Source organism: Rosa rugosa, chromosome 6 (genome assembly GCF_958449725.1).
Source record: "Rosa rugosa chromosome 6, drRosRugo1.1, whole genome shotgun sequence".
In the NCBI taxonomy this organism is placed as follows: Eukaryota; Viridiplantae; Streptophyta; class Magnoliopsida; order Rosales; family Rosaceae; genus Rosa; species Rosa rugosa.
Genome location: NC_084825.1, coordinates 28,288,379 through 28,430,758, shown reverse-complemented (window position 1 = coordinate 28,430,758; position 142,380 = coordinate 28,288,379). Strand labels below are relative to the sequence as shown.

Here is a 142,380-nt window from a genome sequence, read left to right as displayed (position 1 = left end):
CTTGCTTAGTGAGTTCACCCAGCTTTTGATTCACAACAGACTTAAACTTTTCTGGCTGCTCTGAAATATTCTGTGGATTGACTTGAAGAATGTTGTTGTCCGATACATTTAATCTGCCAAAGAAATTCTCATTGGAGCGCGCAGCTGGCACCATTCCTCCCATACAATTGCTTCTTTTGACTTAGGACAGAGATTCATAATGTGTGATTGTGCTGCGACTATGCACTTGTGACATGTATCGTTTGAAACAAAGTGGAGGCACATATAGAGAGCGTAAACTCTATCTGGCTCATTTCCAATCAAACCATTATACCACCTGGAAACAGAAGCTTTGGAAGATAATAAGTTGAGTAAACTCTCAAGGTTTCCTTGGAACGTACTATCACCTGCATAGTCATTATAGTAACACCTGAGCATATATTATAAGCAGGGACATCATAAGGTGGTGCAGCACAAGCAAGCTCAAAAAGGAGAGTCATGAAACAACAAAGCAAAAGCACCGGAATGGTTTTCATGGCACTTAGGATATGAACCATGTTTTGTCTTGCAATTTTTGCAGTACAAATAATCATCTATATATAATCATGCCAACAGATTTGTACCACTTTAAATATAGACTAATAGACCTTTCGGCTACAAGTTCAAACTTAAACATTCATGCTTCTCTTTCAGCAATTTTGTCTAGCAGTTTAGTCTGGAAAAGTAAATGGTCTAGATTGATGGGATGATCTAGTCTAATCCATCAATTGGAAACTGTTGCTGCACTCTGACATCATTGTATAGAAACTGGGCAAGGGTGGTCTTTCTGATCCCACCCATACCCACAATAGGAATCACACCTATTTTATCATCTGATAGCAATAATTTAACCAATCTTTCTTTCTCTTCATCTATTCCACACACAGACCTTCCTACCAAAGAAGTTGATGGTAGTGTTTGTGATACTCTGTGTCCAGCGGTTACTACCGAAGCCAGAACATCTTTTGTCTGCTTCGTAATGTTGTCTAGTCTTTCAAGAACTTTCTTTATCCTGGGGTATGTTAATGCTGGGTCAAAAGCATGAGACGGAGTAGAGATGAGCTGATCTTGTACCTTACTCGTGCTACTCCCATAATCGTGTTCTATCTTTAGCCTCGAGGCTTCTGTTTTGATCTCCTCCAACAGGTCCTCAGCAGCATAGACAGCCTCTTTAAGCTTATGGGGCCATGGCTTCACACTTGTTTGGAATTTCAGTTGCTTACCCTCGGCGTCATCAAGAACAGGGTTAACAGATAACAACTTCTCCTGTAATTCCTCCAGGACATCGCTTAGGGGCACACGACCTAGCTTTTCCTGAATCACTGTAACAATCTTTTGGATGAACCTTGACTCGTGCCTACAAATTGCAATCAAAACAATAATATATCAACAATTAACTGATAGGTAAATACAGTTGTTAGTAATCAATCAAAGCTTAGGTTTTGATGAATTTACATACCCGTCAGCTTCATTTTGTAAAACCATGCCTGCTAGATCTGCAACTTCTCTAAGCGCTGCCCGCCATCCATTCAACTTCTCCGACGATTGATTTTCTTGGTATTTAGGAACCTTTGAAAGAGTCTCTGCCTGCTGCCTCACATGGGATGGATCGATGTCGTAGAAGACCGGTAACACAACATGATCGGAGGTCCTCTTGAGTTCAAGGATCATGACAAGCTCATCCAGACACCATCTGGAAGAGTTGTAGTCTTTCGAAAACACAATGACAGAACTTCGGGACTGTCGAATGGCATTCTCAAGCTTTTCCTTGATATTCTCCCCTCTCTCGAGTTCAGGACCATCCCTGAAAGTATGAAATCCGGCATTGACAAGGGCCGTGTAGAGGTGATCAGTAAAGTTCTTTCGGGTGTCTTCACCTCTGAAGCTAAAGAATACGTGATAGCTATATGGATAAGGAGAGGTAGTATATTTGGAAAGGGAGGCCTTGTGACCTCGGAACAGAGCCATGATGAACCAACAAAACTCTGCTCAGGCAAATCTCAAATATTTTGGTGGTTTCTCAGTTGAGTGGGAATTGGGTTCCAAATTCCTACCTTTCTTTCTCTTTTACTCTCTGCTTTTGCTTTTGGCGGGATGGCCCCGTCGGCCTTTCCTTTTCTTTTCCTCTCACTTTCCGGTCCAAGTAGTAATAATGCATTTGCAGCTGGAAAGCACTAACTATTTGTTTTCTACGAATGTTGTTAACTCTTTCTTTGACCAACATTTCTGTTCAGTATTTTCCAAATTTCGTTTTATTTCACAAATTGTTGAATGGGTTGCCACTAGTGATGAAATAATTAGTTTGCCAAAAGAGATAAAGTAATGGAAAGATTAACTTATAAGCAGTAGAAATTTACCAAGAAAAAGCCAACATTTGCAAATGGTTTGCATCTCCTCATGACTGAACGCGCCCCACGCGCCCGACTCTGAAACCCTTATCTTGTAACCACCGCTGCATCCTCGCCGGATCTGCCATCCAGCTCCGTTTGCGAAACCTACTGCGCAGCAACGACCACAACAATGTTTCTTTTCTCTGCCACTCCCCCGGGGGGTGGTGGGGAGGCCTCAGGTACTTCAATCCAACTCAAACGAACACGATATGATGATTCAATATGTGCAGAAGTTCAGAAAGTACAGACTGTTTTTGCACCAACTATGGAGACCACCTCGCCGAACACAACTCACATCAAATCCCCGATGAGCTATGCAAGCTCACTTCTGCAACCTCTTGACTCTCGCTTATCTACGGCGATGATGGAGGAGTTTGCTCTGAATGAAGATGATTACAAAATTACTGCTGGAACTGTTGGTCCAAACATCTCATTCTCTGAAAGGGTTGAAGCAAAGCTTGATCTTGATTGGAACTGTGCTGTGATTGTGAAGCTAATGGGTCGACCCAATTCTGATGATGCTTATGAATTCATGAGGAAAGCTCTAACCCGAAAATGGGCACTAAAAGGGCGATGGCAATTGGTGGATTTACCCAACTCTTTCTTCATTGTGAAATTTCAATTATGTGAAGATATGAATTATGCTTTGTGCAATGGACCATGGATTATTGCAGGACAAACTCTGGTGGTTCAAAGATGGAGGCCAAAATTTGACCCTTTTGAAGAAAAAATTACGAATATGGCTGTGTGGGTTCGGATTAATGGCTTGCCAGTGAAGTATTTCAAACAGTTCACTATGGAGAAAATTGGTAGTTTGATTGGCAGAGTTGTTCGAGTTGATCAGCACACACTGGCACAAGCTCGTGGGAAATTCTGTAGAATCTGTGTGGAAATCAATCTGAATGAACCTCTAAAACCCTTTGTGGAACTGGATGAGAAACCTTTTGGTGTGGTTTATGAAGGTATCTCCACAATATGTTTCAACTGTGGGGTTTACGGGCATGTCAGAGATAAGTGCCCTTATTTGAGCGAGAGGCCAGATGATATGCAACATAATGCTACAACCGGAAAGCCTAATGATACCATGGGAACTGTTGAGAACAACCCCAGCAAGAATTCTGAGGTGGATATACAGGGAGCTATTTCTAAGTCCTCCAATGATGTGCAGCAAACTGTGATATTCAACGATATTATTGGTAGCCCTTCTAACAAGGTGGTAAAAGATAGCATGGGTCCATGGATGATAATGAACTACAAAAATAGAAAGACACCAAATTCTAGCCAAAGCAAAGCAAAAGGGAAAGCTGTGACCGGTTCTAGATTTGCTCCCTTGCAGAATGAAGTTGTTGAAGACCATCTAGAAAAGGCAGAAAAGGTCAATCCTATTACCGAACCAATCTTTGGTTATGTGGCAGATTCAAATGAACCCAAAATTGTTAAGGTCTGGAAGCAGGTGCAGGAGAAAGCTGGGAAAATGGCAGCAAAAGAGTCAAAAATGAGAGCCAAAACTGTTGCAGAAAGTAGCTCTTCTGTGACCACCAAGAAAAAATCAACAAAGAGTAGGGCGCCTTTAAAAGAAATATCCAACAAAGGAGGCAATACAAATGCTTCTGCTCATGGTTCAAAACTGAAGAATGGTGCAGGACAGGAACCTGAAACTTACAATCTCGAGGCCCCTGCAAGTATTGCTGCCTTCTCTGTGATGAAGGGAGTTTTCAAGGGAGGGTCTCTCGGAGGCAGTATCATGACTGGTAATTTCTCTGAACCAAACCCTGTTATTTATAATGTTGTTTGTGGTAATAAACCTCCTGAGGAAAATTCCCACATGCATAATTTAAAGAATGGGGGCCTAGAAATTGTTGGTGAGAAGGATCACCAGAACCAGGTGGGTTCAGATGATAATATGCAAAATCCTGCTGCTGAAATGACTGTGGATCAGCACACTGTGCGCTCTCAAGGTGGGGAGGACATGGTGATTTCTTAATCTTGGGACTTCCCTGCCCACCCTATTATATTTATATGGATAACGTTATCTTTTGGAATGCTCGAGGGGCTGGAGGTGACAAATTTAGATCTGCTATTCAAGATTTAGTGAAAATGCATAAAGTTGATGTTTTGATTATATGTGAACCAAGGGTTCAATTTGCAAAAGCAAAAAAACTTCTCCTAAACTTAGGCTTCTCTGATTTTAAAATAATGGAGTCTGAGGGATTCTCTGGTGGTATATGGTTGTTGTGGAATAAAGTTAGAGTGGATATTGATGTTATTGACTCTACTTTTCAATCAATTACTGTGAAAGTGTGTGGTGTGGGAAACCAACAGTGGCTTCTTTCTGGAATATATGCTAGCCCTTGCAATACCTCCAGAAGCACTTTATGGCCTTATTTGGATAATTTGAGACGTCAACATGCTCTCCCATGGGTCTTACTTGGAGATTTCAATGAACTGCTATCTTATGCTGACAAAATTGGTGGTGCTCCTATAAGACATTTTGGTGGTCTTAAAGATTGGGTGTGCAGAAGTGGTGTGATTGATATGGGCTACCAAGGTGCTGATTATACGTGGGCTACTAGCTGGGTTAAAGAGAGATTGGATAGAAGCTTCTGCACTGATGAATGGAGGATCTTATACCCTGATGCTTGTATTGTCCATCTTGCTTGAATGAAATCAGACCACTGCCCGATTCTACTCAGGTTGAAGCCCGATAACAGACATACCCGAATTAATACTCCTTTTAGATTTCAGGCTATGTGGTTTCAACATGATAACTTCTGCTCTGTTGTGACTGACACATGGAATGGTACTGCTGGAAATGCTATAGAAAAAACCAACTCACTTGCTACAACCCTATCTGACTGGAACAGGGATGTCTTTGGTAATATCTTTAGGAAAAAACGGAGGTTACTGGCCAGAATCTGTGGAATTCAGAAGAATCTGGGAAGGAACAATAGCCCTTCACTGCAAAATCTTGAAAAAGAGTTGATTTCTCAGTATGATCAAATAAGGGATGCGGAGGCTATTTTTTGGAAGCAAAAATCTAGAGACAAATGGCTGCAGGATGGTGATAGGAACACCAAATTTTTTCATTTAACTACCATGGTTAGAAGGAGGAGGAATAAAATTGATGGCCTTTTCAACTCTGAGGGGATTTGGTCAAATGATCCTGCCACTATGAAAGCTACAGCCAAGGACTTTTTTCAACAATTATTTGCAGCAGAAGGAAGACCGGACCTGAGGGGCCACATTCCTATTCTTTTTCCTGCTATCAATGCCAATGAACTTCAGAGGATGGATAGAACTATTACTATAGCTGATGTCCATAACTCTCTCTTCAAAATTGGTAGTCTAAAAGCCCCTGGTGTGGATGGCTTCCCTGCTCTCTTTTTCCAGAAACAATGGAACTTATGCTCAAGGGACATCTTCAATATTGTTAAAGCAGCTTTCACTACTGGTGAGATACCTCCTGGCTTAAATCATACTTTGATAACCCTTGTTCCTAAAACTCAAGGGCCACAACATATGCATTTATTCAGACCAATTAGTCTCTGTTGCACCATCTATAAAGTTATTTCAAAAATCTTAGTGCAAAGAATCAGACCTTTGATGAATAAGTGGATAAGCCCTAACCAGGTAAGCTTTGTACCTGGCAGGCATATCTCAGATAACATTGTGATTGCACAGGAAATTATTCATAAATGCAGGAATACCAAGGGACAGATGGGGTTTTTGGCGTGGAAGATTGACTTATCTAAAGCCTATGATAAGTTAAATTGGCAATTCATTGAACAAGTGCTGCTTGAGCTACAACTTCCCTTGAAGATTGTAAAGTTGATCATGAGTTGTATCACCACTGCCAGTTATCAAGTCATTGTCAATGGCGAACTAACAGAAAAATTTGTTGGAGGCAGAGGAATCAGGCAAGGGGACCCTCTATCTCCTTATATTTTTGTGCTGTGCATGGAAAAGCTTTCTCACCTCATTCATTCTGCTATTGATGTGGGGCAATGGAGACCTATACACTCATCCCGAGCTGGACCTTATGTATCCCATCTTTTTTTTGCTGATGATCTTATCCTTTTTTCGGAGGCTACTGTCCAGCAAGCAAGTATTCTGAAGAACTGCATGGACATTTTCTGCAAGGTATCTGGACAAACGATAAATTTTGATAAGTCAATGGTATATTGTTCTCCGAATATTGGTGGTGAGCTAGCAAATGAGATAAGTGGCATCTGTGGTTCTCCGTTGACTAATAATTTGGAGAAATATCTGGGAATGCCAATAATACACTCAAGAGTGACAAAACATACATATGCTGCTGTGATTGATAAAGTCCAGTCAAGACTAGCCAGCTGGAAAAGCAAATCCCTCAATTTGGCAGGAAGGTTAACTCTTATTCAAGCTGTATCTGCTGCAATACCTCTCTATACCATGCAGACTGCGAAGCTGCCTGTCCACACTTGGAATAAGTTGGATAAATTAAATCGTGACTTTCTTTGGGGAGATACTGAGCAAAACAGGAAAATTCATCTTACCAACTGGGATGTTGTGTGTAGGCCAAAACCAAGTAGGGGATTAGGCATTAAAAAGGCTGCTGAAATGAATAAGGCTATGCTAGCTAAGCTAAGTTGGAGATTAACCCAAGGTGATAATGGTCTTTGGTGCAGGATTTTGAGAGCTAAATATCTTGGCAATGAGTCTATTTTGCAACAAAACTATCAAAAGCCAAAAAACTGCTCTAGTACTTGGTCTGGAATTGTTTATGGTGCTGAGTTACTGCGAAAGGGTCTCTATTGGAGAATTGGTAATGGTGCCTCTGCCAAGTTTTGGCATGATCACTGGTCTCAGTATGGTATTCTCAGTCATGCCACTAATATTCCTATTCACATGAACAACAATGCGGTTGTTAGTGACTTTTGGCATAATAATGAGTGGAATAGAAACTTATTGGCAACTTGTCTCCCAGATGATATTATACGGAAAATTAGCAGCATTCCCATATCACATTTCAACTCCCCAGACAAGCTAATTTGGAGAGGTACACCTTCAGGAACTTTCTCAGTCAAATCTGCTTATGAGCTCACATGTGAGGACCACACCAACACTAATCCTCTGTGGAAAGTCATTTGGAATCTCAACATACCCCCAAAACTTCGAACTTTCCTTTGGCTTATTTTACAGGGAAGAATCTTGACAAATGAACAAAGGCACAGGAGGCACCTTGCTACTGACCCATCATGTCCTTACTGTAGTGGCCAAGTGGAGACTTTAACTCATCTCTTAAGAGACTGCAAAAAAGCTAAGCAGGTTTGGCAAGCTTTCCATATTCCTTTACCTATGCATGCTACCTTTGCTTTAGATCTAAGGAGTTGGATTCTTGCTAATTTGCTCCAGACAAAAATTAACCATTATGATATTCAGTGGAATTTTTTCTTTATCTTCTGCTGTTGGTTCATTTGGAAATGGCGCTGCAAAGGAATTTTTGAACCAAATTTTTGTGTTCCCTTTAACTTCCCTGATGTGGTCCTTGGTTATGCCTATGAGTGGTTTAAAGCAAAACAAAAGTCTACTACATGTAGAAGTGTCCAAGTGGAGTTGCTATCTTGGAACAAGCCTATAGCTGGTCATTTCAAACTTAATGTGGATGGTTCAAGATTAGGAAATGGAAGCATTGGTGCTGGTGGTCTCATTAGAGACTCCTCTGGTATCTGGATTAGTGGATTCATGTGCAATATTGGGTTTGGAGAAGTTTTGCAAGCTGAAGCCTGGGGCTTATTTTATGGGATAAAGCTTGCTTTCGACTTATCAATCACTCACTTGGAAATTGAGTCTGACTCTTCTGTTTTGGTGAATCTTCTCAAGCAAGATGACATCGATTATCACCCTTTGGGAACCATTTTGATTAATTGCAAACAACTGCTGCAATATTTTCCCTACTCTCAAGTCCAACATGTGCATAGAGAGAGAAATATGGCAGCTGATATCCTTGCCAAGGCTAGTGTCTCTAATACTCCTGGACTTTGTCTCCTTCGAAGACCTCCTGCTATGGTTGCCAACACCTTACTTGATGATATTGCTGCTGTAGCACACCCTCGAATGTTTCCTAGCAGTTTGAGCTAGGCTTCTTCCTTACTTTGCTTTCCTTGCTGGGCCTTTGGCCCCCCAATGTACCAAAAAAAAAAAAAAAAAAAAAAAAAAAAATGTATAATATATCAGTACATGCAAATGGAAGTAGAAATGCAATATTGGTATCCAAATTGTTTGTATACTACATATATGAAGAAACAGAGCACATTGTTATGAGAAATCTTAATGGCATTCAAACATCAAAATTAAATTATTGAGAAAAAATTAGAGGGAATCAGTAAAATTCTTGCAAGTGATGAACAAACAAACTTCTTGCTAGAGCTCCTTTCTCAAATGGTGACTTCCTGTGTGAATGATAAGATGTTGGGTGGGATGATATAAATAAAGGAGAAGCAATGACTTCCTTTTTGGTAGTAGGAGAACTGGAGAAGCAATAATGCAACTTCACTTTTCTTCCACAGCAATGAGTGGTTCACTGGTTGTGGAGAAAAAATGCACAGGAACTTAAACTATGTGCAGTTAAGATCTATTTCATTTGGGGTAAGTGGTCCTGAATTGTATACCAACATAGCAGACATACTGATAAGCAATACCTAAGTAGTTTCCTCTATAATTGGGTCTCAAATATGATTGATTTAGTCTGTCCAAAAACAAATAGATCATCTAGCACAATCAAATTGTACCAGTTACCTACCAATAATTCGGATTTTCCCTGCAATTGTGCATACATTTTCTGCAATCTGAGCAAACCAAAAATAGAACTTGATGTAAGGTTGAATATCCAAATAAAGAAGGGGTACAATTGAAGACTTAGTTCTTGAAATTTGAAATATGGAATACCTTTGACCTGCCCGTTTCAACATTCCTTCAGCCTCCAGGTACTAGTAGAGCTTTGTAATCTGAACGGAAAACTGAAAACGAGTGAATTCGGTCAAGGTGTGTCATCTGCTTCTTTGTTTTTCAGTTTTGTATGTTCCAAGCTATATATCCATGAAATTAGTTTTGGATGTAATAGCAAAAATTAGGTTTTGACCGAATTAAAAAGTTTCTGTTGTTTTAATACTTGAACTAGCTAGCTTTTCTGGAATAGTATTAATTTGGTTTGAGCCAATTATTTAATTTGATAAAACTTTTGTAATATTTCAAGCGTACCCACATAAAAGCTTGCACCAAATTGTGGAATATGTTGCCACTAATTCAACCAGTAGAAAGTAGAGACTCAACTTCAACAGTAAACATTGCATATAAGCAAACCCATGCCATTCATCACCTCAGAATCCAATTCCTTCACAATTGCATATAATGAAACATTCTGAAACTCTTATATGAACACTACATAAGTATGATAGCGAATAAAATCAAGTGATTCTTGCTGATATATCCATTAATAAAGCCATATAAATAGAAGACAAATAGCAAGTTAGCAGGGGAAGGAAACAAATAAAACATAACTGCCGGTTTGAGTATTTATTGGCTCCTTGGAAGTTGAAGCCTTTGACAGAAAACCCCACCCTCGCCTACTAGGCGACTACACTGGAGTAATGTTTTTTCGAGTTATGTAACAGGAAATGATCCTTCTCTGGCATCCTAAAGTGTCCTAGAATCAGGAAAAAATTTCCTTGCTGAGATGCTGCATAAAAAGAAAAAACAAAATCTCAGGGCTGGCTTTAGTTAACTTATTCAAAGAGCATGTGTACTATTCCAGAAGTATGTGGATTCACAGGTGCTCTATAGAACCTATATCCATTGAAGCTAATTAGTAGGAAATATGCAACTATTGACTGACAATGGAAACTGGAAAGGATCTTACAGCTCCATAGTGAAGGTGCAACACTGTTCGTCCTCAAGTCATCTTTTTTCCACACACAACTCCGAGTTTTTTGCCAATGACTTTATTGTTCCGGAGAAAGTACCCTTCAGGTCATTCTTCAATTTCAAATCCTATACAAAATAACGTCAGTATATGGCAGTAATTAGTATTTAGTAAAGCACCTTTCGTTGCAGGTTGGAAGCATTGCATGACAAAATGACTTCAATATATGGCAGTAAGAATTTCATATTAGTACCAACATTGTCTATCTGCAACTAAAGATTAGGAAGGATTAGCAAAATAACTGCATATATAATTGAAAGAAAGAGCGCACACTGGCCAAGTTACATGACACTAAACCAATAGCTCTTAAATAATGTCATTCAAGCATCAAAATATCTGTTGAAATATCTAAAATCTAGATGTTTTCCAGTTGATCAGTCATTAGACCTTGCTTAGCTAGCGCTCCCCTCACTGAACTCTACACACATAGAGACTCACTATATGGATAGCATTGACAAAGCAGTAGAGTTATCAGAGACATATGCATGAGTTCTAAGACCATCTCAGTTATTATACAAGAAAAAAGAAAGTGACATGGGTATGTCCGTATGTAGCCAATTATCAGAACCAAGTAGCCTATTATCTATGGAACTCTCAATCACTAGTGAAGTAGTGATCACTACAACCTGGGAATTTCCTTTCTGCTCTTTCCAAGTCTGGCCCCCTAGAAGATCAAGCTTTCATCAATTAGCATTCTTCCAAGGCATATAAATCCCACCAAGGAAGTTACCACCCACAGCTGATTACAGAGATGAAGGGTCCAAGAGTTAAAAATTTCAGATACTGATGCAGTATAGAGAACAAAGAGGATATATTACCCAGCTTTCCGGACTATAAAATTTCCAGAAGTGTAAAGACCAATTGGATGTAGAATTAATGCTGTTTCTTCTTTTAAAAATGTCAATGAATTAATCAGCACTCTAAATACATGCATTTTAACAAAACTTATCAATAGACTGATTTGGAACGGAAAGGATCTTACCAGTCAGTAAGGTCAGCTCTTATCATTCTACATACGATTACATCCTAATATTATGTGCAATTGTGCATAGGTGAATTAGATAGGTTATGAGGATTCTAATATCATTATTGAATGTCTATGTCTCCTGATCGTGGAGTCCAGCTGATAATTTATAGGCTTCCATCGTCATATAGTTTTATGAAGGACTACAATGAAAAGGCAGTAGATTTATAATGAAGAAGAAATACCTGACATAATTTTGGAAGATTATGATGAATGGAAATAGCCGGGACCCCTCAAGGCATTGCAACTGCATCATATATTTTCCACATTGATAGTATGCTATGGATGTCAGCAATCTTGGAGCAATCTTCCCCTTCCTCTCTTAATTCGGTGTTATTTTTAAGCAAAGCACACACACTAATGATGTGTACAGAATGAGGTGAGATGGTAAGAAATCGAACTTAGAGTAATACATAATCTTCCAGGTTTCAAGTGAGTTGAGATGTCCAAACCACTTGACGATGTCCATGGTCATAAGATTAAGACAGTAGATCCAGAGATAAGTGAGAATACCGGGTAACTGCCCCTTTTATGGAAATGAATCTAGCAATTCTTCAGATCATCAATGCCAAAGTCAAGTGACAAATTTTTAAGAGATGTAAGTTCTCAGAGACCTTCACAATCTGCAAATTGTTTGCAACAATTTTTTTTTTTTTTTGGCAAGAACTGATTATTATGGGATGTTTTCACTTTTGACCGCTCTCATAACTGGTTACTGAGATGAGGGTCCAACAACTACAAGCATTATGAGATGCTGCATGTAAAACACAGAAAAAAAAACAGGATACATTAGCCATCTTTCCAAAATGCACGCCCAAAGCCCCGACCTTTAAAAAGATCATTAATCCTTCAATTCCATAACATATACAAAAGTTAACACCTTTAGTGGCAGCACTGCAAATAGTTGTAAACTTGTAACATCTAGGGACACACTGGCAACAGAAGCATACAAACATCAGCAGTAGCTTGACCCTGAAGCAAGAGAATCCGAAAGTTGAAGTAGACTCGAGATTAATAAAGATATTAACGATTGTGTAAACTGTATCTGTATACTCAATTTCTCAATTTACTATATGTAGTTCCACATTGTGTCTACAGCTTATAATCTTTCAATGGAAAAATTGAAGACTCCCTACTGTGGACTTAAGCTCAAACATTTTTTAGGAAAATCAATACAGGCCCAAATTCTCTGTTACATTATTGAAACTGTTTAAGGAAAAGAGAAATCGAGAGAGATTGAAGAGAGAATCATCATCATATTATTGAGAATAGGAGCCCTATATATAGGGATTACAAAGTACATATTCTAATGTTACAAGGAATACTAATCCGAGTAGGATCAGGAATTCTAGAACCTTCTCTCCTATTACTACTCCTAGTTTGATAAGGCACACTATGTCGATATTCCTTCAACACTCCCCCTTGTGCCGCTTCAAACTTGGTGGTGACGCTTCATCCGTTGCCTCGTTAAAAACCTTGCCAGGTAACAAAAACCCTGTGGGATAAAAATAACCCTGGTCGAAGGACAAAAAGAGCACAACACGTCATTCACTCTTCGAGATCGAACATGTAGACATCATAACTCCCCCTGATGTCGATATCTCCCCCTGATTGCTACAATCGTGGGAGTTCGGATAACTTTCTCAATCCGATGCTCTTCACATGTTTCTCGAATGTGGATTTAGGTAACGACTTAGTGAATAAGTCCGCTACATTATCCTCTGATCGGATTTGATTCACTTCAATCTTTAGAAGTGATTGTTGTTGCTGATTATAAAAGAACTTAGGCGATATATGATTGGTGTTGTCACCCTTGATGAAACCTAACTTCATTTGTTCAATACAAGCTGCATTATCCTTATAAATGCATGTAGGTTTATCTGTGGTAGACTTCAAACCACAACTTCCTTGAATATGTCTTATTATAGACCTTAGCCATATGCATTCACGCACGGCTTCATGTAGAGCAATAATCTCTGCATGATTTGAGGAAGTAGCAACAAGGATCTGCTTTGTAGACCTCCAAGATATCGCAGTGCTTCCCATGGTAAAGACATAACCCGTTTGGGAGCGACCTTTGTGAGGGTCAGAGAGGTACCCTGCATCAGCAAATCCCATCAAAACATCATTGTCGTTTTGATGGAGGGGAATGGGGTGAGGCCGGCCACCCTTGGTGTTGGTGGCGGCGTTGGCGGCAATATGGCCGGCCACTTTGTCATGGTGGACGGTGGCTCCATGCCTAATGGGGTCCGATCCCATTCTTCCGTCATTCCTCTTCTCTCTGTAGGGATAAAATAGGCCCATATCAATCGTACCTCCTGGGTATCGAAAGATTGTCTTTACACCAATCCAATGGCGGCGTGTTGGCGCAGAGCTATGTCGAGCTAACAAGTTCACTGCAAAAGAGATGTCTGGTCTTGTGCATTGAGCTAAGTACAATAATGCGCCTATTGCACTTAAATAGGGCACTTCGGCCTCTAATGGTTCTTCGTCCTCATCCTTTGGACGAAACGGATCTTTTCCGGGCTCAAGACTACGACCAATCATGGGAGTACTCACAGGCTTTGCTTTATCTTCATGAAAGCGCCTTAGAATTTTCTGAGTATATGCAGACTGATGGATCAAAATTCCATCACTACGGTGCTCGAGTTCTAAACCGAGACAAAACCGTGTTTTCCCAAGATCTTTCATCTCAAATTCGGATTTCAAGTATTTAGCAGTTTCCTTCAACTCATCTAGAGTTCCAATTAGGTTCATGTCATCGACATAAACTGCTACGATTGCAAATCCGGAACTTGTTCTTTTAATGAACACGCATGGGCATATCTCATTATTAATATATCTCTTCCCAATCAAGTAGTCACTTAGACGGTTATACCACATCCGTCCGGATTGTTTTAATCCATATAGTGAACGTTTTAATCTTATTGAAAACGCGCTCCGTGGTTTAGATCCACTTGATTTGGGTAATTGAAGTCCATATGGTGGAACCTTCATATATATCTCTGAATCTAGATCCCCATAGAGATATGCTGTAACCACATCCATAAGCTGCATGTCAAGTTTTTCGGAAACTACCAAACTGACAAGGTAGCGGAACGTTATAACGTCCATTACGGGAGGATATGTCTCCTCGTAGTCGATTCCAGGGCGTTGTGAGAAACCTTGCGCCACGAGGCGGGCTTTATATCTAACCACCTCATTTTTCTCATTACGCTTTCTAACAAAGACCCATTTATGGCCAACAGGCTTTACACTTGGGGGTGTCTGCGTTACAGGCCCAAATACCTGTCTCTTTGTTAGTGAATCCAATTCAACCTGGATCACATCTTTCCATTTAGGCCAATCTGCTCTTCGTTGACATTCTTCAACAGAGCGAGGTTCGATATCATCATATTCTATAATTCCTTTTGCAATATGATATGCAAATGCATCATCAATCGCCATAGAATTTCTATCCATCATCTCATGTACACTAGTGTAATTTATGGAGATCTCTCTATTCTCTGGAGTTGGTTCTGACATTGGAGCGTCCCCCAATGATGTCTCTCAGACATAACCATAATCCGGAATATTCTCATGAGATGGATTATTCACATCGATGATTAATGGATTATTTTGTGCCAAACTCGCTTTCTTTCTTGGGCGAGAATCCATCGAACCTATAGGCCTCCCGCGCTTCCTGGCAGGAGCCATGGGCCTAGCCACAACGTCACCATCACTGTGAGAGGGGACGTTGGCGCCATGCTCAATTGCCCTTGAGATGGCGTCATGTCCTCTGATTTTATGGACATCAATCCTTGCAGGCACGTTTGCAGCAGGTATGTGTGATCTCGTCACTTTTGCGATATCAGAAAACGCATCAGGCATCGATTCTGCTACGTTCTGAAGATCGAGAATTCTCCGCACTTCAATTTCTGACTGTGCGGTTCGGGGATCAAGATGAGACAGAGTGGGGACAGACCACGACAATTCCTGTCGTTCCTGTTGAACATTGATGTTCTTATCTCCCCCTAACGACGGGAAGACTGTCTCATCGAAGTGACAATCCGCAAATCTTGCGGTAAAGAGATCGCCTGTCAAGGGTTCTATGTAGCGGACAATAGTTGGAGAGTCATATCCAACATAAACGCCTAATCGTCGTTGAGGACCCATTTTGGTGCGCTGTGGCGGCGCAATTGGCACATAAACTGCACACCCAAATATGCGTAAGTGTGAGACATTAGGCTCATACCCAGTCACCATCTGGGACGCAAAAAAAGGGTTGAGTGGCAGTAGGCCTCAAACGAATAAGCATAACTGCATGCAATATTGCATAGCCCCAAGCAAAAATAGGGAGATTGGTGCGCATTACCAATGCCCTAGCGACCATTTATAGTCGTTTAATGGCGGCTTCTGCGAGACCATTTTGGGTGTGAACATGAGGAACTGGATGTTCAACTTCAATCCCAATGGACATGCAATAATCATCAAAAGTCTTTGATGTAAACTCCCCAGCATTGTCTAACCTTATAGACTTAATAGGATGATCAGGGTGGTGAGCCCTGAACTTAATAATCTGTGCTAGGAGTTTAGCAAATGCAGCGTTCCTAGTGGACAATAGCATGACATGTGACCAGCGTGTCGATGCATCAACCAACACCATAAAATATCGAAATGGTATGCATGGTGGTTGAATAGGTCCACAAATATCACCTTGAATTCTTTGCAAGAATGGTATATTTTCTTTAGTGTCCTTTGCATAGGATGGTCTCGATCCTAATTTTGCTAAAGAGCAGGTTTTGCAGAACGAATGATGGGCTTTATAGACAACCAATGAGGATTTTGGTTTAGCCATGAAGTCACAATTGACTTTAGAAGTAGAAGGAGGAGTCAGACAATGATCCATGGCGTCAATGCCATGTTGTTGTCGTAGGGGGTAGACGGCGCCGGCCCTAAGTGGCCGGTCTTGCACAGTCTTGGCGCCGTGAGGCGCATGTGCATCTCCTCGAACCAATTTTTGGTTTTTACTTCTCTTCGTTCTGAAGAATGGATGTCCGTGTGAAGTCTTTAATATACGGATCATCATATCACGACCTGGGTGTCCCAGACGGTCATGCCAAAGCCTATATGTGTCAGAATCCCATAAATCATATAACATGATTGGATTCAATTACTCGAATAGTGGTTGCATACAACCCACTAGATCGACACATAAGTTTCTCTAATGCTCGTTTATGTCCGTAGTCATTAGAGGTGATGCAAAGGAACTCTTGTCCATTCTCACAATGTGTTTCCACATGAAAACCATTGGCTCATATATCTTTGAAGTAATAAAGTTCGAAAAATATGTCCATGACATGAGATAAAATAAATCGATACTTTATTAATAATAGCCAATGATTACATCAAAGTTTCGTGACCATAATCTAATCCAAAGTAAAATCAAACATTAGACAAATTGTAGTCACTCAATTCGTTCGGTAATTCCAATTAAATATGACCAGGGAAGTAGAGAGAGATGTCGGTGGAGCAAAGCTCTCTTAAGTACCACTAATCTCAATTACTTTCCTAGACATCATACTTAATTGAGTACGCCTAGAGGAAAAGAGATAATCCAATAAGTCATTTTATTGATTAAGGCATAATTGCCATTACATAATTCTTGGAAATTAAAAGACTATTCTAAATAAAAATCTGCGGCATTCTATCTTCATCGCCAAATTTAAAGTCTTTTATAGCTCGATATATTACCATTGATCAGGTGCTCCATAAAATACCATGAAGAGGATGCTCTCTTGATTGAGGTGTATTGACACAATACATATGGTCCCTAGAACCAATGGCGTTGGAATAGTGCAATCATGGCCAAAAATGGCGCCATGGTGTCCAACCCTATACCCTTAACGTCATGACTCCTATGGTCATGTTAGGGTTTTCTCAATCAATTTGTTATTTTGTGTTTTTCCACAAGCATGCATAAATAATATGATGCAGAGAGCCTCCGAACAATATTTCATAACTCTTTCAAAGTTATAGTGAAGCAGATATTATTCCATCGTGCTTCTATGTTCGGAAAGTTGTGAATGTTACTAAAACGTTCACTAGGCGCAACCCAAAGGTTGTTAGCGTTATCCTCATTCATGTACTCAAACTGGAGGGCCATCTTCATGTGGCGCTTCATCAGGGTAAATGCCCTGGAATTTTCTATCTCAGTTTGTGAGTCTTGAGCGGTTCCTTTAGAACAGGGCTCTTGGATTGTAGGCAAATAAATATCCCGTGCCCGTAGAATCCAATGGAGTAAAATCGAGCTCGTTCAAGTCTTACATCCTGAAAGGAAAGCAAGAACGTATTAGTTTTGGAGTCAATGCTTCCATGAAAACTAATATAAGATTTCTGAGTCTTAATGCTACCAAGAAATCGATTTCCAAGAATATTTGGATTAAACCGAAACAATGATGTTTAAATGGTCAAAATATATGCTCACGAACGCTCTTAGTCCGTAGCTTACGAACGCTCTTAGTTCGTTAAATCGATGCTTACGGACGCTCTTAGTCCGAAGTCTTACGAACGCTCTTAGTTCGTTAATTGCGTGAATCCCCACGATTCCGCTTTCTCAAGAATCGAACCCACATTATAAGAAAGGTGGGATGTAGAAGAAGGGAGGTTGCAAGTCCCCGAAGAAAAAGGAGGAGGAAAATAAATTTCAAAAGCGGCAACTTTAACTTAAAACTTACTTGATGAAATTCGGAACAGATTCTCTTCTGAACAGCTTGCACTTCGATTGGTGTACCGGTCTCAAAACAACTCTGATAAGGCTGAAATTCGGAGGTCAGATGGAAGAGACAGAGACGAACAACTTTGATGAAGAAAGGATTTTGATCTGAGGTTCCGAACTAGAAGTTTCGGGGCTTGCAAGCAGACGGACGTGCACAGGAAAGGAGAATGATGCAGTTGGTGTGCGTTGGTGATGTAGGGGCAGCAGACGTGCAGTGGTGCTGCAGGGGCAGCAGGGATACGTACGCAGGGGCGCGTAGGTGCTGCAGGGGCAGGCGCGCAGGTGAGGCTAGCGTGGGCTAGGAGCTGCGGTGATGAAGAAGATTTTTGGGTTTTTGGTTTTTGGTTTGTGGTTAAAGCTCGTGCTGATAACGTGTTTAAGGAAAAGAGAAATCGAGAGAGATTGAAGAGAGAATCATCATCATATTATTGAGAATAGGAGCCCTATATATAGGGATTACAAAGTACATATTCTAATGTTACAAGGAATACTAATCCGAGTAGGATCAGGAATTCTAGAACCTTCTCTCCTATTACTACTCCTAGTTTGATAAGGCACACTATGTCGATATTCCTTCAACAGAAACAGATTATAATGCATAGGTAGCTGTTTTAACTGTTAAAGTTGACACTGAGTTCTGCTAGTTAGTGGATTGAGTTAATCAAACATTTTTGAGACCAGAGATTGGGATGTGGTCATTCCTAGAACTGTGGAATCAACGATGAGTTCAAGCAATAGGATCTTACACGCAGAATATGCGACCCCTCGAGACATGGCATGTCATATCTTCTGCCAATTGATCTGTTTGAGGGGGATATGAGCAATCTTGGGCCAATCTTCACCCGTCTCTCTTTGGTACCTTTTCTTAAGCAAAGGACATCCATGGATATTTAGACAAGAAATAGATGTCGGCAGTACACTATCTGGCAAGCACTGCAGTGCATGGCAATTCGGGTGCCGTCCATGATCTTGAGATTCATTCAGTAGATACGGAGAGTAGTGAGAGAGCTGGGCAACATTTGCTCCTCCAGAAAGGAATCTACCTCTGCACATTCATTCAAGTTAATTAAAGTCAATTAACAAAAGGACTAAATTCAGTCTAGCCCTCCAAAATCGAAGCCTTCAACAGATGTTTCTCCTTCAAGGCAAAGAAATATTCCACCAAGGAGTAAACTACTCATGGTATTGGCCAGTAACCGAGATGAAAATTTTGCTTAATGGGATGCTGCATGTGAAGTATAGATAACAAAAAGAGGATACATTAGCTAGCCAGCTGTCCCAAAGCATGAATCCCTGGCCTAAGGCTAAGGAGTGCCTCACCAGTACTCTAGCTACATGTTGTTACCAAAACTCATCAATTTACTAATATGGAAGAGAAAGGATCATATTCCATCAATGAAGGTGCAAAAGTTTCTGGTCCTCAGGGTTATCTACTTACAAAGAGTGGATGTTTGGTAATTGAGTATGTGGCCATGAAAGAATAGAGAAGGGCCACAACCTCTAAGGTCATTAATTAGTTCTTGGATATCAGATTTTATACAAAAGGACCTTAAAAGTATGGAACTAAAGCACAACAAGGAAGGATTATCCCTTATTACACGTACCTGCACTAACCAATGCAATCACTGTGGTCTCCTAATGCTTGGGATTAGAACTACATGAAGCCTTAATTTTCATAACTAATGCAATCACTATGGTCTCTTAATTCTTAGACACTCCATTACTAATCCATAAAGTACACAGATAAAACATAGATCAAGGTAAGAAAAAAAAAAGAAGGAAACAAAAAGAAGAAGGAAAGAAAAAAATAGACAGAAAAGTGTTTGGCTCCAATTTTGCTGCAGCTGGTCAACAGTCTCTTTTCTTGCGAGGGCGTGCCAGCACCGTTCGGGTGCGGTCGTCGGGGGTGTCCATTGACCTGACTTCTGTTGAGCGATTGTAGACGAGGAGAACACCAACCTCGTCGCCGGATTCTTTGTGCCTCGTGGCGAGGACTTTTGCTGAGCTTCTTGAAAATCACAATCGATACTCGATGTTGTAGATCGAGCAGAGCGAGAACCACTGGGAAGTGAGGAGAACTTGCTAAAGCGTGACTTTAGCTTGGCTGGGTTGCTAGGGCGTTACCATTGCTTGGCTGGTTCTGTAACCGTTGTGGTCGAGGCACTACCGTCGGCTCCCGAGGAGACTAGGACCGAAGCACGTTGACAGAGGGTTTGGTGGCACTGAAAGTCGGCTTCTGAGAAGACTAGGACTAGGAGTGTGATCACCGGTAAGAGAAAGAGAAGGAGAGGAGTTGCTCTTAGAGAGGTTTGCTCTAGAGAGAACTTAGATCATCTTAGAGATGTTGTTGTTGAATGTGAATGGGTGTTTTTGAATGAGAGGATAAGGTGTTTATATAGGGAAGAAAAAGAAGAGTGAAATGATGAGTGGAAGAAAAATAATGAAAGTAGATCTAAGTTCACTTGTAAAATATGGAAAAGATAGAGAAAAGATGAAATGAAAGCAAAGCATGAAGGTGCAGCAACATGGAAGTGGTGATGATCTATTAAAGAGATTGTAGAAGAAAAATATATCCAAGGAAAAAGAGAAAAGCATCTAGCTTTCTTCATGTGGGTAGGAAACATGAACATGTGAATATTGAGCTGGTTTTAGGTCAGTTTCTGCCCCTTTATTCCTTCAATTATTTCTCCAACAATCCTTCAGAATGAGCTTTCGACTTCTTCATAAAAAATGTTCCACTATGAGTGTAGATCATCCTGACAAATTTTCAGAGCTTTATTCCATGCGGTTGGGCTGGAAATGCTGCTGGACCTCTTACAGGTCCAATTTTCCAGTTTTGCTTCTGTAGAAAATTGGACTGATTGTTTGAAGGCCTTCCACTCAAAAATATCTCTGGCACTCTTCATAAGAAATGATCCTTGGGCTTTCTAGATTTAATCTGGAAAGTTTTAGCTCATTTAGATTTCATTTGGTTAGTCTGCCGCCCCTCCTTCCTTGTTTAGCTCGGTTTCTCCTAGCCGAAGTAGGAAAATGTGCTAAAGTTGACTTTTCATGTTTCCATGCTTCCATGCTTTCATAGTAGGCTTTATTTAGCCTCTAAATATATATTTCGAACTTGTCGACAATATATAGCTTGAGCCACTGACATTGGCTCAATTTCTCCAAGACACGCCTTGTCAGGCCAAAATGCTTATTTTGGATCCAAACAAAAAGTACATGCGATAGCAAACGCACGACCTTAGAACAAACGTATCAAAAAAGTTACAGAATGAAATTGTATCAGCTACATACCGTTTTATTTCCTGAATTGAAACTTGCCGGTTCATCTTCATTGAGGCAGAAAATGACTTCGTTCGCATTCTGCATGTCACTGATTTTGGATTTTTTCTGTCAAACATCCAAATCAAATCACTTGATTCTCCTTGAATGGCTCATGCAACCCGAAACTTAAGACTCAAACAAAATGGTTGCAATGGAATTTGAAACAGAGGAGACATTTTGGGAAAAGGGAACTGGATTACTTACTTGGGTAGACTATAGAATAAGTTATTCTAATCATTGTAGAGATACAGCGGAGAGGGTTGATCTATCACTATAAGAGGTTGGTCTACTACTATAACAATTTAGTTGCCATTGCCATAACGCTGCATTAATATGCTGAAAAATTTCTTAGATTTAGTTCGAGGCATTAGAAAATTTCATTTTCATTTTCCTTTCACTAAAACTCTGCTCTGTAATTAAATTATTCATATATACCTACTTGCAGACTTTTCTTCAACATTTCATTTACATATGCTATAATTGTTATATGCATCAGCTTATCATAATCATCGTTATCATAAAACCTTAACAAATTGGTATTTATCCTATGCTTTAAATCAGTGCACATACAACTTACTCTATAAGTACATGCTATAGAATTCATGAAACATTCAGACTGTCATTTGCATTAACAAAACCATATATATACGATACTCTGAAACTTTTATTGTAATCACTCTGGTTGTTGCTGATACACCATCAACAAACCATATAGATAAAAAGGCTGAAGGAGAAAGAAAGCAATAACAAAACAAAACAAACACAAAGAACTAAAAGAACCTCATAGTAGCTCATCAATTTCTGCATCACGGCCTCTACCTTTTGATACTTTTGATTAGCCTGATAAACATTCCAACTATGTCAAGAAACAACTCATGCTTCTAAGTGATGGTGATGTTTGCAAGTACTACTCCCACAAACTGCCCACTTCCAAATCCCGCTAATGCAAATTTCCAATCAAATTCAACTCCATCTATGCTTGAGGGTGGCGTGGAGTTGGAGTCTTAGCATTTCCACATTTCTTTAGCAATGGTTCTCCACACAAATCCCGGGTTCCCTCAAATGAAGTCCTCTTGAATGTATTAAATTGGCACCTTTGTGGTATGGAACCTGTGAGATTGTTGTGAGAGACGTTGACATATGCGAGGGATGTAAGCTGCTTTAGTTGCTGAGGAATTTCTCCGGAAGCCTGTTATTTGAAAGGTGTAATGCTTCAAGTAATGCCAACTTTCCCAAGGATGATGGGATGGTACCAGTGAGAATGTTGTTGGAAACATTAAGAAAGCAAAGTCCTTTCAAGTTCCCATCGAATTCAGGAATCTTCCCTTCAAATTTGTTGCATGATATATTAATGACCCCAATGTACGGGATGATCAATAAGTTTCTGAAACCTAAATGCTTCTTTTCTAGAAGTGTTATTTACTCTGTTTTTAGCCAACAATTCACTTCAGGCTTTTCCAAATTTCGATTTATTTTTATTTACAATTATCAAAGACAAAAAAGAAAAGTAAACCACATGCCTGTGCATTCATTTCTTATGTGAAAGGTATCATCTTTCTAATTGCAATCATCAAAGACAAGAAAATTTAGAAAACTCAACCCACTCCTTACTCTCTAATCCATCAAATCAGCAATTGAAAACTTAATTAATTGATTCGTCTTATTAGCATTTGCAATAATCAAAAATCAAACTTGATGCTCTTAGCAACTTGGGAATTTTCATGGAATTTTGAACAAAAAAAAAAAAAACTTCAAACGAAATTAAATTGTAATCAGGAGCTTACCCGCTTAACTTTCACTCTTCTTCAACCTCCAACTAGGACTCTGTAATCTCAAAAGGATGATTTGGTTTTCTCTGCAACCTCACCAAACAGCAGTCTTCTTTGTCTCATTTGCAACCTCACCAAAACACTCCAAATTAAACAACCAGTTTTGAACACGGTGACATTCTGGCAATCAAAATAAATAGACCAAAGGTTAAAACTGGGCTTTGAATTGGGCTTCACTTTATTTTCCTCATAATCATCTTTAAATAAACTTTCACCCCTTAAACTTTCCCACAAGTTTATGTCCAATTGTATTTTACTTTTCATTTTTGGAAAGAAACAGCCCAAGGTTATTCTAAAAAAAAAAAAAAAAAGCTTAAGAAAAGCATGGGAATTATATCTGTATAAGTACAGAAGTGTTTATATAGGGGGCAGCAAAATCAAATATCTGAAGAACTGCTGAATTCATTTATACAGAAACAAAAAAGTTTGGTACTGTCTACTAGTATAGACAGAAGTAGTTGCTGCTGAATTTACATATTTTCTGGCGTAGATAGAGCTAATACATACGGCAAACTGCAAAATGCCTCTTTGTACTGTTTCTATGTCTGCTCCTTAAATTTTGAAGCCGTCAATAGTAATCTTGACACCACTGCAAAAGTTTCCCCAGCTATGTGAGGGCCTTAAGTAAATCAATGAAGTAACAATTTCTCTCGTGGCCCTCCAGAATGTCTTAAAGGGTCAGTGAGTTGATAGTCTGCCAAAGAATTTCCTTGCTGTGACATGCTGCATGTAAAGAACAGAGAAAGCTCAAAAAAATTGGCATTGAAATTTCTTTTTTCCCTAGTAACTTAGAAACTGGAAAGAATCTTACGGATAAAGCATATCTTACAGATAAAGGATGGAGACCAAGTCCTGTTCAGTGAGGATGCAAAACTGGTGGTACTCATGTATCTTACAGATTCGGCTAACATAATTTATTGCTCCTGAGATAATATTGAAGTGCCACAACCTTTAAGGTCATTCTTCAATTCCAGATGATATTTGAAGTGACTTCAAACTAATGAGAGTCCAACAGCTACAAGTATTATGAGATGCTGCATGTAAAAGAACAGAAAATAACAGAATACATGCATTAGCCTTTTTTTTTTTTCAAAATGCAGGGCCTTAGCCATGACCTTTAATGATATCATTAATTCTTCAATTCCATATCATATACAAAAGTAAACATACCTTTAGCGGAAGCACCGCATATAGTTGTAAACTTGTAAAATCAAGGGAGCTGAAATCACACTGGGGCAACAAAAACACATAAACATCACTACTAGCTTGACCCCGAAGCAAGACAATCCAAAAGTTGAAGTAGACTGAAAATTAATATAGATATTAATCATCGAGTACAATTTATCTGTATAATCAATTTCTCAATTTACTATAGAGTTCCACATTGTGTCTACAGCTTGTAATCTGTCAATGGAAAAATTGAAGACACACTAGTGTGGACTTGAGCTCAAACAGCTTTTAGAAAATCAGTACATGCCCCAGTTCTTTATTATGATGAAAACGATTATGATGCATAGATTTTTTGTAGTAGCTGTTGAAGTTATGCTAGATTAGTTAGCTCGAGTTATAAGTGTTTGTGGTACTTAATATGCCTCGACTTATTATGATGTCATTCAATATGGTCTTGTAACTTGCTCATATATATTTCTAATACAGTCTGGGAAGTTTCAATTTCATTTGACCAAAATACTGTTCCATGCTCAACTGCTTCATATATATGTCTGCTTAAAAAGTCTGAATTTTATTTTGAATGTGTTGCCAAAAAGTAACAAGCAGTAAAAACTTTGCTCAATGAGATGCGGCATATTAAAAATAGGGTAGAGAAAGGATACATTACCCAGCTTTCTAAGTATCATTCAGGGCTTAATTATCAATTGCCATTCGGATGCTATTAACAACGTAATATAGATTCTCCCTGTATATGTATAATTCTTTATAAACACTAGTTCCACTACTGACAAGGATGAATTATAGACCCATGTACATTCTAGACCAATTTCCAAACTGCATCTCTATAACACAGTCTGAGCTCCTCGTGTTTTAACACTTGCGGAAGCCTTGATTGTATTCAAACAAACCGGGGGAAGTCGAATATTTACATGTAGGGTTTTACCAATAACTAGTGAAACTTAAGAACACCATATTGATGTAATGCCACGGTATTTTTAATTGAGGATCATAAATTGCAATGCGGGACATTCCTATTTCCTAGTTGAGGCTAACTCCCGATGGAGGAAAGTTGCCATGTATTCTTTCACAACTATACAAACCATGTAAAAAGAAGAAGAAGATTCAAGACAGGAAAAATCAGAGTATGATACATTCCGAGCTGATTAAGCTTTCGGCATGAATTTCTTAAATTATGGCATTCATACATCCAAATGTTTGTAGAAAAGCTCTGAAATCAAATATGTTTCCTTGTCGATCAGCCATGAGAACTTTCTTAGCTGCCAACAATTAATTTCAGTACAAACATATAGATACCCAATATACGGATGACAATGACAAGGAAGCGATAGAGGTTGCAGATCAATTGAACTAGAATGCGATTATGTATTAATATTTAAGACAATGTCCAATTTATAAAAAGAAATTTGGACATGAATTAATAATCAGTACTCTAACTATATGCATTGAACAAAACTTATCAATTGAGTGATATGGAAGGGACAGGATCTTACGGGCCAGTAAGGACAGTTCTTATCAATCAAAGAAACACTGTTTGGCCATGTGTTGTCTGTTGCCATATCAAGAAATTTTGCTCACTTTCCACGAAACTGCTGCATATCAAGAAACAGGGCACAAAGAAGACACATTACCCAGCTTTTCAAAGTATCAATTGACAACAACATCAATAGACTGAATTGGGAAGGGCAAAGACCAGAATTGGGATGTGCGACATACCGTAGGAAATGGAAATGGTCTGTTTCTCCTTCGTATGGCATGTCCTTGTCAAACCCATCGATCATGAGTTCAAGCGAGGCCCTAGAAGTGTGGAATCAACAATGAGTTCAAATAATAGGATCTTACACGCAGAATAAGCAAGCCCTCTGAGACATGGCCAAATTTATCAGAACGCAAGCCCTCTGTCGTTGTCATATCGTTTTGTAATTGATACGTATGCGCTTGATGTGAGCAATCTTGGGCCAATCTTCACCCGTCTCTCTTTGGCACCGTTTGACAAGCAAAGGACAGTTAGAGATATTTAGATAAGAAAGAGAAAAGGGTAGTCCTTTATATGGCAAGCACTGCAGAGCAGGGCAACACAAAATCTCCAAGCGTTGAAGAGAAGTGGGTAGCCCACTATCTGGCAAGCACCGGAGCGCAGGGCAATTCAATATAATCAATTGTCGAAGAGAGTTGAGATGGCCAAACCACATGGCGCCGTCGATGGTCTCACAATTTAGACGGCAGATCCGTAGATATGTGAGAGTGCTGGGAAACAGCTCCTCCGCAAACCAATCTACTTTTTCGTCGCAGTCAAAATCAAGTGACAAGTATTTAAGAGAGGTGAGTGTTCGGAGACCCTTGTTCAGATTCTGCATACTCTTTGCATTCATTTTTTTACAGTATTCGATGACAAGAAATTTTAACTTTGACGGGAATCCATCTTCCGGAATACATTCGAATTCTGGGCAAGTCGATACCGACAAAGACTCAAGAGATGGGAGACTGTCTGACGCTAATCTCCCGGTAAGATTGGGACACCATGATATTTCAAGTTGAACAAGATAAGGAAAAACCCCACCTTCATTATTGTCACCTCCAACATCAGACCATTCTTTCCACCCACTCAACCCTTCTATAAAAAGCTCTCTGAGGGAAGGTAGCTGTCCCAATGGTGGCAAGGAGATACAATTCTGACAATTAATAAGATGAAGATAAACAAGAGCAGAGGAAGAATAATATTCTGACCAACCTGGAAGCATTTTGCCTCCATGATAATCTCTAATTGTAAGCCTTTCCAGGTTCAGGTGAGGTTGGAGCTTCTCAAGCACTTCTCTTTCTTCTACAATATTATTGCCTTTTTCACTCCAATACCATAGCCCTCTCCAATCCAAAACCAGTTCCTTAAGAAACTTCTTGTCCCTCAGTATGTAGGCCTCCAAACCGCTGCTATGCACAAGCCCTGAGATACAGAGTCTTCCACGCAATTTTTCAAGCTTCTGTAACTCCGGCAAATTATCCCCAGCAGTGTGTTTGTCTAGCACAAACTCTGGTAGCATCTGGAGGTCTTTCAAATTACCCATATTTGGTGGCATCTTTTTTAACTGTGTCGAGTCTGTAATATCCAGATGGCTCAAGCTGATCAACCTTCCCAAGTTGGCTGGCAGTTCAGTAAGGAATCGACAGTTTGACAACAACAAGACTTGCAAGTTATACAATGTACAAATTGTATCAGGTAACTTTTTGATGTAACTGTAAGACAAGTCCAGGTGCTTAAGATGTTTCAAGTTGTTAATTGAATCAGGCAATTCCTTAATTGTGTACCCTGATAACTTGAGCATTCTTAAACATTGAAACTTTGGCAATGCCTCGTAGAGTCCTTTGCACCACAACATCGACAGCGCATAAGACGGTCTTACTGTTAGAAAGGTATGCAAACATTTAGCTTGCTGTAAAGCCTCAAACATCTCTAGGCTATGATATCTCGACATATATGAAAAGTGACGAGTTTTGCTCAAATTGCTGGGTGAATCACTGGCCTCCCACCTAAAACAGAATTCTCCTGATACAAAGCTTGCTAAATCATTGATAAGGTCATGCATGGTGAAATATTGATTGGACTTTGATGAAACTTGAAAAAATGACCTTGAGATTAGATCATTGAAATTGTCTTGTCCGATTTCTTCTGCTGTTTTGTTTTTTATGGTTTGCAATAGATCTTCAGCCTTCCACAAGTAAACCAATTCTGATGTTTTGAACTCATAGTTCTTGGGAAATATCGAGCAATACGCAAAACAACGCCTCAGATGTGGAGGCAGATGCTTAAAGCTCAACCAAAGAGATGGCAAAATGTCACTCTCCTCCTGTGGCAACTCCCACATGTCACTGTTCAATATAGTTTCCCATTCACCCGCATTTAATTTAGAACATAAGAGACCCGCAAGGGACTTAATAGCCAAAGGAAGACCCTTGCACTTTCGAACAATTTGTCTACCGATTTCTCCAAGATGTGTGCGCACACCAACACCTGCATTTTTGAAGGCATGTTTTTCAAATAATGGCCAAGCATCTTCCTCAGGCATTGGCATTAGATAGTGAGCTTCAAGAGTACCCACCATACGTGCAACATCTTGATTGCGTGTTGTGACAATAATCTTACTTCCATGTGCTCCAAATTGAAAAGGACGCCTTAAGACCTCCCATTCAGTATAATTCTTATTCCACACGTCATCAAGAACAATGAAAATCATTTTGCCCTTCAAAGCTGCTTTCAATTTTGACTGAAGTAGATCTAAGTTCCCAATGTTGCAAGCATGTAAAGTAAGGGACTCATAAATTTGTTGTGAGATCCGAAGAACATCAAATTTTTCAGAAACACAAGCCCATGCTTGGATGTCAAAATGTTGTTCAACTCTAACATCGTTGTACAAAAGCCGGGTAAGGGTGGTCTTTCCGATCCCACCCATACCCACAATAGGAATCACACTTATCTTATTGCTTTTCTCATCATCTGATAGCAACAGTTTAATAAGTGTATCCTTCTCGTCATCTCTACCACACACACCAGAGTCTTCGACCAAAGAAGTTGACGGTAGTGTTTGTGATACCTTGTATCCAGCACTTGCTTCCAAACCCAAGACATCTTTTCTCTTCTCCATAATGGAATCTAGTCTATTAAGAACCTCCTCTACCTTGAGGTAACTTAATGTTGAGTCAAAAGCATGAGATGGAAGACTAGAGTTGGGGTATTGAACCTTACTCGAGCTACTTCCAGATTCGTGTTCCATCTTTCGTCTTAATGCTTCTGTCTTGATCTCCTGCAATAGGTCCCCGGTATCATAGACAGCTTCTTTAAGCTCATTGAGCCATGCCTTCACAGTTGGGTTGTTCAGTTGCTTCCCCTCGGCGTCATCGAGGTAAGGGTTAATAAACAACAACTTCTTCCGTAACTCCTCCTGGACATCGGTCAGGGGCACACCACCTAGCTTGTCTTGAATCACTGTAACAATCTTTTGGATGAACTTTGACTCGTGCCTACAAATTGCAATCAAAACAAAAATATATCATACAAGCTAGCCAGCTATGAGTCTATCAATTTCAAACAATTAGATATGCGAATAAAATCAACAATTAACTGATTTGTATATACCCGTCAGCTTCATTTTGTAAAACCATGCCTGCTAGATCTGCAACTTCTCTAAGCGCTGCCCGCCATCCATTCAACTTCTCCGACGATAGATTTTCTTGGTATTTAGGAACCTCTGAAAGAGTTTCTGCCTGCTTCCTCACATGGGATGGATCGACGTCGTAGAAGACGGGTAACACGACATGATCAGAGGTCCTCTTGCGTTGAAGGATCATAACAAGCTCGTCCAGACACCATCTGGAAGAGGTGTAGTCTTTCGAAAACACAATCACAGAACTTTGTGACTGTTGAATGGCGTTCTCAAGCTTGTCCTTGATATTTTCCCCTCTCTCGAGTTCAGGATCATCTCGGAAAGTATGAAATCCGGCGTTGACCAGAGCCGCGTAAAGGTGATCAGTGAAGTTCTTTCGAGTGTCCTCACCTCTGAAGCTCAAGAACACGTGATAGCGAAATGGGTAAGGAGAGGCAGTATATTTGGAAAGGGAGGCCTTCTGACTTCGGAACAGAGCCATGGATGAACCAACAAATCAAAATCTCAGAGTTGAGTGGGAACTGGGTTCTGTAGAAAGGATTCCCCTTCTTTCTCTTTTTCTTTTATTATGGTTGGATGCCCCTTAGTTTTTCCCGGTCAAAGTCATCATGTCCCTTTCTTGATTTCGGCAAAAAAAGAGTAAAAAATTCATATGCAGGGACCATGATTAGCTGGAAACGTGTAGATGATTATAATTAAGGTTACTACGAGGAGAAAGTCTTAGGTAGGGCACCCCCACCACCTCACTTATACGACCATCCATTCGCGGCTTGACACGTGTGATATTTTTTCCACGTCAGATTGCTGGAAAAAAGGCTCCAAAATTTCAAAGTGAAATTCATTATCCCGCCAAGAGTTTTACCTCGATTAAAATTTCTCGATAGTTGAGTAAGGAAAAACAAACGCTGCCGTCTCTTTTCTCCCACTTAATTCATCATCTCCCCTTCTTTTCCATTCCATTTCCAGATTCACCAAAATCAACCTTTCTCGACTTGACAGTTCATTCTCAACGGTAAGATATTCTCTTTTTCTTGTTGAATTTTTGTTCTACTTCTTGTCTTCTTCAGTCTTTTCTATTTTGTGAGTATTTCGTGTGAATGGAGTGGAGAGGAGATAGATCGATTTTAGTCTGGATTCTGGAAATTGTGAGGTTTTGGAGGTGGGTCCGTGGGTTTTATTGGAATTGAAATCCTTTTGAGATTTGACAGGTGCTTTTTGTTGCGTTTCAATCTGGGCATTTCAATTGCTTTGCCGTGGTGGTGTAAGCTGCGTGGAGAAGAGTTGTGGGCTTGGCTGTGGCCCCCCGGAACAGTGGGTAATTAACTAAATGATTATACTGAGCTTATACTGATAGCCACTTTTTTTTTTGGGGGGGGGGGGGGGGGGGGGGGAGGAGGTGAACTTACTATTTTCCTTCTCATAATGTTATCAAATAGTCCTATTACGATAATTCTAGTGGTGAGAAACATCTATTCACTAGTTATTGTAGCTTAATTACTGCATATAAATCAGTATTTCTATAGAATCATTGCTTAGTTGTAGCATTTAGTATAAAGTATGAAAATACAAGGACAGAATATGATTTTCTGGAAAACGAGGATTGCAGTGCACTGATCAATCCTTACTGGGCAGCAGAAACCAAAATAACAAACTAAACACCAGATTTTGGTTACGCAGTGAAAACCTCAAGTATGAGATTAAAAACACTGCGGGGCTCTTACTCTTGAGAACCCAAAATAAAGATCATCATATTGAAAAGGATATGTTCTTTTACAAACTTTGAATAGCACTAGCTCGGCTATAAGATTCACACAAAATCTAATACAAAGTTTGTCTTCCTTCTAGAACTCCTTCACTTGAACGATCTTCAAATCTTGTTCTTCTTTCTTCACAGTCTCCCTACTGATCTCGAGAGAGTATTATGCATATGAGATTGTGATCACAAACACTTATACATGGACCAAGTGTTTTGACTCTATGTGAAGACACAAACTCAAACAACCATGCAAGACTCAAACCAAAAATTCTTGCGTCTCTCAGAGTGGTGTTTTGCCAAGTATATTCCTGCAATGATATATAGCGGCAACCACTCAAACAAACCAGAAACAACCCTAATTAGACTTCTAATAGGAAAGAGCTTTTATTCCAAGATATCCACAAAATCCTAAAAACCCTAGGGAACCAATTACACAATTTTATAAACAGAAAAATATCTTTAAATAAAGAAAGTTAAACCTCAAAGATATTTTCCCGTTTTGTATGGAATGCCAACACACCAAGTTAATCAAAACTTGTACCTACAAAGTATCAACTAAAGATAGTGGGGGCATTCAGAATCCTTCAATACTGATATTGTACAGTTCATATAAAGCCAAATTGGGTTCCTTATAAACCAATCTTCATGCAATATAGAGGTCTTCTCTTCAACTTCCTAGGCGTAGTGATCATTGCTTAAGCTTGTCAATAAAAAGTGCTTGCCTTTTGAGTTCAGTGAGCTAAAAAAAAAAAAAATTGCTTTCAACTTTATATGTTACTTGACCAGATGAGGCTATAATTGTTTCTTATGTTGTAAATTTGTTGTTTCACAGAGTTCAATTGGCTTGTAAAGGAATGGAGGAAACTATTGGAGACGATGAAGAACTCAAAGTGGGAATGCAAGTACACTCTGATGATGAGGCTTACAATTTATATAATACATATGCTTTGAGGAAGGGTTTTAGTGTTCGTAAAGGACATATTCGAAGAGATACATCAAATAACATCCGCCAACGAGAATTTCTATGTTCAAAGGAGGGGTTTGCAAGAGACGAGGATGACATAGCCTCACTAACTAGTTCAGGTACTAAAATTGTCAAGGATCTGTTAACAGAGGCAATGAAGCGCCTTGAAAAAGACAAGGACACCCTGTACGTGTTGGAAAATTTGAAGAAATATGGTGACGAGTCCGAGTCTGGCATTCCTGGTAATGAGCCACCAGTTTTGAATCCACCAAGTGCAAAGACTAAAGGAATGAAAAATGCTAGAATCAAAGATGTGAGGGAGACAAACCAACGAAAGAACAGAACAAAAGGTACATATATATCTAATGATTCCCATTGAGTTGTGTGTAACTTAAATTGATCTTTTCTTCTTAACTAAAGTTTATATATATAGCTGAAATTTTTACTGATGTAGAACAAGAAAACAAAGAAAACGATGAGTCTTATGATCCAAAAGCTCCAAATGATGTGTCTGCATGTAATCATCACTTTGGTGTACCTAACACCCCATTTCATAATCAGGTATGCATTTTGAAACATTACATGTATGACGTTTTTATGTATTACAGAGAGAGTACTTCTTACATGTCATTTTCTCTTTTAGGGAATTTTAAGTTGGCCTTTTGGGCAGCCCAATTTATGTTTTAGTTATGGTCAGATGCCTTTCTCAAACCAGGTATATATATTTGAAACTTTAGTGCATTCATACATTTTCATTGGCTATATTGAAACTAAACTGAGTTCCATATTTGTAGAATTCAACTTACTCAACTATAGGTCTGAATCTTGCACCAACTGCAACTCTAACTACAAATGCTACACTCAGACAACAACCTCAGTGAACTTAGGTTTGTGTTTTCATATTATCTCCTTAAGTTGATGACATCAAAACTCAATTACATTATAAGTTAGTTAAGTTATATTGTGCAGGTTTCATTGATGCAGTACGAAGAGGAGCATTCTGTGAGAATTGAAGGCATGTTTGGAACTAATTTTGATTGAACTTTTCTCCCATTTTTGCTACATGTAATTTAATCTTTGTGAGATATGGTTTGGAGAAGATGAAACGAATTTTGCTGACTCTTATGGAATTAATTTGTGGAGGCTCTGGGTGTTCCAGCTGGTCTAGGGACCATTGCTTCTTTGCTAGTTTGGTTCTTTTAAGCTTTCAATTCGATTCCATTTTGTACTTATCAGAATTCTTGTTCAATTGTTCTTTATGATTAAAATGATGATTTGATTTCGATATTGCATCATACATGTCTCCAGTTTTTGCCAAGTATTTCATGATTGAAGATAATTCTTATAATAGTGGGTTTTCAAAGCAAGACATCAGACCAATTGTTATCAATTTAATGAAAAGAGGTATAATATTGATTTACAAGGAATATCGGCAAACACATATATGCCATCAAAAGGCTACTAAAAATGGGGATACTAATCTGTCAACATAATTTTCTGGGATCAAACTTAGAGGTCATCCTTGCTTAACGCTTGGGGCATCAGCACTGGAAACTATCTCCACTACCTTGTAAGATGCTTCAGGAGTGACTAATGAATCAATAGCTACTTCCGCCACCAGACCTCTGGAGATGGTGCCGCCAGATAGTGTCCTACCAAGAGAAAAAGTACATTGAAGTTACTAATTTATAGTAAGTACATAGCAAGACTACATGCAAAATCGGAAAAATTGGAACAAATTCAGTGTTACCTTTGGTTCCATTACAAGATTTCCTGTTGAAGGTTCATTTCTCAACCCACCAGGCCTTATTATTGTGTAATTTATAGTTTATACCAGACTTCCTGATATAATTCTTTGCCTGAAGATTTGCCATTAAGAAATATGTAAACTGGATTGAGAATCTGCCCCATTGATGCTCCATTGACTAAAATGGAACTGACTAGAATAACCTCTTCACACCAACTTTACAGCATGCATCGACAAGGTTAGCTGTCCCAAAACTATCAACCTGTATCAAAGATGGCCATTTACCAAACAGCAAAATATTAACTATCAAAAGCACTCGGTGAAACACACAAAAAGCAATTGGCGATTGTAGTACTATCAAATAACTTAGAAGTAGGACCATTGAACATTTGTGGCATCAAAATTGCATTTGAACATAGAGGTCATATGCAAACACATGTATCGTATACCATAGACTTTTCAGCTATTATGAACTCAGCCTAGTGCAAACTTTTAAAGTGTCTACATCCATACAACATAACTTCTTCTCATTCACTCATGCCTTCCAGAACCAAGAATATCCTAAAATCAACATGGCTTTGATTATCTCCACAGAAGTGACTCTTCTAATTGAGGACTTGGCTGTTAATCAAATACTTTTCTTGAACTAAACTGTTGTCTGATGGCACACTCTATGACACTCGTTTCCACCAAGAGTAAGGATATTATCATTAAAAGGGTGATCATTTAGTTTCATTGACCATCTTAAAATGTAACTTTCTCAACATATCATGAAAATCTACCTAAGAGAATCCAAGATTAAGATTGAACTTAAACAAATAGCCCTTTAGCTTAATCATACTACAATCATACATCAGTATAAAACCAAAGATGCAGTATACAAAGCAAAATGCAAAAATAGCTCATAATTGCATCAGTAAAGAATCAAATGTGACCTTCCATGTGAGCCTCCCCTACATGTAATTTCATCTTGTCCAAACCATATCTCACAAAGCTTTTTGAACGCTCACCATCTCCTCCATCACCGCCTCCACCATCACCGCCTCCTTCTTCCCCGCGTCATAAGTCCCCTAGTTCCTTGCCACGCGCTCTACTGAAATGCCCAGATTGAAACGCAACAAAAAGCACCTGTCAAACCTCAAAAGGATTTCAATTTCAATAAAACCCACGGACCCACCTCCAAAACCTCACAATTTCCAGAATCCAGACTAAAATCGATCTATCTCCTCTCCACTCCATTCACACGAAATACTCACAAAATAGAAAAGACTGAAGAAGACAAGAAGTAGAACAAAAATTCAACAAGAAAAAGAGAATACCTTACCGTTGAGAATGAACTGTCAGGTCGAGAAAGGTTGATTTTGGTGAATCTGGAAATGGAATGGAAAAGAAGGGGAGATGATGAATTGAGTGGGAGAAAAGAGACGGCAGCGTTTGTTCTTCCTTACTTACTCAACTATCGAGAAATTTTAATCAAGGTAAAACTCTTGGCGGGATAATGAATTTCACTTTGAAATTTTGGAGCTTTTTTCCCAGCAATCTGACGTGGAAAAAATATCACGTGTCAAGCCTCGAATGGATGGTCGTATAAGTGAGGTGGTGGGGGTGCCCTACGTAAGACTTTCTCATAAAGGAGAAGCAATAATTTGCTTTTTGGTAATAGAAGAACTTGAGAAGCAATAATGCAACTTCACTTTTCCTCCAGGGCTATGAGTGGTTCACTGTTGTGGAGAAAAAACAAAAAATGCACAGGGACTACAACTATGTGGTTGTGCAGTTGAGATCTATTTCGATCATTTAGGTAAGTGATCCTGAATTGTTTACTAACATAACAGACATACTGATATGCAATAGCTAGGTAGTTTCCTCTATATTTGGTCTCATCAAATATGATTGATTTATTCTGTCCAAAAACAAATAGATTATCTAGCACAATCAAATTGTACCAGTTACCTACCAATAATTCGGATTTTCCCTGCAATTGTGCATACATTTTCTGCAATGTGACCAAACCAAAAATAGAACTTGATGTAAGGTTGAATATCCAAAATAAAGAAGACGTACCATTTAAGACTCAGTTCTTGAAATTTGAAAATTTTGGTGGTTTCTCAGTTGAGTGGGAATCGGGTTACAAATTCCTACCTGTGTAGAAAGTAGAAAGTAGAAAGTAGAAAGATACATACGCCCCTTTCTTTCTCTTTTACTCTCTCCTTTTGCTTTTGGTGGGATGCCCCTTTCGGACTTTCCTTTTCTTTTCACTTTTTCAGTGGGATGGCCATTTCTTTTCCTCACACTTTCCAGTCCAAGTAATAATGCATTTGCAGCTGGAAAGCACTAGCTATTTATTTTCTAGGAATGTTATTAACACTTTCTCTAACCCACAGTTCGGTTCAGTCTTTTCCAAATTTCGTTTTATTTCACAAATTGTTGAATGGGTTGCCACTAGTGATGAAATAATTAGTTTGCCAAAAGAGAAAAAGTAGTAATGGAAAGATTAACTTATAAGCAGTAGAAATTTACCAAGAAAAAGCCGACATTGCAATGGAAATCTACCATTAAAAATCCAACATTGCAGTGAAATTTCCCTGCAATTGTGCATGCATTTTCTGCCATCTGACCAAACCAAAAATAGAACTTGATGTAAGGTAAAATATCAAAATAAAGAAGACAGTAAAGTTTAAGACTCATTTCTTGAAATTTGGAATATTTTGCCACCTAATTCAACCAGTAGAAAGTAGAGACTCAACTTCAACACTAAACATTGCATATAAGAAAACATGCATTAATGAAACATTCTGAAACTCTTAGATGATCACTACATCAATATAATAGCTAATGAAATCAAGTGATTCTTGTTGATACATCATTAATAAAGCCATATAAATAGAACACAAATAGCAGTTAGCAGAAGGAAACAAATAAAGCATAACTGCCGGTTGGTGTATTTATAAGTATGCTCCTTGGAAGTTGAAGCCCTTTGACAGTAAACCCCACCCTCGCCGATTGGGCGACCACACTGGACTATTGTTTTTCAGAGTTATGTAAGAGGAAATGATCCTTCTCTGGCATCCCAAGTGTCCTAGAATCAGGAGAATTTTTCCTTGCTGAGATGCTGCATAAAAAGAAAAAAACAAAATCTGAGGGCTGACTTGACTTATTCACAGAGCATTTGTACTATTCCAGGAGTATGTTGATACACAAGTGCTCTATAGTACCTATATCCATTGAAACAAATTAGTAGGAGATATGCAACTGATGACTGACATGGAAACTGGAAAGGATCTTACAGGTCCAAAGTGAAGGTGCCAACCCTTCAGGTCATTCTTCAACTTCAAATTATATGCAGAATAACTTCAAGAAATGGAAGTATGTACCTTCAGTTGCAGCTGGCAGCATTGCATAACAACCAGAGAAGCTTTGATCAGAAGAGAATCCAGTTCCAGAAGTTGGCCCATGAAAATGGAAAGGATATCAAGAAATTTTGCCTTAAGATATCAAGAAATTTTGCTCACTTTCCAAGTTTCCATGAAACTGCTGCATATCAAGAAACAGAGCAGAAAGAAGACACATTACCCAGCTTAATTTTCAAAGTATCAATTGACAACAACATATATATTCTCTCTAGTATCAATAGACTGAATTGGGAACGGCAAAGACCAGAATTGGGATGTGTGACATACCGTAGGAAATGGAAATGGTCTGTTTCTCCTTCATATGGCATGTCGTTGTCAAAGCCAAATTGATCAGAATGCAAGCCCTCTGTCGTTGTCATATCGTTTTCCTATTAATCTGTATGTGCTTGATGTGAGCAATCTTGGGCCAATCTTCACCCGTCTCTCTTTGGCACCGTTCCTCAAGCAAAGGGCAATCACTATCTGGCAAGCACTGCAGAGCAGGGCAACTCTTAATGTCCAAGCGTTGAAGAGAAGTTGGTAGCCCACTATCTGGCAAGCACCGGAGCGCAGGGCAATTCCATATATACAAAGATTGAAGAGAGTTGAGATGGCCAAACCCCTTGGCGCCGTCGATGGTCTCACAATTCAGACGGCGGATCTGGAGATATGTCAGAGTGCTGGGAAACAGCCCCTCCTCCTGCTCCTCCGCAAACCAATCTACTTTTTCGTTGCAGTTAAAATCAAGTATCAATATTTCAAGAGAGGTGAGTGTTCGGAGACCCTTGTTCAGATTCTGCATACTCTTTGCATTCACTTCTTTACCGTCCAAGTACTCAAGTGATTTTAACTTTGACGGGAATCCATCTTCCGGAAAACATTCGAATTCTGGGCATTGAATTACCTCCAAAGACTCGAGAGATGGGAGACTGTCTGACGCTAATCTCCCGGTAAGATTGGGGCACAATGATACTAGAAGCTTTCTGAGGGAAGGTAACTGTCCCAATGGTGGCAAGGAGATACAATTCTCACAATTTTCAAGTTTAAGAGAAACAAGAGCAGAGGAAGAATAATATCCTGACCAACCTGGAAACATTTTGCCTCCATAACCTGTAATAGTAATCCTTTCCAGGTTCGGGTGAGGTTGGAGCTTCTCAAGCACATCTCTTTCTTCTACAGTACTATTGCCTTCTTCACTTGAATCCCATTTCGCCTCCACCAAATCGTCAGACTCTGCTGCTTCTTCACTTAAATCCCATATTGCCTCCACCAAATCGTCAGACTCTTCTTCTTCTTCTTCTCCCCAACCCCATGGTTTCCCCCAATCCAATTCCAGTTTCTTAAGAAACTTCTTGTCCCTCAGTATGTAGGCCTCCAAACCGCTGCAATGCACAAGCCCTGAGATACAAAGTCTTCCACGCAGTTTTTCAAGCTTCTGTAACTCTGCCAAATTATCCACAGCAGTGTGTTTGTCTAGCACAAACTCTGGTAGCATCTGGAGGTCTTTCAAATTACCCATATACGGTGGCATCTTTTTCAAGAATGTACGTGTAATATCCAGATGGCTCAAGTTGATCAATCTTCCCAAGTTGGCTGGCAGTTCAGTAAGGCCTGGACAGTTTGACAACAACAATACTTGCAAGTTATACAAAGTACAAATTGTATCAGGTAATTTCTCGATGGAACTGGAAGACAAGTCCAAGTGCTTAAGATGTTTCAAGTTGTTAATTGAATCAGGCAATTCCTTAATATTGTACCCTGATAACATGAACATTCTTAAACATTGAAACTTTGGCAATGCCTCGTAGAGTCCTTTGCCCAACAAATTCCGCGATGCATAAGATGGTACTAATGGTAGAAAGGTGTGCAAACATTTAGCTTGCTGTAAAGCCTCAAACATCTCTGATAGCCCAGTCTCATCATTATATCTCGGCGTATATGAAAAGTGACGAGTCTTGCTCAAATTGTTGGGTGAATCACTGCCCTCCCACCTAAAACAAAATTCTCCTGATACAAAGCTTGCTAAATCATTGATAAGGTCATGCATGATATATTGATCGAAACTTGATGAAACTTGAAAAAATGACATTGAGATTAGATCATTGAAGTAATCTTGTCCGATTTCATCTGCAGTTTTGTTTTTTTTAGGTCGCAATAGATCTTCAGCCTTCCACAAGTAAACTAATTCTGATGTGCTGAACTTATAGTTCTTGGGAAATATCGAACAATATGCAAAACAATGTTTGAGTTGTGAAGGCAGGTACATATAGCTCAACCAAAGAGATGGCAGAATGTCACTATCCAAAGGCAACTCCCACAGGTCACTGTTCAATATAGTTTCCCACTCACCCACATTTAATTTAGAACATAAGAGACCCGCAAGGGACTTAACAGCCAAAGGAAGACCCTTGCACTTTCGAACAATTTGTCTACTGATTTTTTCAAGATGTGAGTGTGTACCAACACCTGCATTTTTGAAGGCATGTTTTTCGAATAACGACCAGCTATCTTGCTCAGACATTGGCATGAGACGGTGAGCTTCAAGGCTACCCATCTTACGTGTAACATCTTCATCGCGCGTTGTGACAATAATCTTGCTTCCATGTGCTCCAGACTCAAGGGGACGCATTAGGAATTCCAACTGGTTATAATTCTTGTTCCAGATGTCATCAAGAACAAAGAAGAACCTTTTCCCCCTCAAAGTTGCCTGCAACTCTGATAGAAGCAGATCAAGGCTCGTGATCTTGCAAGCTTTTTTGGTGAGGGACTCATAAATTTGTTGTGAGATCTGAAGAACATCAAATTCTTTTGAAACACAAGCCCATGCTTTGATGTCAAAACGTTGCTTGACTCTAAAATCGTTGTATACAAACTGGGCAAGGGTGGTCTTTCCGATCCCACCCATACCCACAATAGGAATCACACTTATCTCATTGCCACTCTCATCATCTGATAGCAACAATTTAACCAATGTTTCTTTCTCTTCATCTCTTCCATATACAGACTTTTCTACCAAAGAAGTTGACGGTATTGTTTGTGATACCTTGTATCCAGCACTTGCTTCCATTCCCAAGACATCTCTTCTCTGCTCCGTAATGGAGTCTAGTCTTTTAATAACTTCCTCTACCCTCGGGTATATTGATGCTGAATCAAAAGCATGAAATGGAAGACTAGAGTTGAGCTCTTCTACCTTACTCGTGCTAATTCCAGATTCGGGTTCCATCTTTCGTCTTAATGCTTCTGTCTTGATCTCCTGCAATAGGTCCCCGGTATCATAGACAGCTTCTTTGAGCTCATTGAGCCATGCCTTCACAGTTGGGTTGTTCAGTTGCTTCCCCTCGGCGTCATCGAGGTGCGGCGTAATAAACAACAACTTCTTCTGTAACACCTCCTGGACATGGGTCAGGGGCACACCACCGGGCTTGTCTTGAATCACTGTAACAATCTTTTGGATGAACTTTGACTCGTGCCTACAAATTGCAATCAAAACAAAAATATATCAACAATTAACTGATATGTAAATACGGTTGTTAATAATCAATCAAAGCTTTGGTTTTGATGAATTTACATACCCGTCAGCTTCATTTTGTAAAACCATGCCTGTTAGATCTGCAACTTCACTAAGCGCTGCCCGCCATCCATTCAACTTCTCCGAGGATTGATTTTCTTGGTATTTAGGAACCTTTGAAAGAGTTTCTGCCTGCTTCCTCACATGGGATGGATCGACGTCGTAGAAGACCGGTAACACAACATGATCGGAGGTCCTCTTGCGTTCAAGGATCATGACAAGCTCGTCCAGACACCATCTGGAAGAGGTGTAGTCTTTCGAAAACACAATCACAGAACTTTGTGACTGTTGAATGGCGTTCTCAAGCTTTTCCTTGATATTTTCCCCTCTCTCGAGTTCAGGGTCATCTCGGAAAGTATGAAATCCGGCGTTGACCAGAGCCGCGTAGAGGTGATCAGTGAAGTTCTTTCGAGTGTCCTCACCTCTGAAGCTCAAGAACACGTGATAGCGAAATGGGTAAGGAGAGGCAGTATATTTGGAAAGGGAGGCCTTCTGACTTCGGAACAGAGCCATGGATGAACCAACAAACCAAAATCTCAGAGTTGAGTGGGAACTGGGTTCTGTAGAAAGGATTCCCCTTCTTTCTCTTTTTCTTTTATGGTTGGATGCCCCTTGGTTTTTTCCAGTCAAAGTCATCGTGTCCCTTTCTTCATTTCGGAAAAAAAAAAAAAAGAGTAAAAAATTCATATGCACAGACCATGATTAGCGGGAAACGTGTAGATGGTTATACCGAGGTGCTCAGTAATTATTTTAAAGGTTAAAGTTAGATACCCACCTACGACTTGTACACTCGACTCAAGATACTGAAGAGAAGTCCAGTGCAGATTAAGTGATTAACGGTGAAATATCTGCAGTTGATTCGTTGTCTGAAATTTTATACAATATAATATAAGGAGCCTTGCTTTAATTGTAGCAAAGCAGACCCGATCCTCGATAGTATATGGAGTTGGCAATAACCATCAGGACTGCTAGCTTTGAAAGCATGAGATGAGAATATAGTATATCTGTATCTACAACTACAAAAACTTATCCAAGGGGTAGCAAAATTAAATAGCTCAATTGATCATGTATCCAGAAATAAAAAGAGTCTAGTACTGTCAAATACTTTCCCAGTAAACACAGTAGTCTATTCTAATGTAGGCACGACTGTAATATCTTCTAATGTAGCTAGGTACAGCTTATACATACTGCAAACTGCAGAATACTTCTCTATACTATTTCTATGTCTGCTCCTCGAAAGTTGAAGCCACTATTAGTTATCCTGCCATCACTGCAAAAGTTTTCCCAGCAATGTAAGGGGCTGTAGGTAGACCATCGAAGTAGCACCAAAAACGTAATCACGTAGACACCTCTCGTGGCTCTCTGGGGTGTCCAGAAGTCCAAGAGTGAAGAGTTGATACAGTCCGCAAAGGAATCTCCTTGCTGACATGCAGCATAAAAAGAACAAGCATCACAGCTCAAATCAATTGGCATTGCACTAGACTACCTTGGAACCGGAATAGATTTTACATGTTCAGCTTTTATGGAACCGAAATCTACTATTTTCGAAATGATGGAAAGTGATAAATAGTACTATTTATTTTCTGGAAATGTTTATTTCTTTTTTCAAATTTTGATTTAGTTTGTAAAGAGACCAAATCTGACCCATCAATCTGGAGTTCAAGCAAGACCCTCGAACTGTGGAATCAACAATGAGTTCAAACAATAGGATCTTGCACGCAGAATATGCAAGCTCTCTGAGACATGGCCAAATTAATCAGAATGCAAGCCCTCTGTCATTGTCATATCCTTTTGAACTTGATATATATGCACTTGATGTTAGCAATCTTGGGCCCGTCTTCACCCGTCTCTCTTTGGCACCGTTTCTCAAGCAAAGGACATCCATCGATATTTAGATCAGAAAGAGAAGAGGGTAGTCCACTATCTGGCAAGCACTGCAGAGCAGGGTAACACAAAATCTGCAAGCGTCGAAGAGAAGTGCGTAGCCATTATCTGGAAAGCACCGGAGCGAAGGGCAATTCACAAACAACATAACGATTAACACATCAAGAATTACACTCTCATGAAGTAAAATTCTCACAAATGGATAACTCTCTAGATTGAGACCAGAAAGAAAAAAGAAAAGAAAGAAAAGAATAGTTTTTGAAATTTCAATTTCCCAGGAAGCAAACAAGCCCTAAAAGTAAGTGAGAGTTATGAACCATGTTAGCTATGAGACTTTGACATTGGGAAGTCAAAGAATGAAAATCTAACTAAATGACTGTCTGTTTGATTAACAAAGTTTCATCAAGCAATCTAATACTGGAATTCCTAAGTTTCATAAAACTGGAAGTGGCAGTAGTTCCAAGAATCATTACCAGAATCTTTGGGCAACTGAGAAGGTCTTGATATGCTGTACCAAGCTAAGAACGTATCTTGATGTGAAGAACTGTTCAGCCAACTCTGAAGGACTATAACAACCCTGATAGCCCATTCCGGCATTCCCAACGTTGAGAAGAATTACATCAGCACTCTGTACAGCATGGTCTTCTGCATACCAAAAAATATAGGATACATTTAAAAGACTTCAAAAGTGAAGTATGTAGTTATTCATACAAGACATTAGTTCACTCTACGAAATCACTTGAGATCCTTGGAAATTGCTTTACAGTATTACAAAATTACATGCACAAACACCAAAACCAAGATCTGCCTGAAGAGCGACGATAGAGTGTTGAGTTCAGAGCATAACATTCCATGCATAGTTCTGAGACCTATATACTGCATATATTTTGAAACTTTGAAATAACATTCCATCAAAAACACCACGTGTATTTTGATACTTTGATAAGACAATAGCATTTGCAGTTACTCATAAAAGACTGATGTTAAGAACACCATACAGGTCTACAAAATCAATCGGGATCCTTGAAACTTGTTTAACAGTTCTGCCTGAAGAGTCTCAATAGAGGACCGAGTTCAGAACAATACATTCCATGCATAGTTCTCAGACCTATATTGGTTTCCTGTGGGGTCCAAAGAGTTGGGATATTTCCAGTTAGATACAGGAACCGAATTCAAGTTATTCAAAAGAATTCTGTATTCCTCTTATGAAGATGCATGGACTATTTTTTTATGCACAAAAAGCGCATAGGAAGTAAAAGACTTGGAAGAATGCATGTGGCTCCTGCACAAAGGGGTGATAAGTACAAAAAGGACTTACAGACTTACAGTTGAGGTCTTGACTTCCCAGATTTGTTCACCAGCTGATGTTTTGGCATTCTTTTAGAGACAAAGTCAGCTTCAACTGATCTACCTGCAACCTCTAGGGAAGACTTTAAATGATGTAAGCACGGCAACTGCTGGTGGTCGCCATTCTCAATTAATTCATGGTACAAGCCAAATGCTTCTCGAAGCTTATTGATATTACATAGCCCTAATATAACTTGGTCAAATATATCAATACTGACATTTTCTTGCTTCCGCAGACTAAATCGCAATATTTCACATGCCTCTATTAGCTTTCTGCTCTGGTAAAGGAAACTGACCACTTCTTCTATTTTAATCGAGTATCCGTTATCATACAGCATCCCTACAATCTCAAATGCTTTATCTCGCAATCCCTCACTGAAAAGAAGCCTTATAAGATCTGTTGAGAGGTTAATATTTTGTCTAATGTTTTTCTCCAACATTAAAATAACAAAGCTTGCAGATTCACGGGCACAATGCATTTCTAAAAGAGCTGCCAGTATAGAATGGAAAGTAGATGTTTCTGGGAGATGAGAGCTCTTCAGCATCTTCTCTAGAGTCTGTTGTGCAAGAAGGGGCTTACCCTTTTCCAACAGACCATCAATCAAGGAATCATAAATCTCGACATCAGGAACATAATCCCTTCTAAGCATCAAGACTAGGAGTTTGTACCCAGCTTCAAATGTGCCTTCCCTACAGTGGCCCATGATCAAAGTCTTGTAGGATGGAGGATCTTGTGTTCCTCTTTTCAGTAGCTGCCTAAACACTTCATCTGCTTTCTTAGTTCTCCCATTACTACATAAGTACTCAAAGATAGGTTTGTATGAGGCAACAACAGGTGTACAGCCATGATCACTTAACAAGATTTGTTTCTTGGATAGCTCATCAAACAACTCCTCAGCTTTACCATAATCCCTTCGTTGACACAAACTGCGTATCAAAACGCTGTATGTAGCTGAATCTGGAGGGACCTGTAACTCTGACATCATTGTGAAAACCTTAAATGCTTCCTCTAAGTTTCCTGCATTGCAATGCGAATGCATCAGCGTGTTTAACGTACACGTATCAGGAGTAAATCCTTCACCTCTCATTGTTCCCTCCAAGACTTCTTTTACCTTATCTAGCTTCTTTGCTTCACAAAGCCCTTTAAGCAGAGTATTATAGGTAATTTCATTTGGTTTCAACCCTTGACTACTCATCTCCTCCAAAACACACAAAGCCTCATCAACATCTTCTTTCACACAATACCCTCTAATCAATGTCGTATAAGTAACAACATTCGGATTCAACTCCCCACTTCTCTTCCTCATCCCCTTCACCACATTTCGCGCAATCTCAACCTTCCCTGCTCTACACAACCCATCAACAATCGTATTATAAGTAACCACATCCGGCTCACATTTCAACCTCGACATTTCCTTAAAATAATGAAACCCCTCATCAACCATGGAGTTCAGACAGAACCCTCTAATCAAAATATTAAACGTATGCGTATCCGGCGTAACTCCATACATTCCAAGCATTTCATCATAAACATTCTTAGCCAGACTAGTCCTACCCCTCTTAAGCAAAATCGAAAGCAAACTATTGAAACTAACAACAGAAGCCGATATCCCCATCGTTTTCATCGTCCCAAAAAGCTTCACAGACTCCTGAAACAACCCTGCATCCCCATAGCTCCTAATCAAGCTATTAAAAAACCGGTCCTCGAGCTTAACCTTCCCATTGGACCTCTTCTCAATCGAAAACAAGAGATTTCTAGCGGCATTGAGATTCCGGTTCCGGCCGAAGATCTCAAGCAACATGAAGAAGGATTGGGCGTTGTGGGAGAAGCCCATTGCTTCGGCCCAGTTGAAGAACTTGAGGGCTTGGGTTGGAGTTTTGATGCGGCGGAGGGTCTGGGAGACGGTGGTGGTGGAGATGGAGGGAGAGAGAGAAGAGAGAGAAGACTGGAGGTGAGATGACCATGGGTTGGAGTTGATGAGTGACGCCATGGCTTTGGCGGTTTTGCTGCCTTGGGATTTGGGCTTTTCGGCATCGGAGGACCTGGGGATTGGAGATGATGATGGGTTGAGAAGAAGTGAAATTTGAGAAGGAGAGGCGTACCTGAGAGGAGGAAAAGGTTTGGAGCTGCGGTTGGGCCTGAGGAATTGCTGTCGGAGAACTGTTAAGGCTGGTCGCCGGGAAATGGGTTTGGCGGCCATGGCAGATCAAATGGGTTTTTGGGTTTGCCCAAAAATCCAACTCTTTTAAATCTTCAAAAATGGGTTTGGGTTTGGTTTAAATGGATCGCCGGAAAAAAAACAAAAAAGAATTAAGTACAAGTTTTTTTTTTTTTTTTTTTGAAAATTAAATAATAGTTTCGGGTATAAGTTTAAGATTCTCTGACTCTTCTTTTTGCCCCGTTCGACTCTTTCCTTCACTGCGCACTGTTCATCTTCTCCTTGCACCATTCTACTCAATTTCAAGCCAAAATTTTGGAGCTTTAAGGCATTTTCGGGTTTCTATCAATATTTCTAGGTATTTTTGGGTGTTTGGTGAAGCTTTTGGTCTTTCTCCGAGAGGTAGGAAGTTATTCTCTTTGCCTAACCTCTTGTTTTTATTGTGTTGTTAGCTTTGTTTTTGCTTAGTTTTTCTTCAATTCTAGGTTGTTAAGAGTTATGGGTTGTTTGAAATTGGTGGTATTTTGTTGAAATTTGATGATTTGTGTGTTGGGTATCATGGCTACAAACCCTTGCTCGAAAATTTGCAAGCTTTCATGTATTGTGTTTCTTGTTGTTTTTGTTATCTATTTCTAATTTCTAGGTTGTTTAGTGATGGGTTGATGGATTGTAGCTTCAATGAGCTTTAATTTGATTATTTTTGATGATGCCATGATTCTATGAAGCCAAATCTTTCAATGTTGAATGTGGATGTGATACTGTGTAGTTTTAACTTAATTTTTCATAGTTTACTTGTTAATGGTTTTTGAGTTGTTTGATTCTTGCTTCAATTTACATAAATCTTCATAATTTTCATTAGGAATTTGGTGACCCATGTTGAATTTTGTTTTGATTAAATCTTGTTAGCATTGTGGAATGTGGTGTTGTGAATGCTAGATTATTGTTTAGGTTCCTATATTGTAGGTTTAAGGTGATTCAAAATTGTTATTGTGCTTTGTTGCATGCTTTTAGGACCTTAGATTAGCAAGGTAGCTTGTATAGTTTGTCTAGAATCCTAGGTTTCTAGATTGTTGCCTCACATTTTTATTTCCGTATCAATTTTGTGTTAGCGATAATCTTAGTGATTTTAGTTTGTTCTCTTTCCACGTGGTTGATTTCTAAAAGTGTTTGTGTTGAATTGTGCTTGTTTTTAGGTATCATACTCATCGTCGCTCATCTAGCCAAGATGCCAAGAGGTAAGACCAGAACGCAATCCACTTCCTCCCTTCCCCCATTCAAAAGGCCTAGGGATGAGTCCTCCCCATCTTCTTCCTCTATTCCCACTCCACCTAGCATTCCCACTAACTCTTCCATGGGTTTCTTTGACACTTCAATATTGCATGGTGATAATGCTATATTGGCGGACCTTATAAACTTTAGATGTGCGGAATTAATGGGTCGATTACAATTGAACCAAAAAGTGACATCCGACCTATTTAATAGAGTCATGGCTTGTCTTGATTTGACCTTCCCATCTTCTTCCTCTATTCTCACTCCATCTAGCATTCCCACTAACTCTTCCATGGGTTTCTTTGACACTTCAATATTGCATGGTGCGAGTGCTACATTGGCAGACCTTATAAACTTTAGATTTGAGGAATTAATGGGTCAATTACAATTGAACCAAAGAGTGGCATCCGACCAATTTAATATAGTCATGGCTCGTCTTGATTTGACATCCTCATATTCGTCCCCCATTCCCACTCCATCCAGCATTCCCATTAACTCTTCCATGAGTTTCTTTGACACTTAAATGTTGCATGATGCGAATGCTATATTGGCAGACCTTTCCAACTTTAGATTTGAGGAATTAATGGGTCAATTACAATCGTACGAAAGGCTGACATCCGACCAATTTAATATAGTCATGGCTCGTCTTGATTTGATGCGAGCTCTACTGACTCCTACGGGACCCTCTGCTGTACCACCCTCCGGCGACATGGACGTTAATGATGATGAGAATGACAAAGGATGCTTGAAGGCTTTGCTTGTTTAGTTTTAGTAGTAGTTTGTTGTTAGTTTTGTTTGTTACCCCCAATGTTTTAGGGGGTGATTTCATTGTAGTTGTACCTTCATGATGCGTTTAGCCATTCTTTTTGCAGCTTTTTATGGCTAAGCATGTGTTCATCCACTTTCATATTCATGTTGCATGTTGTTATTTTTGTTTTCTTCTTCACCTTTATATTTGAATAATGTTGGGTTTGATGTTGATTTTTGATGGAGAATTTCTTACTTAATGATGATGCTTGGCACTGTTGAAGTTGGATTACAAGGCCCTTGCCTTGTTGGTTATACATGTTGGTGTCTTGCTTGGAATTCATGGTCTTTAAGGAAGAAAATTTCTTACTTTACTCTTGTCAATTTTTCTTCAATATGTCAATGTTTAGTTGGTTTTTGTTTTATAAATAGCTTGTTTCTTTCCCTCGTACTTGGACTTTTCGTTGAAATTGCTTTTAAGAAAATATTTTGTAACATTGGGGAAGCTGTGTAATATTATAAAAATAAAAAATAATAAAAAAATCTGTTTTTAGTTTCTTCTTTTCTAGTACTTTTTATGTTTCTTTTAGGTTCATTCCTACATCAATGATGAACTTGAACTTACTGCAAATGTGGGCTAGAAAGCATATTAGGGGTGATCTTTGTTTTGCAATTTTACTTTTGTTAGTGACAAAATAAATCAAGAAAAATTGAAAAGAAAGCAAAAGGAGTAGAAGCAAAAGAAAATCTAAAAAAGAATGTTATTTCAATTCAATAATTAGGTTTTGTTTAATTTTTTGGGAAGTGGTTTGAGAAAGTGAAAATATATGGCATATTTAGTTCTTAAGTTCAAAAGGATTATTGTTTATTAAGTTGGTTGAAAATTGTTATTCAATTCTATTTCATTTTTTTGACTCATCATCTTCAGCCTCATTATATCCAATAAAAATCATTTTTTCATGAGAAAAATTCAGCTACCGTTCCCAAACTATGCTGCCAAGGCCAATTTGATACCCGAACTCTCAAAAGTATCAATGTGATATCCAAACACATATTTTGACACCAACGTGATACTTCCGTCCAAAATTTCTGACGGCGCCGTTTCTTTGCTGACGTGGCAAGCACGTGAAGACCAAAAACAAAGAAAAAGGCCAATTTGCCATTTTCTTTTGTTAATTCTTTTTTTTTTTCCTTCTTCTTTATCTTCTTATTCTTCTTCTTCTCAGATGATCCGGGACTTACAAAAATAGAAAGAAAATATCAGGGGGACTCGTGAGGGAGAAAAAGAACGCGCCCCACGCGCAAGAGGAAAAAATAAAGGAAATTCGGAGGAGGGCTTTCTCTCCCGGCCGATCGCCGATGGATCCTCCATCGCTGCGCTCCGGTCCGGGAGGGGAGGCTATTTGTTAAGCTGTGGAGGGGTGCCAAGGATGCGGCGTGGCTCTGGGTAGGTGGCTGGGATGTTGTGCCGGTTTGGGCGGATCGATTTCGATCCGCCATCTCGGTTCATGGGTGACGGTCGCGGGGGTGCTGCGGCGGATCTCGGGGCTCCGGCGGTGGCTTCTGACGTCATCGCCCCTGTGTGTTGGCTGTGGCTGTTCGGATCTGGTGTTGGTGGGGCCGATCCCGATGGGATCTGACTCGATCTCTGTCTTGGATCTGCTGGGGGTCTTCAGATTGGTGTAGGGGTGTCATGCGGCGTGTCAGGGCGGTGCTGCGACGGAGGTTTTCGGGTCGGCTCTGTTTTGACGCATGCTGATGGCGTGGTGGCGGTTTTCTGGAGCTTGCCGGTTATTCATGTAAATTCATGCTTTTACTGCACCTGCGGAAAATTTTGTTCAGATCGATGAGGATTTCTTTGACAAATTGATTGATGATGATGACATTGATTTTTCTGGGTATTCACATAGTTCTGTAACAAAATTTGAGCTTGATGTGGTTTAAGATATTTTGAAATTGAGTATATCGGATGTAGGCACCAGTGGCAAGAACAGGGTTGAATCTTTGACTCATGGGGAAGATATTCCTACATGAAACCCAGGAAACATGAATCTTTGACTCAAATTTCAAGGCTTTATTGAGCAAATAATCAGAAATAAGTCCCAAAAGAGCTGTTTAAAGTTCAAACAAAAACCCAGAAAACAGAAATTAATGAAAATAAATAAATAAAAAGTTAAAAACACGACTGGTAATTAAAGCAGAAGAAAGAACAAAAACCCAGAAACTGAAACTTGAATAGGAGCTCAGAAATGGACAGACAACACATATATGGAGGTGATAGATAGGGTTATGTCGGAGATAAGATTGAAGAGAGGAGAGAGCTAAAGTAAAGCGAAGAAAGGAAGAGGTGAATCTGAGTTATGATTGGAGGTAGTGTTGGGAAGAAGAAGAAGAATTGGAGTTGGGAGAGAGAGCTCAGTTCATGGTTTCGTTCCTTTTTTTTTTTTTTTTTTTTTTTAATTAGCTAGTAGTGAAAGACTATTCTGCCCTTGATAAAAAAAAAATTGTCTCCACGTCAGCAAAGAAACGGTGCCGTCAGAAATTTTGGACGGAAGTATCACGTTGGTGTCAAAATATGTGTTTGGGTATCACATTGATACTTTTGAGAGTTCGGGTATCAAATTGGCCTTGGCAGTATAGTTTGGGGACGGTAGCTGAATTTTTCTCTTTTTTCATCCAATATGTGATTTTATTTGATAAGAGAGATAATATTGAAGAATAAGCATATAGCGGTATTGTATGAGATTGTTTTGAATGTAGAATAGTTAACCCATACACTTATAGGGCTGTCAATTCCGACACGATCAAATAACACGACTCGAAACCCACACCAAATAAAGCGGGTTGAACCCGCACAATTAAAAAGTGGGTCAGTCGCAGGTCAACCTGCCATGACCCATTTAATAAACGGGTTGGCCGCGGGTCAACCAGTCAACACGAAGTGAACCCATATAACCCGATTATGCTATACTTCTTGAAATTTTGGACGTTTAGAGTATCTGATCCTACGATTGGACAATTTGAAATATTTTATTTCATCATTATTTGATTTAATTATTTATGAATTATATATAATTATTTATATTCTTCGTCTTGTAGATTTTTTTAGTGAATTTAATCAATTTATGCATTGTTTTTAGTTTATGGGTCGCAATGTTAATCCTTAAATGAGTCATTTAATCCAACACGACACAACCTATTTATTAAATGGGTTAAGCGGGTTGGAAACGGGTAACCCGTTTAATAAATAGGTTGGGTTTGAGTTTAAATTTTCAATACGATTATTAAATGGGTTGGGTTTGGGTTTGTCTTTTGTGACACGACAAATACATTGACCCGACACGAACCCAACCCGACACGACCCATTGACAGCCCTATACACTTATTTGAAAAATATAGTCAATACCTTGTCAGTTCAATACCTTGTCAGTTTATGATTAACATGGTTTGACATGCATCCTCAAATTTGGTACAATGAAATGACAAATTAAAGACATGTTACACATTTCAAAACTCAAACATTTGATTCATGATGTATATTTTGATACCAAAATTTTTAAAACAATCATCGTAGTACTTGAACTATTGCTCTGTTAGCCATTTTAGTACCTCTACCTACTTTGCCATGATGAACCATGTTTTCCTAGAAAGCCCTCTCCATATGTCAACCAGGCATACGGCATATGGTTTTCCTGGAAAGCCTTTTTCTGTAATCCTTATATCTAGCTCGATACAAACCACTGTCATATGCCACTGAGGCATGTATTTCTTCGCTAACGTAGAATTGTTACTGATGAAAAACTGTAGATTTTTTTTTTTCATTTCCAAAAAGCCCTTGTCGTCATACCTGAGCAGGCTCACATAGGCGCACCTTGATTGCACCACCTTCTCCATTGCTGTGAAGCACACGACATTCGTTCTCGTTAAAAAATAATATTTCAGTTACAAACTAAACTACTCATTCAATCCAACTGTTGATTTTATAAATTTTTATAAAATCTTCATTTTCAAATTCTCATTAGAGACACTTGTTGATTTAAGAATCTTTATGAAATTCTCATTTTAAAGTCCTCACCATATTCTTTTTTGGATTAATTACATATAAGTGCATTTTTGAATGTTTTTTAGCCATAAGGCCACTAACTATTTTTTTTCCCTCATAAAGCCACCAGATTAAAAAAGGTGTGAAATATTAGATAAAAAAACCAACATATGTACATGAATACCACTAGAGTAAAAAGTCAACAATCATTCTCTCCCTTATCTCCGGCAAGGTCTCCGACCAACTCCGGCGGGTCTCTGGTCGACCTCCAGCCAACTCCGACGGGTCTCTGACCGACCTTCGACCAACTTCTAGCGACCAAAAAAACTACTGTCACTAACAACAAAAGTAATTTTCTATTCTTTTGGGTAGTATTTTTGAGTGATTTTCAATAAAATGTACCCTTATTTCCTTGCCCACTTTGCCGTCCCCAAATTCCTCAAATGATATCTGAACCAATGCACATTTTGATACCTAAATTTTCAAAACTATCCTTGGAGTACTTAACTATTGCTCCATTAGCCGATTTAGAACATCTATTTATTTTGCCGTTAAATTTGCTCAAGTGGCACATGTGCGGCATTTTTTCATTATAATAAAGGCATGGACAAAACAGTAATTCTACTAAATTCAAAAACTAGATAAAATAAGAAACTGTTTAAGGATATCTCTATTTGTGTTTGGCCCAAACTCTAGGTTACTTGACCTAGTTGTAATAGGGTTAAATTAGAAGGATCTAGATTCCTATTCAATGTACGATTACTTTCCTTGTACGATTGAGATTCTATGCATTGTAATCCTCTATATAAAGAGGCCCCTATTATCAATGAGAATACACAACAAATTCCTCTCAATTTCAGTTTCTCTACAACACGTTATCAGCACGAGCCCTAACCCTAGCTTTAGAAACCAAAAACCCCAGAAATTAGCCTCGCGGGCCCCTGTAGCGGCCGCAAGCCCTGCTTGCCTTCTACCTTGGCGTGCGCTCGCCTGCCCTCGCGACCGTGACTCACCAGCGGCCCCGCGACATCTCCACAACATCCCCGCAACTGTCCTCGCGACATCCCCGCAACGGCCCCGCAACTATCCTTGCGACATCCCCGCAGCGGCCCCGCAACAGTCCTCGCGGCATCTCCGTAGCGTCCTCGCGACATCCTAGCGGCACCGCGGCACCCCCGCAGCGTCCTCGCGGCCCCGCTGCAGCCCCGCAGCATCCTCGCTGCCCCGCGACATCTCCGTAGCGGCCTCGCGGCATCCCCGCAACATACCTGCAGCGACCCCCGCGACTCCATATTCCCGTGACTCGCCCGCGACCGCGCGACCACCGCAGCTCCTACGCACCCCTGCGTTTCTGTCCCCATGAGCGCGCCCTGCATCTGCTGCCCCTACAGTCCTACGCTCGCTTGCTGCCCCCGCAGCCCTACACTCACCCGCTGCCCCTGCGCTTGCTGCTCCCGCCTGCGCGCACTGCATCTGCTGCCCCCGCGGCCCTGCAGCACCAGCAGCCTGTTTTCCAACATGCGCATGTTCTCAAGCCCTGAATCAACAAGTAAGTCTTTGAGATTAAAGTTCCCGTTTTTGAGTTTTTCTCCTTTTTCTCTTCTTTTCTCGGGGACTTGCAACCTCCCTTCTTCTACCCCCTTTCTTCTTTATAGGGGAGACCAAAAGCCGAACTGTGGGGGTTCGTGCTCACTCCAAGCTTGGAGCTTGTAGAGTCCTCCAAACTTAGAGTTTGTTGAGAAGAAAACGATCGACCACATACATTGTTGTTTCGATCTAATCCAACCCCTCTTGGAATCGAATTTCTTGGAAGCGACTACGCTCGGAAATTCCTAATTTCTTGGAAGCGACTACGCTCAGAAATTTTATATGTTTTCGTGGTAGCCTTTCACGCTCCGAAACTAACCCTAATTTCTTGTTCTCTTTCAGGATGAGTAACCTGAACAAATTGGACTTTGCTCCATTGGGAACAACTGGCTCTGAATATCACAGGTGGGTTCGTGATGTCCGCCAGCATCTCAAGGCCGATGGAATCTTGGATACGATTCTCGAGCCTAGCCAGGACGTGCTAACTGTTGAGCAAGCTCAAGCTTTGGAAGCAAATAGAGCAGCCTTAGAGGCAAATAATGCGAAAGCCATCATCCTAATGACTCGTCATATGGATGATTCGCTCCAGTACGAGTGTATGAATGAAGAAGACCACAGAAGGCTGTGGGTCTCACTCGAAGAAAGATTTGGCAACGTCCATGACTCCTTCCTTGCTTCCTGACCTAGAAGTGAGATGGCATAGCCTCCGCTCCTATGATTTCAAGTCAGTTCTTGACTACAACTCGGAAGCACTTCGCATTAAATCCTTAATGGAATTCTGTGGTAAAGAGATCACAAATGCGATGTTGATTGAGAAGACTCTCTCTACCTTCCCCGTTTCTGCATTGATTGTTGCTAAGAACTATCGAATTGATGTTACTGCAGGACGGATCACAAGGTTTCATGAGCTCATTGGAGCTATGAATGTCACTGAAAAGTATGACAACATCCTTGTGAAGAACTATAATTCGAGATCTGTGGGAACAGAGCATATTCCGGAATCCAATTATAGTTGCGCCCCTAAGAGAATGCGCCAAGAGCGAAACCCTAACCTTAGGGATACTTCTGGACGTTCTGGTCCATATAATCGCTCTACTTGGGAAGGTAACCGCCAATATAGGCGAAAACGGAACCGAAGAGGTCAACGTGGAAAGAGAGAGGGAGGCAACGCCTCTGGCCATGTTGGTGGCGCCACCAACACTAAGAGCCATCTAAATGACGCTTTCAAAGCGCCTCAATCAATGGAGTTTGAGCAAAGAGATGTATGTTCTCAATGTGGAGTGTCTGATCATTGGGCACACATTTGTAGAGCTTGTGAAGAACTTGTCACCGCCTACAAAGCATATTTGTGAAGCAATAGAAGCTCACTATGTAGAACAAGAAGATCAAGAAGATGATCTAGAGTGAAGGGTTGAAGACTACGAATCTAGCTGGGATCAATAGATCGCCAATTCTGTTTAAGTCTTTATTTTCCAAGAGATGTAGGCAATTGCTATATTATTTTTGTAGTAGATGCCTATGGTTTAGTCTTTCTTCAAAGTAGGAGTACTCAATGTAAATGTGATGTCTAGGAAGGTTTTGAGATAAGTGGTAATTAAGTGAGCTTTGCTCCACCGACATCTCCTTACTCACCTGGTCACATTTGCGTTGGAATTACCGAAAGAAGTTAGACAACTACCATTGTTTTGCACTAGCTAAGCATTTGGATTAGATTCTCCTAATGGATAAGAGACAATGATGTACTCCGTTGGCTTATGAATAAAATTTTGAGTTCTTTTCATTATGACTCCATTTTGATTCATGAGCATGTTACTTTGTGACTACGATGGCTGGGCCATCAGTATTAATTCAAGGACATGGAATAGCCCAAGTCTCTTTGCCAAATGGCACCTTGATTAATGTCACAGAAACTCTCTACGCTCCTAGGGCAACTCGCACCTAAGGATAGCCAACGGATTCCATGCGAAAACGCATGTAGAGAACAGAAATGAGTTCCTTTGTAATGCCTCTAATGATTGCTAACGAAGGCGCATCTTAGAGAAGTTTATGTGTCTCTCTAGTGGACTCTATGTCACTATTCGAGCTATTAAATCCAATAAAGTTATGAGAGAAGATCTCTTGGATTTAGACACATATTGGCTTTGTCTCGACAGGATAAGTCACCCTGGTCATGATATGGTGATCCGTCTACTAAAGACTTCACATGGACACCCTCGAGCGAAATGAAGCAAGAATCAAAAATTGGTTCCTGGACTTAGCAAGACCGCAACAATTGCAGCATCTGGCGCTGCAGCTGTCTTGGGGCGCCATATGGCCGCCCAAGTCCCTTGTGACAACGCCATATATGGCGCTACCCATGGCCATGACGCCATGGATGTCAATCCCCATGGTTATAACGCCATGGATGCCACTTCCCATGGTCATGACACCATGATGGGTGATGTAGTCACAAACTTTGCTTCAATATGCGTTTCAGACGCTCAGGCCCAACCAAAATTCTCATTGGTTGCTTCTAAAGCCTCTCGCTCGTTTTACAAAGCCCGTTCCTTAGGGAAATTAGGACTGAGACCGTCCTATGCAAAGGATATGAAAATACTCATTATGTTCTTACATAGAATCCGTAGGGATTCTGTGGACTGATTCCACCAACTTGCGGACGTTTAAATATCTCATGATGTTGGTTGATATGCAAACACGCTGGTCACGTGTTGTGCCATTGTCCACTTGTAATGCTGCTTATGCTCCACTCCTAGCACACATCATATGACAACGGGCTCACTCCCCGAATCATCCTATTCAGTCAATTGGATTTGACTATGCTAGTGAGTTTACATCGAAGACTTTCAATAGTTATTGCATTTGGGACTGATGTTGGACATCATATTCCCATGAGCACATCCAAATGGTCTCGCGGAAACGACTACGATGGTAGTCCGGACATTGGTAATGCACACCAATATCCGCCTGGGGTGATGCAATATCGCATGCAGCTATGCTAATTCGCCTACGACCTACCGCCACTCAATGTCTCTCTGCGTTACAGCTAGTGACTGGGTACAAGTATTTTGTACTTACGCACATTTGAGTGAGCCATTTATGTGCCAATTGCGCCGCCACATCGCTCTATAATGGGTCCTTACAAACGAATGAGCAACTCAGTTGGATTTGAGACTCCAACAATCGTCCGCCACTTAATGCCCTTGCTAGGCGATCTCCTTACCGCTAGATTTGCGGATGTCACTTTGATGAGACAGTCTTCCTGTCGTTAGAGGGAGATACGAACACGAATGTTCAACAGGAACGACAGGAATTGTCGTAGTCTGTCCCCACTATGTCTCATCTCGATCCCTGTTAAAGTGACGAGATCACACAAATATGCTGCAAACATGCCTGCAAGGATGGACGTCCCTACGAGAGGACGTAGCGCCACCCTACACAGAGGTAGGCATGGCGCCAACGCCATAGAGAGTGGCACTCTGGCGTTACAGGCCATGGCCCCAGCTAGGATGCATGGGAGGCCCGTGGGTTCGAAGGATACTTTGGCACATTCCAATCCTTTGATCATCGACACTCAAAATCCGTCTCATGAGTATCTTTCGGGTTATGGTTATAGTTGGGGGATGCCTCAACGTTAGAACCCTATTCCTGAGAATATAGAGCTCTATGAAACTTACACTAGTGTACATGAGATGTGGGATAGAAACTCCATCATAATTGATGATGTAGTCGCGCATTTCATTGCGCATGAGTTTGTTGAGTCTGATGATATCGAACCACGCTCCGTTGATGAATGAATGCCAACGTAGAGAGATTTGGCCTAAATGGAAAAGATGCGATCCAGGTTAAGATGGATTCTCTAACGAATAGGAAGGTTTTCGAGCTAGTGATGCCAACACCTCCTAACATAAAACCTATTGACTACTGGGTCTTCGTTAGAAAGCGTGTTGAGAAAAAGAGATGGCAATCTCGCCTTATGGAGCAAGGCTTCTCACAAAACGCCCTGGAATCGACTACGATGAGACATATTCTCTCGTAATGGATGTCATTGCACTCCACTACCTTGTCAGTTTGGTAGTTTCCGAATAACTGAACATGCAGCTTACGAATGTGGTCACTACGTATCTCTATGGGGATCTAGATACGGAATATACATGAAGGTTCATGGTGAACTTCATTTACCCAAGTCAAGTGGCTCTAGACCACGGAGCGCGTTTACAAAGAGGTTGAAACGCTCACTAAAGTGACTACTTGATTGGGAAGGGATATGCCCACACGTTTCTATAACAAGTTTCGGATTCTATCGCGGTTCATGTTGGACATGATCTTCATTAGAAGCCCTTAAAGAGTTAAGGGAAACCGCTGAACACTCGAAATCCGATTTTGAGATGAAGGATTATGGGAGAACACGATTATGTCTCGGTTTGGAACTTGAGCATCGTGTTGATAGATGCTTAGGTATTTTGACAAGGTCAAACCTTCAAGCACCCCCATGATCGTCCGTAGTCTTGATCCTGAAAAGGATCCTCTTCGTTCGAAGGATGATGATGAAGATGCACTAGGGGCAGAAATGCCCTAGTTAAGTACAATAGGCGCATTATTGTACATAGCTCAATGCACAAGACCGGACATCTCATTTACCATAAACTTGTTAGCTAAGATATAGCTCTGCGCCAACGCGACACCATTAGATTGGTGTAAAAGATATCTTTCAGTACTTGAGATGTACGATTGATATGGGCTTGTTCTATCCCTACAGAGAGATGATGGATTCGGTCCCATCACACACCAGGAACGCCGCCAACACTGGCCTGCGTCCTCTATCCCCATCCCAAAACAACATGTGTTTTGGAAGGTTTTGCTGATGCTGGGTATCTCTCTGACCCACACAAAGGTCATTCCCAAACTGGTTTAGTGTTCACCATGGGTAAAGACTGCGATATCTTGGAGGTCTACAGAATAGACCCTAGTCGCTATATCTTCGGACCATGCAGAGATCATTGCTCTTCACGAAGAGATTCGTGAATGTATATGGATTGAATCCATAATTACGCATGTTCGAACAATTGTGGTTTGAAGTCTACCATAGATGAGCCTACGAGCATTTAGGATAATGCAGCTTGTTTTGAACAAATGAAGCAAGGCTACATCAAAGCGACAACACCAAGCTTAATCAGCAACAACAGACTCTCCTCAAGATCAAAATGAACTAGGTTCGATCTGAGGACAGTGTGGCAGACTTGCTCACTAAGTCATTGCCTAAATTCCACTTTCGAGAAACATGTTGGTAGCATCGTTTACAGAAGTTATCCGAACTCCCATGACCGTAGTCATCAGGGGGAGATGCAGACATCAGGGGGAGATGTCTACATGTATGGTCTCGAAACGTGAAGGGTGTGTTGTGCTCTTTTTTCCCTTCGACCGAGGTTATTTTTGTCCCACTGGGTTTTTGTTACTCGGCAAGGTTTTTAACGAGGCAACAAGAGAAACATCATTGAGCTATAAACATCATTGTTTATGACTTCGGACTTGTTTGGACCCAAAATGAACATTTTAGCCTGACAAGGCACGTCTTGGAGAAATTGAGCCAATATCAGTGGCTCAAGCTATATATTGTCGACAAGCTCGAAATATATATTTAGAGGCTAAATAAAGCCTACTATGGAAGTATGACAAGTCAACTTTAGCATATTTTCCTACTTCGGCTAGGAAAAACCGAGCTAGACAAGGAAGGAGGGGTGGCAGACTAACCAAATGAAATGGAAATGTGCTGAAACTTTCCAGATCCATTCTAGACAGCCCAAGAATCATTTCTTATGAAGAGTGCAAGAGCTTTTTTTGAGTGGAAGACCTTCAAACAATCAGCCCAATTTTCTACAGAAGCAAAACTGGAAAACTGGACCTGTAAGAGGTCCAGCAGCATTTTCGGCCCAACCACATGGAATAAAAATCTGAAAATTTGTCAGGATGATCTAAACTCATAGTGTAACATTTCATATGAAGAAGTCGAAGGCATATAATGAAGTCTTGTTGGAGAAATAATTGAAGGAATAAAGGGGCAGAAACTGACCTAAAACCAGCTCAATATTCACATGTTCATGTTTCCTACCCACATGAAGAAAGCTAGATGCTGTTCTCTTTTTCCTTGGATATATTTTTCTTCTACAATCTCTTTAATAGATCATCACCACTTCCATGTTGCTGCACCTTCATGCTTTGCTTTCATTTCATCTTTTCTCTATCTTTTCCATATTTTACAAGTGAACTTAGATCTACTTTCATTATTTTTCTTCCACTCATCATTTCACTCTTCTTTTTCTTCCCTATATAAACACCTTCTCCTCTCATTCTAAAACACACATTCACATACAACAACAACATCTCTAAGATGATCTAAGTTCTCTCTAGAGCAAACTTCTCTAAGAGCAACTCCTCTCCTTCTCTTTCTCTTAGCGGTGATCACACTCCTAGTCCTAGTCTTCTCATAAGCCGACTTTCAGTGCCACCAAACCCTCTGTCAACGTGTTTCGGTCCTAGTCTCCTCGGAAGCCGACAGTAGTGCCGCGACCACAACGGTTACAGAACCAGCCAAGCAAGGGTAACGCCCTAGCAACCCAGCCAAGCTAAAGTCACGCTTTAGCAAGATCTCAACAGTTCCTGGTGATGTCGCTCTGCTCGATCTACAATATTGAGTATCGATTGTGTTAACAAGAAGAAACTTCAGCAAAGTCCTCACCACGAGGCAGAAAGAATCCCCACGACGAGGTTGGTGCTCTCCTCGTCCACAATTGCTTGAAAGAAGTCAGGTCAAGGGACACCCCCGACGACCGCACCCGAACGGTGCTGGCACGCCCGCGCAGAAAAGAGACTATTGACCAGCTGCAACAAAATTGGAGCCAAACAGGACTAAGAGCGTCCGTAAGACTTCAAACTAAGAGCGTCCGTAAGCATCGATTTATGACCATATAAACATCATTGTTTCGGTCTAATCCAAAATTTCTTGGAAATCGATTTCTTGGTAGCATAGCTCGGAAATCTTATTATTTATTAGTTGTTGTGGAAGCTTTGACTCCGAAACTAGTATTCTTCTTCTTCTTATTTTCAGGATGTCGAAGCCGAAGCTTGACTTTCCTATACTTGACTCAACTGGCTCGGAATATCATAGTTGGGTCACGGATGTTGAGAACCATCTCACTTCAAAAGGGATCCTACCCGTAATTCAGGCACCAAATCCTGCGCTTATATTCGAGCGTACGGCTACAAATAATGCCACCGCTCTCATCTTGATGAGACACCACATGGATAAATCACTCCGATTGGAGTACATGGCAATCAAGGATGCTAGAGAATTATGGGTTGCGCTAGAAGAGCGTTTTGGCAATGTCAAGGACTCCCTCCTCCCCGACTTGAAAGTTCAATGGAGCAATCTACGATTCGCCGACTTCAAGTCTGTAGCTGAATTTAATTCAAAAGCTCTACGCCTCAAAACCATGTTGGGGTTCTGTGGCTAACCTGTCACGGAGCAAGAGCTAATTGAGAAAACTCTCTCCACCTTCCCCGTCTCAGCAATTTTGGTATCAAAGCAATATCGAAACGAGTACAATACTGGACGGATCACGAGGTTTCATCAGCTAATTAATGTTATGTCTGTAGCTGAAAAACATGACAATATCCTCGTGAAGAATTATAATTCAAGGCCTATCGGAACTAAGAGCGTTCAAGAGGCGAATTATAATCATGCACCCAAAGGAGGGCGCAAGGAGCGGAACCCTAAAAGTAAGGGACACAACGAACATTTTGGTCCATATAACCGCCCTACAAAGGAAGGTAATCGTCAGAATGAAGGATGAACACGTGGCAATACATAGCAATGTGGGAGAGGAGGCCGTGGAGCTCCAGGATGTGGTGGAGCCACCCAAGGCCGTGGGAATGGCGCCAATCCTCCTAGGGGACGCCACCCAAGTGCAAACACTGCACCTCAATTAAAGGGAGGCAATCACAATGACATGTGTCATCGATGTGGATCAAGTGAGCATTGGTTCACTACTACAAATTTCCCCAAACCCCACTAATTTGTTTTAGTCCCTATTGGGACAAAGCACACTGATAACAGTGGCTAATGGCATTAGCCACTATGCAGCCACTAATGAGAAATCAGTCCCCTCTATTGCAGGTGCTAATGGGACATTACACACCAATAATTTAACAGTGACATAACTTAAACCAAGGCAAGGCTGCATCAAAATCAGTGCTGATATCAGTGGCTTTGGAATGCCACTGATATCAGTGGCAAATTTGTGAGGCTGGATTAAAAAAAAAGGTACCAACTGGCACCTTTACATTCTTACTGTACTTTATACTATATTTTATACAACAAGTACATTGATTAAAAAATTACAGATGTACCCATCAAAATGTAAACATCTAAGACTCTTCCTCCCACAGCTGGAACTCTTCTTTGATATGGACAACCTGTAAATAACATCAAGTAGTTAGTTCTTATTCTAACAAAGATACAAACTGACATCTAAACATATACAGAAACATTATGGTAAAACTATTGGATGCATACAGTAAAACATCAAATAAGATAAAGGATCAACCTGGTAAATGATTCCATACAAAATTTTAAATCCTATTAACTTAACTAAAAGGAAAAATAACAAGTAATACCTGCCCACAAGTAAATCAGTTCATGAACTTAGTTAATTGGAATCTAATCCCCAGTAGGTACCAAAATATTCATTCAAGTCATGACAAAGAAAGAAAGGTGTGTGTTTGACTAAGCTAGCTATAATGATAAGCAAACAAAACTGCTAGCTATAATATTTCTGTTTAAGGAATGACTAAGCCATATATCAGAAGCCATTTCTATAGTAATAAACAAACAACAAACAGATAAAAGGAAATTAACCTAAGACAATGCTTTGTGAATTGCTTCCGAACCCCATAAATAAAAACCACCTAACATAGAAACTCTGAGTATAGACATACAGATTGGTTTAGGGAATGATGGAGCCATCCTGGTTGTATGGATTTCACTCTACCATTAGCTTCCAAACCCCCAAAAGCACCTGAGCAGTGACCTATCATAGACTAAACACCACAAAATGGGCAAGCACCTGCATAGATTAAAAATAAATTGTCATTATTAAAAACAACCGCAGATAATTCACAAGTATTGTCATCATCTATTAAAAATAAATTGAACTGTAATATCCCATACCTTGCTCCAGTTTTGACAAGCTATCGCTGCACCTATTCATGGATAGTTCAAATTTCATGCTATCAACTTCTCGAATATATAGATCAATAGTTATCCACCTAGATAAAAGTGAGACATCTTTTATGACCTGAAGCAATAGAAAGAGGCAAGTTGATATAATTGTGTAGAAGAGCTAGACACAGTATCAGCATTATAAATTCTACATAAACAATAATCTAAAGTTTGCAATCTAATCATGAAATCTGGCAACAAAACCAAAGAAAAGAACAGGGAAGGGAGAGAAGATCGAAGTGAAGGGTAAACTGATGGTCTAAAACTATACAAAACTAAGTCATGCTTATTCATCAATGTCTCCGTACAGTTTAGTAATTAATTCTAAGTACCAAGGCTTGCTTTATTCCCTCAAAACATAATTTACTGCTCCATGAATTACCAACATCATCACCATTACAGTAAATTAAGTTATGTATAACAGAGATCTAATATATGCCAAAGTTATGATTAGTTCATGCTTCAGGTCTTTTGTTGACATGAAAGGCATGTTCTAGATTTAAGAGAGTAATAATATCATTAGGAGAACATATATGAAATTGAGAAAGAATTTGGCACCAGTGAACACTCCCAAATCCACCAGGCTGAGATTACCTGCAAGTATAGAGCTCTGTATTGCCTCACCACAATCTCAATCAAAAACAAAATCCCTCAATGCACATTCACAAGCAGATAAACACAAAAATTCTACCAAACTTTACAAGGAAAACAATGTCTTGCCTCAACTCGAAACACCATACAAAAGGATATGACGTGCACAGAAAAAAGGGGAATGGGTCAAAAGAAACAAAAAAAAAAAGATTGCAACTTTATACTTATTTCTACGTTCTAATAAGTGTAAGAGAGTAAGAACGGTACCAGGAACAACATGGCACAGATTAACCAAGGCATACGATAGATTAGCGCTGTAAAACACTTCCCTGCTACCGATTTTGTACGGTCCAAATGTATAGGATTCCAAAGCCATCTGGGTCCATTTTGCACCAAAAAACCCAAATCAAAATAGATTAAATTCAGAAACAACAACAATGAGAACAAGGAAGAGTTGGAATAGGAACTACCTTGGTGGAGGCCTGGAGAAGATAAGGCCTGGAGAATCCCTCCTTGGCTTGACAATAACGTCGTTTGGACCTCGACGCAAAGCTTGGAAGCACGTCAATGGCGGCTTTGAGTTCTTTGCTGAGATTGAAAACAGCTGACAAGTGATGGGAGACGATCTTTTCCTTACTGCAACAGTCACCCAGAAGATTGAAAACACTAGAGAGGAGAGAGATCCAAAATTAAAAGGAGGGGAGAAAAAATTAGATCTTGTTCAGGTTTGAACTCTGAAGGGGAGAAAGAGAGAGACAGAGGGGAAGAAAAAACAGATCTGGTTTTAGGTCTGAACTCGAGTCTCCAGAGAGATTAGAAGGAAAGGGGCATTTGTCAATTGAGCGTTCGATCAGATCATCACTGATCCAACGGCTAGAATAGATCACCACAGCTGATAAAAGGATTAAAAGCATGTGTGTCTCTAGAAGAGCTTACATATTTTACAATTTTGACCCCATTAACAGTGCCATAGGGATTAAACAAATAATATTTTGCATAAACTGTATACTATACACACTGATGATCAGTGAGATGAAAAAAAAACACACCAATCTTTTATATCAGTGTAATACTATTCATTTTGGCACTCATGATTTTTCAGTGGCTCAAAAAAAAGGTGCTAATGGGGAAATTTGTAGTAGTGGTTCAAGCAATGCAATGCAAGCAATCAACTAGTTGCGCATTACAAGGCATATAGAGACTTTGGAGAGCATGAAGCCTATCTTGCCGAAGAAGAAGAAGATGGTGATGATGCCAACGTCAATCTCACCATAGCGGACTTCAAATCTGATAAGAAATTGCACAAGGATGCTGCAGATTTTGATTAGTATAGTCCTTTATTTTTCCAAGAATTATGTAATGGCAACTATGCCTTAATCAATAAAATGACTTATTGGATTAACTCTTTCTCACTAGGCTTACTCAATTGAGTATGATGTCTAGGAAACTAGCTTGAGATTAGTGGTATTAAGTGAGCCTCGCTCTACTGACGTCTCTTCCTACTTTCCTGGTCATATTTAATTGGAATTACCAAACGGATTGAGTGACTACAATATGTCTAAAGTTTGATTTTCAATTTGGATTAGATTTTGGTCACGAAACTTTGATGTAATCATTGGCTATTATTAATAAAGTATCGATTTATTTTATTCAATGTCTTGGACATATTTTAATTTCGAACTTTATTATTTTTCGGTATGTTTCCCGGAGAGCTAGAATGCCTCGTGGATAGTGCAACTACACATACCATCCTTCGAAATAGGCAACTATTTCTATGGATGACGCCTTCTCGATCTTCAGTGACTACGATGGCTGGATCATCTCAATTGATTCATGGTAGAGGACCAGCCCAATTTATGTTGCCAAATGGCACAATTTTTAATGTCACCGAAGCTCTTTATGCTCCTAGGGTAGGAAGAACCCTATTGAGCTTCAAAGATATAAGAGTCAATGGTTTTCATGTGGAAACACATTGTGAGAATGGACAAGAGTTCCTTTGCATCACCTCTAATGACTACGGACATAAAAGAGTCTTAGAGAAACTTATGTGTCGATCTAGTGGGTTGTATGCAACCACTATTCGAATAATTGAATCCAATCATGTTATGAGAGATGATTTATGGGATTCTGACACATATAGGCTTTGGCATGACCGTTTGGGACACCCAGGTCGTGATATAATGATCCGTATATTAAAGACTTCACACAGACATCCATTTTCCAGAACGAAAATAAGTAAAAATCGGATTTTGGATCCCGAAGGAGCCCCTGCGCCTCACGGCGCCGTTCACCCCCAAAACCGGTCATCCTTGGCTGGCGCCGCCGTCCCCCTGCGGCCCAAAGGTGGCCTTGACGCCACTCATGCTCCTTTTACTCCAAATCCTACTTCTAAAGTCAATTGTGACTTCGTGGCTCAACCAAAATCCTCATTGGTTGTTTCTCAAGCCCATCATTCATTCTGCAAAGCCTGCTCTTTAGCAAAATTAGGATCGAGACCATCCTATGCAAAGGACATTAAAGAAAATATACCATTCTTGCAAATAATCCAAGGTGATATTTGTGGACCTATTCAACCACCTTGCGGACCATTTAGATATTTTATGGTGTTGGTTGATGCATCGACACGCTGGTCACATGTCATGCTATTGTCCACAAGGAACGCTGCATTTGCTAAACTCCTAGCACAAATTATTAAGTTAAGGGTCACCACCCTGATCATCCTATTAAGTCTATAAGATTAGACAATGCTGGGGAGTTTACATCAAAGAATTTTGATGATTATTGTATGTCCATTGGGATTGATGTTGAACATCCTATTCCTCATATTCACACCCAAAATGGTCTCGCAGAAGCCGCCATTAAACGACTACAAATGGTCGCTAGAGCATTGGTAATGCGCACCAATCTCCCTATTTCTGCTTGGGGCTATGCCATATTGCATGCAACTGTGCTTATTCGTCTGAGGCCTACTGCCACTCAACCCTTTTCTGCATCCCAGATGGTGACTGGGTATGAGCCTGATGTCTCACACTTATGCATATTTGGGTGTGCAGTTTATGTGCCAATTGCGCTGCCACAGCTCACTAAAATGGGTCCTCAACGACAATTAGGCATTTATGTTGGATATGATTCTCCAATGATCGTCCGCTACTTAGAACCCTTGACAGGCGATCTCTTTACCTCTAGATTTTCGGATTGTCACTTCGATGAGACAGTCTTCTCGTCGTTAGGGGGAGATAAAAACATAAATGTTCAACAAGAACGATAGGAATTGTCGTGGTCTGTCCCCACTCTGTCTCATCTTGATCCCCGAACCGCACAGTCCGAAATTGAAGTGCGGAGAATTCTCGATCTTCAGAACATAGCAGAATCGATGCCTGATGCGTTTTCTGATATCGCTAAAGTGACGAGATCACACATACCTGCTGCAAACGTGCCTGCAAGGATTGATGTCCCTAAAACTAGAGGACATGACGCCACCTCAAGAGTACATGAGCATGGCGCCAACGTCCCCTATATGGGTGACACAGTGGCTAGGCCCACGGCTCCTGCCAGGAAGCGCGGGAGGCCCATAGGTTCGATGGATTCTCGCCCAAGAAAGAAAGCGAGTTTGGCACAAAATAATCCATTAATCATCGATGTAAATAATCCATCTCATGAGAATATTCCGGATTATGGTTATGTCCAAGAGACATCATTGGGGGACACTCCAATGTCAGAACCAATTCCAGAGAATAGGGAGATCTCCATGAATTACACTAGTGTACATGAGATGATGGATAGAAATTCTATGGCTATTGATGATGCATTTGCATATCATGTTGCAAAAGGAATTATAGAATATGATGATATCGAACCTCGCTCTGTCGAAGAATGTCAACGAAGAGCGGATTGGCCTAAATGGAAAGATGCGATCCAGGCTGAATTAGATTCACTAGCAAAGAGACAGGTATTTGGGCCTGTAACGCAGACACCCCCAGATGTAAAACCTGTTGGTCGTAAATGGGTCTTTGTTAGAAAGCGTAATGAGAAAAATGAGGTGGCTGGATATAAAGCTCGCCTTGTGGCGCAAGGTTTCTCACAACGCCCTGGAATCAACTACGAGGAGACATATTCTCCAGTAATGGACGTTATAACGTTCCGCTACCTTGTCAGTTTGGTAGTTTCCGAAAAACTTGACATGCAGCTTATGGATGTGGTTACAACATATCTCTATGGGGATCTAGATTCAGAGATATATATGAAGGTTCCAGATGGACTTCAATTACCCAAATCAAGTGGCTCTAAACCACGGAACACATTTTCAATAAGATTAAAACGATCACTATATGGATTAAAACAATCCGGACGGATGTGGTATAACCGTCTAAGTGACTACTTGATTGGGAAGGGATATATTAATAATGAAATATGCCCATGCGTGTTCATTAAAAGAACAAGTTCCAGATTTGCAATCGTAGCAGTTTATGTCGATGACATGAACCTAATTGGAACTCTAGATGAGTTAAAGGAAACTGCTAAATATTTGAAATCCGAATTTGAGATGAAAGATCTTGGGAAAACACGGTTTTGTCTCGGTTTAGAACTCGAGCACCGTAGTGATGGGATTTTGATCCATCAGTCCGCATATACTCAGAAAATTCTAAGGTGCTTTAATGAAGATAAAGCAAAACCTGTGAGTACTCCCATGATTGGCAGTAGTCTTGAGCCCGGAAAAGATCCGTTTCGTCCAAAGGATGAGGACGAAGAATTATTAGAGGCCGAAGTGCCCTATTTAAGTGCAATAGGCGCATTATTGTACTTAGCTCAATGCACAAGACCGGACATCTCATTCGCAGTGAACTTGTTAGCTCGACATAGCTATGCGCCAACACGCCACCATTGGATTGGTGTAAAGACAATCTTTCGATACCAAGAGGTACGATTAATATGGGCCTATTTTATCCCTACAGAGAGAAGAGGAATGACGAAAGAATGGGATCGGACCCCATTAGGCATGGAGCCACCGTCCACCAAAACACCATGGCCGGCCATATTGCCGCCAACGCCGCCACTACCACCAAGGGTGGCCGGCCTCACCCCCCTCTTTTACATCAAAATGACAATGATGTTTTGATGGGTTTTGCTGATGCAGGGTACCTCTCTGACCCTCACAAAGGTCACTCCCAAACGGGTTATGTCTTTACCATGGGAAGCACTGTGATATCTTGGAGGTCTACAAAACAGACCCTTATTGCTACTTCTTCAAACCATGCAGAGATTATTGCTCTACATGAAGCCGAACGAGAATGTATATGGCTAAGGTCTATAATTAGACATATTCGAGGAAGTTGTAGTTTGAAGTCTACCACGGATGAACCTACATGCATTTATGAGGATAATGCAGCTTGTATTGAGCAAATGAAGTTAGGTTTCATCAAGGGCGACAACACCAAGCATATATCGCCTAAGTTCTTTTATAATCAGCAACAACAATCACTTCTAAAGATTGAAGTGAATCAAATCCGATCAGAGTATAATGTAGCGGACTTATTCACTAAGTCGTTACCTAAATCCACCTTCGAGAAACATGTGAAGAGCATCGGATTGAGAAAGTTATCCGAACTCCCACGATTGTAGCAATCAGGGGGAGATATCGACATCAGGGGGAGTTATGATGTCTGCATGTTCGATCTCGAAGAGTGAAGGATGTGTTGTACTCTTTTTCTCCTCCTCGAGCTTGTTTTTGTCCCACAGGGTTTTTCACTCGAGCAAGGTTTTTAACAAGGCAACAAATGAAGCGTCACCACCATATTTGAGCGGCACAAGGGGGAGTGTTGAAGGAAATCAACTTTGTGTGCCTAATCAAACTAGGAATAGTTCCATGATTGTAATAGGAGAGAAGGTTCTAGAATTCCTAGTCCTACTTGGATTAGTTTTTCTTACAACATTAGAACATGCACTTTGTAATCCCTATATATAGGGCTCCTATTCTCAATATTGAATATACAATTCTCTCATCAATCTCTCTCGAAATCTCTTTTCCTTAAACATAGAGGTAATTAATTCTCCATTTTCATATACTAAAAAACGTATGGAAGCAATGCACCACAAGGAAGTACTATTACCTTCAGTGGCAGCACTGCAACTGGGACGTCATTGCACATCATAATTCACCTTTCTCTTTCCATCTTTTCCACAATGTAGCTAAGGGTCAAGATTAAATGGAACATAGAGATAAGCAATGACCTTTAGTTAAGACCATTTAATTCTTCAATTCCTTATTCTAAACAAAAGTAAAAACACCTTTAGTGGTAGCACCATATTTAATTGTGAACTTGTAACATATACACTGGCAAAACAAAAAAGAATAACATTACTATCAGTCTGAAGCTGTGGTCAGAAGAGAATCCAGAAGTTACATGCAAAAAGAAAGTAGACTCGAGATTTATGATTGAGTAGAATATAAATGCACATTCAATTGCTCATTTTACTTTCTGGTTCCACATTGTGTGGTATACTATTTATAGTTTTTCAATGGGGAAATGGAAAACACACTACTATATATGGACTTCAGTTCAAACATTTTTGTAGAAATTCAATTCACACCCCATGATGCAGTTACAATGAAAAATATCAAAAGATGCATAGATTGCTGTAGTAGCTGTTGAAGTTAATGCTGAGTTTCTTATTGACCTTATGCTAGTTAGTTAACTTGAGTAATAAGTTTTTGTGGTACTTATTATTTACCGCGACTGCTTACGGATAACATTGAAAGCAGTAGACTTTTCAGAAAAGCACCTTAGTGCTAAAACCAATTATGATCTTGCACATCATGTGTAGGGCCAATCTCCCTCCCTCCCTCCCTCTCCAGTTTCACTCAGGCAGCATTGTATTTGCAAACACCATCTCAGTTATTTACAAGAAAAAGAAAGTGACATGGGTATGTAGGCAATCATTGGAGCCAAGTATCCTGTTACCTATAGATAGATCTCTGGATCACTAGTCACTACAAACCGGGAACTTCCTTTCTGCTTTTTCCAAGTCTGGCTCCCTAGAAGATGGAGCTTTCATCAGTTGGCCCTCCTCCAAGGCATAGGAATCCTACCAAATAAGTTACCACTCCCCTGATATAATAGAGAAGAGCCACAACCTTTTGAAGTCATTAATTCTTCATTTTCAGATTCAGTCCTAAAGTACTTCAAAAGTATGAAATTAAAGCACCAAAAGGAAGTAAAGATACCATTAGTAGAAGCATTGCTACCGGGACTATCAGGACAATGCAAATCTTGACAATGTTGGGGATGAGAGCAGTCTTAATTAATTAACCTCTCTTTCCCTCTCCGAGAAGGTGACTCTCCAGGAGGTCCAATAGTAGAGAGACTCAAAAATATTTTCTTACTTATGCTGCATCTGAAGAAATAAGCAACAAAGAGAATACATTAGCCAGCTTTTTAATATATAATTCAGGGCCTAAGGATCAACGGGCATTACAATATGGTTAAGGAAACATAAATGACTATATCTCGATGTTATGTGAAACTTTAAACCGCAGATGTTATTTTGATAGACTATAAGGATTGCAATAGCATTTATTGAATGGTTAGCTCTCCTGATTATGGACCCGAGCTAAAAAATTATAGGTTCTAAGTTTCATCATACAGCTTTACAGCTTTAGAAAGTACTACAACGTTAAATAAGTAGAATTATATTGAAGAAGAAATACCTGACAGATAATTAGATGATTATTATAACTATGTCAAGACATCGCAACCGCGTCATATTGATATTGATAAATGTCAGTGTCAGCAATCTTGGGACAATCTTCCCCTTGCTCCGTTACGACTTAGGAGACCATTTTATAGGACCAAATGATGTAAAGAAAACAACAGCAATACATCAAAATAACACAAAAGACGTACAATAGCCACAGAATATAAATTTCATAGTGGGGCATTATGATTACCATTGTTTAGAGGTTCAACATATTGTCCAGCCATCTCTCTGTTCTTCAGTGATAATTATCTCAGCAACAGGTTGACAACCACAACCGTCCCTTGTCTGCACAGCAACTTCAGAAACCACAAACTCCAGAAGCTGCTAACTCCAGAAACTCCAAAGCACCAACACAGAACCAGAAACAACCGAGAAGAAAAAGTCTTCTATGTTATACTACTCTAAGCTTTCAGAAGGGGAATTTGATTATACACCCAAATTGACACACCTCTTTTAGAATAAACCCATCCATAAGAGTGTTTTAATATACACCCAAACCAATTAATTAGGTTTATGCAAAATAAAAAAACCTATTAAATAGAATAAATAATAAAACCCAATGTTGTTAAGAATTACTAAAGCTGCCACTATCAAATTTCCCATTCACCTATTAAATAGTATTGATAATAAAATCCAGTAATGTTGCCGATGGAAGTCAATCATGAAACGGCTGCCCATAGACGTCGCCCCAGAATTACTTAACCCTTGATTTCAGCAATTGAAAATTCTCCTCTGGGTTGGAGGTTACGTAATCTTCACATTAAAAAGTCTAATCTGTACATTCAAAGTTGGTGTCAATATCTCTACAAACTTGTGATATAAATGGATTGCACAATCAGATGTTGGTGGGTTGCCTGTGTTCAACAGCATATCCGATTGGTACGGTTCATGAGTATTGTGGTTGCTACCTATTCAAAAGGTGTGTGTGCTCCTGACGAAGAGGTATTTGTTTTGTGATGGTTCTAGGTTTTTGATATTGAGTAGGTATGATAGACTATACAAGTTCTTGATTGCAGGTATGATTAATATGCTCCGAGTAACAAAGTCGTTGAGAATGAGAATCAAATTTCAATGAACCTGAGGTCGAGGTCTAAATGCAAAAAACCCCTTATTTTAGCCGACTTCATCACTGAGAGGACCAAGAAAGGAAAAGCAAAAGCTGAAATTGTTAAGAAGGACGATAATGATTTTGTCGTACAATCGCCTTCCAAGAAAAAGAAGACCCAACAGTAGATCAAAACATAGGTGTTTGGAGACTACGGGTTGGTAAGTGCATGACGATTCCTGATGCAAAGAGGCTTAAGGTTTATTTGGCGAAAAGAGAGAACAAGTAAGTGGTACAATTATGGATAAAAATGGGATACCCTTTTTATGAGTTCCTATTCAAGTTGGTGTCTCCGTATCACATAGGGTTCGTACCTCTTCATGAGAAGGTTGCTGTATATGTTTGCATTATGTTGTGCTGTAACCGGTGAAAGTTGGTATGTATGCATGTAGGTCGCCCCTGTGGCATGGAGTGAAGTCAGGAGTATTTGTTAAGGATGTACTAGCCATCTTGAATGAGGAAGTTGTCGGTGTGCAGGTTGTTGTGTGCATAGTTATCTACTGAAGCTGCGATTGATTTATTTGCCTGTGTTATAGTAGCATGTTACCATATTTATTTTCTTGTGTTATAGAAGCATGTAACCATATTTCCTCACATATATCCTTATATGTAGTGTGACTATAAATTGGAAATGCTAATGTTTTTGAATCAAAGCTGGTCCTTGCAATGATTGCACCCTCTAGATGAATAACATGGACCCTATTATGGAAAATTAATGAACATGGAATATTGATTCTATACCTACGCCTATTGGAATGGGGAATCAAATTTCATTCAAAAAAAGGGAAAAAAAGAAAAGCAAAATGACATACCTTGATGAGAGGATGTTTAATCACTACATGATAAGAATACCTCCACAAAAGGATGTTTAATCAGATTGAGAAATTATCTACGAAATCTAATAGGAATATCTACACAACCACATCTACTTAAAAATGGCAAATATAAAGATCAAATCTGAAAGGAAGAGATATACAATAATTAAGGCAATTAATCTTTTTAAATAAGGAATATCTACACAAACATATCTCCTAAAATATGACATTAGTTACATACAATAATTAAGGCAATTAATCACGTTGACATATTTAATAATAGGATTATCTACACAAACATATCTACTAAAAAATGGAAAATATATAGGTCAAATCAGAAAGGAAGAGATATACAATAATTAAGGCAATTATTCGCTTTTAAATCAGGAAAAATAAATTGATGGTATTAAATTCTAATTTGTGTTTATAACTGATGCCATATTTAAATTTAAAAAAACACCTATATTTGAGGATATTTTCCTTTTTCGACGAGAAGGGTAAAATAGTCAAACTAAAAAAATGAGAAAAAAACTTAATTATAGACTTAAAACCTATACGGTAGGTTTAATTATATGAATGGGTGTAGATTAAAAGAAAACATATGATTGGGTTTCTCTTAAAATGAGCTTCATTTTTTGGGTTTTTTTCTAATTTTCTCCTTTCAGAATGGGACTGAACTCAATGCTATAACGTGTAGTTAACACAGGGACTTGATCTGCTATATATAGTGGCCAGTATCAATCTTGTGCTCATCCCATAAGGAGTCCAAGATTTCCTAAAGATTTCATCCGCAGATACTTGATGTTTATCATGTATATATCCTTAATGTTAATCAGGTTCATTAACAGATAAATCTCCTACTTCAAATGAGACATAATTCAAATTGATAACAGGATAGAGTTTTAGATATGCATTTCTGTTAATTAGTTTCTCATTAAATCAAAACTATTATCTGAATACTTTTAGATAATGACGAGTTCTAATTTGTTCCAACACCTTCTTCACACACTGCAAATTGTTTGCAATAAAGTCTTTTTTGCAAGAAATGATTTCAAGTATTATGAGATGTTTTCACTTTTGGCAGGTCTCACAACTGGTTACCGGCCGAGATAAGGGTCCAACAGCAACAAGTATTATGAGATGCTGCATGTAAAGAATGGAAAGTAACAGGATACATGCATTAGCCATTTTTTCCCAAAATGCAGGGCCTAAGCCACAAGCGTTAATAAGATCATTAATTCTTCATTAACATATCATATTCAAATGTAAACATACCTAGAGGCAACACTGCATAGAGTTGTAAATCTGTAACGTCTAGGAAGCTGATATCACACTGGCACAAAATTACCAAAAACATCAGTACTAGCTTGACCCTGAAGCAAGACACTCCAAAAGTTGAAATAGACCGAAGATCAATATACATATTAATGATCAAGTAAACTTTATCTATATACTCAATTTACTACATAGTTCCACATTGTGCCTACAGTTCAATGAAAAAATTGAAGACACACTAGTGAAAAAATTGAGCTCAAACATTTTTTAGAAAATCAATACACAACCCAATTCTTTGTTAATATGAAAAATATTATGATTCACAGATTTGTTTTAGTAGCTCTTGAAGTTATGCTAAATTAGTTAGCTTGAGTTATAAGTTTTTGTGATACTTAATATACCTCAATTTATTATGTTTTGTTTGGCAGGTTTTAATCAAGATGTGAAGATTGACTTGAAACAGAAACTTTAAAAGCTTTCTAGAAAGTCTTTGATGAAAGACCAAGTCAGTTCAACTAGAACGAACTGAATAAAGATCAGAAGAGTGCAAGTATTGACTGACCCAAAATTGGCTCTGTGATTTTCATTGTGCTTGGAAACAGTGTGAATGAGTGGAGGAGATAAAGAACAGTCTGCAAGTTCAGAAGCTGTGCAAAAATAGAAGCAGTAAATCAGAAATTGCCTACTAGAGTGAAGAGGTGAGTAAACCGAATCAACCGATCAGAGAGAATTAGAGAATTATGCTTACAACTCAGACATCAAGACATGGCAATATTATTCCTATGAGAAATCTTAACCTTGGCCTATCTCTCTGTCTTAACATATCAAGAAATTTTGCTCACTTTCCACGAAACTGCTGCATATCAAGAAATAGGACAGAAAGAAGACACATTACCCAGCTTTTCAAAGTATCAATTGACAACAACAGATATATTCCCAGTATCAATAGACTGAATTGGGAAGGGCAAAGACCAGAAATTGGGATGTGCGACATACCGTAGGAAATGGCTCTCCTTCATATGGCATGTCGTTGTCAAACCTATCGATCATGAGTTCAAGCAAGACCCTAGAACTGTGGAATCAACAATGAGTTCAAACAATAGGATCTTACACGTTGATCAGAATGCAACCCCTCTGTCGTTGTCATGTCGTTACCAAATTGATATGCCCTTGATGTGAGCAATCTTGGGCCAATCTTCACCCGTCTCTCTTTGGCACCGTTTCTCAAGCAAAGGACATTGAACGATATGTAGATCAGAAAGAGGAGAGGGTAGTCCACTATCTGGCAAGCACCGGAGCGCAGGGCAATTCCATATAATCAATTCTTCAAGAGAGTTGAGATGGCCAAACCACTTGGCGCCGTCGATGGTCTCGCAATTCAGACGGCAGATCTCGAGAGATGTGAGAGTGCTGGGAAACAGCTCCTCCTGCTCCTCCTCGGCAAACCAATCTACTTTTTCGTCGCAGTCAAAATCAAGTGACAATCTTTCAAGAGAGGTGAGTGTTCGGAGACCCTTGTTCAGATTCTGCATACTCTTTGCATTCACTTTTTTATAGTCGAAGATTTCAAGTGATTTTAACTTTGATGGGAATCCATCTTCCGGAAAACATTCGAATTCTGGGCACTTAAATACCCTCAAAGACACAAGAGATGGGAGACTGTCTGACGCTAATCTCCCGGTAAGATTGGGACACCATAATACTTCAAGTTGAACAAGATTAGGAAAAACCCCACCTTCAATATCGTCACCTCCAACATCAGACCATTCTTGCCACCCACTCAACCCAGATATACAAAGCTCTGTGAGGGAAGGTAACTGTCCCAATGGTGGCAAGGAGATACAATTCTCACAATTTTCAAGTTTAAGATAAACAAGAGCAGAGGAATATTCTGACCAACCCGGAAACAATTTGCCTCCATAACTTCTAATTGTAAGCCTTTCCAGGTTCAGGTGAGGTTGGAGCTTCTCAAGCACTTCTCTATCTTCTACAGTATTATTGCCTTCTTCACTCCAATCCCTTCCTCTCCGATACCATGGTACTCCCAAATACCTTCGTCCCCAATCCAAAACCAGTTCCTTAAGAAACTTCTTGTCCCTCAGTATGTAGGCCTCCAAACCGCTGCTATGCACAAGCCCTGAGATACAAAATCTCCCACGCAATTTTTCAAGCTTCTTTAACTCTGCCAAATTATCCCCAGCAGGGTGTTTGTCTACCACAAACTCTGTTAGCATCTGGAGGTCTTTCAACTTACCCATATACGGTGGCATCTTTTTCAAGTTTGTACCTTTAATATCCAGATGGCTCAAGTTGATCAATCTTCCTAAGTTGGCTGGCAGTTTAGTAAGGCCTTCACAGTTTGACAACAACAATACTTGCAAGTTATACAAAGTACAAATTGTATCAGGTAATTTCTCGATGTTACTGTAAGACAAGTCAAAGTGCTTAAGATGTTTCAAGTTGTTAATTGAATCAGGCAATTCCTTAATATCGTACAATGGTAACTTGAGCATTCTTAAACATTGAAACTTTGGCAATGCCTCGTAGAGTCCTTTGTCTGACAACTTCCACAGAAAATAAGATGGTCCTAATGGTAGAAATGTGTGCAAACATTTAGCTTGCTGTAAAGCCTCAAACATCTCTAGGCTATCAGCCTCATCATGATATACTGGCATATATGAAAAGTGACGAGTGTTGCTCAAATTGTTGGTTGAATCACTGCCCTCCCACCTAAAACAAAATTCTCCTGATACAAAGCTTGCTAAATCATTGATAAGGTCATGCATGAAATATTGATCTGAACTTGATAAAACTTGAAAAAATGACATTGAGACTAGATCATTGAAGTAATCTTGTCCGGTTTCTTCTGCAGTTTTGGGGTTTTTAGGTTGCAATAGATCTTCGGCCATCCACAAGTAAACCAATTCTGATGTTTTGAACACATAGTTCTTGGGAAATATCGAACAATATGCAAAACAATGTTTGAGTTGTGAAGGCAGGTACATATAGCTCAACCAAAGTGATGGCAGAACGTCACTCTCCAAAGGCAACTCCCAGAGGTCACTGTTCAATATAGTTTCCCATTCATCCACATTTGATTTAGAACATAGGAGACCTGCAAGGGACTTAATAGCCAAAGGAAGACCCTTGCACTTTTGAACAATTTGTCTACCGATTTCTTCAAGATGTGAGCGTGCACTAACACCTGCATTTTTGAAGGCATGCTTTTCGAATAACAACCAGCTATCTTGCTCAGAAATTGGCATGAGACGGTGAGCTTCAAGGCTACCCATCATACGTGTAACATCTTCATCACGTGTTGTGACAATAATCTTGCTTCCATGTGCTCCAGACTCAAGGGGACGCATTAATAATTCCAACTGGTTATAATTCTTGTTCCAGATGTCATCAAGAACAAAGAAGAACCTTTTCCCCCTCAAAGTTTCCTGCAACTTTGATAGAAGCAGATCTAGGTTTGTGCTTTGGCAAGCTTCTGAGGTGAGGGACTCATAAATGTGTTGTGAGATCCTAAAAACATCAAATTCTTTTGAAACGTAAACCCATGCTTGGAGGTGAAAATGTTGCTTCACTCTAACATCGTTGTATACAAACTGGGCAAGGGTGGTCTTTCCAGTCCCACCCATACCCACAATAGGAATCACACCTATTTCATTGCCAGTCTCATCATCTGATAGCAATATTTTAACCAATGTTTCTTTCTCTTCATCTCTTCCATATACAGACTTTTCTACCAAAGAAGTTGACGGTATTGTTTGTGATACCTTGTGGCACTTGCTTCCATACCCAAGACATCTTTTCTCTTCTCCATAATGGAATCCAGTCTATTAAGAACTTCCTCTACCCTGAGGTAAATTAATGTTGAGTCAAAAGGATGAGATGGAAGACTGAAGTTGAGGTCATGTACCTCACTTGTGCTACTTCCAGATTCGGGTTCCATCTTTCGTCTCAATGATTCTGTCTTGATCTCCTGCAATAGGTCCTCCGTATCATAGACAGCTTCTTTAAGCTCATTGAGCCATGCCTTCACAGTAGAGCTGTTCAGTTGCTTCCCCTCCGCGTCATCGAGGTGAGGCTTAATAAACAACAACTTCTTCTGTAACACCTCCTGGACATCGGTCAGGGGCACACCGCCTAGCTTGTCTTGAATCACTGTAACAATCTTTTGGATGAACTTTGACTCGTGCCTACAAATTGCAATCAAAACAAAAATATATTATACAAACTAGTCAGCTATGAGCCTATCAATTTAAAAAAAAAAAATAGAATTACTCAAGAGTTTGGTTATGATCTGAATTTACATACCCGTCAGCTTCATTTTGTAAATTCATTCCAGCTAGATCTGCAACTTCTTTAAGTGCTGCCCGCCATCTTCTCACTTTACTCGACAATTGAGTTCTCTGGTGTCTAGTAAATGCTTTTGCAACACTTGCAGTCTGCTTCCTCAGATGGGATGGATCAACGTGGTAGAAGACTGGTAAAACGAAATGATTGGAGGTCCTCTTGCGTTCAAGGATCATGACAAGCTCGTCGAGGCACCATTTGGAAGAGGCGTAGTCTTTCGAAAACACAATCACAGAACTTCGTGACTCTCGAATGGCTTTCTCAAGCTCTTCCTTGATATTTTTCCCTTTCTTGAGTTCAGGGTCATCTCGGAAAGCTTGAAATCGGGCGTTGGCAAGGGCTGTGTAGAGGTGATCAGTGAAGTTCTTTCGAGTGTCTTCACCTCGGAAGCTCAAGAAAACGTCATAAGTAAATCCGGAAGGAGAACCCATGGATGAACCAACAAAACTCTGCTGAGGGAAATCTCAAAATTTTGGTGGTTTCTGCGTTGAGTGGGAATTGGGTTCCAAATTCATTCCTTTCTCTCTTTTACTCTCTGCTTTTGCTTTTGGTGGGATGCCCCTTTCGGCCTTTCCTTTTCTTTTACTCTCTCACTTTCCAGTCCAACTAATAATGCATTTGCAGCTGGAAAGGACTAACTGCTTATTTTCTAGGAATGTCATTAACTCTTTCTTCACCCCACATTTCGGTTCAGGCTTTTCCAAATTTCGTTTTATTTCACAAATTGTTGAATGGGTTGCCACTACTGATGGAATAATTAGTTTGCCAAAAGAGATAAAGTAATGGAAAGATTAACTTATAAGCAGTAGAAATTTACCAATAAAAAGCCAACATTGCAATGGAAATTTACCAATATAAAGCCAACATTGCAATGGAAATTTCCCCGCAATTGTGCACACATTTTCTGCAATCTGACCAGACCAAAAATAGAACAACTTGATGTAACGTAAAATATCAAAATAAAGAAGCCGTAAAGTTTAAGACTCATTTCTTGAAATTTCAAATATGTTGCCACTTGCCACTAATTCAACCAGTTGGAAGTAGAGACTAAACTTCAACAGTAAACATTGCATATAAGAAAACATGCCATTTACATCACCTCATAAACCAATTCCTTCACAATTGCATTAATGAAACATTCTGAAACTCTTATATGATCACTACATCAATATAATAGCTAATGAAATCAAGTGATTCTTGTTGATACATCATTAATAAAGCCATATAAATAGAACACAAATAGCAAGTTAGCAGAAGGAAACAAATAAAACATAACTGCCGGTTGGTGTATTTATAAGTATGCTCCTTGGAAGTTGAAGCCTTTGACAGTAAACCCCACCCTCACCGATTAGGTGACCACACTGGACTATTGTTTTTAAGAGTTATGTAACAGGAAATGATCCTTCTCTGGCATCCCAAAGTGTCCTAGAATCAGGAGAATTTTTCCTTGCTGAGATGCTGCATATAAAGAAAAAAACAAAATATGAGGGCTGACTTGACTTGTTCACAGAGCATTTGCACTATTCCAGGAGTATGTTGATTCACAAGTGCTCTATAGTACCTATATCCATTGAAACAAATTAGTAGGAGATATGCAACTGATGACTGACATGGAAACTGGAAAGGATCTTACAGGTCCAAAGTGAAGGTGCCAACCCTTCAGGTCATTCTTCAACTTCAAATTATATGCAGAATAACTTCAAGAAATGGAAGTACGTACCTTCAGTTGCAGCTGGCAGCATTGCATAACAACCAGAGAAGCTTTGATCAGAAGAGAATCCAGTTCCAGAAGTTGGCCCATGAAAATGGAAAGGAGAAATTCTAGTACCCACATTGTTTATCTGTAGATAAACATTAGGAACTGAGCATGCTGATCAAGTTACAAGATACTAATCCAAAAGCTCTTAAATAATGGTATTAAACATCAAATTGTTTGTAGAAAAGTTCTAAAATAAAATAAAAATTCCCTGTTGACTAATAATGGGACCTTGCTTAGCTCGAGTACAAACATATACAGACTCAATATGTGGATAACAATGGCAACGGAGCACTAGATTTTGGGGAAAACCACTAGAGAGGGAATTAAATGATTATGATCTAGCATATTATATCCTCGGCCAATCTTCCCCATTTTCACTTTGGCACCATTGTAATTGCCAAAGCCATCCAATTATTGACGAGAGAGAGAAAAAAAGAAAGAAAGAAGAGATATGGTACGTGTTCATCTACCCCAAGCAGTATACTCTCGATCAGTAGTCACTACAAACTGGGACCTTCCTTTCTGCTAATTACTAGTGTCTGGCCCTGCAAGGTTGTATAAAAATTGCAGCCTAAGGGAAAGACCAATTGGAACTAGAATACCATTATTTATTTATCTATTTTTAAGACCACGAATAATTTTCTTTGACAGGAATTAATCAGCACTGAATACATACTTTTAACAAAACTTAACAATTGACTGATATGGAAGGGAAAGGATCTTACAGGTCTGTAAGGGCAGTTCTTATCATTCAAGGTGCATCACTGTTTGGTGGTGTGTTATCTTTTGCCACAGGGAACAATTTTTGATGATTAATGTAACGCTCCTGATATAATAGAGAACAGCCACAACCTTTGAGAGTTAATTCTTCATTTTCAGATTCAATGCAGAAGTACTACAAAAGTATGGAAGCAAAGAACAGCAAGTAAAAGTACCGTCAGTTGCAGCACCGCCACTGGCCGCTATACTTTTTATTGCTAGTTTACACCAGTAAGAAATCGGAGAGCGAAGTAAATGTTCGCTTATACAGGTTATGAGCACAAGGCAAAATATCATGAAGAGCATGCAAAACAAATACCCTTGCTGCTGCTGGTACCTTAAGCCCCCAAATATACTTCCAGACTGGATAATCCTGTAAGTGTGAACAACCCTCACAACCTTCAGTCATTTCCTTGCTATCCTGTGCCAATCCATAACCACTTTTAACAGTATAAAGACCACTCTTAGTATAATGCCAATAACTAGAGTCTGAACAGGGTTCAAAGGCAAAGGAATAGAGAAAATGGCCTCCACCTCAAAATCAATTTACTTAGAAGAGGGAAAACTAAAGGCACGTTGAGATGGTTTCCCACAAAGTATGCAAATAAGAATTTTTCGAAAGAAAAAAAATTGAAGGCACATTGTGATGGTTTCCCTCATTGGAGTCAAGATGAAAATTTAGAAATCCAATACAAAGCTCAACTGTTCCAACCACAAAGTAGAATGGATTGCAGAATACCTGAGAGAAATTGATAATTACGTTTACTCAAACTTGGACATCAACTCAGCTCCTATCATTAACTGATGTCTGTTGGTGGCGTGAGCAATCTTAACCTTCCCCTTTGTCTCCATGGGCATATATGTCGCTTTTTAGGGCTGAGGAGGTCCACAAGTTGAAAGCCTCCAAACATTTGGTTACTGAGATGCTGCGTGTTGGAAACAGAGAACAAAGAGAATGCAGTAGCCATGTTTTTCCAAGTACAATTCAAGACCTAAAGATCAATTGGCATTACAATGTGGTTAGAAATCGATCAGTACAAAATTAACTATCAATAACATCAAAACGATTTTAGACTAATTTCAACCTGCATCTCCATGATATGCAGCGTCCTAATGTTTTAAAAGTTGTGATCATAATATTTTCATATTATATATATATATATATATGGGTGTAAGAAACCTACGAGATCACTCAAGAAGGGGGGAGCTGCTGCACATGCTTGCTTGTAATTGAACAAACTGGCAAGAATAATATGCTTTTACCAATAGCAAGAGTGCCATTTGAAAGACCACTACCTATAGTGGAACTTGAGTTTAATCACACCGTATTGATCTAATGTCAGTATTTGAAGGCAAGCAATTGGGACATTGCTAGTCGAGGCTCAGACTTTTAATGGATGAAATGCCATATCTCTTAACATAATCCTGTCAGTGGCTGAAAACAATGTAAAAGTGAGTGCTTTTTTTTTTCTTTTTTTTTTTTGGGAATATGAAAGCACTCTTTTGGTCTACAAAGGTTTGAAAAGAACAGTGTCATCCATGGTGTTTGGCTCCAATTTTGTTGCAGCTGGTCAACAGTCTCTTTTCTGCGCGGGCGTGCCAGCACCGTTCGGGTGCGGTCGTCGGGGGTGTCCCTTGACCTGACTTCTTTCAAGCAATTGTGGACGAGGAGAGCACCAACCTCGTCGTGGGATTCTTTGTGCCTCGTGGTGAGGACTTTTGCTAATCTTCTTGCGTCACCAAATCGATACTCGATGTTGTAGATCGAGCAGAGCGAGAACCACCGGGAAGTAGAGAGAACTTGCTAAAGCATGACTTTAGCTTGGCTGGGTTGCTAGGGCGTTACCCTTGCTTGGCTGGTTCTGTAACCGTTGTGGTCGCGGCACTACCGTCGGCTCCTGAGAAGACTAGGACTAGGAGTGTGATCACCGCTAAGAGAAAGAGAAGGAGAGGAGTTGCTCTTAGAGAGGTTGCTCTAGAGAGAACTTAGATCATCTTAGAGATGTTGTTGTTGAATGTGAATGTGTGTTTTAGAATGAGAAGAGAAGGTGTTTATATAGGGAAGAAAAAGAAGAGTGAAATGATGAGTGGAAGAAAAATAATGAAAGTGGAATATGAAAGTGATTTGTAAAATATGGAAAAGATAGAGAAATGATGAAATGAAAGCAAGGCATGAAGGTGCAACAACATGGAAGTGATGATGATCTATTAAAGAGATTGTCTTGAAAAATATATCCAAGGAAAAGAAGAAAAGCATCTAGCTTTCTTCATGTGGGTAGGAAACATGAACATGTGAATATTGAGCTGGTTTTAGGTCAGTTTCTGCCCCTTTATTCCTTCAATTATTTCTCCAACAAGCATTCCGAATTTCACTATGACCTCTTCATAAAAAATGTTCCATTATGAGTTTAGATCACCCTGGCAAAATTTCAGAATTTTTGGTATAGTGGTTGGGCCGAAAACGCTGCTGGACCTCTTACAGGTCCAGTTTTCCAGTTTTGCTTCTGCAAAAGATTGGACTGATTGTTTGAAGGCCTTCCACTCAAAAACATCTCTGGCACTCTTCATAAGAAATGATCCTTGGGCTGTCTAGAATGGATCTGGAAAGTTTCAGCACATTTCGATTTCATTTGGTTAGTCTGCCACCCCTCCTTCCTTGTCTAGCTCGGTTTTTTCCTAGCCGAAGTAGGAAAATATGCTAAAGTTGACTTGTCATACTTCCATAGTAGGCTTTATTTAGCCTCTAAATATATATTTCGAGCTTGTCGACAATATATAGCTTGAGCCACTGACATTGGCTCAATTTCTCCAAGACACGCCTTGTCAGGCCAAAATGTTCATTTTGGGTCCAAACACATGGTACATACCAACCTTTTTAGGTGTTTTCCTGATTCAAAACTCAAATCATCAGCAGGGAATGGTTAGAACCGTGGAATCAACTATGGGATCTGGCCATGTGTTGTCTGTTGCCATGGTCACCAAGTTTGTTTGCTGATTACTGTAATTCTACTGGTATAATAGAGGAGCAATAACATTTAGAGGTAATTAGTTCTCCATTTTCATATACTAAAAATGTAAGGAAGCAAAGCACCACAAGGAAGTACTATTACCTTCAGTGGCAGCACTGCAACTGGGACTATCAGGACATCGCACATCATAATTCACCTTTCTCTTTCCATCTTTTACACAATGTAGCCAAGGCTCAGGATCGAATGGAACATAGAGATAAGCAATGACGTTTAGTAAAGACCATTTAATTCTTCAATTCCTTATCCTAAACAAAAGTAAAAACACCTTTAGTGGTAGTGCCACATTTAATTGTAAACTTGTAACATATACACTGGCAAAACAAAAAAGAATAACATTACTAGCAGCCTGAAGCTGTGGTCAAAAGAGAATCCAGAAGTCACATGCAAAAAGAAAGTAGACTCGAGATTAGTAATGATATTAATGATTGAGTAAAATATAAATGTACACTCAATTGCTCATTTTACTTTCTGGCTCCACATTGTGTGGTATATGTTTAAGTATATTGGTATTGAGAGAGATTGATGAGAGAAGTGTATTTCATTATAGAGAATAGGAGCCCTATATATAGGGATTACAAAGTGCATAATCTAAGAGTACAAGGATTCCTTATCTAACTTGGAGTAGGAAACCTCTCCTATTACAGCTATAGAACTTATCCTAGTTTGACTAGGCACACTAAGTGTCAATATCCTTCAACACTCCCCCTTGTGCCGCTCAAACTTGGTGGTGACGCTTCATCCGTTGCCTCGTTAAAAACCTTGCTCAAGTGAAAAACCCTGTGGGATAAAAATGAACTCGAGGAGGAGAAAAGAGTGCAACACGTCCTTGATCCTTCGAGACTGAGTAACTCCCCCTGATGTCGAAATCTCCCCCTGATTGCTACAATCATGGGAGTTCGGATAACCTTCTTAATCCGATACTCTTCACATGTTTCTCGAAGGTGGATTTAGGTAACGACTTAGTGAATAAGTCCGCTACATTATCCTCTGATCGGATTTGATTCACTTCAATCTTTAGAAGTGATTGTTGTTGCTGATTATAAAAGAACTTAGGCGATATATGCTTGGTGTTGTCGCCCTTGATGAAACCTAACTTCATTTGTTCAATACAAGCTGCATTATCCTCATAAATGCATGTAGGTTCATCTGTGGTAGACTTCAAACCACAACTTCCTTGAATGTGTCTAATTATAGACCTTAGCCATATACATTCACGTACGGCTTCATGTAGAGCAATAATCTCTGCATGATTCGAGGAAGTAGCAACAAGGGTCTGTTTTGTAGACCTCCAAGATATCGCGATGCTTCCCATGGTAAAGACATAACCCGTTTGGGAGCGACCTTTGTGAGGGTCAGAGAGGTACCCTGCATCAGCAAAACCCATCAAGACATCATTGTCGTTTTGATGGAGGGGGGATAGGGTGAGGCCGGCCACCCTTGATGGTGGTGGCGGCGTTGGCAGCAACATGGCCGGCCACTATGTTGTGGTGGACGGCGGCTTCATGCCTAATGGGGTCCGATCCCATTCTTCCGTCATTCCTTTTCTCTCTGTAGGGATAAAATAGGCCCATATCAATCGTACCTCCTGGGTATCGAAAGATTGTCTTTTCACCAATCCAATGGCGGCGTGTTGGCGCAGAGCTATGTCGAGCTAACAAGTTCACTGCGAATGAGATATCCGGTCTTGTGCACTGAGCTAAGTACAATAATGCGCCTATTGCACTTAAATAGGACACTTCGGCCTCTAATGCTTCTTCGTCCTCATCCTTTGGACGAAACGGATCTTTTCCGGGCTCAAGACTACGACCGATCATGGGAGTACTCACAGGCTTTGCTTTATCTTCATTAAAGCGTCTTAGAATTTTCTGAGTATATGCAGACTGATGGATCAAAATCCCATCACTACGGTGCTCGAGTTCTAAACCGAGACAAAACCGTGTCTTCCCAAGATCTTTCATCTCAAATTCGGATTTCAAGTATTTAGCAGTTTCCTTCAACTCATCTAGAGTTCCAATTAGGTTCATGTCATCGACATAAACTGCTATGATTGCAAATCCGGAACTTGTTCTTTTAATGAACACGCATGGGCATATTTCATTGTTAATATATCCCTTCCCAATCAAGTAGTCACTTAGACGGTTATACCACATCCGTCCAGATTGTTTTAATCCATATAGTGAGCGTTTTAATCTTATTGAAAACGCGCTCCGTGGTTTAGAGCCACTTGATTTGGGTAATTGAAGTCCGTCTGGAACCTTCATATATATCTCTGAATCTAGATCCCCATAGAGATATGCTGTAACCACATCCATAAGCTGCATGTCAAGTTTTTCGGAAACTACCAAACTGACAAGGTAGCGGAACGTTATAACGTCCATTACGGGAGAATATGTCTCCTCGTAGTCGATTCCAGGGCGTTGTGAGAAACCTTGCGCCACAAGGCGGGCTTTATATCTTACCACCTCATTTTTCTCATTACGCTTTCTAACAAAGACCCATTTATGGCCAACAGGCTTTACACTTGGGGGTGTCTGCGTTACAGGCCCAAATACCTGTCTCTTTGTTAGTGAATCCAATTCAACCTGGATCGCATCTTTCCATTTAGGCCAATCTGCTCTTCGTTGACATTCTTCAACAGAGCGAGGTTCGATATCATCATATTCTATAATCCCTTTCGCAATATGATATGCAAATGCATCATCAATCGCCATAGAATTTCTATCCATCATCTCATGTACACTAGTGTAATTTATGGAGATCTCTCTATTCTCTGGAGTTCGTTCTGACATTGGAGCGTCCCCCAATGATGTCTCTTAGACATAACCATAATCCGGAATATTCTCATGAGATGGATTATTTATATCGATGATTAATGGATTATTCTGTGCCAAACTCGCTTTCTTTCTTGGGCGAGAATCCATCGAACCTATGGGCCTCCCGCGCTTCCTGGCAAGAGCCGTGGGCCTAGCCATAACGTCACCATCATTGAGAGATGGGACGTTGGCGCCATGCTCATGCATTCTTGAGTTGGCGTCATGTCCTCTACTTTTAGGGACATCAATCCTTGCAGGCACGTTTGCAGCAGGTATGTGTGATCTCGTCACTTTAGCGATATCAGAAAACGCATCAGGCATCGATTCTGCTACGTTCTGAAGATCGAGAATTCTCCGCACTTCAATTTCGGACTGTGCGGTTCGGGGATCAAGATGAGACAGAGTGGGGACAGACCACGACAATTCCGGTCGTTCCTGTTGAACATTGATGTTCTTATCTCCCCCTAACGATGGGAAGACTGTCTCATCGAAGTGACAATCCGCAAATCTTGCGGTAAAGAGATCGCCTGTCAAGGGTTCTATGTAGCGGATAATCGTTGGAGAATCATAACCAACGTAAACGCCTAATCGTCGTTGAGGACCCATTTTGGTGCGCTGTGGAGGCGCAATTGGCACATAAACTGCGCACCCAAATATGCGTAAGTGTGAGACATTGGGCTTATACCCAGTCACCATCTGGGATGCAGAAAAGGGTTGAGTGGCAGTAGGCATCAGACGAATAAGCACAGCTGCATGCAATATTGCATAGCCCCAAGCAGAAATAGGGAGATTGGTGCGCATCACTAATGCTCGAGCAACCATTTGTAGTCGTTTAATGGTGGCTTCTGCGAGACCATTTTGGGTATGAACATGAGGAACAGGATGTTCAACATCAATCCCAATGGACATGCAATAATCATCAAAAACCTTTGATGTAAACTCTCCAGCATTGTCTAATCTTATAGACTTAATAGGATGATCAGGGTGGTGAGCCCTTAACTTAATTATTTGTGCTAGGAGTTTAGCAAATGCAGCGTTCCTTGTGGACAATAACATGACATGTGACCAGCGTGTCGATGCATCAACCAATACCATAAAATATCGAAATGGTCCGCATGATGGTTGAATAGATCCACAAATATCACCTTGGATTCTTTGCAAGAATGGTATATTTTCTTTGGTGTCCTTTGCATAGGATGGTCTCGATCCCTGCTGCGCAAACAAGCCAACGCACACCCACTGCATCTTTTTCCCGTTCCTGTGCACATCCGTCTTCTTGCAAGCCTCGAAACGTCTAGTTCGGAAGCTCAGATCGAAAAACTTTCTTCATCAAAGTTGTTCGTCTATGTCTCTTCCATCTAACCTCCGAATTTCAGCCTTATCGGAGTCATATTGAGATCTGTACACCAATCGAGGTACAAGCTGTTCAGAACAGAATCTGCTCCGAATTTTCACCAAGTAAGTATTCAAGAGTAAGTTTTGAAGTTCCTATAATTCAAATATTTCTTCTTTTCTCGGGGACTTGAAAACCTCCCTTCTTCTACATCCCACCTTTCTTATAACGTGGGTTCGATTCTTGAAAAGCGGAATCGTGGGGATTCACGCAATTAACGAACTAAGAGCGTTCGTAAGACTTCGGACTAAGAGCGTCCGTAAGCATCGATTTAACGAACTAAGAGCGTTCGTATGCTACGGACTAAGAGCGTTCGTGAGCATCTATTTTGACCATTCAAACATCATTGTTTCGGTCTAATCCAATTATTCTTGGAAATCGATTTCTTGGTAGCATAGCTCGGAAATTTTATTTATATTAGTTTTCGTGGAAGCATTGACTCCGAAACTAACTTGTTCTTGTTTCATCTTTCAGGATGTCAAACATGAACAAACTCGATTTTGTTCCATTGGATTATGCAGGCAAAAGGTACTTAATTTGGGTCATTGATATCGAGATCCACCTTATTGCCCGTGATTTATTGCATACTATCCAAGAGCTTTGTCCTATAGAAACAGCTCCAGACCCTCAAACTGAGAAAGATAATTCCAAGGCACTTGCCTTCATGAAACGTCACATGGATAGTGACCTACAGTTTGAGTTCATAAATGAGGAAAGCGCCATAAAGCTTTGGCATGTGCTTCGCGAACGATATGGCAATGTTCGTGACTCCATACTTCCGAATACAGAAGCAGAATGGAAAGATCTTCGCTTCTCTAAATTTGACACTGTCATGCAATTTTATTCGGAAGCTCTCAGCATCAGAGTAATGATGCGTCTCTGTGGAAAGATGATCACAGAAGACCAGTTGATTGAGAAAACCCTCAATACCTTCCCCGTCTGTGCTATGAGGTCCTCTGACTTATTCCGGACTCATGTAAATGCAAGACGGATCACAAGTTTCCAACAGCTTATTGAAGCTATGGCCACTGCTGAAAGACATGGCAATGAACTTGTGCAAAGAAGATTTGATAGGCTTCAAGATAGCTATCAAGAGCATCGTTCTATGGCTAGAGAAAGTCGCCATCGACGTCATGATCCATACGATCGAAATGCTCAAGAAGGTAATCGCTCAAGGCGACAATCTCACGACCCTAGGAGGCGTGATTTTGAGGGAAATAGGGTTGGAAACCATGGAGCCAACGTTGGCCATGGGCACCACTTTCCAACGCCACCAGTCCTAAGGACTATGCATATTGCGCCAATGCGCCTCAATCAAGGGAGAATCCTCTTTATGGTGTCTATTTCTGATATGGAACGTCTGATCAACGGACCTGAATTTGCAATGTACCTACGGAGGTAGTCGCATCATGGTGATCAAGACTTCGAGTTCACAAAGACTTTAAATCTGGCGATGAAGACAAAATGCCGCAGATTTTTATTTATAGTCTTTTATTTTTCCAAGAATTATGTAATGGCTATTATGCCTTAAATCAATAAAATGACTTATTGTATTAACTCTTTCCCTCTAGGCGTACTCAAGAGTACTTGTGATGTCTAGGCAAGGTTTGATCTGAGAGAACGGTTTTAAAAGTGAGCAACACTCCACCAAAATCTCGCCTTACCTTACCTGGTCACAACTAAATTGAAATTACCGAAAGGATTGAGTGACTACGATTTGTCTACGGTTTGATTTTTATATTGGATTAGATTTTGGTCAAGAAACTTTGATGTAATCATTGGCTATTATTAATAAAGTATCGATTTATTTGATCTCATGTCATGGACATACTTCTCGAACTTTATTACTTACAAGATGTAAGAGCCAATGGTTTTCATGCGGAAACGCATTGTGAAAATGGACAAGAGTTCCTTTGCATCACCTCTAATGACTACGGAAATAACCGAGTATTAGAGAAACTTATGTGTCGCTCTAGTGGGTTGTATGCAACCACTATTCGAGTCATTGAATCCAACCATGTCATGAGAGATGATTTATGGGATTCCGACACATATAGGCTTTGGCACAACCGTTTGGGACACCCAGGTCGTGACATGATGATCCGTATATTAAAGACTTCACACGGACATCCCTTTTTCAGAACGAAAAGAAGTAAAACTCGGTTTTTGGACACCGAAGGAGCCCCTGCGCCTCACGGCGCCGTTCACCCCCAAATCCGACCATCCTTGGCCGGCGCCGCCTTCCCCCTGCGGCCTCAGGGTGGCATTGACGCCACCAAGGCTACTTTGTCTCCAACTTTTACTTCTAAAGTCACTTGTGCCTTTGTGGCTCAACCAAAATCCTCATTGGTTGTTTATAAAGCCCATCATTCGTTCTGCAAAGCCTGCTCTTTAGCAAAGTTAGGATCGAGACCATCCTATGCAAAGGACACCAAAGAAAATATACCATTCTTGCAAAGAATCCAAGGTGATATTTGTGGACCTATTCAACCATCATGCGGACCATTTCGATATTTTATGGTATTGGTTGATGCATCGACACGCTGGTCACATGTCATGTTATTGTCCACAAGGAACGCTGCATTTGCTAAACTCCTAGCACAAATAATTAAGTTAAGGGCTCACCACCCTGATCATCCTATTAAGTCTTTAAGATTAGACAATGCTGGAGAGTTTACATCAAAGGTTTTTGATGATTATTGCATGTCCATTGGGATTGATGTTGAACATCCTGTTCCTCATGTTCATACCCAAAATGGTCTCGCAGAAGCCACCATTAAACGACTACAAATGGTTGCTCGAGCATTAGTGATGCGCACCAATCTCCCTATTTCTGCTTGGGGCTATGCAATATTGCATGCAGCTGTGCTTATTCGTCTGAGGCCTACTGCCACTCAACCCTTTTCTGCGTCCCAGATGGTGACTGGGTATGAGCCCAATGTCTCACACTTACGCATATTTGGGTGCGCAGTTTATGTGCCAATTGCGCCTCCACAGCGCACCAAAATGGGTCCTCAACGACGATTAGGCGTTTACGTTGGTTATGATTCTCCAACGATTATCCGCTACATAGAACCCTTGACAGGCGATCTCTTTACCGCAAGATTTGCGGATTGTCACTTCGATGAGACAGTCTTCCCATCGTTAGGGGGAGATAAGAACATCAATGTTCAACAGGAACGACCGGAATTGTCGTGGTCTGTCCCCACTCTGTCTCATCTTGATCCCCGAACCGCACAGTCCGAAATTGAAGTGCGGAGAATTCTCGATCTTCAGAACGTAGCAGAATCGATGCCTGATGCGTTTTCTGATATCGCTAAAGTGACGAGATCACACATACCTGCTGCAAACGTGCCTGCAAGGATTGATGTCCCTAAAAGTAGAGGACATGACGCCAACTCAAGAATGCATGAGCATGGCGCCAACGTCCCATCTCTCAATGATGGTGACGTTATGGCTAGGCCCACGTCTCCTGCCAGGAAGCGCGGGAGGCCCATAGGTTCGATGGATTCTCGCCCAAGAAAGAAAGCGAGTTTGGCACAGAATAATCCATTAATCATCGATATAAATAATCCATCTCATGAGAATATTTCGGATTATGGTTATGTCCAAGAGACATCATTGGGGGACGCTCCAATGTCAGAACCAACTCCAGAGAATAGAGAGATCTCCATAAATTACACTAGTGTACATGAGATGATGGATAGAAATTCTATGGCGATTGATGATGCATTTGCATATCATATTGCGAAAGGGATTATAGAATATGATGATATCGAACCTCGCTCTGTTGAAGAATGTCAACGAAGAGCAGATTGGCCTAAATGGAAAGATGCGATCCAGGTTGAATTGGATTCACTAACAAAGAGACAGGTATTTGGGCCTGTAACGCAGACACCCCCAAGTGTAAAGCCTGTTGGCCATAAATGGGTCTTTGTTAGAAAGCGTAATGAGAAAAATGAGGTGGTAAGATATAAAGCCCGCCTTGTGGCGCAAGGTTTCTCACAACGCCCTGGAATCGACTACGAGGAGACATATTCTCCCGTAATGGACGTTATAACGTTCCGCTACCTTGTCAGTTTGGTAGTTTCCGAAAAACTTGACATGCAGCTTATGGATGTGGTTACAGCATATCTCTATGGGGATCTAGATTCAGAGATATATATGAAGGTTCCAGACGGACTTCAATTACCCAAATCAAGTGGCTCTAAACCACGGAGCGCGTTTTCAATAAGATTAAAACGCTCACTATATGGATTAAAACAATCTGGACGGATGTGGTATAACCGTCTAAGTGACTACTTGATTGGGAAGGGATATATTAACAATGAAATATGCCCATGCGTGTTCATTAAAAGAACAAGTTCCGGATTTGCAATCATAGCAGTTTATGTCGATGACATGAACCTAATTGGAACTCTAGATGAGTTGAAGGAAACTGCTAAATACTTGAAATCCGAATTTGAGATGAAAGATCTTGGGAAGACACGGTTTTGTCTCGGTTTAGAACTCGAGCACCGTAGTGATGGGATTTTGATCCATCAGTCTGCATATACTCAGAAAATTCTAAGGCGCTTTAATGAAGATAAAGCAAAGCCTGTGAGTACTCCCATGATCGGTCGTAGTCTTGAGCCCGGAAAAGATCCGTTTCGTCCAAAGGATGAGGACGAAGAAGCATTAGAGGCCGAAGTGCCCTATTTAAGTGCAATAGGCGCATTATTGTACTTAGCTCAATGCACAAGACCGGATATCTCATTCGCAGTGAACTTGTTAGCTCGACATAGCTCTGCGCCAACACGCCGCCATTGGATTGGTGAAAAGACAATCTTTCGATACCCAGGAGGTACGATTGATATGGGCCTATTTTATCCCTACAGAGAGAAAAGGAATGACGGAAGAATGGGATCGGACCCCATTAGGCATGAAGCCGCCGTCCACCACAACATAGTGGCCGGCCATGTTGCTGCCAACGCCGCCACCACCATCAAGGGTGGCCGGCCTCACCCTATCCCCCCTCCATCAAAACGACAATGATGTCTTGATGGGTTTTGCTGATGCAGGGTACCTCTCTGACCCTCACAAAGGTCGCTCCCAAACGGGTTATGTCTTTACCATGGGAAGCATCGCGATATCTTGGAGGTCTACAAAACAGACCCTTGTTGCTACTTCCTCGAATCATGCAGAGATTATTGCTCTACATGAAGCCGTACGTGAATGTATATGGCTAAGGTCTATAATTAGACACATTCAAGGAAGTTGTGGTTTGAAGTCTACCACAGATGAACCTACATGCATTTATGAGGATAATGCAGCTTGTATTGAACAAATGAAGTTAGGTTTCATCAAGGGCGACAACACCAAGCATATATCGCCTAAGTTCTTTTATAATCAGCAACAACAATCACTTCTAAAGATTGAAGTGAATCAAATCCGATCAGAGGATAATGTAGCGGACTTATTCACTAAGTCGTTACCTAAATCCACCTTCGAGAAACATGTGAAGAGTATCGGATTAAGAAGGTTATCCGAACTCCCATGATTGTAGCAATCAGGGGGAGATTTCGACATCAGGGGGAGTTACTCAGTCTCGAAGGATCAAGGACGTGTTGCACTCTTTTCTCCTCCTCGAGTTCATTTTTATCCCACAGGGTTTTTCACTTGAGCAAGGTTTTTAACGAGGCAACGGATGAAGCGTCACCACCAAGTTTGAGCGGCACAAGGGGGAGTGTTGAAGGATATTGACACTTAGTGTGCCTAGTCAAACTAGGATAAGTTCTATAGCTGTAATAGGAGAGGTTTCCTACTCCAAGTTAGATAAGGAATCCTTGTACTCTTAGATTATGCACTTTGTAATCCCTATATATAGGGCTCCTATTCTCTATAATGAAATACACTTCTCTCATCAATCTCTCTCAATACCAATATACTTAAACAATGTGCAACTTTATTGCAATCATGTCTCACAGATTGCCAATTACAAACACTAAAAAACTGAAATAACTGTTTAACTTCATCTAGAATATGTCCCTCCGAACTCAGATCATCACTTGTATCATGCAAAGCATTCAACACTGTCAGAGCATCCCCTTCCACCTCTAATTTATTAAAACCAACATGTAAAGCATACCTGACAACATGCAACAATGCTAATGACTCCACCGCTCTGGGAGATATATTACTAACCAGTGAAGCAGCCACAGCACCTTCTAACCTGCCCTGATGATCCCGGAAGACAGCACCAATTCCGCTTACTCCATTTTTCACATCGTAGCACCATGAAAATTCATTTTTAGATAGTCCTGTTCTGGCGGTTTCCAAGTCACAACCTCTGGTTGCACCGACCCTCCAGGCAACTTCGTTTGTGGCTTCTGTGCAATAGCAGAGCGAAATTGCATCTGCCATTCCCCTGCAGCTTGAACAATGCCAACAGATAGCAGACCGAAATTGCATCTGCCATTCCCCTGCAGCTAGCTAGTTAACTTGAGTTATAAGTTTTTGTGGTACTTAATATTTACTGCAACTTATGGATAACATCAAAAGCAGTAGACTTTTCAGAAAAGCACCTTAGTGCTAAAACCAATTATGATCTTGCACATCATGTGTTGGGCCAATCTCCCTCCCTCCCTCTCTCCAGTTTCACTCAGGCAGCATTGTATTTGCACAGACCATCTCATTTATTATACAAGAAAAAGAAAGTGACATGGGTGTGTATGCAATCATCGGAGCCAAGTATCCAGTTATCTATAGAACTCTGGATCACTAGTCACTACAAACTGGGAACTTCCTTTTGCTCTTTCCAAGTCTGGCTCCCTAGAAGATGGAGCTTTCATCAGTTAGCGCTCCTCCAAGGCATAGGAGTCCCACCAAAAAAGTTACCACTCCCCTGATATAATAGAGAAGAGCCACAAACTTTTGAGGTCATTAATTCTTCATTTTCAGATTCAGTCCTAAAATACTTCAAAAGTATGAAATTAAAGCACCAAAAGGAAGTAAAGATACCATTAGTAGAAGCATTGCTACCGGGACTGTCAGGACAATGCAAATCTTGACAATGTTGGGGATGAGAGCAGTCTTAATTAATTAACCTCTCTTTCCCTCTCCAAGAAGGTGACTCTCCAGGAGGTCAAATAGTATAGAGCCTCAAAAATATTTTCTTACTTATGCTGCATCTGAAGAAATAAGCAACAAAGAGAATACATTAGCCAGCTTTTTAATATATAATTCAGGGCCTAAGGATCAACGGGCATTACAATATGGTTAAGGAAACATAAATGACTATATGTCTATATCTCGATGTTATGTGAAACTTTAAACCGCATATGTTAATTTGATAGACTATAAGGATTGCAATAGCATTTATTGAATGGTTAACTCTCCTGATTATGGACCCGAGCAAAAAAATTATAGGTTCTAAGTTTCATCATACAGCATTACAGCTTTATACAGTACTACACTGTTAAATAAGTAGAATTATACTACAGAAGAAATACCTGACGGATTATTAGATGATTATGATAACTATGTCAAGACATCGCAACCACGTCATATCCATATTGATAAATGTCTGTGTCAGCAATCTTGGGACAATCTTCCCCTTGCTCTGTTACGACTTACGAGACCCTTCTTCACACACTGCAAATTGTTTGTAACAAAGTCTTTTTTGCAAGAACTGATTTGAAGTATTATGAGATGTTTTGATTGTTTTCACTTTTGACAGGTCTGATAACTGGTTATTGAGATAAGGGTCCAACAGCTTCAAGTATTATGAAATGCTGCATGTAAAGAATGGAAAGTAACAGGATACATGCATTAGCCATTTTTTCCAAAATGCAGGGCCTAAGCCACAAGCTTTAATAAGATCATTAATTCTTCAATTTCATATCATATACAAATGTAAACATACCTAGAGGCAGCACTGCATATAGTTGTAATCTTGTAATGTCTAGGAAGCTGATATCACACTGTCACAAAATTACCAAAAACATCAGTACTAGCTTGACCCTGAAGCAAGACGATCCAAAAGTTGACGTAGACCGAAGATCAATATACATATTAATGATCGAGTAAACTTTATCTATATACTCAATTTACTACATAGTGCCACATTGTGCCTACAGCTTATAATCTTTCAATGAAAAAATTCAAGACACACTAGTGAGGACTTGAGCTCAAGCATTTTTCAGAAAATCAATACACACCCCAATTCTTTGTTAATATGAAAAATATTGTGATGCACAGATTTGTTTTAGTAACTGATGAAGTTATGCTAAATTAGTTAGCTTGAGTGATAAGTTTTTGTGATACGTAATATACCTTGATTTATTATGTTTTGTTTGCCATGTCTTAATCAAGATGTGAAGATTGAATTGAAACAGCAACTTTAAAAGCTTTCTAGAAAATCTGATGAAAGACCAAGTCAGTTCAACTAGAACGAACTGAATAGAGATCAGAAGAGTGCAAGTATTGACTGACCCAAAATTGGCTCTCTGTGATTTTCATTGTGTTTGGAAACAGTGTGAATGAGTGCAGGAGATAAAGAACAGTTTCCTGCAATCTTAAACTTGGCCTATCTCTGTCTTAACATATCAAGAAATTTTGCTCACTTTCCACGAAACTGCTGCATATCAAGAAACAGGGCAGAAATAAGACACATTAATTTTCCAGCTTTTCAAGGTATCAATTGACAACAACATATATATTCCCAGTATCAATAGCTCTTCTAACCATAGGAAATGGAAATGGTCTGTTTCTCCTTCATATGGCATGTCGTTGTCAAACCCATCGATCATGAGTTCATGCGAGGCCCTAGAAGTGTGGAATCAAACAATAGGATCATATTGTTTCTGAAGCAAGCCCTCTGTCGTTGTCATATCATTACCATATCGATAAGTATGCGGTTGATGTGAGCAATCTTGGGCCAATCTTCACCCGTCTCTCTTTGGCACCGTTTCTGAAGCAAAGGACATTGATAGATTTCTAGAAAAGAAAGAGAAGTGGGTAGCCCACTTTCTGGCAAGCACCGGAGCGCTGGGCAATTCCATATCCTCAAGGATTGAAGAGAGTTGAGATGGCCAAACCACTTGGCGCCGTCGATGGTCTCACAATTCAGACGGAAGATCCATAGATATGTGAGAGTGCTGGGAAACCGCTCCTCCGCAAACCAATCTAATTTAGCAAAATTAAGTTTCAATATTTCAAGAGAGGTGAGTGTTCGGAGACCCTTATTCAGATTCTGCATACTCTTACAGCCCCAGATCGCAAGTGATTTTAGCTTTGACGGGAATCCATCTTCCGGAAAACATTCGAATTCTGGGCAATCCCATACCTCCAAAGACTCAAGAGATGGGAGGCTGTCTGACGCTAATCTCCCGGTAAGATTGTGACAGAATTTTACTTCAAGCTTCTCAAGATTAGGAAAAACCCCACCTTCATTATTGTCACCTCCAACATCAGACCATTCTTGCCACGCACTCAACCATTCTATATGAAGCTCTCTGAGGGAAGGTAGCTGTCCCAATGGTGGCAAGGAGATACAATTCTGACAATAATCAAGTTTAAGAGAAACAAGAGCAGAGGAAAAATAATATTCTGACCAACCTGGAAACATTTTGCCTCCATAATGTTCAATTGTAAGCCTTTCCAGGTTCAGGTGAGGTTGGAGCTTCTCAAGCACTTCTCTTTCTTCTACAGTATTATTGTTTTCTTTACTTACATGCCTTCGTCCCCAAGGCGTTCGTCCCCAATCCAAAACCAGTTCCGTAAGAAACTTCTTGTCCCTCAGTATGTAGGCCTCCAAACCGCAGCTATGCACAAGCCCTGAGATACAAAGTCTTCCACGCAATTTTTCAAGCTTCTTTAACTCTGCCAAATTATCCACAGCAGTGTGTTTGTCTAGCACAAACTCTGGTAGCATCTGGAGGTCTTTCAACTTACCCATATACGGTGGCATCTTTTTCAAGTTTTTACAATTTTCAATATCCAGATGGCTCAAGTTGATCAATCTTCCCAAGTTGGCTGGCAGTTTGGTAAGGACTCGACAGTTTGACAACAACAATACTTGCAAGTTATACAAAGTACAAATTGTATCAGGTAACTTTTTGATGGAACTGGAAGACAAGTCCAAGTGCTTAAGATGTTTCAAGTTGTTAATTGAATCAGGCAATTCTAAGGAATTGTACCCTGATAACTTGAGCATTCTTAAACATTGAAACTTTGGCAATGCCTCGTAGAGTCCTTTGTTCGCCTTGTAGAGACTTATGCCCGACGACTTCATGCACGAATATGGATCTAATGGTAGAAAGGTGTGCAAACGTTCAGCTTGCTGCAAAGCCTCAAATATCTCAGCCTCATCATGATATAACCGAAAATATGAAAAGTGACGAGTCTTGCTCAAATTGTTGGTTGAATCACTGCCCTTCCACCTTAAACAAAATTTTCCTGATACAAAGCTTGCTAAATCATTGATAAGGTCATGCATGAAATATTGATCTGAACTTGATGAAACTTGAAAAAATGACATTGAGATTAGATCATTGAAGTAATCTTCTCCGATTTCGTCTATAGTTTTGTTTTTTTTAGGTTGCAATAGATCTTCAGCCTTCCACAAGTAAACCAATTCTGATGTGCTGAACTCATAGTTCTTAGGAAATATCGAACAACATCCAAAACAATGTTTGAGTTGTGAAGGCAGGTACATATAACTCAACCAAAGAGATGGCAGAATGTCACTCTCCAAAGGCAACTCCCAGAGTTCACTGTTCAATATAGTTTCCCATTCACCCACATTTGATTTAGAACATAGGAGACCCGCAAGGGACTTAATAGCCAAAGGAAGACCCTTGCACTTTCGAACAATTTGTCTACCGATTTCTCCAAGATGTGTGCGAGCACCAACACCTGTATTTTTGAAGGCATGTTTTTCAAATAATCGCCAGCCATCTTCCTCAGGCATTGGCATGAGATAGTGAGTTTCAAGAGTACCCACCATACATGCAACATCTTGATTGCGTGTTGTGACAATAATCTTACTTCCATGTGCTCCAAATTGGAAAGAACGCCTTAAGACCTCCCATTCAGTATAATTCTTGTTCCACATGTCATCAAGAACGAGGAAAATCATTTTTCCCTTCAAAGCCGCCTTCAATTTTAACTGAAGTAGATCTAAGTTCCCAATGTTGCAAGCATCTAAAGTCAGGGACTCATAAATTTGTTGTGAGATCCGAAGAACATCAAATTTTTCAGAAACAGAAGCCCATGCTTGGATGTCAAAATGTTGTTCAACTCTAACATCGTTGTACAAAAGCCGGGCAAGGGTGGTCTTTCCGATCCCACCCATACCCACAATAGGAATCACACTTATCTTATTGCCACTCTCATCATCTGATAGCAACAATTCAATAAGTTTCTCCTTCTCGTCATCTCTACCACACACACCAGAGTCTTCGAGCAAAGAAGTTGACTGTAGTGTTTGCGATACCCAGCATCCAGCACTTGATTCCAAACCCAAGACATCTTTTCTCTTCTCCATAATGGAATCTAGTCTATTAAGAGCTTCCTTTACCCTGGGGTAAATTAATGTTGAGTCAAAAGCATGAGATGGAAGACTAGAGCTGAGGTCTTGTACCTTACTTGAGCTACTTCCAGATTCGGGTTCCATCTTTTGTCTTAATGCTTCTGTCTTGATCTCCTGCAATAGGTCCTCGGTATCATAGACAGCTTCTTTAAGCTCATTGAACCATGCCTTCACAGTTGGGTTGTTCAGTTGCTTCCCCTCGGCATCATCGAGGTAAGGGTTAATAAACAACAACTTCTTCTGTAACATCTCCTCGACATCGGTCAGAGGCACACGAGCTAGCTTGTCTTGAATCTCTGTAACAATCTTTTGGATGAACTTGGACTCGTGCCTACAAATTGCAATCAAAACAAAAATATATCATACAAGCTAGCCAGCTATGAGTCTATCAACAATGAACTGATATGTAAATACAGTTGTTAGTAATCAGTCAAAGCTTTGGTTTTGATGAATTTGCATACCCGTCAGCTTGATTTTCTAACACCAGGCCTGCTAGATCTGTAACTTCAATAAGTGCTTCCGTCCACCTACTCAGTTTCTCCAGCGATTGCTTTTTTTTGTTCTTTTTAAGTCTGGCAAATGCTTTTGCAAGAACTCCACTGTGCCTCCTCACAAGGCTTTCTGCCTTCTTCCTCAGTTGAGATGGATTAACGTCGTAGAAAACCGGTAACACGACATGATCGGAGGTCCTCTTGCGTTCAAGGATCATGACAAGCTCGTCCAGACACCATCTGGAAGAGGTGTAGTCTTTCGAAAACACAATCACAGAACTCCGCGACTGTCGAATGGCATTCTCAAGCTTTTCCTTGATATTCTCCCCTCTCTCGAGTTCAGGGTCATCCCTGAAAGTATGAAATCCGGCATTGACAAGGGCCGTGTAGAGGTGATCAGTGAAGTTCTTTCGGGTGTCTTCACCTCTGAAGCTCAAGAACACGTGATAGCTACATGGATAAGAAGAGTTGGTACCTCGGAACAGAGCCATGGATGGATGAACCAACAGATCAAAATCTCAGAGTTGAGTGGGAACTGGATTGTGTAGATAAGATTCAGTATTCACACCCCTTCTTCCTTCTTTCTCCTTTTCTTTTATGGTCAAGTCAAGAGTAATAATAATGCATGGGCCATAGGGGCAGCTGGAAAGTAATGAGGAGACCAAATGTGTCCAACTTCGATTTAGTTTGCAAAGAAACTTATATATAAGAGGAGATCAAATGTGTCCAACTTCTGTACTTCTGGTTTTGTATAGATGTGTTGTAAATAATTATGGCTAATATCATGTAAATAGATGGAGAGTCATATATGTTTTTCACTATAGATTAGTGATTGATAGGATTGTGAATAGGAGTAATTGACGTTGCTATTAAACGTTGCCTATTTGTATACATCATGTACTCCTATATAAACCCCCTCATGGTGAGATGAATGGATAAAATCTGATTCTCTGTGTCCAAACTCTCTCTCTCTCTCTCTCTCTCTCTCTCTCTCTCTCTCAAATTTTTTTTTTCTGTTTTACAACACGTTATCAGCACGAAGCTCTAACCCAAGCCCTAGCCAGAGAAAAGAAACCCCTCCCCTGCTGCAGCCTGTTTGCACGCCCCGAAACCTCTTGATCGGGACCTCAGATCAAAATATTTCCTTCCTCAAAGTTGTTCGTCTCTGCCTCTTCTATCTGACCTCCAATAGGGCTGAAATTTGGAACACTGGTCCAGCCTGTCGCCACCAGAATCAGCATGATCTTTGTTATCGATGTGGAGGAATTGACTGCTGGTCCCGCACCTGTTGTGCGATAGCTGAAGCAGTAGATGAGTTTTACGCCAATCGCGGAACTCGAAATACCAACTTTATTGAAGGGTAATTTTCTATCGATTCCACACTAGAGATCATGGATTTTCAGGCAGTTACTGAACATACCGAGGATTAGAACTCGAAGACATGGGTATAATTGGTCCCTTGTGTCATATCTATTTCATCTTAATGAATGAAACATCTTCGGATTATTTTTGGTGATTTATGTTTTCAATCATTTTGGATTATGAAAATGTGGTTATGTTCAAATGTATTTAATTCAATAAACTTATTTATACATGTGATCCATTGAATTAAATAAATGAATAGACATATTCTGTGGGGAAGTTTGTTGTCTGGTTATAAGTGCTATTACACACACCATACTCCCAGATCGGAGATGTTTTTCAAACTTATTGTCTATTCATACCTCTGTGACAACCGTATCAGGGCAATCCAACCTGATAGAGGGCTATGGCAAAGTCTACTTTATGTTGTCCAATGGTACTGAACTTACCACTAATGAAGCCTTATATTCTCCACGTTCCAGAAGAACGTTATTGAGTATTAAGGATATTCAAACCAACAGTTACCACGTTGAAACCACTGAGAAAAATGCGTGGAATATCTTTGCATAACCTCCTAGTGTGCGGCTAGAAGCGTACATTGGAGAAATTGAAATCTGTTAGCTAGAAGCTAACTAATTCAAGCAACTACTTGCTATGGCATGACCTTTTGGGACACCCAGGTCAAAGTATGATGCACTGTATCCTCAACTCATCGCAGGTGCATCCCCTTCTGAATAAGGGTCCTGTATATAATGACACACTATGCCATACTCGTTAAGAATATTTAATACTAGACCATCATATGGAAAGACTAGTACATACACCACCATTTTTCTGCACAGAATGCAAGGGAAATTTGTGGACATATCCAACCACCATGTGGACCAGTTAAATATTAATGGTTTTGGTTGATGTATCGACAAAGTGATCACATGTTACACTACTGTCCATAAGAAAATACTGTTTTTGCTAAACTCTCTCCCAGATCATGAAATTGAGGGCTCACCACTCGGATTATCCCATAAAGTCCATAAGACTTGATAATACCGGAGAGTTTACATTGAAGTGTTTTGATGATTATTGCATATCCTTTGGGATTGATGCTGAACATTTAGTTCCCTATGTTCACACCCAAGATGGTCTCGCAGATAGAATCTTGGTAATGCGCACCAAGCTTCTAATTTCTGCATGGAGCTATGCAATCTTGCATGCAGCTATGTTGGTCCCGTTGAGGCCCACTGCTACCAACCTTACTCCGCGTTACAGCTGGTGACTGGATACGAACCTGATGTTTCGCACTTACGCGCATTTGGGTATGCAGTCTTCATGCCAATTGTGCCGTCACAACGTACAAAATTGGGTCCTCAACAAAGAATGGGCATACATGTCGATTATGAATCTCATCCATTATGTGCTCTTTCGAGCCCTTGACAGGCGATCTCTTTACCGCTAGATTTGCGGATTGTCTCTTTAATGAGACAGTCTTCCCGCCGTTAGGGGGAGATAAGAACGTTACCATTCCTGATGAACAATGTGAATTGACGTAGAATGTCCCCACTATGTCTCATCTTGATCCCCGAACCGCACAATGTGATAATGAAGTGCGGAGAATTCTAGATCTACAGAGTGTAGCCCAAAATATGCCAGACGTTTTCTCTGATCTAGCTAAAGTGACGAGATCATATATACCTGCTGCAAATGTGCCTGCAAGGATAGACGTCCCTGTAGGATGTGTCGTCCCAGATGGACGAGGTACGACCATGGCGGCTAACCAGTCATATGTCCCTGCCCTGAAGTGAGGTAGACCATTAGGTTTGAAGGATTCTTATCCCTAGAAGAGGGTAAACTTGGCACAAACGAATCCTCTTGACATCGCAATCTCAAACCGATTCATCTCACTCGATAAATCCGGATTATGGGTATGTCCTAGAAGAGACTATGTTGGGGACGCTCCAACATTTGAACCCACTCCCGAGAATAGAGAAATCTCGGTAAATTTAGTGAGATTTGGAATTGGAATGAGATCATCATCGATGATGTGTTTGTATTTGCGGTGGCCACCGAAACTATAACAAGCAATGAAATTGAACCTTGCTTTGTTGATCAATATCAATGAAGAGACGACTGGCTAAAAAGGGAAATAAGCAATCCATGTCGAATTAGATTCCTTGACAAAGAGAAAGGTGTTTGGATCTGTTGTTCCCACACCTCCCCATGTTAAACCCGTAGAATTTAAATGGGTATGTGTAAGGAAGCGTAATGAGAAAAACGAGATTGTGATACACAAGGCTCGTCTAGTGGCGCAAAGATTTTCTCAAATGCCCTGTGATTGATTACGAGGAGACGTATTCTCCCGTAATGGACGTCATAACGTTCCACTACCTTTCCAGTTTGGTAGTTTCCGAAAAACTAAATATGCAGCTTATGAATGTGGTCGTAACTTATCTCTATGGGGATCACGATACAGAGATATACATGAAAGTTCTTGAAGGGCTTATGATACCAGATGCAAATAGTTCTAGACCACGGAACACGGTCTCCATTAGTTTTAAGGCGTTCACTTTATGGATTGAAACAATCTAGACGGAGGTGGTATAACCGTCTAAGTGAATATTTGATCGGGATGGGATATGTGAATAATAAACTATGCCCATGCGTGTTTATTAAGGAAACAAGTTCCGGGTTTGCAATTATAGCGGTCTATATCAAAGACATGAATTTGATTGATATTCCTGAGGAGATCAAGGAAACCGCAAAGCATCTGAAGTCGGAATTTGAGATGAAAGGCCTTGGGAGAACATATTATTATCTCGACCTGGAGCTCAAGCACAGTGCAGATGAAAAATTTGGTCCATCAACCAAATTACAATCCAGAAGATGTTAAGACTCTTTAATGAGGATAAAAGTAAGCACACCTATGGTCGTCTGAAGTCTAGAAAGAACCGTATCATCTTGCAGATGATAACGAAGAGATATTGGTGCCAGAAGTCTCATATCTAAGTGCAATAGGCGCATTATTGTACTTGGCTTAATGCCCTAGACAGGACATCTCATTCGATGTGAACTTGTTAGCTAGATATAGCTCTACGCCAACACGCTGCCACTGGAATGGCATAACAGACATTTTTCGCTACCTTAGAGGTACGGCGGATATGGGCTTATTCTATCCCTATGCATCAAGGAATGGATCAAACCCCCTTGATCCTCAAAATGATGCTCGCCTTGTTGGATATGCTGATATAGACTATCTATCAGACCCGCACAAGGCACGTTCCCAAACTGGTTATATCTTTACCATTGGGAATACTACAATTTCTTGGAGGTCTATGAAATAGACACTTGTTACTACCTCTTCGAATCATGCTAAGATACTACTAGCTCTTCAAGAAGCAATATGTGAATGTACAGGGCTAAGAGCCGTTACAAAGCATGTTCGAAGCACATGTGGACTGCATTCCACCACTAATGAACCAACCATTATCTACGAGGATAATGCTGCTTACATAGAGCAGATAAAGACAAGTTTCATCAAAAGAGACAACACCAAACATATTGTACCGAAGTTCTCCTTCAATCAGCAACAACAAGAGCATCAGAAGATTGAAGTTAAGCATATTTGATCTGAAGACAATCATGCAGACCTCTTCACCAAGTCACTACTAAAGTATACATTCCAGAAGCATGTTCAAGATATTGGTCTACGTAAACTATTTGAATTACCCTAACTTGTAATTTTCAAGGGGAGTCGAAATCAGGAGGAGTATCCTGAAGCATACCCACTTGACCACGTGTACTCTTTTTGTCCTCCATCTAGGGTTATATTGTCCCACTGGGTTTTGTTACCTAGTAAGGTTTTAACGAGGCACATCTTTAGCATGGTCACCCAAATTATAGTACATCCTGAAGATGCTTTGATTTGACATATATGCATTTGCTCATCTTTTCCCTTCGACCACGGGTTTCTCCCACTGGGTTTACCGGGCAAGGTTTTCGTGTAGCAACTCTAATGCATCCCTCTCGTAGACGTACTATCTACTTATGATGCTGATAAGAAGACTTTACCTATCTCTATTGTGATACGACTACTCCACATTCATGGGCGTTGTGCTGTTTTTCTCCTTCGACCAAGGTTGTTTTTCTCCCACAAGGTTTTTATTACTTGGCAAGGTTTTTGACGAGGCAACTTAGAAGCGCTCAGCCTAGGCAACACTATTGACATGAAATATCCAAGAGGAAGTGTTGTAAATAATTATGGCTAATATCATGTAAATAGATGGAGAATCATATATGTCTTTCACTATAGATTAGTCATTGATAGGATTGTGAATAGGAGTAATTGACGTTGCTATTAAACGTTGTCTATTTGTATACATCATGTACTCCTATATAAACCCCCTCATGGTGAGATGAATGGATACAATCTGATTCTCTGTGTCCAAACTCTCTCTCTCTCTCTCAAATTTTTTTTTCTGTTTTACAACAAGATGGGCTATATGCTCCCATGGATGTTCTTAGCTCTACTTCTGGTTTTCTTACAAACTCTGAACAATATTTTTTTTTTAATGTATTGCCACTAATGATGGAAAGATTAAGCAGTAGAAATTCATTAATAAAAGTCAGTAATGCACATAAGCAAGCAATAGTCGTATTTGCATTCACTCTCTGTAATAGAGATAATCTGAAATCTTAACAATTGGCCTTCACCCTAATCCTAGTACCAGTACAAACAAAACTTCACTCTAAAATTTTATTAGAAAGTTTACCATGTATGGAAGAAACAGAGCACATAGGCCAAGTTATAAGTCAAGCTGATCCGGAAGCTCTACAATTTTAATGGCATTCAAACATCAAAATTAATGTACTTAGAAGAGAAAACTATAGGCACGTTGAGATGGTTTCCCACATTGTATGCCCTCCATTTTCTCAAGAACAGATTTTAAGTTACTCTAATTAATCAGGGTATCATATCTGGTTACTGAGATGAGGGGTTATAAATTTTAGTTACTGAGATGCTGCATGTAGAGAACAGAATATAGAGGATATTCAAGCCATCTTTTACAAAATGCAATGCCCAAGGCTTCAATTCCATTTTCTTTGAGGCATTATTGTGGACTCGAGTTCAAAAGTCTATTAGAAGTTCAATACAAACCCGACTTATGTGTTACAAATTACAATGCAAAAGATTAAAAGATGCATAGATTGCAGTAATACCATAGAATTTGATAATTACAATTACAACTGATGCCAACAAGACATCAGGTGAGCATTCTTAGCCTTGTCATATTTCTCCCTGTTAACATCCGGTTCTCCAGGAGGGCCAAGAGTTGAGACCCTAAAAAAAGATTGCTTACTGAGATGCTGCACATAAAAAACAGGGCAGACAGAGGACGCATTACCCAGCTTTTTACTGATGAATTGCATTAAGATGCTGTTAACAATGCTCCTTGTATATATAATTCTTTACAAACCATACTTACAAGGATGAATAACAGAGTTTCAACCATGTATATTCCTAACCGATTTCGAAACTACATCTCTGTGACAAGCAGTCTGAGTTCATCGTATTAACACTTGCAATCATAATATTTTTCGATAAATTAAAATATACAAGGAGCTACTTCAGAAGCTTTGATTGTACTCGAACAAATAAGCAAGTGGATATTCACATGCAGGGTTTTACCAATGCAACTAGTGAAACTTAAGTACCCCATATAACATATTGATGTAATGTCACAGTATTTTTAGGCAATATATTAAGGATCAGAAATTAGGATGTAGAACGTGTTGAGAATATATACATCCCAGATGGGAAAAATGGGACCTTACATATGGGTTTATAAGGGTTTGGGCCAGTCCATTCATTGCCAATTGATTTTGAATGTGAACCCCAGATTACTTTATGATGGTATCAGAGCGGGTTACCCACGTGTGCATGCCTTACGGCCACACGGGCTCCACATCACCCCAAGTTGTCCACATGTATGGCTTGAAAATTCACCACATGTCTGCCACATTGTCCTCAAATCGAACCTGGTTTACTTTGATCTTGAGGAACTTATGTTGTTGTTGATTATAGAAGAATTTGGGCGATATATGCTTGGTGTTGTCGCCTTTGATGTAGCCTTGCTTCATTTGTTCAATGCAAGCAGCATTATCCTCATAAATGCTCGTTGGCTCATCAGTGGTAGACTTCAGACCACAATTGCTTCGAACATGCGTAACTATGGATCGAAGCCATATACATTCACGAACTGCTTCGTGAAGAGCAATAATCTCTGCATGATTCGAAGAGGTAGCGACTAAAGTCTGCTTTGTAGACCTCCAAGATATCGTGATCTTTCCCATGGTGAATACATAGCCAGTTTGGGAGCAACCTTTGTGTGGGTCAGAGAGGTACCCAGCATCAGCAAAACCTTCCAAAACACTTATATCGTTTTGGGATGGGGAGAGGGAACGTAGTCCACCATGTGTGGCGTCCCTGGCACTTGATGGGTCCAGATCCATCGTTTCTCTGTAGGGATAGAACAAGCCCATATCGATCATACCACTTAGGTATCGAAAGATATCTTTAACACCAGTCCAATGGTGTCGTGTTGGCGCAGAACTATATCTAGCTAGCAAGTTCACAACGAATGAGATATCCGGTCTTGTGCATTGTGCTAAGTACACTAATGCACCTATTGCACTTAGGTAGGGCACTTCTACCTCTAGCACTTCTTCGTCATCATCTTTTGGACAAAATTGATCCTTCTTTGGATCAAGACTACGGACGATCATTGGGGTGCTTGAAGGCTTAATCTTGTCAGTGTTGAAACGCCTATGCATCTTTTGGGTATAAGCTGATTGATGAATCAGGATACCATCTCTACGGTGCTCAAGTTCTAAACCGAGGCAAAACCGTGTTTTCCCAAGATCTTTCATCTCAAACTCGGATTTCAAGTGTTCAGCGATTTCCCTTAACTCTTTAATGGTGCTAATTATGTTAATGTCATCGACATAAACCGCTACTATTGTAAATCCGGAACTTATCCTTTTTATGAACACACATGGGCATAGTTCATTGTTGACATATCCTTTTCCAATCAAGTAGTCACTTAGACGGCTATACCACATCCGTCCGGATTGTTTCAATCCATATAGTGAGCGTTTCAACCTAATCGTAAACGCACTCGGTGGTTTAGAGCCACTCGATTTGGGTAACTGAAGTCCATTTGGGACCTTCATGTATATTTCCATATCTAGATCCCCATATAGATACGTTGTAACCACATCCATAAGCTGCATATTCAGTTTTTCGGAAACTACCAAACTGACAAGGTAGCGGAACGTAATGACGTCCATTACGGGAGAATAGATCTCCTCGTAGTCGATTCTAGGGCGTTGTGAGAAGCCTTGCGCCACAAGGTGAGCTTTGTACCTTACAATCTCATTTTTCTCATTACGCTTTCTAACGAATACCCATTTGTGACCAACTGGTTTGGTGTTGGGCGGTATTGGTACAACTTTGCCAAATACCTTTATTTTCGCTAAAGAATCAACTTCTGCTTGGATCGCATCTTTCCATTTTGGCCAATCAGCTCTACGTTGGCATTCATCAATGGAGCGTGGTTCGATGTCATCGGTCTCAATAATCTCACGCGCCACTGAATACGCGAATACATCATCAATGATGATGGAGTTTCTTTCGCACGTCCCATGTACATTACTGTAATTTACAGAGATCTCTACGTTCTCAGGGATAGGTTCTGACATTGAGGCGTCCCCCAATGATGTCTCTTGGACATAACCATAATCCGGAACATTCTCATGGGACTGATTTTGAGTATCGATGATCAAAAGATTTGTTTATGCCTCATTCGCTCTCTTTCTAGGGCGAGTATCCTTCGAACCAATCGGTCTACCGTGCTTCCTTGAGGGACCTGCGGCCATAGATGCCACATCATTGTCATGTTGGACAATGGCGCCATCTCCTGGTGTCACAGGAGTGGCGTGATGTCCAGTATTTGGGACATCGATCCTTGCAGGCACGTTTGCAGTAGGTATGTGTGATCTCGTCACTTTGGCAACATCAGAAAAAGCATCAGGCAGAGTGTCTGCTACGTTCTGGAGCTCGATTATTCTTTGCACTTCAAGTTCGGACTGTGCGGTACGGGGATCGAGATGAGACATAGTAGGGACAGACCACGACAATTCTTGTCGTTCCTGTTGAACATCTGTGTTCTTATCTCCCCCTAACGATGGGAAGACTGTCTCATCAAAGTGACAATCCGTAGATCTAGAGGTAAAGAGATCGCCTGTCAAGGGTTCAAGATAGCGGACGATGGTTGGAGATTCAAATCCAACATAAATGCCCATTCGTCTTTGTGGACCCATCTTAGTACGTTGTGGCGGCGTAATAGGCACATAAATGGCACACCCAAAAATACGTAAGTGCAAGATATCAGGCTCGTACCCAGTCACTAGCTGTAACACAGAGTAAGATTGGGTTGCAGTGGGTCGTAGACGAATTAGCGTCGCTGCATGCAATATTGCATATCCCCAAGCAGAAACAGGGAGATTGGAGCGCATAACCAATGTCCGCGCTATCATCTGTAGTCGTTTGATAGCAGCTTCTGCGAGACCATTTTGGGTATGAACATGGGGAACTGGATGCTCTACATCAATCCCCAGTGACATGCAATAGTCATCGAACGTTTTCGATGTAAACTCCCCAGCATTATCAAGTCGAATTGACTTAATAGGATGGTCAGGATAGTGAGCCCGTAGACGGATAATCTGGGCGAGGAGTTTAGCATAAGCAGCATTTCGAGTGGACAACAGCGCGACATGTGACCAGCGTGTCGACGCATCAACCAATACCATAAAGTATTTAAAAGGTCTGCATGATGGTTGAATTGGTCCACAGATATCCCCTTGGATTCTCTGTAAGTTCGGAAAGAGTATTTTGGGATCCTTTGCGTAGGACGGTCTCGGTCCTAATTTCCCGAAGGAACAGGCTTTGGAAAATGAGCAAGGGGCCTTAGAAGCAACCAATGAGGGACTTTGGTTGGGCATGCGCGTCTGTAGCGCTATTAGAAGCAAAGTGTGTGACTACATCTCCCATCATGGCATTGGAGCCATGGGAATTGTTGTTTATGGCGTCATGGCCATTGGGAGGAACAACCATGGCATCATGCTCATGGTTGGCGCCATTGATGGTGTCATCACATGGGACTTGGGCGGCCCTATGGCGCCCCAAGACGGCTGCAGCGCCAGATGCTGCAATTGTTGCGGTCTTGCTAAGTTCAGGAATCAATTTTCGATTCTTGCTTCTTCTCACTCTGAAGAATGGATGTCCGTGTGAAGTCTTTAGTATACGGAGCATCATATCACGACCAGGATGTCCTAGTCGGTCATGCCAGAGCCAATATGTGTCTGAATCCAAGAGATCTTCTCTTATGACATTATTGGATTCAATTGGTCGAATTGTAGTGATATAAAGTCCACTAGATTGACACATAAGCTTCTCTACGATGCGCTTTCGTCCGCAATCATTAGAGGTAATGCAAAGGAACTCTTTTCCATTCTCATTATGCGTTTTCGCATGGAATCCGTTGGCTCTTATATCTTTAAAGCTCAATAAGGTTTGATTTGCCTTAGGAGCGTAGAGAGCTTCAGTGACTTTAATCAAGGTGCCATTGGGCAAAAGGAATTGGGTCATTCCATGTCCTTGAACTAAACTTGATGGCCCAGCCATCGTAGTCACAGAGGAATATGTAGGCAACATCTCTAAGAATAATTGCCTATGTCGTAGAATGGTGTGCGTAGTCGCACTATCCGCAAGACATTGAAGTTCATCTATTCCTAAAAGAAAAGCTCGTAATTAAAAAAGGAGTCATAAAGAAAAGAACTCAACTTTTATTAATAAGCCAAATGGAATTATATCATCGTTTATTTAACCAAAGAAAATCTAATCCAATAGACTAGCTAATACAAAACAATGGCGGTCATCTAGCTCATTTCGGTAATTCCAATGTAAATATGACCAGGTGAGTAGAGAGATGTCGGTGGAGCAAAGCTCGCTTAGGTACCACTTATCTCAAAACCTTCCTAGACATCACATTTACATTGAGTACGCCTACTTTGAAGAAAGATTAAACCATTGGCATCTACTAAAAAAAATAATATGGCAATTGCCTACATCTCTTGGAGAATAAAAAGACTTAATCAAAATCGCCAGTTTCTGGGTCTTGATCCTTGAAGTCTTCCACCCTTAGATCCAGATCGCCATCTTGATCTTCTTGTTCCATGTAATTTGCCTCCCTTGCTTCACGATACGTCTTGTATGCGTTTGCAACATTCTGGGGTGCTTTACATGCTTTGGCCCAATGTTCAATTGATCCACATGAAAAACAAACATCATTATGGTCAGGCTCCCTTGATCAAGGCGCCTTTGGGGCGCGATTTGGACGACCAATGCTCTTGGTGGCGTTACCACCATGGTCGGAGGCTCTGCCTCTCGTTCTCTTCACACGTTGACCTCCACGGTTCCGTGTATGCCTCTCTTGGCGATTTCCTTCCTCTTTAGGGCGAACATATGGACCAGGACGTCCAGAATTGTCCATACTCTTAGGGTTTCTCTCCTTGAGTCCTCCCTTGGGGGCGCGACTATAGTTAGACTCCGGAATAGACTTAGTTCCCATGGGTCTAGCATTATAGTTCTTCACAAGAATATTGTCGTGCTTTTCAACTACGTTTATGGCGCCAATGAGCTTATGAAACCTTGTGATACGTCCTGCATTCACATCAATCTGATAATTCTTTGAAATCATTAGGGCAGAGACGGGGAAGGTAGAGAGAGTCTTCTCGATCAACATTGTATCAGTTATGGCTTGGCCACAAAACTCCATCAGAGATTTGATACGAAGGGCTTCCGAGTTATAATCAAGCACAGACTTGAAATAACAAAAGCGGAGGCTATACCATCGCACTTCTAAATCAGGAAGCAGGGAGTCACGAACGTTGCCAAATCACTGCTCAAGTTTTACCCATAGTTTTCTGGGGTCTTCCTCATTGAGGCATTCACTTTGAAGCGCATCATTCATGTGCCTTGTCATGAGAATTCTGGCCTTAGCTTTATTTGCTTCGGAAGCACGAGTTTGCTCTATAGAGAGCACGTTCTGACTAGGCTCTTGGATGGTTTCCAGAAGTCCATCAGCCTTAAGATGTTGGCAAACATCTCTGACCCACCTATCGTATCCAACGCCAGCTGTCTCTAGTGGAACAAAGTTCAACTTATTCAGGAAACTCATCCTGAAAAACAACACAAGATTTGGGTTAGTTTCGGAGCATAAAAGGCTACCACGAAAACAATAAGAATTTCTGAGCGTAGTCACTTCCAAGAAAATCCTATTCCAAGAGGGGTTTTGGATTAGATCGAAACAACGATATATGTGGTCGATAGTTTTCTTCTCAACAAACTCTAAGTTTGGAGGACTCTACAAGCTCCAAGCTTGGAGTGAGCACAAACCCCCACAGTTCGGCTATTGGTCTCCCCTATGAAGAAGAAAGGGGGGTAGAAGAAGGGATGTTGGAAGTCCCCGAGAAAAGAAGAAGAAATTGAAAAACTTCAAAAACTGGAACTTTTAGAAAAGTTTACCTTGAAAAGATGACGGAGGTGGCCGGGGAAAAGGTCGCCGGAAAAGTGGCCGGAAACTGGTGGCCGGAGCTAGGCAGGGCAGTTGCGGGGGCTTGTGCAGGGCTAATGTAGGGGTGCTCGGAAGGTGTAGGCGAGGGCTTGCAAGGGATGTGCGCAGGTGTCGACAGGTGTGCAAAAGGCTGTCAGCAGGTGCACAGGGCTCTCGGCAAGTCTCGCAGATGCTTCAGCACGGCTCGGCAGATCTCGGTAGATCAGCGGAGGGCAGGCACAGGGCTCAGCAGGGACAGGGGCCGGTTCAGTTTTTCCGGTGGCCGGTTCAGGTCTATTTCGGCAGGTTCCGATGGTTCCGCCGCCGGTTCTGGACTCCTTGGGATTAGGGCTTCGATATGTGGGGCGGTGGATGTTTGAATTTGAGGGCTACAAAATTAGGGTTTCAGGGTTAGGACTTCGTGCTGATAACATGTTTTAGGGAATCAGAAACTGAGAGAAATTCACTGTGTGTTCTCATTGATAATAGGGGCCTCTTTATATAGAGGATTACAATGCATAGAATCTCAATCGTACAAGGAAAGTAATCGTACATTGTATAGGAATCTAGATCCTTCTAATATAACCCTATTACCACTAGGTCAAGTAACCTAGAGTTTGGGCCAAACACAGAAAAGAGATTTCCTTAAACAGTTTCCTAATAAAATCATAATATGATTTACTTTCATTTTTTTAGTTTTTCCATTTAGTTTCAATGTTCATCTATTTCAATCCATTTCAAAAGATACTAGTTAACGGCTATGAGCAATGAAGAAGAGAGTGTCTTTTTTTTTTTTTTTGTGTTTTATACTTTCACATCGGTGTTCACAAAGCGTATTGCAAAGATTTTGATGAAGTTAACACTAGTGGTTTGTGAATTGAATAACAAATTAACGATGATGAGTCAATAATAAAAAGACCAAAAAAATAGTAAAAAATTCAAATTTGGGTGGAGAAAATGAAGATCAATGTTATCCAATGAGAAATTAAGTAGTCTTTGTATTTAATTATTTGGTTATGTATTTAGTTGTCCTTACAAATTTAGATTTTAGAAAATTAGTGTACTTATTAGTCATTTTGCACTTGGGTAATATAGTCTTTCAATAATTCAAATGTTTGTAGGGTGAACTAAGAAAATAGTAGGGTGGCAATAGCCGCACCCTTTTGAAAAAAGAAAACTTCAAACGAAATTAAATTGTAATAAGCAGCTTACCCGCTTAACTTTCACTCCCCTTCAACCTCCAACTAGCACTCTGTAATCTCAAACGGATGATTTGGTTTTCTCTTGCTTTACAAATTCAAGCTCAGTTGCACATCTCTGCAACCTCACCAAACAGCAAAGAGTCTTCTTTGCCTCATTTGCAACCTTACCAAAACATACAGACTCCGACTTAAACAACCAGTTTTGAACAGCGTTGACAGGCAAGGAATGCTGAAACGAAGTGGTTTTTACTTTCTAGCAATCAAAATAAAGGGATCGTCTACAGTACATTAATGTACCGATACATCAAGTAGACTAGGTTCAATACAAAGGTAGACTAGCTCAGTACTGAAGTATTTTCTCAAAAGGGATCGTCTACAGTACATTAATGTACCGATACATCAAGTAGACTAGGTTCAATACAAAGGTAGACTAGCTCAGTACATGGGTAGACATGTATGGAGTTAGTCTACTATTGTACCGAGCTAGTCTACATCTGTATTGAACCTAGTCTACTTGATGTATCAATACATTAATGTACTGAAGTATTTTCTCAAAATAAATAGACCAAAGGTTAAAACTGGGCTTTGAAGTGGGCTTCACTTTATCTTCCTCATAATCATCTTTAAATAAACCCAAAGGTACACCCCTTAAACTTTCCCACAAGTTTATGTCCAATTGTATTTTACTTTTCATTTTTAGAAAGAAACAGCCCAAGGCTATTCTCAAAAAAAAAAAGAAAAAAAAAAAAAAAGGAGCTTAAGAAAAGCATGGGAATGTCCTATATCTGTATAAGTACAAAAGTGTTTATGTAAGGGGCAGCGAAATCAAATATCTGAAGAACTGCTCAATTCATTTATACAGCAACCAAAAAGTTTGGTACTGTCTACTAGTATAGACAGAACTAGTTGCAGCTGAATTTACATATTTTCTGGTGTAGATAGAGGTAATACATACTGCAAACTACAAACTGCAAACTGCCTCTTTGTACTATTTCTATGTCTGCTCCTTAAAATTTGAAGCCGTCAATAGTAATCTTGACACCACTGCAAAAGTTTCCCCAGCTATGTGAGGGCCTGTGAGTAAATTGATGAAGTAACAATAAGTATTGGACCATACTTCAGGTATGATTTGAAGGTTTTTTCTCCCTGTCCTACTGGTTCACACATGTTCTTGACACGACTTAAGGGGAGCAGGCCATTTCTGTCCTATTCCTAGTTTGATCCATTTTTCAGGAGAACATCGCTTCGTTTCTTTAAAAACTCAGATTGTGAAAATAAAGAACCATGAAAATTGTAATAATCCGTTAAAACCTCAAAGAACTGGCTTGATATTTAAACTCAACAAATCAAGCTTATAGTTCTCACGTTTGAATGCTTAAGGAGAGTTTGAAACTCTAAACCAATTATCTCACTTACACGATTGATATCAAAATAGGAACGACAAGAATATTGTATGTTCCTAAGTTTGATCGATCTTTACATGAGAGAAGGAAGGTATGCTGGAGTCAGTAGACTGCACATATTTACAAGTGAAGAAAGGTAGCAAAGGTGCATTTACTTCATCTAATCATATCAGCCACAACGGTGGAAGACACAAACCACATCAAGATCAAGCAAGAGAGCAATCCAAACCATCAAGATGATCGTCTATAATAATACCTGCAGAGATATACAAGAAATTATTTTTTGTTCATCCGTCGCCCATAATGGAGGGAGAGAGAAAACTTACACATAAATCTTTATGCCATGGATAGAAGCATATTTTCGTAGAAGACGTTCCACCGCATACCATTCTGCACGATCCGATGCATCTTGATACCCAATACGTGGCATGTGGATTGAAGCTTTTAAGATCAAGCAGAAAACGAAGGCATGAGGTAATTAACAACATGCTTTACGTCCCAAACTCCAAGATAACAAGCTGACTCTTGGCCAAAGATACCACACTTCCATATTGAGTTTCAAATGTACCAGAACCGAATAGAACAAATTCAACTTTGAACCGAATAGAAAAGAATCAAAGATCTTTACCAGAACTTTGGGCGGCTGAAAACGATGCCTTTGATAAGCAACGTTCCAAGTCAGGAATAGAAATCTTGCTCCGGGGTACTTTACGCCTGGGATTATAAGATTGTACAACAGCTAAAGCCACCCATCGAGGGGGATTGCTGTCCGTCTTCTGTTCATTCGAATCCTCTACATAGCAACAAATAGTTGACCAAGAAAATTACACTAGTGCAAAACAAATTTCTGTATGATGCTTATTGCAGCTACAAGTTACTGATACCTTCTCGTTACACCTTTGCACACAACATGACAAGCAAAAGTTGTTTAACTATTATAATCAAACTTCACTACAAGTAGCTTCTGTTGAACTTTGGATTACATTCAATGGGGATAACTGAGTTACTATTTCAGGAGAGACAGAGACTAACCATCAAGTCTTATAAGGTGAAGATCACCAAGATGCAGGTCGTTAAATTCAGAAGCTCGTTGATATGCATCGGGGACACTTGCAGATAGCCTCTCCAGTGCATTAAACATTCCTCCATGACCCCACTGTCCAGAATCATCAACACAGCTGCAAAATAGACATATGAATCATGTTTGAGGGTAGAATATACTAACAGCCGACAAAGATGGAGCCATTTCAAAACATAAAGGAGTTTGAGCATAGTGCATGACAGAAAAAATTATTAATAGCACCCTGGAATCGTATGGTACTGCACGTTCAAAAGTCATAAGTGTGGAGCATAATCAGTTCTCTAGCACATGCACGTTCAAAAGTCATTAGTGTGTAGCATAATCAGTTCTCTAGCACAAATGCTCTCTCCATTGTATAATAACATTGATTTATTGCTCAACAAATTTATCAATTCTGGATAATCAATGTAGATTAAATTATACACAGCATATCACCTTATGAGTAACCGAATGAGGTAAGGAAAATATCAAATATCAAAAAGACAAGTTCATTCCTTGATTCTATGTACTAATGCAAAATGAAATATTTTGGACAGGTAGAAATTCCAGATTGGAGAAGTTTTGTCTATTGATCTTAGTGATCCTACTTTGGAATCTAGATAACCTGAAGCTAATATATCCATAAAGGGAAAGAAAAAAAAAGTATTCATAAAGACAATTAGTAGTCGATTGTCTCTCACATCCCATACTATTCCGACACTGAAATCCCACACTCAAAAGTCTCCAACAGACATCCTATGCAAAGTAATGAGAGGCATTTAGAGAATTTGTTTACCTGAAAATAATGGTAGGCTCAGAGGGACAAACTTTTGATGGTTGTGTACAATCTCCATAAACAAACTGGACAGAACCTGAGTCGGACATGATGTCCCTATCAACAGGACTGATAGGCTCCTCAACAGACAGTGATTGGTAGCCCAGGTCTACCCACCTAGATAACTTCTTTTCCTCTGCTCTTTTTTTTGCAGCGTCAAGTTTTAGACGCCTTTCCTCGGGTAAGTTTCTTCGGCTTCCCATATCTGAATTTTCATTGCTATTTGCTTGTGGTACCTCCTTGAATTTCTCAACCCAGGAGAGATATGAATCTTCATCGAAACTAGTATTTAAACTGAGAGAAGTAGAACTTCCTCCTGCAACCAGATCTTGTTCATTCAATACATCCGTTGGACCGACCTCAAATTTCCTCTCATCCTTGGTTGCTGTTTCTTTATTGCGCACTGAAATCGCCTTCTCGGCCAAAGCATCCAATTCTGAAATCTCACACTCACCATTGTTGACTTCAGCAGGATCAAACAGATGTAACCCAAATATGATAGATCGCAGGTCACTAGGTTCAACTCCTGCTGTCTCTTTACCTTCCTTGTCCATAACATCATCCCCAATAACATTATGGCTAAGCTGCAACTTCCTTTCTGCTCTCCGCATGATAACCTATGGGGACACAGATGAAAGAAAATATGTATGGCGGCCTTCAGTTGTAATGGCTGATGTATACAATCTCCTTGACCCAAAAAAACATAAATAAATAAATAAAAAATAAAAAAGAAAGAAAGAAAGGATGTATAAGATCACACCTCCTCCACTGTACGTCCGGTAACTAGGTTTATTGACAGCACAGAATTTAATTGACCAATCCTGTGTGCCCGCTGCAAAGCTTGCTTATCAACCTGGGGATTCCAATCTTGCTCGTAGAATATAACCTAACACACATCATAGACCAATAGAATGTCATACAAAAAGATACTATTAATTATATGATCACAAATATAACACAAGTAGGGTGTACTATAAAGCCATTTGAAAGAAGATTTCTTGAACAATGATATACTAGTAACCTCCTGCAATAAACCAATAACTCCTTATATCTCATTTTAATTTCTCACCGCAAGCAATCCATTCAAAGTAATATACTGAATATGAAACCATCTCTCTTCTGTTCTAAGATGTATTATTGATGATTGCAAGTATCAATAATCTGATAACTGCAGCTTCTGACCTCATATCTGAGCACTAATTTCCATGATGCCTCTAGAAAAATAAAACCACTCCCAAAAATCATAGATCTCATGGACTTATAATCATGTGCATAAATGTATTAGCACTAATCCACACAGACCGAGAGATATATGCCATATGAGATATCCCCCCCAACCAAACTAAAATAAAGTGTTTCTAGCAAAAATGCACAATCAACCTCAAACAGCCATAAATTCAATGAATCAAAAAAGAGAATGAATTTATAGCAATAACCACATAACTATTTATCATATTTTGGAGCCATATGAAATTGCAGTATTTTTGCACATCCAGTTTCTTATTCAGCAACACTCCGAGAGAAGATTGGAGGCCCATTTAAAATTTGAATCAAATTGTACACTCTTTATGACATTTTGTGAATGTCTGACAAGAACTAAAAACATTCTTAATCTGGGATCATGGTATATCATTCGTCATATACAGTGAGATTCAAGAAAAACCTTCCGCTCTTGCACTCTAAAAAGTTTAAAGATCTGAAGTCACGATTTAACAACTAGCAAATTAAAACCTACAAGTCCTGATTTTTCAGGTTTCGACCTTTTAGCGTATTTATTTCCCCTTCGTTGGAGCAATTCCCAAACCCCAAATATGGTTTCAAAAAAGAATTGTTACAAAATATTAGTCACATAAGGGGTTTGCCGAAACTCACAGTATCAGCAGCGACAAGATTCAAGCCAACTCCCCCAGCTCTAGTGGAGATCATGAAGACAAAAGCATCATTTTGATCAGCTTGGGACTTCAAACTTTGTTTTGCTGATTGCCTGCTGAAACTTCTTATAGCAGCAAACCGCTCCTCAGCCCGAATTGATCCATCAAGGCGCTCATAGGAATATTTTCGCAACTCAAGAAAATCCTGCATTGCATATGAGAGTAGAAATTCGTTGAATGCGGAACACCATATATAGAAGCTGAAACATTTAGCATTTTCAAAGACCCAAAGAACACTACACCATGAACAAACCTGTAGAACGTCTAGTGTATGCGTCATCTGAGCAAAGAGAAGGACACGGCGTCCCTGCTCATGCAGCTTCCGAAGTAGTTGATCCAAAATCATAAGTTTACCGCTAGCCTGATCAGATCATAAGGAATGAAGAGACACAGGTGGGAAGAAAATATAAGACCAGAGCAGCAGGCAGAACAAAGGTACTTGAACGTCAGGTATGTTCCCTTTCAGAGGCAAAGCAGATAGACTTTCCTCTGTTAATCTCTATCACTTCCATAGATCTTAGATTTTTTTGGTTCAGGGGTTAAAGGCTTGGAATGGTCCTTTTTATTTTTATTTTTTTATTTTACTTTTATTTGTATTATAACTAGGGAATCCCTTAAACCAACTTAGTGGGCCCCAGGCTCGATACTTGAGCCTCCTGGCGAATCCTAAAATATTTAGGAGACAGGTTACTAGCTTTTTAGTGAGGTGTTCAAATTCCAGACTAGATGGGAGCAAACCATGGGTCTGAGCATTCCTAGTAACCCCATTGGTTTTGGAAAATGAGTATAAAAACTCCATTCCCATGATTGGTACGTACAACCTTGGAAAGATAATGCATGCTACATAGGATTTAGATGCCCAAAAGTGGAAATTTTGAACCCTTCAGCTCACTTGGGTTTGTTGCCTTCCCAAAAAATCCAATTCTACACTAACTGGGGCCTTTGGAGTTTGGACTTTGGAGACTACATAACTTAGTAAAATAGGAATTTATTATCTTCAACCAAAGTGATATAGCAATTAGGAATACCTGAATCAGGTGTTCACCCTCTTCATATGGTTCTGGCTCAATACCAGGGAAGAGATAAGGATGGCTACATGCTTTTCGCAACTGTATCACCTGTATGTCAGGAAAAGGTAAAGGCAACAGATAGTTAAAATCAGTAAACAATGGATTACTGAAAGATTAATTAAATATTTGAAGAAAGAAGTTAGAGTAAGATTAAAGAACTAACAGTACCATGCCACCAAGTTAGCACCACTTGAATCACTATTCTTGGTCCGGTCTGTTTATTGTCTCTCTTAGCCTTCTTTCTTTCTTTCTTTTCTTTTTTTTTAAACAAGAAAATTTTTACAGGCATTTTGGTACAATTCCACTTCTGCTTCTATTTAATCAAAGTCAGGAAAGCAACAGTTGAGAAGCAAACTAGAGGGTGCTTTCGAACAGTTACAATTATACAAATAGCATTTTGGTCAACAACGACAAAGTCAAATCCTGATATTCAGTTTAATATTTCAAGATATCCTAGTGTCTTTATAATACTATGGATATATGCTGCATGCTCTGCAAAAAACCATTGCCTGTCTACACAAGAAACTATAAAACAATAGCTATCAGCCAACAGGACCTCTTAAATGCATCTCTCCTAGAAGCTAAAGCACTAGTACTGCACAGGCCATCCTAAAACATTTAGGAAGTATACTGATATCACATTTGTGACTTTGTAGAACATATGGAAGAAACCAGTTCATGGTACTAATGGTAAATATCACATTCAGGAAAGTAAAAGAGAGATTCTTAATATTAGAGATAAAGAAACTAACATACAATATTCTGTAAGGATTGATGATTTGAACCTCCAGAAGATAGTGCAAGTAGCTTAGGAAGCTCTTTCCTCAATATTGACATGTACACCTTCTTTTGCAAGCTCACCAGTGGTGCCAGCCTATCAAGATAATTCATCTTATCATAATATGGTATAAACAGGCTCCATAAGTTCTAACAGTATTTCTACAAAAAAGGGACGGAGAAAATACACTGTTATCTCAGTAAGGGGTGGCAGGAATAGATCCCCAATCTCGATGAGTTTAGATTTTGTGCGCCGGAGCATGAAAGCCCCCAATATGCGTTTTAAGCTTTTGAGTTGTTTTATGACTTCAGCTGTATTATAGCCTGTTCAATAATAACAAAAGTAACTTTTACAAAACCTTTTTGAGCAAATAAAAAAAAGAAGAAGAAGAAGAAGAAGAAACTCATCTCCAAGCTTTCTACATGACATTACAGAAAAGAAATGCACAGAACGTAAGAACAAGTGAGAAGATAACCTGACGAAGGATCTCCAGCTTCCTTGAATGTAACAAGGAACTCGTCCAGTTTCAGAAAGATTGAAGGCATACAAAAATACATCAAAGCCCACAGTTCAGTCAGATTGTTTTGAATAGGTGTGCCGGTCATCAGTAACCTTCTTGGAATGAGATACCGCTCTCTTAGGACATTGTACAGAACCTATTAAGGTCGAAGCATATGTATTTGTTTGCCAATAAAATTATGTACAGAAAGAGACACAAAAGAAAAGTAACTATCTTTACTCAAATTTTCTCATGCTCACATATGACATAGTATACATGCTGAAAGTCATGAAGTATTGGGAAAAAGTTCCCGATGTCCTGTTTTGTGCAAATGTTTACCAATTAAACGCCAAGTACGAAACTGAAAAGCATGTATCTGTCATGATAAGTTCAGAAGCCACTGGTTAAAAATGTCATATCCTGAATACGTATACCTACTATCTTCTGTATGACTATTTCCAAGTTTCACATTAAATACTGTACTAAATGTTATCAACTAATAATAAGGAAAAAAGTTCCCCATTGCACATTTTTCCATTAATAATTGTACGAGAGAATACATTACATTTTAGACATACACTGGAAGGGTTTTTAAGCCTTTGCGCTTCATCAATTACTGCATAGTTCCATGGTATTTGAGAAAGGAAATCCTGATCGCCCAACGCGGTGTCATATGTTGTCAACAGGACATCGAAAGGTAACGACAACACCTGCCAACACATCAACACAAAACAAATTGACTATAGTGTAATGAGCAATAGAATAGCTGATTAAAAAGCTAACAGCGATAAGCTCTAGTGCCCGACATTAATGGTTAAATTACGTTCATAGCCCATTTCTCAAATAGCATTCTTACATCAGATACTGAGGAATGAACTTTCACATGCTCATATATTGTCCTGCGTAAGCTGCGCCTATATTCTTTATCACCAACATACCGTACAAATTTTAATTTTGGAGCAAAGTTTTCCATCTCTGAGACCCAACCATCAGTCACACTTAGAGGACACAACACCACTGTGGATAATTGAGTGATAATTAGGGGACAAGAAATGTATCAAGCACACCAATAACCAAATTATTAACTCACGATTTTCACACCAAAAACAAAAAAGAAACTCACAGAATGGTCCACGTGACATCTTTTGAACCTTCAAATAGCTCAATAAAGCGACAGCTTGCAGAGTCTTTCCCAGTCCCATCTGTAAAACATCCACTGCAATTTAAGAATACTGAATACAACCGAGAAAGATTCACTTCTACTGAATCTGCTGCAACAAGTTGCATTTTAACGCATAGTCAACTTCACAAGCCTCAACAATCAATATCAGCATCCTCACTAACTTTGCACTCGTGGCCTAGGGAAAAAAAAAAAGAGCTACATCACATGCTTCCAAACCAGGGTGAAGGCGGGCTTCGATCACCATCCTTGGATACAATGCCAAAGAACTTCACCAACTAAGCTAGTCAGCATCTTCCACTAAATTCATGTGATCAACAAAACCCTAACAATTACCAAACAGTCATATTTGAACCAACTTTTGACAGAAATCGAAAAGTCTCAAGAATCTCAACCCATACATTAGAATCTCCTCTCAAAATTCTCATCAAGAATCGGAAACATTTTGCTTTACTGACATTATCAACTCTAAGGCTAAAGTAATATGCAATCACATCAAAAACTAATGCACAACCTTATTTAATTACTTCAATTATCAGAAAATCATTACCAAATTTCACACAATCACATTCCATTAAGCTTTTAAGCCCATTCCATAAAAAATACAAATCAATAAATAAATAAATAAATAAAACAGAAAAAGTACGAAATCACCATAGAGAAGAAGACTTGGATAGAGCGAGAGAAGTTATACCTCATCTCCTGCAAAACAAAATCGAACTCTTTCTTAAACTTTCTCGGCAATCAAACACGCCGGAGAGTTGAGAAATTACGGAAAAGCCCATACCGAGAACGACGTTGACGCCGAGGATGTACCGCCGTATGAGCCACGAGACGCCTTCGACTTGGTGCGGCTTCAGCGTCGCCGTCACCCCGAGCTCTTCGGCGCTGACACGCGCGTCTCCGGCGCGTGCGTCGTCGGCGAGTATGATCTCCGCCGCGGCTCTGAGCCTCTTCTCGTAATTCATCGTCTCCTTCTGAGAAGTGTGTAGTCAAGAAATTATTGACCGTCTTTTTGAACAAAGGAGCGAGGAGGGAAGAGAGAGAATTACCACGGTGACGGAAATACCCTTACAGAAATTCCATATTTACAAACTGGGCACAGTGTTTTTATTTCACTTTAGTCGGTTGGTTGAGGGTATTTTTGATCAAGCGAAAATATCGAGCGGTAAAACCAACCCAGTTGCTCAGTAATACGTGGTCAATTACCTGATTGACACGTGGAAGAACTGTGGCCGTAGAACAGGTCCCTGATCGGATTTTTTTATGTTCATTTTTCCTGATCGATCTGATCTGGGTTGGGCGGATATTAGCAACTTGCCTTTTCTTTCTAGGCAAGGAAAATATTTTGGCAACTTTGGATTCCAATCCTTAGTAGGAAAGGAATCCAATTCTCACTTGGAAATGATACATTAGTTTCTCTGGGAGGATTATAAATAGAGACACAGAGCTACCCATGACATTTCACTACCCACCAAGAGAAAAACTCATCATCTCTCCTCTGAAACCTAAGCAATCTTGTGGTTCTTGTTACCCCCAAACCCTAGAAAAATACCCTTTTCTCGATCACCCTTTTTTCTTGAGAAAAAATCTAACCATGTTCGATTACCAGAGTTTCCTAAAAGTTCATCATCCTGGTTGTGTAGGGAAAATGAGACCCTTCACTGACGGGGGAAAGCTATGGACTCGAAGTAGGCAATCTTGTTCGGTGTGTGGTACAAGAACCCCAGTAAAGATTTCTTGTTTTTGTTGTGCAAAAGTGTTATGTGGAAAGTGCCGTGTTAGTAGTGCTTCTGAGTTTGCGGTGGTTATAGGAAATAAAAGAGGCATTTGCAAGAGCTGTTTAGATCTTGTTCTGCTTGAAGATCAAGAAAGCTCATCGGAATATGAAAGCGAAAGGGATGATGATTCGGAAGAAATCACTTCGGAAGTTGAGGACAGGATGAGCTCATCCAAAGTGCCTATCAATCTTCCTAGCAATATCCGGAATAAGAGTTGTTTTGCATCTTTGGTTGCTGATAATATCAAGCTTGTCTACTTGAAGAAGAGCTTGGTGGAGGACTTAATGAAGCAGCAGCCTGATTGTTGGGAAAGAAAAGTAGTTGGAAGTTTTGTGAGAGTCAAAACTGACCCAAGAGACTATTATAGGGCAAATTATCACCAACTTGCAGAAGTTCAAGGCATAATTAAGAAGAGCTCAAACAGTGAATATTTCTTGCAAGTGTTATCCAATTATGTGACAAGAGATATTCCAGTTTCTCAGCTTTCGGATTGTGACTTCACCGAGGAGGAATGTGGGGATTTGCAACAAGATGTGGCAAACTGTCACTTGCTAAGAAGACCTACTGTTTTTGAGTTTGAACACAAGGCAAGAGTGCTGCATGAAGATATAACCAAGCATTGGATTAGGAGTGAGTTGGTGAGGTTGCAGAACTGTGTTGATTGGGCAAATGAGAAGGGACGGAGATGCGAGTTATTTGTGTACTTGGACCAAAGAGAATTGCTAAAGCAAGCATGTGAACAAGAGCGACTCTTAAAGCAGGTACCGGAGGTCATTGCAGATTTGCAGATGTTATAAGCTAGGAGTTGAGAAACTTATAGGCTCATCTGAGAGTCTCTCTTTTGCTGTCAAAAAAAAAAAAAAACAGAAGTAGCTTAAATTGATTTAAATTTATCTACCTGTTGTGTATGATCTGATCTTATTGCATGCTTGTAAGTTGTATATCACAGTTTAATCAATTACTTTTACATCAGAGAGTTGAGATATTGTTTTCTTTCAATAAAAAGTTTATAAATGAAAAAAAAAAAAAAAAAAAAAAAAAAAAACTAGCCGCTACCAATTTGTTTGTGCACAGGCTTTTTCAGAGTTGTATGATTTTGATAAAACTATCAGTATCCAAGAGGTCATTCAAAATAAAGCTGCACGTAAAACACTTGGTGCTGCTACTTAACACTACTATTTCTTCAAATTTCTCAAGCTTAGCAGAATTAATTTTCATAGAGCCACAAAGAGACTCTTTCAGAATGCGCTTTAGACACAACTTAGTATTATACTGTCACACTTTTATGTTACAAGGTTAGCTAGAACAGAGAGCAAGAAATAAAAGCTATCTGCACTCCAGATAACTGATAAAGCTCTACTTAGTGCTGTCCTTGATAATTTGAAACGCTCATTAGGAGTACAACCAACACCAGTCTTCTTTTTGGCTCTTTCCACTCAACATAAAGTTGGATACATAATTTCAGTGAGAATTTCTGACCCTTTAGGAATTTAGGGAACCACTTAGTACTATATCAGAATGTGCTTGAGGTATTGTCTTTCGTAGGCAGTGAGCAAAGCCTGAATCATGAGGCTTTAGTTGGCAATATGTTCGACCATTGTAATCCAGTTCTCTCTATGCTCCAGATTTTGAAACAAATTTCACTGCAATCCTTGACATCATCCATGAAAGAGTGATTCAGAAAGCCGAGATCCATTCAAAGATTGTGTGCATGGGCAATAAGCTCATATAGGGGTGCGATGGAATTCTCGATGAACTCATCAATCAAACTGTCATAGTAATCAATACCCTTAGCTCACCCCATCTCTTAAGGATCCGTTAGGAAGATTCATAGTCCATGAGATGGAAAATATGTAAGAATGAACTCCAAGGTCCTTAAAATCTCACATTTTACTTTGTGCAAGCTTTAGGAATCAATGCCTCTAGACATGTTAGAGTGGTCCTCAATTCTTTCTGGAAGTGTCAATCGAAGTTGTCCCAAACACTTGGTTGATCTCTCTTCCTGCTTCTTTTGCTGATCCTTCAATTTCACCTGTGCAGCAGCAGTAATGGCTCCAAACAAAAAATCACTTGGGAAGTCAGATATCTTCCAATCCCTCAGGATTTGATGCAGAAACTTATTGTCCACTAGGATATACAGTACCTCTTCGTTTATAGCCATGCCCGAGAAACTGACTAAATAATTAACAAGTAACAATACGGGATGGACATCACTAACATAGAACATGCAGTTTCAACTGAAGCCGTAGTCCTCTTTCATATTTGCTATTTCCTTGTTCTCGAACATAAGATTTATGCCTTGCACGTTCGTTTTATTATAATTATAAGCAAAATAGCAGAAGCAGTGCCACGAGTACATTAATCTCATTGGTACTGGAAACACAAATAATTTCAAACTCACTGTTGATTCTCAATTCAAGCAGGATATCCAAAATCACTAATCTACTGGGATCCCCAAGATTATGAACTAAGAACTCTGTGTAAGCAAAATCCCTGTAGCACAGCCTTATATTCAAACCACTACTGCATTGACCAAAATAAAGTGAGGCTCTTGATCCAACATATTTGTCTAAAAATCAACAATTACTACTTTTCTCACCTACAGTGAATTTATCTCCTGATAAAACAGAAATGCTATGATACATGAGAATACAATGGATCTATACATGTGCGAAATAGCAGAAGACTAAGAATCACAAAGAATTTTCATGAGCTTAATAAATTTGTACCTGAAAAGGGAAGGTTCAATTATCTACTGTTATACTAAAGATGAGCTCATTTGTATAAATCTCTGAGCTTCCTCAATGCGGCCAGATCGAGTAAGAAGTTCAATGAGTAGAGAGTACTGTTCTTGAGATACCCTGGTTTTATATCTGCGAGACATCAAACGGAAGATACGGCAAGCGTCATCAACCAATTCAGCTCGGTCACAAATAGATAGAACCACTTGGAAAGTGAAATTGTTTGGAGTGAAGTCTTTAGATCTCATCTGATCAAAAAGACTAATTGCTTCTTGATACATGCCAGCATATCCATAAGCTTCTATAATTGCAGTCCATGTCATTGAACCCTTGACTGGAATTGTATCGAAAAATGACTTTGCATGATCAATTGCTCCACAGTGCCCATACATTTTCACAAGTTCAGCAGAAACAAAATGGACGGACTCAAAATTCTTCTTCAAAACTTGTGCATGCATTTCCTTCCCAAGCTTCAAATTCTTTAGTCCCCCGCAAATAGCCAACATCCTTGACATTGCAACCGAATCTGGCCTGTGCTTTGACAAAAGCATTGACCTTATGACACCAAGTGCCTCATCTAGGCAGCCATTTTCAACATGGGAATCTATCATGGCTGTCCACGTAATAACATTTCTCCGCTCCATACCATCAAATAATCTTATAGAGTACTCCAAGACACCACACTTTGAGTACATGACCATTAAAGAAGAAACAATAGATACATTGGGCAAGAAGCAATTCTTCACAGCATAAGCATGAATCTCCTTCCCTCGTTTCAAATCCTTCAACTCTGCACAAACCGGAAGGGCAGTGGCAACCGTGACCACATCCGGCTTAAACCCTTCCTGCTGCATCCAAATGACCGACCTCAATGCCTGCTCAAGCCTCCCATTTGCAGCGTAACCCGACATCAAAGCAGTCCAACAAATTGCATTCCTCTCCATTGAACTATAAAAAACCCGTCTTCCCATCTCCATGTCGCCGCACTTGCAATACATATCTATCAAAGCAGACTGAACAAATGCCTGCTTCAAATAACTCTTTGTCTTCAGCACATAAGCATGCGCTTCCTGCCCAAGCTTTCGTGCCGAAACTTCCCCAATCACCGGAAGAATACTAGTCAATATAACCGAATTCGGCCTTATCCCTTCATCCACCATCATCCTCAAATGCTCCAAAGCTTCCTTGTACAACCTATTATGCGCAAAACCCGCAATCATAGCTCCCCACAAAACCACATCCCTCTCACCCATCTCCTCAAACACTTGGCGCGCAAGCTTAATCTTGCCACATTTGAAGTACATATCAATCAAACTCGTCCCAACAATCACACTATCAACAAAACCATTCTTCACCAACAGCCCATGCGTCCTCAAACCTTGCGAAAGCGCCGAAGCGCCCGCAAAGCTCTTGATCACATTAGAGAAACTATACACATTCATCTCCACCCCCAACCCCCTCATTTCCGAATACGTCTCGAGAACATCACGGTACCGCTTCCCACCCGCAACCACAGTCCCTCTAAGCAACGCATTCCACGAGTACACGTTCTTGCTAGACACATCATCGAACAAGTTGTGTGCATCATCAACCGACCCGAAACTCGTGTACATATTCACCAATTTCCGGCGCAGAAACTCGTTGGCTTCGAGTCCATTGATCCGAATATAGGTGTGGATCTTCTTGCCGGTGTCCAACGACCTCGTGCGGACGCAGGCGGTGATGAGGTGGGAGAATGTGGTGGCGTTGACGGGGATGCCGTTTTGGTCCAAGTAGTCCAGAATCGCCAGGGCCTCGGTGATCTTGTTCTGCCTCGCGAATCTTTGTATGTCCTTGTAAACGGCGTGTGGGTTCTTCGTGTGGAGCGGTAACGAGTCCGGAAACGCGTCGTTTTCTTCGAATTTCGGAGGTTTTCGGCGTCGTCGTGATAAAGCGTGAAGCTTGAAGGCGTGGTGGTTGTTAGGGTTGTCACCGCCGGTGGCGGTGAAGCGAATTTTTGGCGGGAAGGAGTGGATTTGCAGAGAGAGACTTGGTGAGGCTACTGATAAACCTTCCATGGCTTATCAGTAGTGGAAGTGACAGTGTGTTTTGATTTTGACGACGTTCAATTTTGGTTCAAATTTTAAAGATTTTATCACAAACAGTCTCCAAATGTATGTTATTTGACATTTTGGTACCCACCGTTTTAAAATTATCACATTAATATCTCAAAATTAATTTCTGACATACTTTTAGTATTATTTGTTTATAACACCTTAACTTCTCATTTTTATCAAAAATATTGTCGTCTTTCTCTTTATTAGGCTAGTTAATTAGTAGTTATCCTAATTACTTTTCATTTTACATATAATAATAAGGGAGAGACTCTAATGAGGACCTTTAATATTAGGATTTTATAAGAACAATCTAATAAACGATTGTATGACCCATTTTTCAATTACATTTCAGCAAGTCAACAGTTCGATGTTTATGTATGCATGAGTATATCACTTTTGAAAATTTTCTTTCAAATTGTTAATCGTTAAAGTACTCAACTAGATCAAATTAAAAGATGAACCAAATTTGTCAAACATGTACATTTCATGTTCATAAATGATAAATCATGATTATAACGCCTTAACAATTTACATTTTAGTTGAAATTTTGCAGAAATAATCTATTCATGATTATCTAAACATCTAACGGTTGATTTGCTGAAATGTGATCGAAAAGTGAGTCTCGCAACCGTTAATTAGAAAATATTCATGAAGTCCTCATTATAATTGTCCTCATTAGAGCCCCACCTGTAATAGTATTATTTATGCTTTACTTTTTATTTTATTTTTAATTAGTGATTAATGACACACACACACACACATATATATATATATGTGTGTGTGTGTGTGTGTGTCGGCTGGGCATTTTAGCCCGAAAACCCGGACCGTCAGGTCCGGGCCGGGCTTTGAGGAAAAAATAGACAAAAAAAAAAAGACCGGACCATGACATTTTAAACGGGCCGGTCCTGGGCCCTGGTGTCTATAATCCCCAAAGCCCGAAGATAAGCCCGATTAAATATAAGCCTAATTTCAGCCTGTCTTTGTGGTGACTTCAGTCAACATTCAGACGCAAACTTTCGCAGCCATCCCCGAGACCTCGACCCTTTCCCAAACACGAGTCTTGTCGGCTTGACCTCAGTTCTTTGAACCCAGTTGCAATCAGTCGAACACAATCGATCCAAGTCGAAGCCTCGAAGTCTCGAACCCAGTCGAATCTCTCATCAGTCAATCGATTTCTACTCCTTCAGTCCTTCTAGCTTTCTAGATTTCGAATTCGATCGAGAAATCTAATTTTCATAAACCCAGCAACAATCCATTCTGCCCTTCTTCGATAACTAACTGAAAAACCAATCCCTTTTAGTTTTCCATTTCAAAACCCCAAGCCTTCTTCGATCACTAACCCGAAGCAGCTGAGGGCTGGAACCCATCTTGCAAAATGCTTTGATCACAGTATTGTACGACATCAAATCTGGGTCAATCGACAATTCTCTAGTACGGTGGTACCTCCCCGAAAGTCTCAGTAAGTCTCTCTCTCTCTCAAACTGGGTAGCTTCTGATCTGGGTCGTAATTGATTTGGCCATTTGGGGTTATCTGATTCCAATTTGTTGTTTCTGGGTACAAGGATTCAAGATTCAAGCAATGAAGTTTTGATGTTACTCTCTTCATTTTGTAGCTTAGTTTGTGATTCACTGATTTGTATGATTTTATTTTGTTTCTAGGTACAAGGATTCAAGAATCGATTTTGATAATGCCCGAAGTAGCAATGGAACCCGAAGCAGCTGCAGTTATTGGGGCTGAGTTGGTGGTGGCTTCCAGCCAGTCTGAGGAAGAAGCTATGAATGGATGTTATTCTCTTCGTTTGGGCCCGAAAACCCGGCAGGACCGGCCCGGGCCTATTTGGTCCGGTCCTTCACGGTCCTTATAACTGAAAATCTTTATTTGAGCCCGGCCCGAAATAAATGGGCTTGGTCCCAGGCCTAGCTAATTGACACGCGGTCCCGGCCCGTGCCCAGGCCTGTGTGTGTGTGTGTGTGTGTGTGTTATATATATATAGGAAGGATCTGAAGTGGACGTCCGCACTTCGCTAAAGTGTGGACGTCCAAGCAGCAGCCCTGCTCAGGCCTCGACGGCGGCGCGAATCGGGCTGGACGGAGGCCGAAGGCATCCTAAACCGCGTCTGGGTAGCGATCGAGGTTGCAGGTTTCTAGGCAGCGACCTCACCTGCAACTGAAGGTTCTGGGCAGCGCTGCAACCACGTCACCGGCGACTCCACCAGACTGCAGACCGGTGCGTGCGGCAAGCGGCGCCGAGCCAACTAGGTCTGAGCAGAGCTGCAGCTAAAGTGTGGACGTTCTCTTTGAAACGGCTCCGTGTGTATATATATATATATATATAGGATTTTTCTCAGGTAAGGATGTCCTTAGTTTTTCTTATGGAACGGATTTACAGTTTTCACCCACTTTCCGATCACATTTTCACATCTTAACCGTTCAGTTTTTAGGTCCTAATGTATGGATCACCTCTGCAAAATTTCAGCCAATTTGGTGATCGTTAAGGCGTCCAAAACTGCAATTTACACGAACGAACCGAATCTGTCGAACCGGAACCGTTCGTTTACATTGTTGTAATTTGCAGTTTTGGATGCCTTAATGATCACCAATTTGGCTGAAATTTTGTAGAGGTGATCTATACATTAGGACCTAAAAACTGAACGGTTAAGATGTGAAAATTTGATCGGAAAGTGGGTGAAAACCGGAAATCCGTACCTAAGAAAAACTAAGGACGTCCTTAGTGTAGCCGGACTGTATATATATATATATATATATATATATATAGGGTGGTGCTATTCACACACCTATTTTCTCTATTCACACACCCCCTCTATTTATCTATTACTTTAATTATTGTTTTTTTTTACCTATTACCCTAACTACCCTCCCTTGCAATTTTTTTTCTTTTTATTTCTTTTTTCTTTTTTCTATTTGGCAAGTCAATTATCCCCAAATCCTAAACCTTTATTTTTCCACAGACACAGAGACTTCAAAACTCTTTGGGAATTTCTCTTTTATTTTCTGTTAAAAAGTTCTCTAGCATAGTCATTCTATCTCTCTAATGTGATGCTTTGAAGTTTATTTGTTGCAGATTCGTAGTGCCATTACGTAGCAACAATCGTTTGCCTGAAGTGCAATTGTATTTTCTTTGGATGAAAGTTCTGTTCTAAGCGCCCATGTGTTTTCTCATGTAGTTTTCTTCTGCTATTGTAAATTTAACTTTTGGAGATGAATTTTCCTTGTTCTTTTGAGATTTGAAACAGAGGTCCCAGAGTCTTCTCTCTTGTGAGCCCTAAACTTTGCCACACTAATTGCAGAACTTTTGACAGATTGCACTTCGTCCTGCGCATCAGTTTTTTTTTTCTCTGATCAGCAATGATATTTACAAGAAAAATTGATTTATTGTATAATGATGTTTAATTCATGATTGACTTGCCAAATAGAAAAAAGAAAGAATAAAAAAGAAAAAAAATAAATAAAAAAAACATAATTACAAGGGAGGATAGTTATGGTAATTTGTAAAAAAAAATTATATTAAAGTAATAAAAAAATAAAAAGGGTGTGTGAATAGAAAAAATGGGTGTGCGAATAGCACCACCGTATATATATATATATATATGTGTGTGTGTGTGTGTGTGTTTATATATATATATATATATATATATATATATATATATATATATATGTGTATGTGTGTGTGTGTGTGTGTGTGTGTTTATATATATATATATATATATATATATATGTGTGTGTGTGTGTGTGTGTGTGTGTGTGTGTGTGGAAGTTCTAATACTTCTATATAGAATATGTGCATATATATTCTACATATCATGACTACGGTTGACCAATTCGATCGGATTCGAAAATATGATGAAATTGGCTAAATTTTTTACCACACTCATAATTTATTGTAATAATTTCATCCAACGGTCAATTTTTTCATTTTCTTTGAATTGATAGAGGTTGCTCTTTGAATTGATAGAGGTTGCTCTTTGGAGTGTCTGATATATAAATATAGGTTTATAAAAGTAACTAAGTTTGACCTAGTTAATCGAATTCGAAACGAGAACCAAATTGGCTGGGTTTTTTACAACCACCATAAAACATTACAATCTCTCCATCGAGCGGTTGGTTTCTCCAAATTCATTTTCCACTTCATGGTTACTTTAGAATGAACCTCAACAATTTAAATGCAATGTATAAGTCAATACAACTTTAGGAGGCAAATTGGTATAGGCCAACGTCTTTGTAATTAAAATTGAAATTTTTATCTTATGCCCACGCACATCCATCGATTGAATATTTACAGACGTGATGTGAAAAAATAAGCACGTTTCGCGGTCGTCACGTCATCGGTCAACCAAGAAGACATACAAGTGACGACGGTTGACCAATTCGATCAGATTCGAAAATATGGTGAAATTGGCTAAATTTTTTACCACACTCATAATTTATTGTAATAATCTCATCCAACGGTCGGTTTTCTCATTTTCTTTAAATTGATAGAGGTTGCTCTTTGGAGTGTATGATATATAAATATAGGTTTATAAAAAAATTAGTGTCTTTAAAGATTTATTTGTAAATAAAGCCCGCAAGGCCCAGCCAGAAAAAGCCCGCAAGGCCCGCTTTATATGAACGGGCTTGGATCATTCGATTTACAATAAAGCCTGGCCCGGCACGTTATTATTTAAAAAATGTAGTAAGGCCCGACCCGGCCCAAACCCACTACGAATGGGCCGGACCGGGCCCAACCCGGCCTGTTGATAAGGTCTAGTCCTGTGTCATGCACATGGCTTTCTCTGAAAATCTGCTCAATTATTATTTATTTATTAAAAAAAAAAGTATTTAGTTACCACATGAGTCCTCAAGTGATAAAATGAGTCCTCAAAATAGTAAAAAAAAAATTGATGTATGAGAAACATTAACATACCATAGCCTCACCCTATTTTTCTAACACACTTTTAGCTTTGATTCTCCATCGTTAGCTTTTCGATGTTTGGTTAGGTATGGAAATTCATATTACAAAGAACTTATCAATAAATGGCTGAATTTCAGATTTGGTTCTCTTCTCCCACCTCTTTCTTACTCAGGACAGAGAAAATTAATATTTAGGCTTAGCATTTCACTGACGTGGTTAATGAACCATTATTTTTGGACCCCTCCCCCAAAAAAAAAAAAAATTAATTTGGATCCCCCCAACCTTAAAACTCTGGTTCCACACATATTAGTCAACCGTAGTCATGATATGTAGAATATATATGCACATATTCTATATAGAAGTATGAGAACTTCCACACACACACACACACACATATATATATATATATATATATATATATGTAAACACACACACACACAGATATACCTATATATATATATATATATATATATAAACACACACATATAATAGTTTACGGGCTTTTACGGGCCGGGCCTAGTGGGCTTTTGGCCCTGCGGGCCGACGGGCCTCCATCGGCCCACTTGATCCACGGGCTTTTTGATGAGGCCTACACAAGACGTTATACTCCAAAACCAATATCTAGATCAATGACAAAAATCATTTCCAAATGGTGAACTCCAAAACCCATATTTGGATCAACAAACTCAATCATTTCCCAATGTTTGCCTTAATGGAAATTATTCCGCCATTAATTGCATAGGACTAGGGCTGTCACTCGGTCGGTTCGAATCGGTTATAAGTATTACCAACTTCAAAACTAAAGCTTTCGGTTTCAAAATTGAGCTACCAATTACCAACCAAAATTTTCGGTTTTTAATTACACCCACTAAATTTGGTATTTCAATTTTTGGTATTACCAATTTTTGAACAATGGCTTTCTCTGAGGCCTTGTCGTGTGTCATGCACATGGCTTTCTCTGAAAATTTGCTCAATTATTATTTATTTATTAAAAAAAAAGTATTTAAAATAATGTATTATTTTTCTAACACACTTTTAGCTTTGATTCTCCATCGTTAGCTTTTCGATGTTTGGTTAAGTATGGAAATTCATATTACAAAGAACTTATCAATAAATGGCCGAATTTCAGATTTGGTTCTCTTCTCCACCTCTTTCTTACTCAAGACAGAGCAAATTAATATTTAGGCTTAACATTTCACTGACGCGGTTAATGAACCATTATTTATGGACCCCCCCCAAAAAAAAAAAAAATTAATTTGGATTCCCCCAACCTTAAAATCCTGGTTCCGCCCTTGTCTGCACTCGATTAATCATAGTATATATGGACTCTTCCACTCAATTAAACGTGCTCATACCTCAATTCCTATCAGCAACCATTGCCAAAGGTTCATCCGAAGCTTAGAACAACAACATAAACATGTATTCTCTCCAACCAATTGCAACGTTCTCTTCCAAATCCAGTTCAAACTTTGATAAGGGTCAATGGGTGATTCAAATACGAGAAGCCATACAGCTGTTTGAACCCAAAATGAGCATTTTGGTTTGACAAAGCGTGTCTTGGAGAAATTGAGCCAATATCAGTGGCTCACTTATATATTTTCGATTAGTTCAAAAATATATTATTAAGAGGCTAAATAAGGCCTACCAAACATGGAAATGAAAAATCAACTTTAGCACATTTTCCTACTTCGGCTAGGAGAAAGCGAGCTAGACAAGAAATGAGGGATGGCAGACTAACCATCCGAACTCCAAATGAGTTGAAACTTTCCAGATTAATTCTAGACATCCCATTGATCATTTCTTATGAAGAGTGCCAAAGCTCGTTCGGAGTGGAAAACCTTCAAACAAACAGTCCAATTTTCTGCAGAAGCAAAACTTGGAAACTGGACCTGTAAGAGGTCCAGCAGTTTTTTCGGCCCAACCACTATATGAAAAGCTCTGAAAATTTATCAGGGTGATCTACACTCATAGTGGAACATTTCTTATGAGCTGGTCAACAGTCTCTTTTCTGCGCGGGCGTGCCAGCATCGTTCGGGTGCGGTCGTCGGGGGTGTCCCTTGACCTGACTTCTATCAAGCGATTGTAGACGAGGAGAGCACCAACCTCGTCGTGGGATTCTTTATGCCTCGTGGCGAGGACTTTTGCTGAGCTTCTTGAAAATCACAATCGATACTCGATGTTGTAGATCGAGCAGAGCGAGAACCACTGGGAAGTAGAGAGAACTTGCTAAAGCGTGACTTTAGCTTGGCTGGGTTGCTAGGGCGTTACCCTTGCTTGGCTGGTTCTGTAACCGTTGTGGTCGCGACACTACCGTTGGCTCCCGAGGAGACTAGGACCGAAGCACGTTGACAGAGGGTTTGGTGTCACTGAAAGTCGGCTCTTGAGGAGACTAGGACTTAAAGTGTGATCACCTATAAGAGGAAGAGAAGGAAAGGAGTTGCTCTTAGAGAGGTTGCTCTAGAGAGAACTTAGATCATCTTAGAGATGTTTTGATGAATGAATTGGTCTATTGTTCTATGTTGTAGCCTCTATTTATAGGCTACCAAGCAACACTATTTGGCCTTAAAAACAAATCATAATGGGTTAGGTTTGAGCACTTAAACACTTAATGGAATGTTAGGTTTGAATACTTAAGCACTTAATGGAATTTGTTAGGTTTAAGTCATTTTCTGCTCCCTTATCCTTTAATTTTTATCTCCATCAAGCACTCAGTTTTTGACCGTGACTTTTTCATAAGAAATGTTCCACTATGAGTGTAGATCACCCTGATAAATTTTCAGAGCTTTTCATATAGTGGTTGGGCCGAAAACACTGCTAGACCTCTTACAGGTCCAGTTTCCAAGCCTTTCTAGACAAGGAAATTCCTTCAATTTTATCTCCATCAAGCACTCCGTTTTTGACCATGACGTCTTCATAAGAAATGTTCCACTATGAGTGTAGATCACCCTGATCAATTTTCAGAGCTTTTCATATAGTGGTTGGGCCGAAAACACTGCTGGACCTCTTACAGGTCCAGTTTCCAAGCCTTTCTAGACAAGGAAATTGGACTGATTGTTTGAAGGCCTTCCACTCACTTGTAGCTCTGGCACTCTTCATAAGAAATGATCCTTGGGCTTTCTAGATTTAATCTGGAAGGTTTCAGCTCATTTGAATTTCGTTTGGTCAGGCGGCCGCTCCTTCTGTTTAGCTCGGTTTCTCCTAGCCGAAGTAGGAAAATGTGCTATAGTTGACTTTTCATGCTTCCATAGTAGGCTTTATTTAGCCTCTAAATATATATATATTTCGAACTTGTCGACAATATATAGCTTGAGCCACTGACATTGGCTCAATTTCTCAAAGACGTGCCTTGTCAGGCCAAAATGCTCATTTTGGGTCCAAACATTGCCCCCCAGACCTCGAAGTCAAAGGTCTTCGTCTTGACTGAAGAGGTCTTGAATCAGCACTGCTCTTATAATGTTGTTGCTCCAAAAGCCACTGGTATTGGCTTGACTGATTCCATATAGGCCTCTAAATAGGCCATAAAGCTTGAATGCCACAATCTGGATTGCCTTTGTCATGAACTGACGCTTCCTTTGCCAACTTTATTGCCCCCATGTATCTGATGTCTGGTATGCAGTGAATTGGCGAAACTTGGGCAGGTTGTAGGAGATCAGAACTTTAGCGTGCCCCCCATGCGAAGGAGACTGCTTTTGATCGCGAATGAGGATCCTTCTCTTCCTTGGTGGTAGCTTCGCCATGTGTATAGCAACAAGTATCTGCCTTGTTCGCTAGCTCTCTGTTGAGAATGCGACTGCTGCAGAAGAAGTCCAACTCGATGAACATTTGGCTGCTTCTGAAGAAATGGGCCGCAACCTGGCCCGTGTCAGAGAACGGGCCACTCAGGCCGAAGCTAGTGCTATTGCGGCGAACCTCCGCGTGGAGGAACTTTGCTTAAAATTGAGCTTTGTGAGCCAATCTCTGTAGGCCCCCTCGAAAACCGTTCGGTCTCTTTACATGCTATTAATCCTCTCTTTTCCGAGATTTAAGGCATTAATCACTCGTTGAAAAACAACGGTCATGAAAAAATAATCTCGTGAATAGAACAGTTACCTCCTCGAAAACCGTTCGGTCTCATCACATGCTACCTCTCTTTTCCGAGATTTAAGGCATTAATCACTCGTTGAAAAACAACGGTCGTGAAAAAATAATCTCGTGAATAGAATAGTTACCTTCTTGGAAACCGTTCTCGATTTACTGACATCGGTTTTGAAATTGAGCTTCATCCAAGGGTAGGGATTTGCCTGAAGTCCCTATAAATAGTTGTATTTAGGGAAGGGAATACTCACAACAACTTTTCTGGAATATTCAAGAAATGGCCTTTCAGTCCTTGCTTCTTTTTCTCCTTCTTCACAAATCTTCCCCTCATGAAATGACCTTTAGCCTCTAAATTTTTAGGCTTTATGGCGTAATCTTAAGCCTGGGTTAGGCCTTATGGCGTAATCTTAGGCAACCCCTTGTTTCTCCTTCTGGAATCCTGCAACAACAATGCCAGGCTTCAGATTGGTTTAGAAACGCGAGGGGGCTCTGAGTGTAGGATCCACGATCATGCGAGATCATCTTTGTCATAATCCTACACGCGGAGTGAAACGGAGAAAGGGAGGACGGCCACTCTGAGGTTCGTCTTTCCTCCTCTGTTTTCTTCCTTCTGGACCCGGCCCGTGTTGTGCCCTCCAGATGGAAGGGGCTTTGGTTCTCACCTCCTTCTCCCCCTTTCTCTTCTTGATAGAATCTTGGAGGGATGGACTCTTTGAAGGAATGGGTTCAAGCCACAGAATGGCTGTTCCTATACTTCACGTCCAACTAATGGTGGTTACCATGGCTAGAGGGGGTGCAGAGACTCAAGTTGATATTCGGTTCCTTCACTCTCTGCCCCTCCAGGAGATAATGGCGCGGCTCAACCCGGCGTTGGATTCCATAGCTGCTTCCAATTGAGGGGGCTCAGGGGCTCCATTTTCTTTCACTGGAGTCTCCCCTTCTCATGGATAATGGCGTTGGCCAAGCCTATGTTGTATTCCTCTACTGCTTCCATGTAAATGGGCGCGGGGGCACCGTTACTCCCCCTTTTTCCTTCCCTGAAGTCTGCTCCTCCTTGAGATAATGGCGCGGCTCAACCCGACATTGGATTCCATAGCTGCTTCCACTTGAGAAAAGATTCAGAAGATATCCGAAGATTTCTGTTTTGTATTGTAGCCACTTTTGGCTTTGTAATGAATGTACTGCTTTTGGCCGCAAAGCCACTTTATGAATACAATAATATTTTCTTATCCTGATATCCAAATATCCGTGAGAAGCCAATAATTGTGTCTCGCAAGGCCCCAAATATAGGCCCCTATAGTTGTATATTGAAAATAATATGAACTTTTTAAAATATGTTCCGCGTCAAAAAGAGCCTCGCGGCGAGGGTTTTGAGAAAATATGTATTTTTTTGGATCCACTTGCTGGCTCCCAACTCAAAACTCTTAGCGTCAATAACTCCTTCTTTTCCGAGATTTAAGGCACTAATCACTCGTTGAAAAACAACAGTCGTGAAAAATAATCTCGTGAAAAGAACAGTTACCTCCTCGAAAACCGTTCGGTTTCCCCACATGCTATTAATCCTTTAATAATAGCTAACTCCTCAAAAACCGCTCCTCACATGCTGCTAGTCCCTTTTTTCCCGAGATTTGGAATCACTAATCTCGATTTACTGACATCGATTTGACTCCTCTTTGACCGTCCATCCAAGGGTGGATATTTGTATGCCTATATCTTCCTCCACATTATAAACCCAAATTTCCAATCCCAAAATCATTTCATCAATTCGAATATTTCTAACAGCAATCTTTCTTAATTACTCATCATCATCACTCTTCAATTCTCGCATTCTCTCAATCCATCACCAATGCAACCACAAACCCAGCAACCAACCGAGGATGGAGGAAGCAACAAAGCAGCCGGGAGTAGTGCTAACATGCTTTATAAGCGGAGTAGGTGGACTCCCACTACAGATCAGATAAGAATCCTCAAGGAGCTTTTCTACAATAAGGGAGTTAGGTCCCCAACTGTAGAGCAGGTTGAGAGGATCTATCTCTAGCTGAAATGGTACGGCAAGATCGAGTTCAAGAACGTCTATTTTTGGTTCGTGAACCAAAGGGCTCGGGAGAAGCAGAAGAAGAAGTCCACTTCGGATGTTCATGTGCCCATGCAAAGATCAGGGCTTGTTGGTGATGACAATGTTGCCAATTCATCTGCACCTGCTTCTGCTTCTTCTGCTAGTGTGATGATTGCTGTTAACGGGCAGATGGGGAACTATGGTGGTTATGGATCTATGAACATGGAGATTGAAACCCTTCCTCTGTTCCCCATGCATGGTGAGGACATCTTTGGCAACATGAAGACTACTTCCGATGGAGGTGGCGGTCACGGTGGTGGCTCTCACATTTCCCTTGAGCTCAGCCTTTCCTGCGAGGGCAAAGCTGGAAAAAGTTTCCGGAGCCGCTGACTCGGCTTAGTAGCTTTGTAGGAACACTTAGAATTGTCCCCTAAGAGTTGTATTTATGTTTTTTTTTTTTTTTTTTAATATAGTAGTTGAATTCAATTAGACAAGGTGAATCAATGTTTAGACATGCGGCCCAAGTATAGTCGCCTAGACACAAATTTTCTTTCAAATCCTTTGGGCAACCTTACTGAAATGGCCAGGTGGGGGAGGGCGAACAAGAGAGGCAGAATCCATTTTGGCATGAGCTACTCCCAC

The 142,380-nt window shown here is 40.1% G+C and overlaps 8 protein-coding genes and 5 long non-coding RNA genes across 44 annotated transcripts; 1 reads left to right on the top strand and 12 right to left on the bottom strand.

Moving 5' to 3' along the window:
* Window positions 1-729: 729 nt before the first annotated feature.
* Window positions 730-1,986, bottom strand: LOC133716527 (disease resistance protein ADR2-like). The gene is made up of 2 exons (XM_062143229.1): window positions 1,478-1,986; window positions 730-1,375 (listed from the first exon to the last, which is right to left on the bottom strand). Exons 1-2 carry the CDS (start codon window positions 1,984-1,986, stop codon window positions 730-732), a joined length of 1,155 nt encoding a protein of 384 aa, XP_061999213.1.
* A 7,787-nt stretch (window positions 1,987-9,773) lies between these two features.
* Window positions 9,774-11,720, bottom strand: LOC133714124 (uncharacterized). The gene is made up of 4 exons (XR_009848465.1): window positions 11,575-11,720; window positions 10,992-11,104; window positions 10,303-10,433; window positions 9,774-10,122 (listed from the first exon to the last, which is right to left on the bottom strand). It is a non-coding gene; the product is annotated as an uncharacterized LOC133714124 (long non-coding RNA).
* Window positions 11,721-23,680: 11,960 nt separating this feature from the next.
* On the bottom strand, window positions 23,681-30,211 carry LOC133714677 (putative disease resistance RPP13-like protein 1). 2 transcript variants are annotated; one of them, XM_062140864.1, is made up of 6 exons: window positions 29,613-30,211; window positions 26,201-29,497; window positions 25,978-26,076; window positions 24,467-24,526; window positions 24,126-24,330; window positions 23,681-24,019 (listed from the first exon to the last, which is right to left on the bottom strand). In XM_062140864.1, the coding sequence occupies exons 1-2, from the start codon at window positions 30,119-30,121 to the stop codon at window positions 26,392-26,394; spliced, it is 3,615 nt and encodes a 1,204-aa protein (XP_061996848.1). In that variant the 5' UTR covers window positions 30,122-30,211; the 3' UTR covers window positions 23,681-24,019; window positions 24,126-24,330; window positions 24,467-24,526; window positions 25,978-26,076; window positions 26,201-26,391. The 2 variants fall into 2 exon arrangements, with proteins under 2 accessions (XP_061996848.1, XP_061996849.1); XM_062140865.1 differs by having other exon boundaries at window positions 25,978-26,073.
* LOC133714682 (pentatricopeptide repeat-containing protein At1g02060, chloroplastic) lies at window positions 26,497-46,626 on the bottom strand. Of its 4 annotated transcripts, none has more exons than XM_062140893.1 (3): window positions 44,278-46,624; window positions 43,425-43,596; window positions 26,497-26,568 (listed from the first exon to the last, which is right to left on the bottom strand). In XM_062140893.1, the coding sequence occupies exons 1-2, from the start codon at window positions 46,497-46,499 to the stop codon at window positions 43,572-43,574; spliced, it is 2,247 nt and encodes a 748-aa protein (XP_061996877.1). In that variant the 5' UTR covers window positions 46,500-46,624; the 3' UTR covers window positions 26,497-26,568; window positions 43,425-43,571. The 4 variants fall into 4 exon arrangements, with proteins under 4 accessions (XP_061996877.1, XP_061996878.1, XP_061996875.1 ...); XM_062140894.1 differs by lacking the exon at window positions 26,497-26,568 and adding an exon at window positions 42,106-43,059 and having other exon boundaries at window positions 44,270-46,626; XM_062140891.1 differs by lacking the exon at window positions 26,497-26,568 and adding an exon at window positions 42,107-43,059.
* Window positions 33,748-35,730, bottom strand: LOC133713821 (uncharacterized). The gene is made up of 4 exons (XR_009848260.1): window positions 35,432-35,730; window positions 35,043-35,235; window positions 34,111-34,369; window positions 33,748-34,012 (listed from the first exon to the last, which is right to left on the bottom strand). It is a non-coding gene; the product is annotated as an uncharacterized LOC133713821 (long non-coding RNA).
* Window positions 36,181-41,637, bottom strand: LOC133714678 (putative disease resistance RPP13-like protein 1). 4 transcript variants are annotated; one of them, XM_062140869.1, is made up of 4 exons: window positions 41,072-41,637; window positions 37,788-40,969; window positions 37,395-37,641; window positions 36,181-37,219 (listed from the first exon to the last, which is right to left on the bottom strand). In XM_062140869.1, exons 1-2 carry the CDS (start codon window positions 41,578-41,580, stop codon window positions 37,876-37,878), a joined length of 3,603 nt encoding a protein of 1,200 aa, XP_061996853.1. In that variant the 5' UTR covers window positions 41,581-41,637; the 3' UTR covers window positions 36,181-37,219; window positions 37,395-37,641; window positions 37,788-37,875. The 4 variants fall into 4 exon arrangements, with proteins under 4 accessions (XP_061996853.1, XP_061996851.1, XP_061996850.1 ...); XM_062140867.1 differs by having other exon boundaries at window positions 36,182-37,322; window positions 37,482-37,641; XM_062140866.1 differs by having other exon boundaries at window positions 36,182-37,219; window positions 37,482-37,641.
* Window positions 46,627-46,700: 74 nt separating the features above from the next.
* LOC133714687 (uncharacterized) lies at window positions 46,701-48,707 on the top strand. The gene is made up of 2 exons (XR_009848786.1): window positions 46,701-46,859; window positions 47,651-48,707. It is a non-coding gene; the product is annotated as an uncharacterized LOC133714687 (long non-coding RNA).
* Window positions 48,708-62,487: 13,780 nt separating this feature from the next.
* Window positions 62,488-63,969, bottom strand: LOC133714690 (uncharacterized). The gene is made up of 3 exons (XR_009848794.1): window positions 63,326-63,969; window positions 63,094-63,221; window positions 62,488-62,571 (listed from the first exon to the last, which is right to left on the bottom strand). It is a non-coding gene; the product is annotated as an uncharacterized LOC133714690 (long non-coding RNA).
* A 6,287-nt stretch (window positions 63,970-70,256) lies between these two features.
* LOC133714688 (uncharacterized) lies at window positions 70,257-73,884 on the bottom strand. 3 transcript variants are annotated; one of them, XR_009848789.1, is made up of 4 exons: window positions 71,673-71,903; window positions 71,190-71,359; window positions 70,927-71,073; window positions 70,257-70,298 (listed from the first exon to the last, which is right to left on the bottom strand). It is a non-coding gene; the product is annotated as an uncharacterized LOC133714688 (long non-coding RNA). The 3 variants fall into 3 exon arrangements; XR_009848788.1 differs by lacking the exon at window positions 70,257-70,298 and adding an exon at window positions 71,913-73,884 and having other exon boundaries at window positions 70,662-71,073; window positions 71,673-71,791; XR_009848787.1 differs by lacking the exon at window positions 70,257-70,298 and having other exon boundaries at window positions 70,662-71,073.
* Window positions 73,885-74,299: 415 nt separating this feature from the next.
* On the bottom strand, window positions 74,300-78,782 carry LOC133714681 (putative disease resistance RPP13-like protein 1). 2 transcript variants are annotated; one of them, XM_062140889.1, is made up of 5 exons: window positions 75,914-78,782; window positions 75,666-75,773; window positions 75,480-75,564; window positions 74,918-74,975; window positions 74,300-74,785 (listed from the first exon to the last, which is right to left on the bottom strand). In XM_062140889.1, the coding sequence occupies exon 1, from the start codon at window positions 78,559-78,561 to the stop codon at window positions 76,069-76,071; it is 2,493 nt and encodes an 830-aa protein (XP_061996873.1). In that variant the 5' UTR covers window positions 78,562-78,782; the 3' UTR covers window positions 74,300-74,785; window positions 74,918-74,975; window positions 75,480-75,564; window positions 75,666-75,773; window positions 75,914-76,068. The 2 variants fall into 2 exon arrangements, with proteins under 2 accessions (XP_061996873.1, XP_061996874.1); XM_062140890.1 differs by having other exon boundaries at window positions 74,301-74,785; window positions 75,666-75,770.
* A 1,600-nt stretch (window positions 78,783-80,382) lies between these two features.
* Window positions 80,383-101,781, bottom strand: LOC133714680 (putative disease resistance RPP13-like protein 1). 19 transcript variants are annotated; one of them, XM_062140875.1, is made up of 15 exons: window positions 101,066-101,781; window positions 97,505-100,935; window positions 96,936-96,993; window positions 96,523-96,804; window positions 96,032-96,201; window positions 95,596-95,915; window positions 95,160-95,503; window positions 84,908-85,178; window positions 84,669-84,806; window positions 82,982-83,232; window positions 82,537-82,789; window positions 81,974-82,218; window positions 81,764-81,864; window positions 81,000-81,120; window positions 80,383-80,737 (listed from the first exon to the last, which is right to left on the bottom strand). In XM_062140875.1, the coding sequence occupies exons 1-2, from the start codon at window positions 101,584-101,586 to the stop codon at window positions 97,899-97,901; spliced, it is 3,558 nt and encodes a 1,185-aa protein (XP_061996859.1). In that variant the 5' UTR covers window positions 101,587-101,781; the 3' UTR covers window positions 80,383-80,737; window positions 81,000-81,120; window positions 81,764-81,864; window positions 81,974-82,218; window positions 82,537-82,789; window positions 82,982-83,232; window positions 84,669-84,806; window positions 84,908-85,178; window positions 95,160-95,503; window positions 95,596-95,915; window positions 96,032-96,201; window positions 96,523-96,804; window positions 96,936-96,993; window positions 97,505-97,898. The 19 variants fall into 19 exon arrangements, with proteins under 19 accessions (XP_061996859.1, XP_061996864.1, XP_061996862.1 ...); XM_062140880.1 differs by having other exon boundaries at window positions 84,669-84,803; XM_062140878.1 differs by lacking the exon at window positions 82,982-83,232.
* A 14,856-nt stretch (window positions 101,782-116,637) lies between these two features.
* Window positions 116,638-125,151, bottom strand: LOC133715952 (probable helicase CHR10). 3 transcript variants are annotated; one of them, XM_062142657.1, is made up of 18 exons: window positions 125,134-125,151; window positions 124,869-125,058; window positions 124,776-124,783; window positions 124,025-124,103; window positions 123,758-123,918; window positions 123,480-123,611; window positions 122,878-123,058; window positions 122,590-122,725; window positions 122,381-122,498; window positions 121,583-121,672; window positions 120,808-120,915; window positions 120,496-120,699; window positions 119,384-119,509; window positions 118,585-119,240; window positions 117,761-117,906; window positions 117,357-117,521; window positions 117,055-117,169; window positions 116,638-116,984 (listed from the first exon to the last, which is right to left on the bottom strand). In XM_062142657.1, the coding sequence occupies exons 2-18, from the start codon at window positions 125,047-125,049 to the stop codon at window positions 116,960-116,962; spliced, it is 2,631 nt and encodes an 876-aa protein (XP_061998641.1). In that variant the 5' UTR covers window positions 125,050-125,058; window positions 125,134-125,151; the 3' UTR covers window positions 116,638-116,959. The 3 variants fall into 3 exon arrangements, with proteins under 3 accessions (XP_061998641.1, XP_061998643.1, XP_061998642.1); XM_062142659.1 differs by lacking the exons at window positions 124,776-124,783; window positions 125,134-125,151 and having other exon boundaries at window positions 124,869-125,005; XM_062142658.1 differs by lacking the exons at window positions 124,869-125,058; window positions 125,134-125,151 and having other exon boundaries at window positions 124,736-124,783.
* Window positions 125,152-127,119: 1,968 nt separating this feature from the next.
* On the bottom strand, window positions 127,120-130,718 carry LOC133718670 (pentatricopeptide repeat-containing protein At1g71460, chloroplastic). Of its 2 annotated transcripts, none has more exons than XM_062145530.1 (2): window positions 128,592-130,718; window positions 127,120-128,479 (listed from the first exon to the last, which is right to left on the bottom strand). In XM_062145530.1, the coding sequence occupies exon 1, from the start codon at window positions 130,658-130,660 to the stop codon at window positions 128,621-128,623; it is 2,040 nt and encodes a 679-aa protein (XP_062001514.1). In that variant the 5' UTR covers window positions 130,661-130,718; the 3' UTR covers window positions 127,120-128,479; window positions 128,592-128,620. The 2 variants fall into 2 exon arrangements, with proteins under 2 accessions (XP_062001514.1, XP_062001515.1); XM_062145531.1 differs by having other exon boundaries at window positions 127,120-127,914.
* Window positions 130,719-142,380: the final 11,662 nt, after the last annotated feature.

What these genes read in the sequence shown, in the direction of transcription:
- LOC133716527 (XM_062143229.1), bottom strand. Translation starts at nt 1,986, where the DNA reads ATGGCTCTGTTCCGAGGTCACAAGGCCTCCCTTTCCAAATATACTACC. An exon ending in TTACAAAATGAAGCTGACGG is followed by an intron (nt 1,376 to 1,477) that starts GTATGTAAATTC and finishes TGCAATTTGTAG; the next exon opens with GCACGAGTCAAGGTTCATCC.
- LOC133714677 (XM_062140864.1), bottom strand. Translation starts at nt 30,121, where the DNA reads ATGGCTCTGTTCCGAAGTCAGAAGGCCTCCCTTTCCAAATATACTGCC. An exon ending in TTACAAAATGAAGCTGACGG is followed by an intron (nt 29,498 to 29,612) that starts GTATATACAAAT and finishes TGCAATTTGTAG; the next exon opens with GCACGAGTCAAAGTTCATCC.
- LOC133714678 (XM_062140869.1), bottom strand. Translation starts at nt 41,580, where the DNA reads ATGGCTCTGTTCCGAAGTCAGAAGGCCTCCCTTTCCAAATATACTGCC. An exon ending in TTACAAAATGAAGCTGACGG is followed by an intron (nt 40,970 to 41,071) that starts GTATGTAAATTC and finishes TGCAATTTGTAG; the next exon opens with GCACGAGTCAAAGTTCATCC.
- LOC133714682 (XM_062140893.1), bottom strand. Translation starts at nt 46,499, where the DNA reads ATGGCCGCCAAACCCATTTCCCGGCGACCAGCCTTAACAGTTCTCCGA. An exon ending in GGGAAGTCAAGACCTCAACT is followed by an intron (nt 43,597 to 44,277) that starts GTAAGTCTGTAA and finishes TTTGGTATGCAG; the next exon opens with AAGACCATGCTGTACAGAGT.
- LOC133714681 (XM_062140889.1), bottom strand. Translation starts at nt 78,561, where the DNA reads ATGGGTGGGACTGGAAAGACCACCCTTGCCCAGTTTGTATACAACGAT.
- LOC133714680 (XM_062140884.1), bottom strand. Translation starts at nt 101,586, where the DNA reads ATGGCTCTGTTCCGAGGTACCAACTCTTCTTATCCATGTAGCTATCAC. An exon ending in TTAGAAAATCAAGCTGACGG is followed by an intron (nt 100,936 to 101,065) that starts GTATGCAAATTC and finishes TGCAATTTGTAG; the next exon opens with GCACGAGTCCAAGTTCATCC.
- LOC133715952 (XM_062142657.1), bottom strand. Translation starts at nt 125,049, where the DNA reads ATGAATTACGAGAAGAGGCTCAGAGCCGCGGCGGAGATCATACTCGCC. An exon ending in ATCTTGTCGCTGCTGATACT is followed by an intron (nt 119,510 to 120,495) that starts GTGAGTTTCGGC and finishes GATGTGTGTTAG; the next exon opens with GTTATATTCTACGAGCAAGA. An exon ending in TTCAGCCGCCCAAAGTTCTG is followed by an intron (nt 117,170 to 117,356) that starts GTAAAGATCTTT and finishes TGATCTTAAAAG; the next exon opens with CTTCAATCCACATGCCACGT.
- LOC133718670 (XM_062145530.1), bottom strand. Translation starts at nt 130,660, where the DNA reads ATGGAAGGTTTATCAGTAGCCTCACCAAGTCTCTCTCTGCAAATCCAC.